The sequence below is a fragment of the Epinephelus lanceolatus genome, chromosome 18, assembly GCF_041903045.1.
Source record: "Epinephelus lanceolatus isolate andai-2023 chromosome 18, ASM4190304v1, whole genome shotgun sequence".
Lineage (NCBI taxonomy): Eukaryota > Metazoa > Chordata > Actinopteri > Perciformes > Serranidae > Epinephelus > Epinephelus lanceolatus.
In genome coordinates this window covers 8,284,719-8,428,897 of record NC_135751.1, presented here as the reverse complement: position 1 = coordinate 8,428,897, position 144,179 = coordinate 8,284,719, and the positions used below count along the sequence as shown (strand labels likewise).

The 144,179-nt window shown below is 40.2% G+C and overlaps 3 protein-coding genes and 1 long non-coding RNA gene across 6 annotated transcripts; 3 read left to right on the top strand and 1 right to left on the bottom strand.

Moving 5' to 3' along the window:
• Positions 1-34,563: 34,563 nt before the first annotated feature.
• On the top strand, positions 34,564-79,037 carry LOC117268252 (uncharacterized). Of its 3 annotated transcripts, XM_078161756.1 has the most exons (19): positions 34,565-34,687; positions 35,663-35,698; positions 35,797-36,111; positions 36,521-36,829; positions 40,369-40,671; positions 42,831-43,124; positions 44,485-44,778; positions 46,139-46,432; positions 47,791-48,084; positions 49,445-49,738; positions 51,097-51,390; positions 52,751-53,044; positions 55,975-56,268; positions 57,625-57,918; positions 59,278-59,571; positions 60,930-61,223; positions 71,537-71,860; positions 75,983-76,117; positions 76,286-79,036. In XM_078161756.1, exons 1-19 carry the CDS (start codon positions 34,645-34,647, stop codon positions 76,660-76,662), a joined length of 5,076 nt encoding a protein of 1,691 aa, XP_078017882.1. In that variant the 5' UTR covers positions 34,565-34,644; the 3' UTR covers positions 76,663-79,036. The 3 variants fall into 3 exon arrangements, with proteins under 3 accessions (XP_078017881.1, XP_078017883.1, XP_078017882.1); XM_078161755.1 differs by having other exon boundaries at positions 34,564-34,687; positions 75,983-79,037; XM_078161757.1 differs by lacking the exon at positions 44,485-44,778 and having other exon boundaries at positions 34,564-34,687; positions 75,983-79,037.
• Positions 79,038-86,836: 7,799 nt separating this feature from the next.
• LOC117268024 (uncharacterized) lies at positions 86,837-108,723 on the top strand. Its single transcript, XM_078161758.1, has 10 exons — positions 86,837-86,984; positions 88,968-89,003; positions 89,108-89,416; positions 90,601-90,909; positions 92,719-93,021; positions 96,654-96,947; positions 98,464-98,757; positions 104,736-105,059; positions 106,383-106,517; positions 106,681-108,723. Exons 1-10 carry the CDS (start codon positions 86,942-86,944, stop codon positions 107,103-107,105), a joined length of 2,472 nt encoding a protein of 823 aa, XP_078017884.1. The 5' UTR covers positions 86,837-86,941; the 3' UTR covers positions 107,106-108,723.
• Positions 101,526-103,926, bottom strand: LOC144458694 (uncharacterized). Its single transcript, XR_013488080.1, has 3 exons — positions 103,610-103,926; positions 102,903-102,965; positions 101,526-101,657 (listed from the first exon to the last, which is right to left on the bottom strand). It is a non-coding gene; the product is annotated as an uncharacterized LOC144458694 (long non-coding RNA).
• Positions 108,724-114,477: 5,754 nt separating the features above from the next.
• On the top strand, positions 114,478-116,232 carry hspb9 (heat shock protein, alpha-crystallin-related, 9). The gene is made up of 2 exons (XM_033644230.2): positions 114,478-114,884; positions 115,546-116,232. Exons 1-2 carry the CDS (start codon positions 114,664-114,666, stop codon positions 116,012-116,014), a joined length of 690 nt encoding a protein of 229 aa, XP_033500121.2. The 5' UTR covers positions 114,478-114,663; the 3' UTR covers positions 116,015-116,232.
• The last annotated feature ends 27,947 nt before the right edge of the window (positions 116,233-144,179 follow it).

Below are 144,179 nucleotides of genomic sequence, written 5' to 3'. Positions count from 1 at the left end.
TGGGAGCCAAAATGCATGCTAAAGTGCCCTCCTGGGAGCCAAAATGTATGCTAAAGTGCCCTCCTGGGAGCCAAGACGCACGCTTAAGTGTCCTCCTGGGAGCCAAATGCACGCTAAAGTGCCCTCCTGGGAGCCAAACGCACACTAAAGTGCCCTCCTGGGAGCCAAAGCGCGTGCTAAAGTGCCCTCCTGGGAGCCAAATGCACGCTAAAGTGCCCTCCTGGGAGCCAAAACGCGCTTAAGTGCCCTCTTTGGAGCCAAAACGCACACTAAAGTGCTCTCCTGGGAGCCAAACGCACACTAAAGTGCCCTCCTGGTTGGCAAAACACACTAAACTGCCTTCTTGGGTGGAAAAAACACACTAAACTGCCCTCTTGGCTGGTTAAAACATGATAAACTGCCCTCTTGGGTGGTAAAAACGTATGCTTAAGTGCCTTCCTGGTTGCCAAAATACAACTGCTCTGTTGGAAAAACACACTACACTCCAGAAGACTATTAGGACCAAGAAATACTATGAAACATTACTGCTGCAATGACTTTTATGTTGGGCCCTTTTTTGATCTATATTGAGCCAGAACTATATCTCACAGAACCAGTTTGGATTATCTGGTGCTAATATGGTGTTAAAATGCACTAGAATACAGGAAATGACATCTACTTAATTGAAAATGTTCTGGGGGAGGACCCCCAGACCCCCCCAGGGATTTATTTCCTTCATACATCCATGTCTCTGTGTGTTCTTCACAGTCCAACGTGTTCTACACAGTTCTCGTGGATGCTGATCCTAACTACAAACTAACTTGAGTAGTCTGCCTAGTTAGTCTGTTTTAAGGCTATATTATGTGCCAGTTGTATAACATATAAACACGTCTAAAGTGCCCTCGAAAACATGTGGAACTTAGTGCCCTCTTCAGTGGCGAGAACGCGCTGTATGTGCCCTTTTTTTTCTTTTCGCCCCTGCCCTTCAAAAAGTCTGTGCACGCCACTGAGTTTAAACATAGACAGATGCACACTATATATATTTTCACTTAAGAAAAGCAATTGCACGTGTGGTTGCAATTAAAAAAAGGCTGAGAAAAAGACTTTCATCGCCAGTGACTACTCCTGTAATTGTGCACATGACAAATACAGACTACAAATGTTGAACTTGCACAACTCATCCATATCAAAGTTTATACTGCTCTACTCCAGGAGAATCATCTCAGTACTGCTTACCAATTCAGACTGAGAGGTGGTTGGACCTCACGCACTATGGCAATCAACATGTAGATACACGCCTGTGACTTTGTATTTTGGCGGACACACGGTTTAATGCAGTAAAAGGCACATGTTATTTCATGTTTTCAAGGATAGTGATAAACAAGAATGAACACAGAATATAACACTTAACATAAACTATTTGAAATAACTTTCCAGGTGGTCAGGGCCCTCCTGGTCTGCTTATGAGCTGGTTTGACACAGCTCATAAGCAGCCATAGCCTGTGGAGGAATTGTCAGTCCAACATTGGAACAGTGTGGTTGAGTATCAGAGTGGTTGATAGCGAGTAGTATTGATATGAGGGTGCTATCATTTTTATTTTTTTTTAAATAAAATGTATTATTAACTCTTGGTAAAAAATGAATATGCATATGAAGTATTGCTTTAATAATAATTGTATCCCATTTAGTTTTGCTAGCTCAGGGTCCCTAGTCATTTATGCCATTAGTTACAGTTATTAGTTATGGCGTGTGAAAATGTCGGTTGAACAGGTCCATTATTATACTCAAGCCCTTCCTTTAGGTGTAAAAATCGAGACATAAATGTGAGGACGGTTATCACAAGACAAACATTCAACACCAAATATCTCTGAATACCAACAAGACAGTTATATATAAATTTGAGCTTAATTAGCCTAATGTATCTATGTTCAAAGTGTATATGTGGTGTTTCTATAATCATATTATTGTCAAACTGAAGCTTCTCTCCACTGAGCCTCTACAGATTGCACTTCCTCTTCTTCCCTGGGCTGACGCCTACAGCAGGATATCCTGCGTCACCAGCCTGCTTGTGTGTGTGAGGCCATCTTAGTGTGCACTATGTGTGTAGACGTCAGTCATTCTGCAGTAGGGTGACCAGAAACCAACAAACCAAATGTATGACAAAGAGTATATTTGTGTGGAATAATGTGGGGCACATTATCAATGCTGAGAAGCTGCGTAGTCTAAACTTTTTGATAGGTCTGTGTCTATCTAACTTGAGTCTGACTCACCGGATGTAGACTGTGGCTATAGGCCTGCCATTAGCTGGCTATTTAGAGAGACATTCACCCTCCCTTCCTCTATCTGCATGTTACCAATTTCAAAATTACCCTTACTATAGGAAACAACAACTTACAAGCTGAAAATGAGTTTTGACAAATATTTGGATCATGCAATAAGGCATGCCCGTTTTTTTATGGTGAATTGTTGTTAAGATCTGCAACAAATAAAACAACTTGTGAACACACCTCAGAAAAGTCCAGACTCTGTCTTGCAGGACTCTCATGCCTGATCTTGATCTGTTTTCTGTCAGGGCTAGTCGGTGTTGATTTGCCACATCTTTTGAAACATCTCCAGGCAACGATCCATTAAATTCCTTTTTGCACAGGGGGTCTGATCCCGGACCGTCCCAATTCCCCACCGGATCAACAAACTTGCTGTTGTCTCCCAAGCTGCTCTCCTCCCAAGAGTTTTCCCGGTTAGCATGCACTAAAGGCCCTGACACACCAAGCTGACGGTTGGTGGTCGTCGGTCAAAGCTGGCCTGTTGGTAAGTGCCACCCTCATCAGTACGGTGTCTCCCTCATCGTTGGCCCTCGTCAGTGCTAGCTGGCCTTCTTTTCCACATAGCGGAGTCCGTCGAGAATGACACTATGTGTGTCTGGGCCTTAACACAGCAGCAGCACTATCACCCAACACTGAGCCGACAGTAAAAAAAAAACAACAGTTAGCCCTGTCACTTTTTTACAAGGGCACCATTGCTGCATCCTGGGCTAAGCGCTGCTCAGGATGATTGGTTTAGAGAAACACAAACAAGCCAGTGTTTTTCCCCTATAGGAGAATGATAATATGTTGATTTCAGACCTTTTGCAAGTGCTGACAGCACTGCAGAGATAGGTGTGGCTACGCAAGACTACTCTAACTTAAAAAAAAAAAAAACATTTCTATTTTGCCTTACATGTAGGCTACTGTGTTGCTTCGTGACATATATGACATTCATAAGTAACTCCAGCACCTGAATTCACCCTGGAAAAAAAGTGGGTTCCCAGTCTTTGTTGTAGCTGTGTTTCCTTTTCTTCCTGGTAGTTTCCATCATGTTTTGCCTAAATCTGCATTGCTTGTCACTTCTTGCTGACTCCCAGTTTCCCCCATTGGACGTAGCATTTGCGATTGTGACAGGTTCACCTGCACATGACCCAAGTGTGCGCAGTTTGACTGACATTAAACCCAGCCCCGTGATGACAGCCTCCTCAGTTTTCTTCACAGCTACTGGATAAAAGCCAGATTTTAGAAAAGCATCTGCCCTGTGGTGGTTTGACTTTTGAAAACTAGAGCCAATCAAATTGTGGGACATCGTCTCAACATGTGGGTCACCCTGGTCACCCTGTTCTGCAATACCACCCTTCTCTTTTGAAATCCTCCTTTTTTCTTCGAGATCACATGAGGATATTACAGATCAAAGTCTTACGACAAAATGTAATTCCTTAAAAGTGTCTGTGTGGGTGGCAGCACATGTAACTTCCTCACAGAATATATCACAATTAAAAATGGGGAAATTTCAGCATCTGAATTTTGAGACACTGGTGATGGCAGCAGCTTGCTAAAAGCTCACTGAGGTGATTATCTAAGCTAACGGCTCCCCGAGGACAAATAAACTGCAGCTTGATGTGCAGTTGACTGTCTATCTCTTCCTCTGCTCTGCCTGTATCCTCACGTCTATGCCAGTCGGTGAGAGACGCAGAGAAAGCGAAAGGATTGATTAATTATTGAGGATACCGACACATGGCTTCTCTCTCCTTTTATTCTCTCTCTGACCTACATAATGAACCACCTGACCCTGGCTCCAAAACAAACCTATTGACATCAAGTCTGCTTTTGTGCGTGTGTGCGAGTGCATGGGTGCGTTTATATATCATTTCATCTCTTTGAGTCAGCGCACACACAATGAGAGAAAGAGTCGAGAGAGGAAGGAAAAGTACAAAGAGGCCGAGACAAGACCTAATAGTTAAGCACCCTGATCTTTCTGCTAATGAAAAAAATCACCCCCTAAGCACATCAGATCAGCTGCAGGAGTGTGTGTGTGTGTGTGTGTGTGTGTGTACAACTTAATGTACATTCATGTGCATCAGTGTGAGATATTATGAGTATGTCAGGGGGTCCCAAAGTATTCTGGGACAGAATGGAACGTTGGGTCAAAGGGTAACTTCAACCCTCTCATTTTTCTCTTCTTTGCTGCTCTCACTTTTTTTCTTGTTTTCTCTCTTCCATCACCTCCGTGCATCCCTCTCTCACATCTCTCCGTAATTTTGTTACATAGCACATCTCCATTGTTTATGTGTTTTAAACAACTCCAAAGTCACAGCATCTGTATTTTAACAAGTGTAGAAACTGGACATAACGGTTCAACAAGCAACCAGCTTACAGCCAATTGTTTCACAAGTCCCAAGTCAAGTCAAGTCTCAAGTCCTAAACTTTGAGTTTTGAGTCCTAATTAAGTCATAATGCACTATCCACTATTCCTTGGGCCTACGCAGAAGGCTTAAAGTGAAGAGAGCACACCTCTACGTCCTTCCATGTGCCTATGTTGAAAGCCTTAAGGCAGAGAGAGCACACCTCTCTGCCCTTCCATGTGCTTACATGGAAAGCCTAAGGCGGGGAGAGCAATAACAAAGACCCCCCCAGGAACAGAACAGAGCAGCATCAATGACAAACAGAAATGACATTCATAAGTCAGATACAGCCTGAAAAGGAGGAGCTGTGGTGGAGGCAGATTGCAAAGCAACTTGCGGAGGAAGCAGTGACAGTAGGCAGGCCAGAGCAGTTTAAATAGGGCGCCCTGAATGAGATTCGCCAATTGGTTGCATAGAAAGGAATCATTTGATCTATCAGCTGACTCCCTTCAATCAATCAGCTGCTCTATCTGGCTGCTTGAGATCAGCAGATGTAGCTCAGGTTTGAGCTGAGCTAGACATTGTGACCAGCCTGAACTAACACTATGCTCAATTTGTTAATATAAGTTTCATAAGCTAACTTAAACCAACCTTCAGCGTACTATGCTAATATCAGCCTCAACTCTTTGTGCAAGTTGTTGCACCTCTGTCAGTTTTCAACCCACTCGATTTTCATACTGCAATTCATTTTTTCTACTTAAACAGCAGCACTGTTGAAGTATTTTGGACCAGTAGTTGGAGCACAACCAACGCCACCTGCCTCTGATACTTCCTCACATGCCAGTGTCAGTGGTGATCTTGCCACTGTATATTCAGCAGTGCAGTCCAACTCTTCTTTCACAAAACATAATTTTCCATATCCTACAAATTTGCAACAATAAGGTTAGGTTTAGGCACGTAAAGTTACTATGGTTGGGTTTAGGAAAAGAAACATGGTGACAGCATATCTTAAAATGACACAAAGTCCAAATGGGTCTGAACATGGGTCACCTGGGTAAAGTCCCAGGGGTGTTTTATGGCCCATCCATCACTCCAACCTGCATGCTTGAGGAGGTTCTTACTGGCTTGTGATTACGTAGGATATGTGTGAATTTTGGTGCATTCATTTTCATAGGAAAGCGTACAAACAGCGTATGGAAACAGATTGTGTTGAGTGGTCTTCTGTCCTGTCCGACGCAGAAAGGACTGATCTGGAAAAAAAATTCACATTAAAAAAACAAATAATAATAAGCTGATCCAATGGCATTCATTTACCACTACACCTACAGACAATTAATTAATGGAGAAAAACTCAAGCGGAGCTGACTCATCTGTTCACAAAGAAATGATGCAGTCTACTGCTTCTGCCGCAAATTATTCTCCAAAAAGTCCACAAAACTGGTTACAGACAAACAGCAGGATAGGGTCAACATAAGCACACTATTGACACGAAATGGCTGTGTTGGAGGCAGAAAAGTTTGCTGAAAATATGTTCTCATGAGCTTAATTAGTATTACTAAAAAAGAATCTGACACTCAGGGGATCTGTTGATACATTACATAGGGACAATAGAAATTTTATATAATAAGTGTAACTGACTAAAGTTGATCCTGTTTTGAGTGATCCTGTGAGAAGGATTGGAGCACAGCATAATCCATACTTTGGGAAAACAATTGAATAAGTTGATAAACTGTATCAGAAACACAACACTGGACAAAATGATGGCAGAAATCAAAGATTCTAAATATTGTGCCATAATATTCGACTGCACCTTAGATGTTAGTCACCAAGAACAAATGTCTTTGATGTGTGCTCTGCAGGTATTGGCAAAACACCAGAGATAAAGGTACACTTCTTGTGATTTCTAATAGCTCTTGATTCAACTGATCTAGACTTGTCCAAACTAATTCTAAACAGGCTTGGAGAACTGAACACCCCTTTTCAGAAATATAGGGGACAATCTTATGACAATGGTGCAAACATGAAGGACAAAAATAAAGGTGTACAGACTAGGCTGGTAGAGATAAATCCACATTTTTATGTGCCTTTTGGAGTAACATACATTAAATCTATGGTTTCAGATGCTGCTAAATCATCCATGAATGCCACTTGCTATTTATTGGTTCTATGAGCCATCGTGGAGGCAACAACCATGCCCCCACATCAGCCATTAAAAAGTGAAAGTGAACACCTTGTTGGGCATTATCCCTTATGTATCCAAAGCCTGTTTACCCGAGCCTGTATTGTAATGCCTGAGGGTGACCAATAGCAACAGATCTAACAACAAAACATACAGTCAGGTCCATAATTATTTGGACAATGATACAGTTGTTGTCATTTTGGCTCTGTACACCACCACAATGGGTTTTAAATGAAACAATGAATGCCTGCTTAAAGTGCAGACTCTCAGCTTTCATTTAAGGCTTTTTTCAAAAATGTAGTATGAACCGTGTAGGAATGACAACCATTTCTTCACACAGTCCCCCGACTTTAAGGGCTCATAAGTATTTGGACAAACTAACATAATCATCAATTAAACAGTCAGTTTTAATACTTGGTTGCAAATCCTTTACAGTCAATGACTGCCTGAATTGTTGGACACATAGGCATCAACAGATGCTGGGTTTCTTCCCTGGTGATGCTCTGCCAGCCCTTTACTGCAGCCGTCTGCACTTCCTGCTTGTGTTTTGGGTGTTTTGCCCTCAGTTTTGGCTTCAGCAAGAGAAACGCATGCTCAGTTGGATTCAGGTCAGATGATATGACTTGGCCATTGCAGAACATTCCACTTCTTTGCCTTAAAAATGTCTTTGGTTGCTTTTGCAATATGCTTCAGGTCAATGTCCAACTGCACTGTGAAGCATCGTCCAATGAGTTTTGAAGCATTTAATTGAATCTGAGCAGATAATGGTGCCCCAAACACTTCAGCTTTCATCCTGCTGCTCTTGTAAGCAAGACAAGACTTCACTAGAATAAATACAGAGGGTTTATCACAAGATGCAAACCATTGGTTAGCCTTAAAAATGGAAGGCCAGATTAGAGTTTGTCAAAAACCATCTAAAAAGCCTGTACAGTTGTGGAACAGCATACTATGGACAGATAAAACAAAGATCAACTACCAGAATGATGGGAAGACAAGAGAAGGAAGAAGGGAAGGAACTGCTCATGATCCAAAGCACACCACCTCATCAGTGAAGCATGGTGGAGGTACTGTTATGTCATGGCCATGTATGGCTGCCAGTGGAACTGGTTCTCTTGTATTTATTGATGATGTGACTGCTGAGAAGAGCAGCAGGATGAAAGCTGAAGTGTTTGGGGCTACATTATCTGCTCAGGTTCAACCAAATGCTTCAAAACTCATTGGACGATGCTTCACAGTGCAGTTGGACATTGACCTGAAGCATATTGCAAAAGCAACCAAAGACATTTTTAAGGCAAAGAAGTGGAATGTTCTGCAATGGCCAAGTCATATCATCTGACCTGAATCCAACTGAGCATGCGTTTCTCTTGCTGAAGCCAAAACTGAGGGCAAAACACCCAAAACACAAGCAGGAAGTGCAGACGGCTGCAGTAAAGGGCTGGCAGAGCATCACCAGGGAAGAAACCCAGCATCTGATGATGCCTATGTGTCCAACACTTCAGGCAGTCATTGACTGCAAAGGATTTGCAACCAAGTATTAAAACTGACTGTTTAATTGATGATTATGTTAGTTTGTCCAAATACTTATGAGCCCTTAAAGTCGGGGGACTGTGTGAAGAAATGGTTGTAATTCCTACACGGTTCATACTACATTTTTGAAAAAAGCCTTAAATGAAAGCTGAGAGTCTGCACTTTAAGCAGGTATTCATTGTTTCATTTAAAACCCATTGTGGTGGTGTACAGAGCCAAAATGACAACAACTGTATCATTGTCCAAATAATTATGGACCTGACTGTAAGTGTGGTGGTTTCATCCAATGTTGGAGCGAGGGAGGACCACCCAACAACTTATTGCACAGGCTGTCAGTGGCACCGGCAGCTGTAATCCTGTACACACTGTACATACATTTTTTTTTTCAATGATTTATTTCCCTGTATTGAAAATAAAATTGTGACAAAAGCAGCAGGTTGTGTCTTTGGGTTCTTTTTTACTAATGAATGTGCCTGAGATACATTTTTTGGTTGTGTCTAGTCACTATGACACAAATACTGTACATTTGTGATGCCGATGACTGGTGCACATGTCACGGGCCAAAGGTCAGTGTATGATAAACATTTCTGGCGCTCAATTGTGATGCCATGGTATCTTGTGTGTTAAGGGGCAAAAGTAGTTAGAAATGAGCGAAGGAAAACAACTAAGCATTTTTCAGACTTTTGAAATACGAAAGCAAACAAGCCTCAGCAGTGGAGAATATGCAGAGAGCAGCAGTACGAGCACCAAGTCCGCTAACGTTACTGCTGTTGGCATTTATGTTACAATGACAGAGGCTAGCAGCCAGCTACATGTTCAGGATCCACCTGCTTTGCAAAACGGTGAGCCTCAGGAGGAATTGATAAGGAGGCTGTTCTGCAGGAGTTTGATGCAACAGTAGGGAGACAAACTTCATATAGGAATACTACTTAATTTTCTTATCTGGCAAATCAGAAATTTATGGTGGTGTTGTGTCGGTAACGTTAATGTTGATCTCTTGGTAGCTCACTGAGTAGACTGCATATGTCCAGGTGTGGGAACCTACGTGTTAAAGGTACCCTACAAGTGGGCTGGCAGTTTCAGTGCATACTATTAAATATAATCCTGCTGGTGCCACTGCAGCCTGTAAACAGCCGGTAACTGGCCAACACATTTTTACTCTGACCTTGTCACATATAGATTGATCGGTTGTTGACGTTCTGGAATGCAGTGTCATTTTCAGCCTGTTACATGCATTGTCTTTTTTCAAAATAAACTTCCATTTTCACAGAAGGGTGCCGTTTGCATAGAGTGTCTTTCAAAATAAATGCACTCGGTACACCACCACAAATTGACGTCCTTTTTTTTTTTAACAACAAATGCACATGGTTAAGGGTGGCACGGTGGTGTGGTGGTTAGCACTGTTGCCTCACAGCAAGAGGGTTGCCGGTTCGAGCCCTTCTGTGTGGAGTTTTGCATGTTCTCTCCGTGTCAGCGTGGGTTCTCTCCGGGCACTCCGGCTTCCTCCCACAGTCCAAAGACATGCAGATTGGGGACTAGGTTAATTGATAACTCTAAATTGTCCGTAGGTGTGAATGTGAGCGTGAATGGTTGTCTGTCTCTATGTGTCAGCCCTGCGATAGTCTGGCGACCTGTCCAGGGTGTACCCTGCCTCTCGCCCAATGTCAGCTGGGATAGGCTCCAGCTCCCCCGCGACCCTCAAGAGGATGAAGCGGTTAAAAGATGAATGAATGAATGAATGAATGAATGTACATGGTTACATTTTACCAACACTTGCAATTGGTTGAGTTTAGCTTTACAATCTTACAGGAAGCAAACACCAACTTCCTGGGTGAAAGTCAGTGGGTGTTGGACCAATCCACCACCCCTCCTGCCCACCCTACTCGGACTTTTTAAAGCAATAATTTAACAGCTGCCTTGAGATGACTGTTGTAGGTCGCTTATCATTTTGTAGATATACTCATTTTTTAGACTGAACATATTTCACTACAAAAAAACACTAAATTATAAGGTAGATCCATAAAGAAAAGAAAACCTTGCCTACAGTTAAAAGTTTCCAACCATACCAATCCCCATCCAGGACAACGTAAAAGCACTACAGTTATACATCCTACACCCACTGCAGATCAGGAGTGGAGGGAAATGACACAATGAACTATTAAAATGATCTAAGTCTTCCCTTCCTTGCCTTATTGCGCTCTCTCCCCTTCAGTCTTTCTGTATTTCTTTTTCTCACCCACCTCTGCCCTCCTCTTCCGTCTTTTTCCCTCCGTCTCTTCATCTCTCTGTCTCCCTCCATGCCCATCTCTCCCCACCTCTCCTTAATGAGTCTTTGTGAGGGACAGTAGCCTTTTAGCAGGGAGAGGAGTTAATGGCTTTGCTGATGGCTGCTGCTAATGTCTTTGGGCTAATGGCCTTGGCCACCGCTGATGATAACCATGAACTAATAGCATGAATGACAGATAGCCTACTGCTTTCAGACTCACGCTCTGTATCAAGAATAGATAGATAGTCTCAGGGGAACAACTAGGAAGTCCAGTCCCCCTGAATATAGCAATAATACCCAGAGGAGCCATCTTTATTGTGATTAGATATAAAGATGAAGGTGATGTAAGTGGGTAAAATGCACAGCCAAGAGCCAGATCAAACTCACTCACACTGTGGATACCACAAGAGGTTTTATTGCAACCAAGCAGTCTTCACAGTAATCACAGCTTTGTTGAAGTACTTCTGCATTTTTAAATAATTAAGTACAAATTAGCAGGACTTTAGGATTACTGCTGGCCATTTTCCAAAGCATATCTTTTTAGTTTCATTTCCTACCTTCCAGGCAGCCAGTGGTTTCACTTCATTTTAGTGTGGGGTGACAATTAGCTCGCAGACTACTGAAACTTCTTTGAAGTACAGTAGGAAAGCATGCACAAGGAACATGTAGTTTCCTAGTTATCATTTCATAGCACTGCATTTGCAAGCATTTTAACAGCTCCTTGCTTTGTGATGCATTCACGAAACTCTTCTCAATTTTGAACATCCAGTCATATCTCTACCAAGTTCGAAGTCCTTTGCAGCTCTGTGCTCTTTTAAAATTTGCTGAAACCCCAGTATTTTTGGAATTATACAGTTCACAATTTACATCCAGTACTGGTAGAAAGTAAATGATGCAGCATGCTAGAAAAAGAATAGAGTGTCTATTTGCACCCAGGTGAGAATAGTCGTACGGCAGCTGTTTGGCTATTTTATTGTATCATATTCAGTGCTTAATTTGAGCCGGAACTTACTGGAACGCATACCAGGATCTTTTCAGAAAAGGCCCTGGTGTGTTCCGGAACTAATTTGCATGGGTCTAGAACTTTTCACATCTAAAAACTACATACAGTTTTGGCTGATGTCACTAGTGTTGCAGGGTGGAGTACCATAGTACTACGGGGGGATAAGTTCAAAGATAAGTTCAAAGTCCAATCGCAAGAGGGTGAGTGTCCATGCGCCATCCAATAACGGCCACCTGGCACTCAATATGCTGCTGTAGTGGTTTGTTTTCCAGACGTGAGTATCTTTGAGCAGTGAAAGTTATTATTTATTTCTTTTTACTTATCAGCAGTGATTTGTTTTCCACAGAGCTCTACGTGCGAGCATTTTACCCGCATTTGCGACTAAAAATAGTTTTGTGCCAGCAAAATAAATCATTGAGCACGCTGTGTGAGTACAGATTTCAACCAGCAGCAGAAACGAAAGGCGAATCCTGCCAGTTGTGGGTTGTACGGGGGTCACAGACAGGAATACGGCGGAGGCTCATAGTGCTCTGCAGCGCAAGATAACGGCTTACCGGCGACAGAGAAGTCCGGCTCCAGGTCCAGTAGCCTAATTTTCTCTTTCGTTGGCGTCATGACTGCCCAGTAGTACCTGGACAAACGAGCCGTGGTGGCACACAGGTATGTGGCATGTCAGAGGAGAAACGAGCCGTTCACATTTCTCTCTCTGTGGCATGTAACGGCCCACAAACCTCACCACACTTTAGGGACTGTTCTTTACTTATGGAGGGACTGTTCTTTACTTGTCAATACTAAGTCAATAAGTAATAAAAAAGTGCTTAAAAAAGTGTTCCCCCACTTTTGGGAGTAGGGGAACACTGCTCTCCCAGAGGCCCAAAGTTTTCCCCTACTTCTAATTTTACCAATTAAGCACTGATCATATTCGTATGATATCCTATGAATGAGTGCCCCATGAATGCTGTTACATATTTAACATATAGTTCCACACTTAATGTAAAGTTATAGAGGTTACATTTAGGCAAGTGAAGTTACTATGATTGGGTTTAGGAAAAGAAAACATGGTGATGACATACCAAAGTTAGCATAGTTTTGAACACCCATCTCCTGGGAAAAGTCCTGAGGTAAAGTCCTGTTCTTTGTGGTGCATCCACCACCCAAACCTACCTCCTGATGGCATGCTTCCTTCTTTATTCTTTAGTCCTGTCAGCACATTGGTCACATGACTTCAGCCTTCCCAAATACATGGGTTATACACAAAGTAAAGGCTCATGATCATGTAGGATATGTTTAAATTTTCAAATAACTTTTCATTGGAAGATGTACAAACAGTGCATGACAACAGCTTGACTATTTACACCTACACCTACGACAGGTTATTATGGATCCCACTGCATGCTGTGATTGGCTAGTACTTGTGACATAGCAACACAGTCCATGGATGAACTAAGATGTGGTGGATGAATGGGTCAAGCATAGGGCTTTCATACAGGGGATTGGGGTTTGACTCCTGTCTTAGGCAATGTTGGCTTGTTATTTTTAGACAAGCCAGACTTATTATTTCAGAATTTATTTATTTTTGATGTTGCTAGGATGCTCAGGAATACACCTAGGAGTAAATACTTTATGTGGCTGTTTACACCCAGGTGTATATTCCTGGTGCAAAATAGTATTGTTGGCTATGAACACCCGGTTACTATTACATGTAGCAATGTGTTTCCCTAACTACATCTAAAGGCATAAATATTTGTACCTAATCCAGCTACAAACAAAGTCAAGACATAGCTTCCTGACTGCAGTGAATAGTCCCTTTCACAGCCAACTTTAATACCAATTTTGACATCAGTACTAGGGGGAAACTTCATGACTGATGAGTGTGTAGCACATCTGACCTACACAGGAGACTGGAGTTTGCCTCAAGTTACACACCAACAGTTAATGTTGCTTTTTTTTTTCATTTACGATGTCCTAATCTTAACCATCCATGCGTATATTTACGGAAAACAAAAAGTGAGATAATTACCAATAACATAAGACATACTTTTTATGTTATATTTATTTATAATGTATGTCCATATTTATTTAATTATTCATGTATTTATTTATTTCTGTATTATTTATACATTTATGCATTTATTGATAATCAAATCATTTTTCTTCCTCCATACATATGTTATAAAATAAATAACTTTAAAAATGTTTTGTTTGAATTATCATATGCATATTCTGTCTGGTGATAGGGTTGATGAGTGGATGAAAGTCATTCTCAATGACCTAAACAAGTTCCCGTATAACTTGGGGTCCAATATTCCTTTTCAAACAAGTGCTATCAAATGCATTTTATTTCAGTCTCTGAATCTGATATCCCTTTTCACACATAGGTAGTGATCCAAGACAGAGCCAGTGTGAAAGCCTCCTACTGGGTATGCTGACCCTGCAAAAATGACCCCAGTCAAGACCAGGACTAAGGGATGGATTGAATTCTGCTACGCATGGTGTGAAAATTCATGTCTGTATCACCGTAAGGATGTGGATTCCAAAATATAAACACATCTCTGTTTCTACACGGTGACAGCTCTCGAGCCATTCCAGTGAAAAATGCCTGGGGAGAATTGCCTTCTATATGGGAAGCACCTGGATCATTAGAGCAAATCGTTTCCAAGTCATGTGAAAGGGGTAATCAGAATCTTTCTTTACTTAGATGAGTCTGTGAGTATAGCTTAGGAAAAAAAAAATCCAAGGATGTGAGATGTGAGGAACCACTCGCAGGGATGACTTTTTCATCTTAAGCTGCAGTTGGAAGGTCATCCAGCAACATGATGAAGAAGAGTCGAGGCCAGGCGGAGCGATGAAGAGCTAAGCGTCCCACAGAGGCAGAGCCACTTGATAGAGACACACCATTACAGTGACATACAGTCATTAGCCAGCTCAGCTCTTTGCTGCCAGCTCAATATGTGCTGTAGCAGTTAGCATTCAGCTTGCGTTAATGGGGTAATTCCCATTCAGCTGGGATAGCAGCCGTATGAGCGATGTGTCACATCTATAGTCAGCTAGTGTAGCAGCCATGCAATAATTTCTCCACTCACTCCCGCATTAAATGACACTCAATCTTTGCCAAGAACGCGCCTCCTCTCCTCCATTTTCTTCTCGGCCCTAAATCACACCTCACTGTCTCTATTACATACCTCAACTGCTCTCTAAATCACTTTCCCCTCTACGCTCCTTTTCTCCTCTACTTCACCGGATCCCACTTTTCTCTTGTGTACCACAAACACTTATCTAACTTTTTCTCTTCATTGCAGGTTGAAACAGGCCTGTGTTTGACAATGACAACAACGTTACACTGTGAAGAATTAGAATTTGTTGTGAGGTTGTAAGAGCTCAAACTGGAGGCCTTTAGTGTCTTTAAGTGACACAAACACCACATCTGGAACGGAACATCAAGAGTCTGCATTCATTTCTATCACAGAATTTCTAAACATTTCCTTAGTTTCACATTTTCATTCATTGTGTTGTTTTATCATTTTATTAATCATACTTTTGCTATCTCAATCTATCTGATAGATAATACTGGTGGAAAAAATATTCAGATCCCTTACCTATGTATCAGTACCACATTGCGAATATACTCCACTCCAAGTAAAAGTCTTACACTCCAGTGGTGACCTCTAGGTTGTGTCCTTTGCAGCAGCACAGGTTCGATTCCAACTTGTAGCCCTTTGCTGCATGTCTGTCCATCTTGAGCTGTGCTATCAATAAAGGGAAAAAAACCCCACATGAAATAATAAAAAAAAACTTGCTAGTACCGCGTTGGACCCCTTTTGCCTTCAGAACTGCCACTAATTCTTTGTGGCATAGATTCAACAAGGTACTGGAAACATTCCTCAGAGATTTTGGTCCATATTGACATGATAGCATCACGCAGTTACTGCAGATTTGTCGGCTGCACATCCATGATGTGAATCTCCTGTTCCACCACATCCCAAAGGTGCTCTGTTGGATTGAGATCTGGTGACTGTGGAGGCCATTGGAGCACAGTGAACTCATTGTCATGTTCAAGAAACCAGTTTGAGATGATGTGAGCTTTGTGACATGGAGCGTTATCCTGCTGGAAGTAGCCATCAGAAGATGGGCACACTGTAGTCATAAAGGGATGGACATGGTCAGCAACAATACTCAGGTAGGCTGTGGTGTTTAAACCATGCTCAGTTGGTACTAAGGGGCCCAAAGTGTGCCAAGAAAACATCACTCACACCATTACACCACCACCACCAGCCTGAACCGTTGATACAAGGCAGGATGGATCCATGCTTTCATGTTATTTACAACAAATTCTGACCCTACCATCTGAATCTTGCAGCAGAAATTGAGACCCATCAGACCAGGCAATGTTTTTCCAATGTTTCAACACATTGAGAGAAAAGGGCGTTATTTTTTTAATCTTCACCGGAATATTATCTTGAACAAAGATGCTGCAGATCACTAGAACTGGGAGATATTGGCTGGAGAACACCATGGAGCTATATCATGAATCCTCACATAGTCCAAATTCAAAACTGTTCAAAATAATACGACAGAAAATAACATTTTACACATCGTTCTTAGGTTTTCTCCAACAATGTACTGAATGTACTGTACAGACAGAAATGCCTATTTAGCAGCTTACTGAATATAGAAACACTTCTAGAAAACCTTACTTGATTAAAAAAAGTGTGTTTTTTCCCATAAGACAACAGAGGAGCCATTTGTTTATAAACCCTGTACATTTATAACAGTCTGTGATGCCAGTAACCCGTTCAAAAGTACAAAAGGTTAGGAGTCTTTGACAGACCCATAAGCCTCGGCTGAGGGGGACCAATTGCGGGCTCTTTAAATGCCTTTAAACTACAGAAAATGTGTTCCTACAGCTTAGGCTCTGGTTAGCTATTGAGGCCATAGTAACAGTACTGGAAGCTCCTATTGGCTCAAGTGTGGTGTCAATGGAAAAGCCAAGAGCTCACCTCTATTTTGATATATGCTAGTTGATTTGTTTACATGCAAAACAGGTGAAATTATTAATAATATAAGAAGAAATATTAACATTTGAACAACAAAACGGCAGCTTGTGGATATCTTTTGATGTAATAATATGTTTGGACTAAATATGTTGTGGGATTTAGATCATCTGGACGATGGGTAGTGTGTGAGAAATGAAATGGAAGCTGTGTAAGCTGCAGTTTAGTCTGGACAATATGGATCTGTGGATTATGATGATGCTTCATAGATTTATTTATTTAAGAAAAGGGACAATGTGCATTAATCAGCATTTTAACAAATGTAAATGCACCCAAATTAACTGAATGGAGACTCTGTAATTGTTTGTGGTACTGAATTCCACTGATGCGATGGTCTGAAGGAAAAAACAGCCTGGCTGGATGCAGTTTTTCTCAGCAAGGTCTTGCACTCTCCCCTAGCTGCCTCTTTAGTAGCTCTGTCAGCAGTGGATCTGAAGGTTATGAAGCCGGGTAGAGGAGGAGGTGCTGAACCGTGCAAAATCTTATAAACAAGACAAATACTTTCATATATGATGAGATTTTACCAGCTCAGTAGTTTATACTTCTTCAGAATATGGCAGTGATGAAATCTGAAAGGTTTCTTGTCTCACATTTTAAGTGCTTGTTTGTATAATGATTCCAGTGGTTTCATTGTTGTAGAGTGTGCATCTGACCAACTAATCAGACAGTATGTGATGTGGGAGATGACCATTGAGAAAAAGTATATCTTAGCAGCTTCAGCTGAAAGGAAGTCCATGATAAACCTGAAGTTTGATAAACTAAACTTTACTTTATTACTTACTTTTTTAATGTGGGTTTTGAAACTGGGGTTTGAGTCAATGCGCAGTCCTGGATATATACTGTGAATACCTGTAACCTCTCCCCCATAGATGAAAACATGTGGTTTCAGAATTATGGTTTTTTTTTTTTTTTTTCTTAGAAAAACATACAAACAGTTTTTGACATATTAAGCTGCAGACAGGATTGACTGAGCCAACAACATAGCATCTGTTAGCTTGGCTGCAACCTCCTCTGACGTCTTCCCATGACCAAAGATAACTGTGTAATCAGCGTACATTAAGGTATCACATTTATCACACACAGACGGCAGATCATTAATGTACATGCTGAACAGGACTGTATCCAGTACAGACCCCTGTGGAAGACCAGTTTATAATTGCAGAAGGTTTGAGTTATGACTATCAATTTTGACCAGTTGAGAGTGAGATGAAAGATAGGATTTGATAAGGCTGAGAGACTCAATGGAGAGGTTGAAGTTCCAGATTTTACTTAATAAGACTGAATGGTTAACAGTGCCAAATGCTTTCTGTAGGTCAAGGAAGACAGATCCCACTGCCCCTCCTCTGTCCACTGATGCCTTGATGTTTTCCATGAAGTAGCATGTTGCTTTTTCTGCGATTGAGTGATTAGTCCTGAATCTGAACTGCACTGGATGCGGTGAGAGGGAACTATTGTTGAGTTGGTTAGTGACTTGCTTGCCAACCTGTTTATCAGGTACAATGGATAAGATACTGATAGGCCTGTAGTTGTAGGAAAGGAGAGGGACACCACCTTTGAATATGGGAATGACAGCAACAGGTTTCCATGATTTGGGAAATCTTCGGTGTCTCAGTGAAGTGTTGATAATGTGTGTTAGTAGATTGACCATTGAAGGACTGATTTCTTTTAGCATGAATGTGTCCATGCCATAGACATCCTTAGCTTGTGAGGACTTGGGAAATGTGATCACTTTTGTAACGTCTGACTTAGATACTGGTGTTGGATCTAATGGAGGCTCATTTGTATTAATAGTGACAGTATTGACTGTGCATATGTTGTTTTGTTGGGCAGGGAAACGCTGGGCTATTGTCGCAACTGACTCAACAAAGTATTGGTTAAGTGTCTGTGCCACATCAGCTGGAATCTGTAGAATTGTGCCATTCACCTTTAATTGAATTGGTTTACATGAGCGTTTATTTTTTATCAGACAGAAGCATTTACTGAGCCTGCTGTGGTGGTTGTATCTTAAAATGGTCATCATTAATGAAACCACGTGGAGTGTAGCTTTCATACAATATGCTGTATAAATAAACCACTTAAACAACAACACTTACAGCTGCTGTTTTATAAATCATATTTAACACAAATCAGGGGGAATGGGTAAATTAGCTATGGAGACCAAAACAGTTTTTTGTACAAGCCTATAAATATGTTTAATTGTGCTGTAAAGTTGGGCATTTTAACATGGGGGTCTTTGGGGACTGACTGGCTTCCAGAGCCAGCCTCAAGTGGCCATTTATAGAACTGCTGCAATTTTTGCCACTTCCGTGTTGGCTTCATTTTTTGGTGTGGAGTTGTCCGCTTGCACCACATCCCCAGATGTGTTTCATTTTTAAACTTTTCAGACCCAACCAACACTGAATGCGTTTACATGCAGAAAATATTCTGTTTTTTGCCCTTATTTTAAAAAAGACTATATTCCTACTGAGCTGTTTGCATTGCTAATGAATGCTGAATGAATATTTCACTAATATTCTCGTTAACATGCAGCCGTGCATGCTTCAATTAACGTGCCCTATGTCACTTATCACGTGAAAATATGGAAAAGTGGAATGGCTGAAGCCACTTGTCATTTTGCTGCCCTCATTCCCTCAACCACCCTCTTGAAAAGGTCGGTGTTGTGATATTTGGGCATATCCGAAAACCTGCTGATATCCAAGTCTTAAATGTTTAAAAGTAGGTGTGTTTCTCCTTCTGATCAGACATGTGGGCTTTTCTTTTGGGCATGCATCTCTGCGCCAGCCTTGCAAAATGTTGGCTAGTTGGATTATGTACAACGTATCCATGACAATGCACATAGCCGACCATAAACCGTCAAGAGGCCGTGTGTCACGCATATTCCAAATGCGCTATATGCATGTCCAAAGAATGCTCCTAAAACCTGACTAATACCGCCATATCCCATGTCTTAATCAGAAAATACTACATTTGGAAAAAGGCCCAAATCTGAGTATCAAAATGGAATATGCTGTTTACACAACTCAAATCAAATTCAGTCTACTGTCATGTTTTACTTAATAGTGGAATGTTGGTGTGCATGTAAACGTAGCCACTGACTAAAGTGACATCACTTATCAGACTTCACACAGCTCCCTCTGAAGCCACAAAAGGTTTTTTAAAACTTTTTTCCAAATATTCATTAGTACTTCCAACACCTAGAAACAGACTTTGATAAGTAAAACTGATGAAGTTCCTCTCTGAGCATCATATCTGTGATTCAGAGTTTTAAGAATTGGATAATTCTAATTATATTGCATGGACTTTACACTGTTTTATATATGTTGTATAAACATTTTTGCTCTGTCCCCCTGCTGGTCTGTCTATGAATTTGTCTAACATGTTAGGATTTGTCAGTAGCCTATGTCTCTTACCACTTTTGTGGTATGCCTGTTTGTCTCTCTGATCTCTGTCTGTCTGTCTGTCTGTCTGTTGACCTAAACTCACCCTGATCATCCATCCTCCTAATCCCCCCTCAACTATTCATCTCCACCTCCTCCTCCACTTAATGTTTTGGGTTTTCAGCTGCTGTGGATAGAAAGTCCATTTAGACACTATCAATGTGTGTGTGTGTGTGTGTGTGTGTGTAAAACAGTCCTTCTGCGTCCATTTTGGGAGGCGAGGTGCGTCAGAGCATGAAGGCGAGCTGTCGGCCCGAATTACATTCAGTTGTTGGGCAGTCTGTGCGTGTGTGCTGTGTGTGTGCGTTGTGTGTCTAGGAACACAGCCTCAGCGCTGTAAAACTAAATGAAGGAATCTGTCTTTCCCTACAGTGTCATCGTTGCGTCTTAATCACCTCCAAAACACACACACATGCACACACCTCCCATCTCTGTCTCATGGGTTCTCTGCATTGCACAAGATGCATGTTTCTGCTCTCATGCTTTACCCAGCTGAACACACACACAAACACACACCATACACACTTTGCTGCCATCCTTACACCTCAAATTTCTTCCTGTTTTTCAGTTCCCCTGCTCGGACATGACCTCTAGTAACCTTTATGGGCAGCCTTCTGCCCTGTGTGAGTGTTCATGTGTGCAGATTGAGAGAGAGATCAAGAAAGCATGAGGGAAAAAACTTTTCACTTCGAGGTACACTAGGCAGAAAAAATAAAAAAAACAATGTATAGACTTATACAAAAGTAATCCCTCTCAATCATCACGTATGATGCACTTGACGTGTGTGGCAGTGTATTGAGCTGCAGAGACTCTGCCCTCCGTATTTTCAGACTTTCTTCTAATTTTGCTGTTTCTGGGACTTTTTTTGGGTGTATAGTCTCCAGCCAGTGACAGCCAAGTTATTATTAGTGACAAGGTAGTAGCATGGAGTGTATAAAAAATAATTAATTTACAAACCGTGCTGTCACCCATTGGTTTGTGGATACCGATTTTGAAGCCTTAAGTCTGGTATTTCAGTCATTGCCATCTTGGATATTTGGAGCCAGAAGGGACCAAATTTGGATGAGAGGGTGGAGATAACCCTGATAGCTGCTAACTTGGTTAGCATGGTGCATTTATAGCTATGGTTAACTGTAATAATGCTAAAACTATTATTTGCTAGCAAAAACAGTCTTAAAACCATTAAAACAAGATGTATTTACTGGGAAAAAAATGAATATCCAACTTTAGCACAACCAAATGCTCAACAAGACATTTTTAGTCAATTAAAACTTAAGTTTACTTTCATGGACGGAAAACACACTAAAAAAGCCACAGCTATGGCTACACCTATACTCTATGAATCTGGTGTTATGCCATGGTTACGTTACCTAACCTACCGTTGTCGCCGTACTAGCGACTTGACCATGGACGGCACCCACCTTTCTAACACATTCTCACTCCGACCTTGTCACATATCGCCATTTGGTCATGGACTTTCCATGTCGCGATATGACATGCAAGGTACCCTGGGTGCGCTGGTTGTTGGCGTTCTAGGATGCTGTGTCAAAATGTTACATTCATTGTCTTTTTTTTTAAACTACTCCTCAGTTCTCGCGGGAATTGTACAGTTTGCATACAGTCTCTTTCAAAATAAATGTACTACGGTGGTGCAGCACCACAAATTGACGTCTTTTAACAAACACATGGTTACGTTTTGCCAACATACGCATGTGGTTCTAGTTTAAGCAACAAAAGCACATGGTCGTGTTTCAGGAAAAAACAACAGGGTTTGGCTTTATGATCTTACGGGAAGCAATCATTGGCCTCCCAAGTGAAAGTGGGTGGTTGTTTACCACGCTGTAAACATGTTTATTTTATATTTATTCATTTCTGCTGTTAAATTGGGCATCTTAACATGGGAATCTATGGGGATTGACTTGCTGTTGAAGCCAGCCTCAAGTGGCCATTAGAGGAACTGCAGTTTTTGGCACTTTGTTGGCTGACACAGCCCTGAATACATAAATAAAATTAATTAATAAATGAACAAATATCAAACATAGCGAGACGAACGCCAAATGGACAAACCTCCTTCCATAACAAGAGCGAATCCTGGGTTTGCTTTCACTTTAACTTTCAAGCACTGAGGGTGAGGATGGGAATCAAGAGCAATGCAGAGTTGGCCTGTTTTCTGAGCGAGGTGCCAGTGGTTAGCTTAGTTAGCTTGCTAAAGTATCGGCTTTTCCATTACAACAAACGCAACATTTCTCCAATGGTACAGTACAGGCAGTGTAGAGAGAAGGGTTTGAAAGTTGTGTTTGCAAACAATCACCCACAATTCCTGCATAGTGTACCTCTGAATGTAGTACCATGTCACCAAAACAATTTTTTTTTTTCATTAAATCCTACAACATATGAGTGTGTTTCTGCATGTCTGTGTGTTTAGAGCTCCAGCAGCAGATGAAGATATCGGTCAGTGAGCATCACGCTCCCTTACACATCACTAGTGCATTTACAGTTCAAGCATGATGCTCTCCAGGATGAATTATAGTGAATCTCACAGTACAAAAAATGGATAGCCACCATTCCAAACAACCAAGAATAGTTCTTATGAATAAAGAAACAGCTGACAAAAGCTGCTTATTTGTGTGTTTCCTAATATAACTGTGTTAATGTTCAAACTAAGCAGCCTGTTCTCTGAGAATCTTTTCTGATTTGGACAAACATAGAAGTCTGTTAACCATGTGACAATTATGAGACTTTGTTGAAAACATAATGATAATAATGAAGAACTCTGTGGAAAAACTAGCAGAGAGAGAGGTTTTTCGTTGTGTCATTTGTGCACACTTTGCATAATTTCTGTAGAAACTGAGAAGCTAAACGATTGGTATACTCCTCAGCGTGATGAAAATGCAGTGGGAGTTGAAAGCTGGTTGACGTGGGGTTGAGAGGACGGGAGGTCGAGTTGAGACTACCGCAGGCTTCAGGCAGAGCTGCCACAGGGCTGCGGTGGCAGCGTTCTCACACCAGTCACTTCCTCAGCCTTCTCACGCTATGAGGCTCACTGAGCTGTCAGTATCGCTCTGTGTGCACATGTGACTGTGCACTATCTCTTTATGAAAGCCTCAATTCCGTTAATTTCAGGGAAGCTTTCACATTTTTATTTCCTATTCAGATAGATTCTTGCAAGAAAATACATGTTTTTAACATTTTCTATTTATTTGGAACAGACAAGAAATAAAGATAACAAGAATTCCAAGAAATACACAACATAATACAAACACATTGTACAGATTGATTTACTTGAAGCTGATCTCTACAAAACACCCGGCACTGTGCTAATATATCACCAAAATAACTACAATGAACAAAGGTGTTTCATGTACTGTACCTAAAAAACATCCTGTTATTGGAGGATTGGTCGATTTGCTCTTTCATTGAAAACCTGTTCTGTGGTGGCCTCTAGAGGCTGCTAATGGATACTACAACAGGTCTGCAGACCAGAGAGAAGTGAGCCACATCACTCGATCAAAAGGCCAAGTAGAGTCCACATAGTGTGTATACGCAGCATTACAGGTACCTGCAGTATTATTTTTTGGAACTTTTCAAAATCTAGGGCCCAGTATTTCAAAACATTTAATCCAGATCAGATCAAAAACAGGCCCCAGTTGTTCAGAAGTAATCTGATTGGATTTTGGCTATCAGCTTGGATCAAATCTTGAAAATGGGTTGCTCAAAAGAAAAAGAAAAATTGTGAAATAAGATTAGATTATTTGACCCAGTCTTGATTTTGATCTGAATTAAACCTCCAATATCTATTGTTCAAAAGTTTTAAGTGGGATTGGGTTACATTCGATGAAAAAAAAAAAAAAAAATCTGGGTTATCCTGATCCCAATAATGGGTGGATTAAGGATTAGTCCACATGTAATAATCCCCAAAAAGCTGTTAATATTGAACAAACAAAATTCAAAGATCTCCATTTTGTTCTCTTTAGCGCCCTCTATAGCAGTAAGTGGTATCTGGATCAGTGTCATCCAATGCAAATTGAAAAACTGCCACAAAAGTAACATGGATTAATTGAGCCTGCTTAGAAAAACATGGGATTTCCAAATCTGGATCATCACTCAAGTAAAATCAGGATATGATCTCTGTTAATGTATGTTTTAAGACACGAATTAGAAGAGAATGACACTGACTTAGCTGTATTTCCTGATATGTTATTAAGAGCTCATAAATATAGCAAGAAGCAATCCCATTAAAGCAAATTCCAAAACATACTGGGAGTCACTGTGAGTCTAAAACATGTGTGAGATGTGCTCACGGCTCTTGATGCTGCAGTCTGGTAGCTGTGTTTTGTACAAAAGGTTTCGCTCATTTTATTATTTCATTTTGGTTTTAAATCAGAATGAAATGTTTGAAATGTTTAGAAGTTTAAGTCATTAAATTATTGTGAGTTACTGTCTACAAAAGTCTTAAGTCTAGTTTAAATCTGTGAATTTTTTTACTTCCACTTTTTTTTTTAAGGAAGTACGTAGTTCTTGTCTGTCATGGGGTGAGTGGAAAAGGCACTGTGTACTTGTTAACTGAAGACTATATTAGATCATACACACAGTGTCCATGTAAAAAGGCTGTTGCAGTTATCATGGTGTGGGAAAATAAAAGCATCTAAAATGGCCTCTGAGCCTTTAAATGGTCAGTTAGATTGTATTTTATAAATAAATACACTGCTCGAAAAAAATTAAGGGAACACTTACATCACACATCAGATCTTGATGAATGAATTATTTACGTTAAAATTCTGTTGAGAACAAAATGACATTCAAAATCACACTGAAAGTCAAAAATTTAAATCACAGGCTGATCCAACTTGCGTGAATTTTATCACAGCAACCTGTAATGAGACTCTAGTGTGTATGGCCCCCGTGTGCCTGCATGCACTCCCGACAACATCTGGGCATGCTCCTGGTGGGTCGACGGATTCCAGACCTGGATCAGGGCAATCACTGAGCTCCTGGACAGTCCTTTATGTGATCTCTTGGGTTTAGGTCAGGGGAATGAGAGGTCAATGGCATTAACGCCTTTGTCATTCAGGAACTGTCTTCACACTCTGGCCACATGAGGCCGGGCATTGTCCTGCACCAGGAGGAACCCAGGGCCCACTGCACCAGCGTAAGTTCTAACAGTCACCCTGAGGATTTAATCCCGGTACCCAACAGCAGTCAGGGTACTGTTGGCTATGACATGGACGCCTCGCCAAACCGGTCATGCTAGATGATGATACAGGCAGCATAACGTTCATGACGGCATCTCCAGACTCTTTCACGCCTGCCACATGTGCTCAGCGTGAACCTGCTCTCATCTGTGAAGACAACGGGGCACCAATGGTGGACCTGCCAATTCTGGTGTTCTGTGGCGAATACTAGTCAAGTTGCATGGTGCTGGGCTGGTCCCACAGGTCAGGGGGACAGGTCCCACTAGAGGACCTCAGGCCCTCATGTCATGTCATGTCACTCATGTCATGAGTCTGTTTCTGGCAGTTTGGTCAGAAACATGCACACCAGTAGACTGCTGGAGGTCATTTTGGAGGGCTCTGGCAGTGCTCCTCCTGTTTCTCCTCACACAAAGGAGCAGATACTGGGCCTGCTGCTGGGTTGATGCTCTTCTATGGCCCTGTCCAGCTCCTCTTGTTTAACGGCCGGTCTCCTGGTGTCTTCTCCATGCTCTTGAGACTGTGCTGGGACACACAGCGAACCTTATCCACACATATGGATGTGCCATCCTGGAGGAGCTGGATGACCTGTGCAACCTCAATGGGCTGCAGGTACCTTCTCATGCTACCAGTAGAGACACGGGCACTAGCAGAACACAAAACTAGAAAAGAATCAGCAACCACATTTAAAACCATTCCTTTTTGTGGGTTGTCTTGCTTTTGCCTCTCCACAGCACCTGTTGTCACTTTCATTTGCACCAAAGCAGCTGAAATATTCCTGAAGTTTAACTGACTTGGTGTTATACTGTGACCATTAAGTGTTCCCTTAATTTTTTTGAACAGTGTATAATAAGTATGTGTTCTTCCGTATATCGTCACCTGAAAATGAGAATCGTGTGTTCACCATCTTAGAATGAGTTGTTTATATCTACAAAGGAAGCGGGTCCTTGTTTATGGAGCTCACCATGTTCACAGCATTGTATTTACAGTAACATAAAATGGGCAAACCTAACAGTGGCTCTAAAAAAAAGCCCATTCATATTTGCGTCAGCCACTGCATCTGCCATGAGCAGCATTGAAAAAACACTGATTTGTGACATGATACTGTTTTATTCAGTGTTTTTGCTGGTTTAAATCAAATCACCAAATCACCATTTGTTTTGGAGAGGAAGAGACATCTGCAGATAATTTGGCCCCCAATTAAAATGCCATGAGTGTCTGGATCTTAAGTTATCAGAGAAAAATGTGGGTGCACATTAGCATGTGATGAGTGAGCCTGCTGTCTGGGACATGGCAAACGGCGATGGGATTTGTGTCTAAATTATCAGGGGCCTCATTTATAAAGCTTGCTTACGCACAAAATGGGGCTTGAAAGTGGCGTACGCCACTTACCACGCAAAGGTTGTGATTTATAAAAATAAACTTGGCGGGAGAATGTGCACACCTGTAAGCAAACTCTGAGTCATGCGTGCACACATTTTGGAAGACACTGGGAAGTGGCGACGCAGACAACGAGGTGGAGAAGTGGAGTCAGATTTTTATTGATGTCTCACACAAATTTAATGTCACGCTATATCCACCTTAGATCCACGTTATCATTGAAATTAAATCCAGCAGCCTTATTTTGCGCTTGGAGGGAGTGATAATTGTTTCATAAAAATGTTGTAAAATCCAACTCAAATCCTGAATTGAAATTCCTTCTAAATACGTATTTAATCCGCACTGCCTCTAACGTCTCATTGTCCACTCTGTGAGCGCAGGAGGGGGAGAGGATGGCGCGACTGCATGGAATATATTTATTTATTTAACTAAATATTTCCAGTGCATTTATCATGTCTCGCAATACAGCCATTAAGCACAACCGTTACACTCATTTCATCAGCCCTGCTTAGACATGTGCTGTTCATGACAAAACCGGCATGAAGAAACGTGTTCGCCTATTACACTTTCATCTTTGAATTGTATTTTAAATTACATGTTGTATTTTGGGACAGGGATACCACTGGTTCATGCTGTAATTCAGGCCGGGTGTCTGATCAGACTAATTGCCATAAACATATAAATACTGTGGTGACCCTCGTGCGTAATTGCGCAAGATGGCACTGGCACATACTCCTTTTTGCCTCCACCTTTAATAAATGTGATTCTTTATGTCGCACATCAGTGTCAAACATCCTCAAATTTAAAAGCAACATATTAACTACATGTTGGTAAAGGAGTAATATTTGGTCTACCATTAGATCAGACAGTCCCACAGACACAGTTGACAGCATCAGCAGCGTTGATATGTTGCCACTTTTTTTCGCTTTCTTTTATTAGTGATCCCGCTGCTGTGGCCACCAAATAAAATCTTTCTTCTGTCCTCCACCTCCCGTTAAAGGGTCTCTAGCTCGGTCTCGGAGAAATTCCGTTTTTTGGTTCGTTTCTCACCCGTCACCATGACTCACAACGAGAGAACACTTGCATGCCGACTTATTTATATGCAGATCGCATTCATGAGGTGATTTGCATGACCATTTATGGTTGAACTAGGGCGTGTAGAGGGCGGCATATGAGGCAGATCTGGGTGCGCACAACTCCAGGAGGTCTGTGATTTATAAAGAGAACATTGCGTGCAAGTGTGCGTGCACTCGGTTTTATAAATCAGATTATTTTTTGGCGCACGCCATTTTCAGCTTTTGGGCGCACGTCAACTTTTAGTATGAATCCTAAGCACTCTTTTATAAATGAGGCCCCAGGTCTGTTTGTTTTGAAAGGGGGAATCCTCTGCGGATAATCTGGCTCCCCGTAAAACCCTTTGTTTCGTCTGGATCAGAAATAGATGAGCACAGATGAAGGTACCAGTGAAAAAGTGTGCGCACACAGTAATGTAAGACAAATGAGCCTGTCTCCAAAATGCCAAATAGCATTGGAGATACACTGATTTGTAATGTGAATGTGCTTTATTCAGTAAGTTTAGTGGTGCAATATAAGTACATTTTGTAATTTTAGGCAAGTATTAAAACATACAGAAATTGATACACACTGACTAAGTGTACTGCAGGGGGGTCCAAGGGAAATAAGTGCTAAATAAATTGTAGCCTACATGCTGCTGATTCACTGAGTCACTTAATATCTCAGTTAGGGCTGGGCGATATTACTTAAAATCAGCTTTCACCTCGATTACAATTAATGAACGATTTTTTTTTTTGGGGGGGGGGGGGGGGGGGGGGGGTATGTGCTCGACTATTATTCTTGAATCATTTCCACATTGTGTGGCATTTGTAAAAGCCTGTGACAGCAACAGTTGATTTGTGGAAGCACTAGTTGAAGGGTGCCTGTCATTTTTCCTCTTGTTTGTCGTTTGTGAAAGGAGGCTGAAAATCATAGAACATTTCTGTTCTGATGATACAAGTCAGTGGTCCTGAAAAGTGTGTTTCTCTTCTATAATACACATTCTACATCTCGGAGGCGACGAACCGGGATCTGACACAACACTGGAGGGAGAAGCAGGTCCGTGGAGCTGTGCGCCAGACGAAAAAAACAAGTACGTTGTACCAAATGTGCGCCGCTACGGTGTTGCTTTGGGTTGTGAGCGCGCATGACGCGCATCTACATTGAAAGTAATGGCTTTGTGCGCGCAAAAGACGCTACATCTGGACGCCCCCCATGCACGCACACACGCTTTAACCAAGGCAGCGGCCAAAATCACCCGGGCGGCCCGCCTTTGTCTTAGATAGGCAGGGAAAACCCTGTTTTTGGGTACAAGCTGCTCGAGTTGATTTGTTGGCTCGGGTTTGTGTCAGTCTCCTCCACGTAGGCTGCGTCAGTCTGAATGCATGCTAGATGGAGAGGGCGGAGTCACGTGACTTACAAGGCATAGTTTTTTTTTTTAATTTTTCGAGGGAACGGCACGAGGAAAGTGCCGAAATCACCGACATGAGTAAGATTATGTCGGTTAGCGGCAGGGCCGGCCCAAGCCTCCATGGGGCCCTAAGCAAAATTTGATTTTGGGGCCCTCTATTACTGCCAATAATACTGATTATTGATCATTCACACACCTACTATATGTTATTTCATGTTCTACTCGGTCATCACTTGTAAAACTAGAGGTTAGAACTTTTTGTTGTAGTTAGATTGTAATCCACAGTGATTAAGGCCATGGAAGCAGACAACAGATTTGCAAACTTGCAGAAAAATCTTTCAATTAATATTTGGCAAAGTCAGCAACTCCCCCTACTGGTCACACAGAGAATCAATACATAAAACCTCAAAGAGCAGCCTGGCATGTTTTACCCATCTATGGTTTTTAATCTGAAATGGTAGTAAATTCAGCTAAAAGAGCAGCCTGGGGTTAATTTACACTTAATATTCAAAGTGATATAGTACTAAGTGGGATACCAAATGTCATCTAGGCCAACTAAAAGTAACAAAATAAACCAGTCATTTACTGTAAACACAATCTGCTTTATTATTTTTTGTTTGTTTTAAATAAACTGCAACAGCAAATGTACAAAAACATACAGTATTAAATATAATTTAAAAAATATCAAACAAATACTTAAATAATGATGTAAATGAACAGTGGCACCTGAAACGAGGTAACAAAAATGGTTTATAAATAAAATAAAATTACAAAGGCTGTTTTGTTGTTATCTTACCAGGTAGAGCTGAGGTTGTAGCAGACACAGAGGGGACAGTGGGCACAGAGGATGGGTCAGAGGATGGAGATGGACATAAGACGAAAAACAACAACAACAAAAGCTAGCCATGTTAGATGTCATATTACACTTGAAAATGATGCTGCTTATTTTCTAAATAAATAAGCAGTAAAATATAGGGAAATTAAATTAATATTTTTGGACAAAATGATTCATCTCAGAATGTCCTGCAGTACACTGAGCAATTACAAAGGCTGTTTGGTTGTTAACTTACCAGGTAGAGCTGAGGATGCAGCAGACACAGAGGGGACAGTGGGCACAGAGAATGGAGATGGATCTAAGATGAAAAACATGTCCCTTGTCATATGATTATGTCTTGTTATATTAGTATATCTTAATGAGATAATCTGACTAGAAATGAAATATATATGGTGACAGTTTTTCCCTCACCTGTTTCATTAGCCTTGGCTGAGCCTGAGGAGTTGATTGCCCCTGGGCTGAGTCAGTGCCTCCTCCAAAATACTTTAACAGTGCTCCTGGGGAAGTTTCATGTAACTCATGAGCATAATAGGGAGTTGATGTAAAAGGAATATGTTTATTTACTCACATAAATTACTATGCTCTGCAGCAAACAACATATCTCAAATTATGAGTTAACAAAGTTAATTCATTAATGCAAAAACATATTGCTAGCAAACGGCACCACGTCTGTAATTAATGTTAGTTGTTATTAAACATTTGCTATCAAACATTGTTTTGATGCCAAAAAGCGACCCGGCATATATACACCGAGGATCAACTTATTCATACACAAACACAAAAACGCTTGAATAGTAAGCTATCTAACCTTCCAGTTAAAAGAGAAGTTTCTCTGGCTTTGAACTAACGTTAGCTGGCTAATTTGCTATTATAGGCTAAAAAATAATAAATTATTATTATTTATTCTTTGAAGTTAATTGCTCTTGGGCCCCCCCTAGTGGTCACGGGGCCCTAAGCAGGTGCTTAGTAGTTAGTTTAGTAGTTTTTTCCATAAGGGTTAAAGTGGTTAAATTACTACTTGTTATTTTTACAAAGGTGGCTGACTTCTGTCGATGCTAAGCCTGGCCTAAATAAGATGATGCTGGACATGCTGGGAAGAAGATGCGAGGAAGACCAGACTAAATATGAATGGGTGACACTGATGCTGGAGGCCATGGTCATAAAAAAAATGTGCAATACAATCCCCAAACTCAAACAATGTCAGGGTTTGTGGATATGGGGGATGGATTTAATGAGACAGATGTTGCCTCTGAGGCTCTCATGTTTCTGGTGGTTGGCATACAAGCATTGGAAAGCTCCAATTGCTTACTATCTGAGCAGTGCTCTCTCACCAGAAACACTGTAGGTCTTAGTTGTTCATGCATTGGAAGAACTTCATGCTCATGGTCTGAGAGTGGTGTGCATGACAATGGATGGACATGCATCTAACATCAGCATGTGCAACCAACTCGGCTGAGAACTCAAGGGAAACCCTCGTGAACCTTTTGCACATCCAGTGACTGGTGAGAGAGTGTTTGTCATGATGGATGCCTGCCACATGCTGAAGCTTGCACACAACATGTTACAGGTAAATGCTGATTGTTGTTCTAGGCTTATTTGCGTTTTATTATATTTTATTGTTGTGGCGTTTCTATTTACATAAGTATGACTGCATGTGATGCTTTACATTTTCCTGTCTGTATTTGTGTGAGCTGTGAATAATAAAGATTCTAATTCTGATTCTGAAGGCATACAGCCCAAATAATGAACACCACTGGCCCAATTAAGTAAGAAATAATGTCTAGTGAGCTGGTGACGGTTGAAAAATAACTCCCGACGCGCAGTCAAGCTTTCCCTGTTCTGTGTTATAATATTGTTCCTGTAGTTGGTTCAGCATCCTAGAAGAAAATAAGGTTTGCAACCCTGTAAGAAGCACACAGTAATTTTGTTCCCATTAAATTGGCAGGACAGTTTATCCGCAAGGGATGCCACAGAAGCAAAAGATCTATGACTGTGGCCATCCCTGTCACCCTTTGCTGTTTCGCTTCTGCGGGATATGGTTGCAAAATCAATTTATCGCTTTCAGTGAACAAATTTCCTAGGTGCTTCCTTGAGGTGTCTTGTTTTAACATGATCAGGGAAATAAAACATTTTCTCTTGAAGGTACCTGTCTGTCATCGGGTTTGTCATCCACATTGACACCTTGATGCTGATGATACCTGAGCTGCTCCAAGTCCATCGGTATGTCTGCACCTACCGGTTTAGCCAAGATCACTTGGAGCTTCTCTTTAATTCAATCAGAGCATCAGGTAGGGTTCACATTTTACAGTCTTTAAAAAAACAATCAGAAAAGATCTTTTAAATTACTGTGCATGTGTGTGTGTGTGTGTGTGTATGTGTGTGTGTGTGTCTGTTGTTTTTTTCCTTTAAGGGGGCTGGAACTGCTGGAGCTCCAGGGCATCTTCCGGCGTCTGATGGTCCGATGTGGCGTCTCACCAAGTGGGCGAGGCAACGTGGCAGCACAGGATGGCACAGTGAAGGTGGTGAAAGTAGCAGAGCGGTTGATTCGCCAGCTCCAATCAGGGCAAGCTCTCAAGGTGTCAGTGGTGACACATGTTGTCCGGGAAGAGATTGGCACAGAGGATGTGTTTTTGCCCAGGGAACATATCAAAGAAACACAATTTGGTATTGACAACCACCATTCAAACTTACTGAGGTTAGTAGTGTCTGTGTTTCTCAAAATTAGGCTGCACCACATTGCAAAAATTACTTCACTCAGGTAAGTTACCAGTGTAGCAGCACAAGAAAGAGACTGTACAAAACAGTTCTCTTTCAGGGGCTTTAGCTCCCATAGGCATGATTAATGAAAGACAGGTCTTGTAAATATTTTTCTAGGGGGGTTCTTTATGTTCTTGCACTTATCTTAAATATTCTGTTATAAGTTCTGCTATGTAACTCTCTGGAACCTATTTTGTTTGAATTTTTGGAATCAATCAATCAGTTAATCAGTAAATCAAAGGTACATGCAAAGGTTAATTAAAAAGTTCTCTAAAAAGTGCCGCAGTGCTGTTTATCTTCATGATGGGGAGGGGAGGGAGGGGAAGGGGATGATGGGAGTTTAGGAGCTGGACAGCCACGGGAACTCTGTCCTGCAGCCTACAACAAAGTCTGCATCCTCAGGGGAGCCACTCAAACAAATAACAGCATGTGATGGATCCTGTAAGATCCTGCAGACTGACGGGCTGCTGTTCATAAAGGGTAGAGACAGCTGATTTTATACCTACTAATGATAATAATAAGCGTGATGATAATAATAATAAAATGATAATGATAATAGCAATATAATTATAATGATAGTGATGATAATAATAATAATAATAATAATAATAATACAATGATAATAATAATATCAACAATAATAATAATAATAATAATCAAATGCAATATATACCCTAAAGCAATTCTCTAAATGAAGACCTGAACACACCTTTTCTGGGTTCCTTTTCTATTTATGTCTGTATCGGTCTGTCTGTCCTCCATGTCTGACGTTTGTAACAAACAACCCGTGTGAATATATGTTGACAACTGAGTGAGAATACAGTATGTTCATGAAAGAGCCAGAAGGAGACCAACACATAATTCAGGGTACAGTGATGTAAGAAATGATACATTAGCTAAGCCTTGACCCTCTTAATTACCGTCACTAAGCCTGTCCAGCTTTCCATTCTTGCACATACATTAGCAGCAGTCATGGAGGCAGATTTACATTTGAAATTCTTGGTAATTTTGAAGGAATGGTTCACTGATTTCAGACAGGTAGACATAGGCAGGCTTCTTATTTCTGGCTGGTGACCATTGATTGTGTTGGCTGCTGGTTCTAGCTGGATTTACATGGTGGGCCAGTTTGCTCAAGCTGGTGATCAGCTAGTAGACCAGTTTTGTGCAGCTGGTTGAGAGGTGAGCAGCCAGGTTGATAAAGCTGGTGTTAGGTGATAGCAGACCAACATGACCGTGCTGGTGGAACATGTCAGATGGTTGTAGACCAGCAGTATTTCCTGAATTTGTGTCATAAAACTACAGAATGCCATTTAAGTCAATATCAAATAAATAAATACAGTTAAAGCTTGATAGTCCTGTTGTGTCTAGTTACAGTTGCCTAACTATGACTGGACAATAGTCATTACAGGGGAGGGGTTTACAAACTGTTAGTTGTTGACAATAAATACATAAATAACCTTTATAAACTAGGAATATGGTGATGGCTGTGTATATGTGGAATTTTTGCTTCTTACTTGCCAAAAATGTATTATTGCATCTTTAAAGAAATATTTTATTCTACAAATAATTGCATGACATCATACATAACTAAGCTCAAAAATGCAGTGCATGCATGTTCTGTACTCCCTTTATGCACAAATATGCAAACCTGTGTGAAAGACATACAGCTGACAGAGCTGTTGAACTCTCTGTTGATTAATAAAAAAATATATTAGGCAGACTTTATGATACATGTTGTGGTTTGGTGCTGCAGCATTTTTACTGGTTTACCCTGTAGTTTCAGCTGAAAAAAAGTACTGACAAAGAAAGAGAACATCTTCCAGGAAGGACAAGGGTGTTAAGTTTTTCTGTGCAACGCGGTTTTTAGTTCAGTTTTGTGTCGTCTGTTCTGTCACTGATAAATGATACACAGCAGCCTGTTTGTCAGCGATGGGGAATATACAACAGAGAAAGCTTTGCTATTTTATTCTGGGTAAGATAAACATTTCAACATTTTATTAGGAAAGCAGCTTTTGTGTTTGTTTGTTTATGTATTTTTGTATATTATTTTGTAAATCTTTTATATATTTATATATATTTTATTGTATAGCACAGAAATGACTTGTTTAACACTCATTTTTCAGTGTAAAGATCTTTCTCCTTATTTGCCAATAGCATAATCCTCACATTTTATTCAACACCATCAACATACTCATTAATCTCCCACAAACAAATGTAACTGCCTTGTCTCCAGCAGAGCGTGAACGGTTCCTTTTTTTATTATAAGAAAAATAACAGTACAGCATAAATAATTCCTCCAGCAACATCAGTGGATATCTTCAGCCCTTACTTTGAATTTTTTTTTTTTTTTTTTTATTGTGATGTTGAATCTGTGGCAAAGAACTTTGGGGTAACTTGTGGCCTGTTTCAATCGATTACAAAACATCTCTAAGACAAGACACACATGTTCAGTTTTAATGACGTAGAAAAGCAGTCCTGTGCACAGACATTTTTTCTGGCAGGTGCTGAAGCAAAACAAAAAGGGGGCACCTCTTTCATAGTTATTAATATATGAAATAACACCATGTTTACATGGTTCCAAACACCCATTTCCTGGGTAAAGTCCTGTGTTTTGTGTCCCATCCACCATCCATCCCTGACCTAACAGGACCACGTCCTTTGTTAATGACAGAAATTACTGTCATTAAAATGATGTATTTTGGTGCATTACATTTCATAAGAACAGTGCACTTACACCTCCATCTGTAAACGCTCAGTGCTGTTTGATATATGCACTTTCATTTTCTTACTTTTGTATGTCATAGGTGGGGGGTCGGACTTTGTGCTCAAGCCTGAAAAATGCTGTTTTCATAAAACTGTTATTATTATTATCATTATTACTATTTATGCACTTGTCAGCTAACTGAATGTTATAAGTCATATTATTCTTTTCTGTTCTCTCCTATAGTCTCTCTATGTTTGACCTGTACTCCACCTGCTGCAGGTCAGTCCATTCTCCTGTGTGATGCATAAAAACCTTTTAGTTTTTCAGTTTTAAGTCTGTGTAAAATATTAAAATATTGTATGTAATGTTTATGATAGATGGTCAGATCAGACTGGCTGGGTCTGGGTCTAGTCACTGTGCTGGGAGAGTTGAAATCTATTACAACAACATCTGGGGAACAGTCTGTGATGACAACTGGGACTTAACTGATGCTGGCGTGGTGTGCAGACAGATGCACTGTGGTGCGGCACTGAGTGCCTTTCACTCGGCCCACTTTGGTGCAGGAACTGGTCAAATCTGGCTTGATGATGTGGGCTGTTCAGGAAGTGAAAGGTCTCTAACTCAGTGTCAGCACAATGGATATGGGACACACAACTGTGGACATGGTGAGGACGCTGGTGTGGTGTGTTCAGGTGAGAAAACCTTTGGATAAAGTGTTTTCAATAAAATGTATCATTTTCTGTATATTTGAACAGCTCTGTCCTTTAGTCTTTCTGGCTTGTCATGAGCTGCTCAGATGCAGCACTGTCGAAGACCTGGTCACCACACACTGGAGCACGCTTTTAGAACTGAAGAACAGAGTAACAAGTGTGAAATGTTGCTAAATACACTGTAACTTAAACTGTAATGTATGTGAAGAAGTTTATCCAGTGTTTGATCAACTTTGAGAAGTGTTATATCTCCCTTTCCGTGCAAGTGTTGAAAAGTACGTAAATTAACAATAACTTTTTCCAAATGTGTCTTACAGAAGTGGTTTGTGTCATGACTAAATGACAGCTACCCCTCCACAGCAATGATTTGACACCTGTATTCTGTGCCTAGGTGTGCCAATCAGATTGTCTGGGTCTACCTTGTGCTCTGGAAGAGTTGAAATCAATTACAACAATGTCTGGGGAACAGTCTGTGATGATGGTTGGGACTTAAAAGATGCTATGGTGGCGTGCAGAGAGCTGGGCTGTGGCACGGCACTGAGTGCCCCTGACTCAGCTCACTTTGGTGAAGGAACCGGACAGATCTGGCTTGATGATGTGGGCTGTTCAGGAAGTGAAAGGTCTATAACTCAGTGTCAGCACAATGGATTTGGGAAACATAACTGTGGACACAGTGAGGATGCTGGTGTGGTGTGTTCAGGTGAGAAAACTTGTTATGATTTTACATCAGCTGGTCTGGCTAGCTCCAAAGTACAATGAATGTCTGCACATTTCTTATGGCAACCCATCCAATAGTTGTCAATAAATTTTATGAAGACCTAAAATGCAAACCTCAGGGTGAAACTGGAGGAGAAGTCAGGGGAGTTTCCTGAGGATGAATGTACCAAATTCCATGGCAATCCATCCAATAGTTGTTGAGATCTCTCAGCCTGGACCACAGTGGTGGACTGACAGCCATGCTCTGTCGAAACACACACCACATACAAAAGTGAAAACACAAACTTTAGTGGAGAGGCATATACAGACAATACCAAAGCACATACAGTATAAGGGAGACATGAGACAACTGTCACAGTTTAAACTGTGGTTGTCACTTTCTGTAGTGTTCATGCAGTTTTATACACTCCATTAATAAAACAGTGGATTAACACTGAAGCACATTACATGATCACCAAATAAAGTTATGCCCCTGTTTCAGTTCTCTCTCTCTAAGTTCCCCCTTTTGCGCGGGCGTGGTTCAACGGAGGTGCAAAAGCATGCATTGCGCCCTCAGCTTACTTTCTCACACCATCAGTTGATTTAAATAATAAGCACACAGACTGTGTGGGCTTGTCCATGCACACATTTTATTTAGGTTCATGTAGCAGCACAATATTCAGAAGGGTTGGGCAAAGGGGAATTTAGCCTACATCAGTGGGTGTAGTTAATTTCTAATAACTCTCTCAGCCAGTCACATCACTGGTCTCATAGCTCTGACACAGCTGTGCTAATTACAGGTAAATGTGACAACAGCTCAGCAAACCAACGCTATTTTACAATATTTCTAACATATCTCACCTTGTACATGGTCATAGTAATAGCTTATTAATAAATGTTACACAACAGTGTTTGCACTGCATTGTGTTTAAAGAATAAAACATAAGAGGCTACTTTTGTAACTAGATGACTCTGTTATACAAAAGCTGAATTTCCAGATATAACAGACCAGTTTGATGCGTGAAGAGGTCTGTATGGTTATACTGAAGCAGCCTGGTGTTGTTTTCAGGTGATTTAATGAGGGTAAACATAGTAAACAGCCACTTGCAACGGCGCAGCACTTCTCAGAGGCAGAGGATATATCAACACTAACCATTAGCTTAAACCACATTTAACATCCTTTTCAGCATTGATGTGTCATCGGAGAGTGTTTAATTAAAATAAATAATTTATATATTATATTCCACAGTATTTTTCATTGCTGTGGCTTGCCTGTTCTGTAGCTACTAGTGCATCCCCATTCATTTCAGATGCATCCCAATTCATTTTATTGTCCTGTTTTCTCTTTAATATGAAAACAACATTTTATTTACATCATCATGTAAATTACCAACCCCCTCTCATTCCAAACTCATCATATACCACCACTTTGTCAGTGATTTCAGCATCAGACACCAACACAAAAAGGCACCTTCCACCATCACTAAACATGACAAACAGATGCAGGAGGCGACCTAGCGCATCATATCAAGACATAAAAGGCAAAGTGACAAAGTGGTGATATTTGACGCATTTGGATGAGACAGCATAAAGACAGTTGATCTCTGGACTTAAATGAGACAAAACTCCACATCATATCCTTCATACCCGGGAAGTTCATATTATATGTGTATATTGGACTATTAATACACAAAGGAGAGCATGAGTGATTAGACAGAGTTGATAAGATCAAAGAACACAGGTGTGGTGGAAAACAGGCGGGAAAACACATAAGGGCAGGAAATTAAGCCAAACGTAACATGTAAGGGGCATATAACAAAACAACTTATTCTCATTGAACAGTTTGTATGATATCCTACGAATTTGTGCCCTATGAATGACGTTATGTCCTTAACATACAGTAATATAATTAATGGAAAGTTATGGAGGTTATGTTTAGGCAATAAAAGTTACTGTGGTTAGGTTTAGGAAAAGAAACATGGTAGGTGTACGGTAAAATGATTCAAAGTTAACATGGATCCCAATATGTGACTCCAGGGAAAAGTTCCGGTCAAAAGTCAGTTTTTTTGTGACCTATGCACCAACCCAACCTGCCGCCTTACAAGTGCTTGGGACTGCTTCCTTGTTTGCTGCTGTCAGCACATTGGTCATGTGATCGCAGCTATTCAAAATATGTGGGATATGTAAAAATTTAGGTGCATCACATTTTTGATGTTTATCTTTAGGCCAATACGAAAGTTGGTGTCGCCCTGGTTCCATTGTCAAAACCCTTTGGATTTTGGATTATAGCAGAAAATAAGCTCTGTGGTGAACAAACATTTATGATAGAAATAAACAGCACTTTTATGATTTTTGAAGCCTAAATGCAGTCGCAGGAAGTAAAAAGCTTACATTAGGATACAAACGAACTTCACTGTGGTCGTATGATTTAACATCCCTACCTCAACGATGTCGTTATGCAGTGGTCATTTAGCCACTTGTCATTAACCACCTTTTGTAACATACATAAAGCTTCAAAATTCATGAATTGGGTATTTACTGATGTATTTTATGTTGTAGAACAAAATTTGAAAGTCTTTTAGCCTTGTTTTAACCACAGACTTTATTTCAGACATCTAACCAAAAGCCATTCAAAATATCCATTGACTTTTAGATGAGGTAACCAGGAGCACTAAAATGCTAACTCATTTCCAGGTTTTAGAACTCAGTCTTGGGGCACTCTACTTAGCCAATGTAGTTTTTTCCCATCCTTAATAAATATTATTGCATCACTGTATTTCTGGTTTTAAATCATTCAGTACATTTACATGCACAAGTTGAGCTACAGTTACAGCTCAACTAGGCCATGTAATTGGACTGCTGTCTGTCTGGAGGGGAATTGTTTTGATGACCGAAATATGTCCAACTCCGCTTGTTGCCCCCTTTCAGCTTGTTAGTATTTGACCTTTTTCTTGTTGATCTATTTTGTCACAGACAAAACAATCAGCTACGGTTAGCTAGCTGCAAATGGTACATGGTGGACAACTTTACAGCTCTGTACAGTTTGTCCATCCAAAAATGCATGGCTCTGGATGTAGATTTTTCTGTGTGTGTGTGTGTGTGTGTGTTTTTCTTGCATTTCTTCAATGCTAATGAAAAACAGAAGAGCCAAATGGTCATTTTTTTATATGTTTTCTACTTTGACACACTGTTCACTTCAATGTGAGATGAAGTAAATTCAGAAGAGTAATTTTACAAGTTCTTACATCCCCAAGTCAGCATTGCTAAGCAGAATCAAGCTGTGTCATTCCAAAGTAGCAGAACATAAACACTTCCTCCTTACAGTAAATCTGCTTGACACTTGCAAGCGTTGCCACTCTCTAAAAATGAAAGAGTACTAAAGTCATAGAACCTGTTTGTCTGATCAAATGTTTATAGTGTAACAGAGATAGGATATTGTTAATGTTCACATCTTTATACACCACATGCTTATTGAAAAAAACAAATACAGCTATGATCAAAGCTGTAATACATTTAATGTTATATCATTGTGCTATTTTTCAGCAATCCTCCCAAAGCCCAGAATCTCAATGAATCCTGCTGGGGAGGTTACCTGGGGTCAGAATGTCGGCATCACTTGTTTGGTCTCAACTCAAACTCAACAGCTTTTGAGTGCAACATTCACTTTGAGAAAGACTTCAGGTTCATTCAGAAAGACCCAAAGTTCGAGTTCCAACTCTGCTATGTTTAAAATACCTAAAGTCAACTTTAATGACGAAGGATCGTACCAGTGTCAGTATCGGACGACGGTTTCGAGTCAAGACTTCAGCTCCCCCTTAAGTGACTCCATCAGATTTTCTGTTACTGGTAAGGAAATTAATCTATTCCCTGAACTTGATATTTCATTCAAAGTAGTAGTTCAACATCTTGGGAAATACATTTATTCACTTCAGTTAGATGAGTAGAGTGATTATACTCCTCCAAGGGTGCTTCAGCTTCTGCAGCAGCTGTTTTTGTTCTGTTGTCAGTTGAAAGAGTCGGAGTTTGATGATTTTTGGCAATAACTGTTGGTCGTTGTAAATACATTTTGTTGAATTTGAAACTGAAACTTTGCTCTATTTGTTATTTGTGAATAAAATTGCATCAGTCAATTCTGACCTGAAAATATCCTGGCTAATATTCTTTGATAATCCAAAATGATTTCTGTTTATTTATTCAAAAACAAGGTATTATTTCATGTAAATGAGGTCTATTGACCATCAATTAGGTGTGTAGTATTTGTGGTGATGAGTTGAATTGAAGTTGGCTAAAAATGTGAAACAGAAATGTGTGATACTTTATTCTTTATGCTTTATAACCAGTCAAACAAAACCGGATCAATATGACCCGCAAATACCAGGAGTGTTAGTATTTGCTGCCATTCAAAAATTTGAAATGGTTTCAAAAAATATATTTGACTAAACTCTGACATATACCACTCTGTAAAAATGTATCAATTTATATTCAAACTCAGAATTCATAATTACAAATTATTTGTACTCAAAAATTAGGTATACTTTTACGCAAATGAGGTCTATGACGTCCTAAATTTAAAAAAAAAAAAAGTGTAAAATTTGTTTCAGTAAGTTGGAGTGAAGTTGACTAACAACATGAAACACAGAATTGGGTGATAATTTTATGCTACATGCTTTATATCAGTCAAACAAAATTGGGTCAGTATGACCCGCGAATACCGGGGGTGTGAGGTACAAACGAATACAGTACAAGGGTTTAGTTTTAAAGTTGGGCATTTTAACATGGGAGTCTATGGGGATTTGCTCTGTTTGTCAGCCAGCCCTAAGTGGCGGGATGATTCACTGCAATTTTTGGCACTTCCGCATTGACTTCACTCATAAGCCCTGAAGGTTGCCGCTTGACACAGTTCTGCTTAGAAATGCAGTGATGTCACAGTAAAAAGCAACCGCTTTACATTTCACTATCCTGGCCAAAAAAGCAATAAGGACTCAATGACAACCGTTTTTTGTTGCACTATCCCACCAGAAAACACAACAGTGAAGAAAGTAACTGCTCTTAGTTGCACTGTCCTGGTAGAAAAGGCAACAATGGCTTGATAAAAACTGTATTGTACTTTGACTTTAGTGCACGCCAGTTAGCAGCTAGATAGTGAGCCAAAAAAACACTGATACATGCTAATCAACACTGACATATATAGATAAAATTATAATAAAATGTCACTTACTGAAAAACTGGAGCACTGGTGTCTTGATCTGTCTGTTAGTACAATTATCTGCACAGCACATCATATCACTTGTCTGATATGTGTACAAAAAAATCTCCGACAGGCTGCAGCCAGCTGGATCCGACATGTCAAACACAGCAAAGAGGTCAAGTTGAGTGGCCTACGGTGAGGCCTGGCTGACAACATGTCAGTCAAAGTGGCCACGGCTTAATTATGCAGAACTTTAAGCCTTTATAACATTTAAACGGGATCATTATGAGAAAATGTTCAAACCCCTTAAAGTTGTCATTAATGACGAAATAAGCCATAGAGACCGAAACCAGTTTTTGCACCAGGCTGGAAACATGTTTATTTTAGCTGTAAAGTTGGGCATTTTAACATGGGAGTCTATGGGGATTTGCTCTGTTTGTCAGCCAAGTGGCCAGATGATGCACTGCAGCTGTTGGCACTTCTGCATTGGCTTCACTCATCAGCCCTGAAGGTGTCTTGCTCATGTGACAAACCATCCACTATCCTCTCCATATCTGGATGATTAAGTCAGCTCATATATTATATCTCTGAAGAAACATTAATATGATACGTGTAAAACATGCAAATGTAATATATTTGTGATTTCCAGAAATGTTCAATACCAACATTTTCTTCTAGTGACCAGGCTGTTGTCTACTTCGTAGGTAACCCCCCAAAAAACATTTATTACTTTGACTTGAAAGGAAATTTAGCAAACTAAAGAAAACAGCTCATATTCAATCTATTTCTCATTCTGACATTGTGTTATTTTTTTCAGTGATTCTCCCAAAACCCAGCGTCTCTATGAATCCTGTTGGTGAGGTTACTTGGGGTCAGGATGTCAGCATCACTTGTTCAATCTCAACTCAGCATTTAGGTGGGACATTCATTCTGCAGCAGACCTCAGGCTCATTCAGGAAGACTCAAACATCAAGTACCAACTCGGCTACTTTTAACATCGTCCAAGTGGACTTTGACAATGAAGGATCGTACCAGTGTCAGTATCAGACAAAGGGACCAAGTCGAGACTTCAGCTCCCCCTCAAGCGACTCTGTCAGACTCTCTGTTGCTGGTAAGGAAATTAGTGAATGAATAAAATAACACAATACAACAAAGAAGGCAGAATAGCAATACCAAGATTATTTAAACAAAAGTAAATGTTGTATTTTAACATAGCAAGACTATTTAATCTGGTTTGAAAATTGTTTGATGGCGCATGAAGCCAAAATGGTTCAACTGCCCAAATAAAATCACCCCGATAATCCAGGGATGATGGACACTATTTCCTCACTGTGCGGCCAGTAGAGCAGGCCCTGAGTGCATCTTACTTCGATGGCTGAACGGCAAAACTTCAAGCTTAGTGCTCCGCTAACTTGAATGGGGATAAAATTGATTTAATCATGCTGCTCTTCTAGGCTTCTGAAATGTAATGGGATCAAATGGATTAAATCCTGATAGTGAAAGGAATCATTTTGCAGGGGTTGTGATGCTCAATTTTTTTTTTTCCCACTGATTCACAGACATCACTTTCACAGTAAGTCAATCAGAAAAAAGTCTTTTTGGACCACAGGGCATCACGTGACAGACACCAGATATTGCAGTATCACAGTTTGGCCACAACAAAACTTGGCTTCAAAGCCCGGCTCACTTACTGGAGGCCTGTTTCAGAACATTAAGAAACCTGGGGTTTTTGCACATGGGGATTATTTCTACATATGTTCACCTCATTATTTGAAACTTTGGCTACGTTTAATATGAACATCCTTCATTGTAACACTCTAGAGGCCTTTAAGACATAAAATATGAAAAGCATAATAGGTCCTCTGTTAGACTGTAGCCAACATGTTTAATATTGTAATAATGCAGAAACACATTGATGGCTTTGTTAGAATCTGTAATTAATTATAACACTATTTCTATATTTGCTTTAATCAACAACATAAATGACAGAACAAATGTTGCCTGCCTTGACGTTTGACAATGAAGGATAAAACAACAGATAAAATAGTTTGTGCTTGTGGTGCATTTTTTCTGACACTGAAAAACACTAATTCACTCACGTAACTACACACAGTCTGCAACATTTTAACATAGCATGACTGTTACCTATCCAAGTCTAGCATTAATGTTACCTTAACGTTACATTGCCCGTACGGTAAGTGTATTGCTTACATAGCATAGATTTAGCTAACTAACAATAACGTGGTGGAGCATTATCTTCCAACCTCACACAGATGCACTTTGTTCAAAGTATTATCAACATAAATTCTAACACTTCTGTATTACGCTTTGACTTCAGTGCATGCCGGTTAGCAGCTAGATAGCTAAAAAAAAACATTTATTACTTTGACTTGAAAGGAAATTTAGCAAACTAAAGAAAACAGCTCATATTCAACCTATTTCTTGTTCTGACATTGTGTTATTTTTTTCAGTGAAACTCCCAAAACCCAGCGTCTCTATGAATCCTGTTGGTGAGGTTACTTGGGGTCAGGATGTCAGCATCACTTGTTCAATCTCAACTCAGCATTTAGGTGGGACATTCATTCTGCAGCAGACCTCAGGCTCATTCAGGAAGACTCAAACATCAAGTACCAACTCGGCTACTTTTAACATCGTCCAAGTGGACTTTGACAATGAAGGATCGTACCAGTGTCAGTATCAGACGACGGTTTCAAGTCGAGACTTCAGCTCCCCCTCAAGCGACTCTGTCAGACTCTCTGTTGCTGGTAAGGAAATTAGTGAATGAATAAAATAACACAATACAACAAAGAAGGCAGAATAGCAATACCAAGATTATTCAAACAAAAGTAAATGTTGTATTTTAACATAGCAAGACTATTTAATCTGGTTTGAAAATTGTTTGATGACGCATGAAGCCAAAATGGTTCAACTGCCCAAACAAAATCACCCCAATAATCCAGGGATGATGGACACTATTTCCTCACTGTGCGGCCAGTAGAGCAGGCCCTGAGTGCATCTTACTTCGATGGCTGACTGGCAAAACTTCAAGCTTAGTGCTCCGCTAACTTGAATGGGGATAAAATTGATTTAATCATGCTGCTCTTCTAGGCTTCCGAAATGTTATGGAATCAAATGAATTAAATCCTGATAGTGAAAGGAATCATTTTGCAGGGGTTGTGATGCTCAATTTTTTTTTTTCCCACTGATTCACAGACATCACTTTCACAGTAAGTCAATCAGAAAAAAGTCTTTCTGGACCACAGGGCATCACGTGACAGACACCAGATATTGCAGTATCACAGTTTGGCCACAACAAAACTTGGCTTCAAAGCCCGGCTCACTTACTGGAGGCCTGTTTCAGAACATTAAGAAACCTGGGGTTTTTGCACATGGGGATTATTTCTACATATGTTCACCTCATTATTTGAAACTTTGGCTACGTTTAATATGAACATCCTTCATTGTAACACTCTAGAGGCCTTTAAGACATAAAATATGAAAAGCATAATAGGTCCTCTGTTAGACTGTAGCCAACATGTTTAATATTGTAATAATGCAGAAACACATTGATGGCTTTGTTAGAATCTGTAATTAATTATAACACTATTTCTATATTTGCTTTAATCAACAACATAAATGACAGAACAAATGTTGCCTGCCTTGACGTTTGACAATGAAGGATAAAACAACAGATAAAATAGTTTGTGCTTGTGGTGCATTTTTTCTGACACTGAAAAACACTAATTCACTCACGTAACTACACACAGTCTGCAACATTTTAACATAGCATGACTGTTACCTATCCAAGTCTAGCATTAATGTTACCTTAACGTTACATTGCCCGTACGGTAAGTGTATTGCTTACATAGCATAGATTTAGCTAACTAACAATAACGTGGTGGAGCATTATCTTCCAACCTCACACAGATGCACTTTGTTCAAAGTATTATCAACATAAATTCTAACACTTCTGTATTACGCTTTGACTTCAGTGCATGCCGGTTAGCAGCTAGATAGCTAAAAAAAAACATTTATTACTTTGACTGAAAAGGAAATTTAGCAAACTAAAGAAAACAGCTCATATTCAACCTATTTCTCATTCTGACATTGTGTTATTTTTTTCAGTGATTCTCCCAAAACCCAGCGTCTCTATGAATCCTGTTGGTGAGGTTACTTGGGGTCAGGATGTCAGCATCACTTGTTCAATCTCAACTCAGCATTTAGGTGGGACATTCATTCTGCAGCAGACCTCAGGCTCATTCAGGAAGACTCAAACATCAAGTACCAACTCGGCTACTTTTAACATTGTCCAAGTGGACTTTGACAATGAAGGATCGTACCAGTGTCAGTATCAGACGACGGTTTCAAGTCGAGACTTCAGCTCCCCCTCAAGCGACTCTGTCAGACTCTCTGTTGCTGGTAAGGAAATTAGTGAATGAATAAAATAACACAATACAACAAAGAAGGCAGAATAGCAATACCAAGATTATTCAAACAAAAGTAAATGTTGTATTTTAACATAGCAAGACTATTTAATCTGGTTTGAAAATTGTTTGATGGCGCATGAAGCCAAAATGGTTCAACTGCCCAAATAAAATCACCCCGATAATCCAGGGATGATGGACACTATTTCCTCACTGTGCGGCCAGTAGAGCAGGCCCTGAGTGCGTCTTACTTCGATGGCTGAACGGCAAAACTTCAAGCTTAGTGCTCCGCTAACTTGAATGGGGATAAAATTGATTTAATCATGCTGCTCTTCTAGGCTTCCGAAATGTTATGGGATCAAATGGATTAAATCCTGATAGTGAAACAAATCATTTTGCAGGGGTTGTGATGCTCAAACAAATTTGTACACTGATTCACAGACATTTCTTTCACCATGTCAGTCAATGAGAAAAAGTCTTTTTGGACCACAGGGCATCACGTGACAGACACCAGATATTGTAGTATCACAGTTTGGCCACAACAAAACTTGGCTTCAAAGCCCGGCTCACTTACTGGAGGCCTGTTTCAGAACATTAAGAAACCTGGGGTTTTGCACACGGGGATTATTTCTACATATGTTCACCTCATTATTTGAAACTTTGGCTACGTTTAATATGAACATCCTTCATTGTAACACTCTAGAGGCCTTTAAGACATAAAATATGAAAAGCATAATAGGTCCTCTGTTAGACTGTAGCCAACATGTTTAATATTGTAATAATGCAGAAACACATTGATGGCTTTGTTAGAATCTGTAATTAATTATAACACTATTTCTATATTTGCTTTAATCAACAACATAAATGACAGAACAAATGTTGCCTGCCTTGACGTTTGACAATGAAGGATAAAACAACAGATAAAATAGTTTGTGCTTGTGGTGCATTTTTTCTGACACTGAAAAACACTAATTCACTCACGTAACTACACACAGTCTGCAACATTTTAACATAGCATGACTGTTACCTATCCAAGTCTAGCATTAATGTTACCTTAACGTTACATTGCCCGTACGGTAAGTGTATTGCTTACATAGCATAGATTTAGCTAACTAACAATAACGTGGTGGAGCATTATCTTCCAACCTCACACAGATGCACTTTGTTCAAAGTATTATCAACATAAATTCTAACACTTCTGTATTACGCTTTGACTTCAGTGCATGCCGGTTAGCAGCTAGATAGCTAAAAAAAAACATTTATTACTTTGACTGAAAAGGAAATTTAGCAAACTAAAGAAAACAGCTCATATTCAACCTATTTCTCGTTCTGAAATTGTGTTATTTTTTTCAGTGAAACTCCCAAAACCCAGCGTCTCTATGAATCCTGTTGGTGAGGTTACTTGGGGTCAGGATGTCAGCATCACTTGTTCAATCTCAACTCAGCATTTAGGTGGGACATTCATTCTGCAGCAGACCTCAGGCTCATTCAGGAAGACTCAAACATCAAGTACCAACTCGGCTACTTTTAACATCGTCCAAGTGGACTTTGACAATGAAGGATCGTACCAGTGTCAGTATCAGACGACGGTTTCAAGTCGAGACTTCAGCTCCCCCTCAAGCGACTCTGTCAGACTCTCTGTTGCTGGTAAGGAAATTAGTGAATGAATAAAATAACACAATACAACAAAGAAGGCAGAATAGCAATACCAAGATTATTCAAACAAAAGTAAATGTTGTATTTTAACATAGCAAGACTATTTAATCTGGTTTGAAAATTGTTTGATGGCGCATGAAGCCAAAATGGTTCAACTGCCCAAACAAAATCACCCCAATAATCCAGGGATGATGGACACTATTTCCTCACTGTGCGGCCAGTAGAGCAGGCCCTGAGTGCGTCTTACTTCGATGGCTGACCGGCAAAACTTCAAGCTTAGTGCTCCGCTAACTTGAATGGGGATAAAATTGATTTAATCATGCTGCTCTTCTAGGCTTCCGAAATGTTATGGAATCAAATGAATTAAATCCTGATAGTGAAACGAATCATTTTGCAGGGGGTGTGATGCTCAATTTTTTTTTTTCCCACTGATTCACAGACATCACTTTCACAGTAAGTCAATCAGAAAAAAGTCTTTTTGGCCCACAGGGCATCACGTGACAGACACCAGATATTGCAGTATCACAGTTTGGCCACAACAAAACTTGGCTTCAAAGCCCGGCTCACTTACTGGAGGCCTGTTTCAGAACATTAAGAAACCTGGGGTTTTTGCACATGGGGATTATTTCTACATATGTTCACCTCATTATTTGAAACTTTGGCTACGTTTAATATGAACATCCTTCATTGTAACACTCTAGAGGCCTTTAAGACATAAAATATGAAAAGCATAATAGGTCCTTTGTTAGACTGTAGCCAACATGTTTAATATTGTAATAATGCAGAAACACATTGATGGCTTTGTTAGAATCTGTAATTAATTATAACACTATTTCTATATTTGCTTTAATCAACAACATAAATGATAGAACAAATGTTGCCTGCCTTGACGTTTGACAATGAAGGATAAAACAACAGATAAAATAGTTTGTGCTTGTGGTGCATTTTTTCTGACACTGAAAAACACTAATTCACTCACGTAACTACACACAGTCTGCAACATTTTAACATAGCATGACTGTTACCTATCCAAGTCTAGCATTAATGTTACCTTAACGTTACATTGCCCGTACGGTAAGTGTATTGCTTACATAGCATAGATTTAGCTAACTAACAATAACGTGGTGGAGCATTATCTTCCAACCTCACACAGATGCACTTTGTTCAAAGTATTATCAACATAAATTCTAACACTTCTGTATTACGCTTTGACTTCAGTGCATGCCGGTTAGCAGCTAGATAGCTAAAAAAAAACATTTATTACTTTGACTTGAAAGGAAATTTAGCAAACTAAAGAAAACAGCTCATATTCAACCTATTTCTCGTTCTGACATTGTGTTATTTTTTTCAGTGAAACTCCCAAAACCCAGCGTCTCTATGAATCCTGTTGGTGAGGTTACTTGGGGTCAGGATGTCAGCATCACTTGTTCAATCTCAACTCAGCATTTAGGTGGGACATTCATTCTGCAGCAGACCTCAGGCTCATTCAGGAAGACTCAAACATCAAGTACCAACTCGGCTACTTTTAACATCGTCCAAGTGGACTTTGACAGTGAAGGATCGTACCAGTGTCAGTATCAGACAAAGGGACCAAGTCGAGACTTCAGCTCCCCCTCAAGCGACTCTGTCAGACTCTCTGTTGCTGGTAAGGAAATTAGTGAATGAATAAAATAACACAATACAACAAAGAAGGCAGAATAGCAATACCAAGATTATTCAAACAAAAGTAAATGTTGTATTTTAACATAGCAAGACTATTTAATCTGGTTTGAAAATTGTTTGATGGCGCATGAAGCCAAAATGGTTCAACTGCCCAAATAAAATCACCCCGATAATCCAGGGATGATGGACACTATTTCCTCACTGTGCGGCCAGTAGAGCAGGCCCTGAGTGCGTCTTACTTCGATGGCTGAACGGCAAAACTTCAAGCTTAGTGCTCCGCTAACTTGAATGGGGATAAAATTGATTTAATCATGCTGCTCTTCTAGGCTTCCGAAATGTTATGGGATCAAATGGATTAAATCCTGATAGTGAAACAAATCATTTTGCAGGGGTTGTGATGCTCAAACAAATTTGTACACTGATTCACAGACATTTCTTTCACCATGTCAGTCAATGAGAAAAAGTCTTTTTGGACCACAGGGCATCACGTGACAGACACCAGATATTGTAGTATCACAGTTTGGCCACAACAAAACTTGGCTTCAAAGCCCGGCTCACTTACTGGAGGCCTGTTTCAGAACATTAAGAAACCTGGGGTTTTGCACACGGGGATTATTTCTACATATGTTCACCTCATTATTTGAAACTTTGGCTACGTTTAATATGAACATCCTTCATTGTAACACTCTAGAGGCCTTTAAGACATAAAATATGAAAAGCATAATAGGTCCTCTGTTAGACTGTAGCCAACATGTTTAATATTGTAATAATGCAGAAACACATTGATGGCTTTGTTAGAATCTGTAATTAATTATAACACTATTTCTATATTTGCTTTAATCAACAACATAAATGACAGAACAAATGTTGCCTGCCTTGACGTTTGACAATGAAGGATAAAACAACAGATAAAATAGTTTGTGCTTGTGGTGCATTTTTTCTGACACTGAAAAACACTAATTCACTCACGTAACTACACACAGTCTGCAACATTTTAACATAGCATGACTGTTACCTATCCAAGTCTAGCATTAATGTTACCTTAACGTTACATTGCCCGTACGGTAAGTGTATTGCTTACATAGCATAGATTTAGCTAACTAACAATAACGTGGTGGAGCATTATCTTCCAACCTCACACAGATGCACTTTGTTCAAAGTATTATCAACATAAATTCTAACACTTCTGTATTACGCTTTGACTTCAGTGCATGCCGGTTAGCAGCTAGATAGCTAAAAAAAAACATTTATTACTTTGACTGAAAAGGAAATTTAGCAAACTAAAGAAAACAGCTCATATTCAACCTATTTCTCGTTCTGAAATTGTGTTATTTTTTTCAGTGAAACTCCCAAAACCCAGCGTCTCTATGAATCCTGTTGGTGAGGTTACTTGGGGTCAGGATGTCAGCATCACTTGTTCAATCTCAACTCAGCATTTAGGTGGGACATTCATTCTGCAGCAGACCTCAGGCTCATTCAGGAAGACTCAAACATCAAGTACCAACTCGGCTACTTTTAACATTGTCCAAGTGGACTTTGACAATGAAGGATCGTACCAGTGTCAGTATCAGACGACGGTTTCAAGTCGAGACTTCAGCTCCCCCTCAAGCGACTCTGTCAGACTCTCTGTTGCTGGTAAGGAAATTAGTGAATGAATAAAATAACACAATACAACAAAGAAGGCAGAATAGCAATACCAAGATTATTCAAACAAAAGTAAATGTTGTATTTTAACATAGCAAGACTATTTAATCTGGTTTGAAAATTGTTTGATGGCGCATGAAGCCAAAATGGTTCAACTGCCCAAACAAAATCACCCCAATAATCCAGGGATGATGGACACTATTTCCTCACTGTGCGGCCAGTAGAGCAGGCCCTGAGTGCGTCTTACTTCGATGGCTGACCGGCAAAACTTCAAGCTTAGTGCTCCGCTAACTTGAATGGGGATAAAATTGATTTAATCATGCTGCTCTTCTAGGCTTCCGAAATGTTATGGGATCAAATGGATTAAATCCTGATAGTGAAACGAATCATTTTGCAGGGGGTGTGATGCTCAATTTTTTTTTTTCCCACTGATTCACAGACATCACTTTCACAGTAAGTCAATCAGAAAAAAGTCTTTTTGGCCCACAGGGCATCACGTGACAGACACCAGATATTGCAGTATCACAGTTTGGCCACAACAAAACTTGGCTTCAAAGCCCGGCTCACTTACTGGAGGCCTGTTTCAGAACATTAAGAAACCTGGGGTTTTTGCACATGGGGATTATTTCTACATATGTTCACCTCATTATTTGAAACTTTGGCTACGTTTAATATGAACATCCTTCATTGTAACACTCTAGAGGCCTTTAAGACATAAAATATGAAAAGCATAATAGGTCCTTTGTTAGACTGTAGCCAACATGTTTAATATTGTAATAATGCAGAAACACATTGATGGCTTTGTTAGAATCTGTAATTAATTATAACACTATTTCTATATTTGCTTTAATCAACAACATAAATGATAGAACAAATGTTGCCTGCCTTGACGTTTGACAATGAAGGATAAAACAACAGATAAAATAGTTTGTGCTTGTGGTGCATTTTTTCTGACACTGAAAAACACTAATTCACTCACGTAACTACACACAGTCTGCAACATTTTAACATAGCATGACTGTTACCTATCCAAGTCTAGCATTAATGTTACCTTAATGTTACATTGCCCGTACGGTAAGTGTATTGCTTACATAGCATAGATTTAGCTAACTAACAATAACGTGGTGGAGCATTATCTTCCAACCTCACACAGATGCACTTTGTTCAAAGTATTATCAACATAAATTCTAACACTTCTGTATTACGCTTTGACTTCAGTGCATGCCGGTTAGCAGCTAGATAGCTAAAAAAAAACATTTATTACTTTGACTTGAAAGGAAATTTAGCAAACTAAAGAAAACAGCTCATATTCAACCTATTTCTCGTTCTGACATTGTGTTATTTTTTTCAGTGAAACTCCCAAAACCCAGCGTCTCTATGAATCCTGTTGGTGAGGTTACTTGGGGTCAGGATGTCAGCATCACTTGTTCAATCTCAACTCAGCATTTAGGTGGGACATTCATTCTGCAGCAGACCTCAGGCTCATTCAGGAAGACTCAAACATCAAGTACCAACTCGGCTACTTTTAACATCGTCCAAGTGGACTTTGACAGTGAAGGATCGTACCAGTGTCAGTATCAGACAAAGGGACCAAGTCGAGACTTCAGCTCCCCCTCAAGCGACTCTGTCAGACTCTCTGTTGCTGGTAAGGAAATTAGTGAATGAATAAAATAACACAATACAACAAAGAAGGCAGAATAGCAATACCAAGATTATTCAAACAAAAGTAAATGTTGTATTTTAACATAGCAAGACTATTTAATCTGGTTTGAAAATTGTTTGATGGCGCATGAAGCCAAAATGGTTCAACTGCCCAAATAAAATCACCCCGATAATCCAGAGATGATGGACATTATTTCCTCACTGTGCGGCCAGTAGAGCAGGCCCTGAGTGCATCTTACTTCGATGGCTGAACGGCAAAACTTCAAGCTTAGTGCTCCGCTAACTTGAATGTGGATAAAATTGATTTAATCATGCTGCTCTTCTAGGCTTCCGAAATGTTATGGGATCAAATGAATTAAATCCTGATAGTGAAACGAATCATTTTGCAGGGGTTGTGATGCTCAAATAAATTTGTCCACTGATTCACAGACATCTCTTTCACCATGTCAGTCAATGAGAAAAAGTCTTTTTGGCCTACAGGGCATCACGTGACAGACACCAGGGGTCCGTTTCACAAAGCAGGTTCAACAAACTCTGAGTCTAATCCTGAACTCTGAGTTGATCTACTCTGAGATAGGAAACTCTGAGTTTCCGGTTCCAGAACAGCTGATTTGAATCAGTTTAATCAACTCGGAGTAGTTTCACCTGGAGTTAAGCGCGTGCACCACAACTATAAAAAGCCAGCATCAATGGAGCCTCGATTCTACGAGTCACCATGGCAACGTGGAAGAGGAGGGCTGCGTTTTTCACCCCACTAGAATTAGAAATCTTAATGCGCTCATACGACGAGTTTGCACACATTTTCAAAAAGAAGTGCAACACCGCTGCAGCTGCAAAAGAGAGGGAGATGGCGTGGGGGAACATTGCTGCTCGGGTCAATGCGTAAGTTTAAATGTAGTCCTTTGCAATCACAATAATATTACAGGGGAAAACTGCTTGAATGGTAGCCTATTAATTTATTTCTTTTAGGTGCAATCCCGCAGGGGAGAAGCGCACTTGGCAGCAGTTTAGGATGAAATATATAAACATTGTTCAAACAGGTAAGACCTCGGCATAATCTCATGGGGGTACTTCATTTTGATCATGTTTTACATTGTAAAGTAAATATTAAGTGGCTGTTTGACTGTGCAGTTGTTTTATCCCCAACATAATGCTGTTTTCACACACATAAATGTCTTCTCATCTATATCATGTTCTGTTAAATAATTAAGCCTATTTAAACTAACACAGACTTCTACTCAGCCAACAGAAAGAAGGCAGATGCCCGTAAAACGAGCACACTTTTCTGACCGCCCTGCATACAGCTGCCTTACTCAAGTGCTCAGTGTCTCCGACATTGTACAAAAAACTTCCATTTGCAAAGAAACGCAGCGCATTTTTATACAGTATGAGCGCAACACACAATATCTGCTGGGATGTGAGAGCATGACTACGATTGGTAATGTTGCAAATGTAAGGACGGATTAGGTTGTGTATGTAGATGATGGACTGTGACGTGAAACGGTACAGCTCAAAAAGATAATTGTGTGGAAATGCTAGAACATCTATGCGCGGTCTGATAACCATCTCCTGACGAATATTTAATTCTCTGCGCAGTAATGCTGCACCTTCATCCACGGGATCGTTATCAAAAGGACATGCCATGTTAGTGAAAAAAGTCGCCACCTACTGTGCCTAATGGACTTCTAATATACTGACTCTGATTTTTTTAAATGATTTTTTTAAATGACAGACGGCAGAACTAGGCTACGCCAAAACTCGGCTGCTGACTGAATGAATGAGGAAATCAAATGGAGTGTGTGGCTCTGAAAGAGGGCGGAGACAGAGAGAAACTCAAGGTTCATTGAGAAAAACCTGGTCCCGACCAGGTTAGGTTCATAGAGTCTGTTACTACGGTAACTGACCGAGAGCTTAAGTTACCTCTCTCTCTGAAACAGGCTAGAGTTACTCCTCTTTCTCTGGTTTGAGTTACCTCCCTTTTTGAAACGGAAAACTCAGAGTTTCCCTCATTTCAGGGTTAACAGACTCTGAGTTTTCACTAAACCTGCTTTGTGAAACGGACCCCAGATATTGCAGTATCACAGTTTGGCCACAACAAAACTTGGCTTCAAAGCCCGGCTCACTTACTGGAGGCCTGTTTCAGAACATTAAGAAACCTGGGGTTTTTGCACATGGGGATTGTTTCTACATATGTTCACCTCATTATTTGAAACTTTGGCCACGTTGAATATGAACATCCTTCATTGTAACACTCTAGAGGCCTTTAAAACATATTAAACGAAAAGCATAATAGGTCCTTTGTTAGACTGTAGCCAACATGTTTAATATTGTAATAATGCAGAAACACATTGATGGCTTTGTTAGAATCTGTAATTAATTATAACACTATTTCTATATTTGCTTTAATCAACAACATAAATGATAGAACAAATGTTGCCTGCCTTGACGTTTGACAATGAAGGATAAAACAACAGATAAAATAGTTTGTGCTTGTGGTGCATTTTTTCTGACACTGAAAAACACTAATTCACTCACGTAACTACACACAGTCTGCAACATTTTAACATAGCATGACTGTTACCTATCCAAGTCTAGCATTAATGTTACCTTAACGTTACATTGCCCTGATGGCAAGTGTATTGCTTACATAGCATAGATTTAGCTAACTAACAATAACGTGGTGGAGCATTATCTTCCAACCTCACACAGATGCACTTTGTTCAAAGTATTATCAACATAAATTCTAACACTTTTGTATTACGCTTTGACTTCAGTGCATGCCGGTTAGCAGCTAGATAGATAAAAAAAAAAAAAAACATTTATTACTTTGACTTAAAAGGAAATTTAGCAAACTAAAAAAAACAGCTCATATTCAACCTATTTCTCATTCTGACATTGTGTTATTTTTTTCAGTGATTCTCCCAAAACCCAGCGTCTCTATGAATCCTGTTGGTGAGGTTACTTGGGGTCAGGATGTCAGCATCACTTGTTCAATCTCAACTCAGCATTTAGGTGGGACATTCATTCTGCAGCAGACCTCAGGCTCATTCAGGAAGACTCAAACATCAAGTACCAACTCGGCTACTTTTAACATCGTCCAAGTGGACTTTGACAATGAAGGATCGTACCAGTGTCAGTATCAGACAAAGGGACCAAGTCGAGACTTCAGCTCCCCCTCAAGCGACTCTGTCAGACTCTCTGTTGCTGGTAAGGAAATAAGTGAATGAATAAAATAACACAACACAACAAAGAAGGCAGAATAGCAATACCAAGATTATTCAAACAAAAGTAAATGTTGTATTTTAACATAGCAAGACTATTTAATCTGGTTTGAAAATTGTTTGATGACGCATGAAGCCAAAATGGTTCAACTGCCCAAATAAAATCACCCAATAATCCAGGGATGATCGACATTATTTCTGCACTGTGCGGCCAGTAGAGCAGGCCCCAAGTGCGTCTTGCTTTGCCAGCTGAAAGGCAAACTTCCAGTTTCCTGCTCCACTAACTTGAATGGGGATAAAATTGATTTAATCTTTCGACTCCTCTCGGCTTCCAAAATGTTATGGGATCAAATGGATTAAATCCTGATAGTGAAAGGAATCATTTTGCAGGGGTTGTGATGCTCAAATTTTTTTTCCCACTGATTCACAGACATCTCTTTCACAGTAAGTCAATCAGAAAAAAGTCTTTTTGGACCACAGGGCATCACGTGACAGACACCAGATATTGTAGTATCACAGTTTGGCCACAACAAAACTTGGCTTCAAAGCCCGGCTCACTTACTGGAGGCCTGTTTCAGAACATTAAGAAACCTGGGGTTTTTGCACATGGGGATTATTTCTACATATGTTCACCTCATTATTTGAAACTTTGGCCACGTTTAATATGAACATCCTTCATTGTAACACTCTAGAGGCCTTTAAGACATAAAATATGAAAAGCATAATAGGTCCTCTGTTAGACTGTAGCCAACATGTTTAATATTGTAATAATGCAGAAACACATTGATGGCTTTGTTAGAATCTGTAATTAATTATAACACTATTTCTATATTTGCTTTAATCAACAACATAAATGATAGAACAAATGTTGCCTGCCTTGACGTTTGACAATGAAGGATAAAACAACAGATAAAATAGTTTGTGCTTGTGGTGCATTTTTTCTGACACTGAAAAACACTAATTCACTCACGTAACTACACACAGTCTGCAACATTTTAACATAGCATGACTGTTACCTATCCAAGTCTAGCATTAATGTTACCTTAACGTTACATTGCCTGTACGGTAAGTGTATTGCTTACATAGCATAGATTTAGCTAACTAACAATAACGTGGTGGAGCATTATCTTCCAACCTCACACAGATGCACTTTGTTCAAAGTATTATCAACATAAATTCTAACACTTCTGTATTACGCTTTGACTTCAGTGCATGCCGGTTAGCAGCTAGATAGCTAAAAAAAAACATTTATTACTTTGACTGAAAAGGAAATTTAGCAAACTAAAGAAAACAGCTCATATTCAACCTATTTCTCATTCTGACATTGTGTTATTTTTTTCAGTGATTCTCCCAAAACCCAGCGTCTCTATGAATCCTGTTGGTGAGGTTACTTGGGGTCAGGATGTCAGCATCACTTGTTCAATCTCAACTCAGCATTTAGGTGGGACATTCATTCTGCAGCAGACCTCAGGCTCATTCAGGAAGACTCAAACATCAAGTACCAACTCGGCTACTTTTAACATCGTCCAAGTGGACTTTGACAATGAAGGATCGTACCAGTGTCAGTATCAGACAAAGGGACCAAGTCGAGACTTCAGCTCCCCCTCAAGCGACTCTGTCAGACTCTCTGTTGCTGGTAAGGAAATTAGTGAATGAATAAAATAACACAATACAACAAAGAAGGCAGAATAGCAATACCAAGATTATTCAAACAAAAGTAAATGTTGTATTTTAACATAGCAAGACTATTTAATCTGGTTTGAAAATTGTTTGATGGCGCATGAAGCCAAAATGGTTCAACTGCCCAAACAAAATCACCCCAATAATCCAGGGATGATGGACACTATTTCCTCACTGTGCGGCCAGTAGAGCAGGCCCTGAGTGCGTCTTACTTCGATGGCTGACCGGCAAAACTTCAAGCTTAGTGCTCCGCTAACTTGAATGGGGATAAAATTGATTTAATCATGCTGCTCTTCTAGGCTTCCGAAATGTTATGGAATCAAATGAATTAAATCCTGATAGTGAAACGAATCATTTTGCAGGGGGTGTGATGCTCAATTTTTTTTTTTCCCACTGATTCACAGACATCACTTTCACAGTAAGTCAATCAGAAAAAAGTCTTTTTGGACCACAGGGCATCACGTGACAGACACCAGATATTGCAGTATCACAGTTTGGCCACAACAAAACTTGGCTTCAAAGCCCGGCTCACTTACTGGAGGCCTGTTTCAGAACATTAAGAAACCTGGGGTTTTTGCACATGGGGATTATTTCTACATATGTTCACCTCATTATTTGAAACTTTGGCCACGTTTAATATGAACATCCTTCATTGTAACACTCTAGAGGCCTTTAAGACATAAAATATGAAAAGCATAATAGGTCCTCTGTTAGACTGTAGCCAACATGTATAGTATTGTAATAATGCAGAAACACATTGATGGCTTTGTTAGAATCTGTAATTAATTATAACACTATTTCTATATTTGCTTTAATCAACAACATAAATGATAGAACAAATGTTGCCTGCCTTGACGTTTGACAATGAAGGATAAAACAACAGATAAAATAGTTTGTGCTTGTGGTGCATTTTTTCTGACACTGAAAACACTAATTCACTCACGTAACTACACACAGTCTGCAACATTTTAACATAGCATGACTGTTACCTATCCAAGTCTAGCATTAATGTTACCTTAACGTTACATTGCCCGTACGGTAAGTGTATTGCTTACATAGCATAGATTTAGCTAACTAACAATAATGTGGTGGAGCATTATCTTCCAACCTCACACAGATGCACTTTGTTCAAAGTATTATCAACATAAATTCTAACACTTCTGTATTACGCTTTGACTTCAGTGCATGCCGGTTAGCAGCTAGATAGCTAAAAAAAAACATTTATTACTTTGACTTGAAAGGAAATTTAGCAAACTAAAGAAAACAGCTCATATTCAACCTATTTCTCATTCTGACATTGTGTTATTTTTTTCAGTGATTCTCCCAAAACCCAGCGTCTCTATGAATCCTGTTGGTGAGGTTACTTGGGGTCAGGATGTCAGCATCACTTGTTCAATCTCAACTCAGCATTTAGGTGGGACATTCATTCTGCAGCAGACCTCAGGCTCATTCAGGAAGACTCAAACATCAAGTACCAACTCGGCTACTTTTAACATCGTCCAAGTGGACTTTGACAGTGAAGGATCGTACCAGTGTCAGTATCAGACGACGGTTTCAAGTCGAGACTTCAGCTCCCCCTCAAGCGACTCTGTCAGACTCTCTGTTGCTGGTAAGGAAATTAGTGAATGAATAAAATAACACAACACAACTAAGAAGGCAGAATAGCAATACCAAGATTATTCAAACAAAAGTAAATGTTGTATTTTAACATAGCAAGACTATTTAATCTGGTTTGAAAATTGTTTGATGGCGCATGAAGCCAAAATGGTTCAACTGCCCAAATAAAATCACCCCGATAATCCAGGGATGATGGACACTATTTCCTCACTGTGCGGCCAGTAGAGCAGGCCCTGAGTGCGTCTTACTTCGACGGCTGAACGGCAAAACTTCAAGCTTAGTGCTCCGCTAACTTGAATGGGGATAAAATTGATTTAATCATGCTGCTCTTCTAGGCTTCCGAAATGTTATGGGATCAAATGGATTAAATCCTGATAGTGAAAGGAATCATTTTGCAGGGGTTGTGATGCTCAAACAAATTTGTCCACTGATTCACAGACATCTCTTTCACAGTAAGTCAATCAGAAAAAAGTCTTTTTGGACCACAGGGCATCACGTGACAGACACCAGATATTGCAGTATCACAGTTTGGCCACAACAAAACTTGGCTTCAAAGCCCGGCTCACTTACTGGAGGCCTGTTTCAGAACATTAAGAAACCTGGGGTTTTGCACATGGGGATTATTTCTACATATGTTCACCTCATTATTTGAAACTTTGGCCACGTTGAATATGAACATCCTTCATTGTAACACTCTAGAGGCCTTTAAGACATAAAATATGAAAAGCATAATAGGTCCTCTGTTAGACTGTAGCCAACATGTTTAATATTGTAATAATGCAGAAACACATTGATGGCTTTGTTAGAATCTGTAATTAATTATAACACTATTTCTATATTTGCTTTAATCAACAACATAAATGATAGAACAAATGTTGCCTGCCTTGACGTTTGACAATGAAGGATAAAACAACAGATAAAATAGTTTGTGCTTGTGGTGCATTTTTTCTGACACTGAAAAACACTAATTCACTCACGTAACTACACACAGTCTGCAACATTTTAACATAGCATGACTGTTACCTATCCAAGTCTAGCATTAATGTTACCTTAACGTTACATTGCCCGTACGGTAAGTGTATTGCTTACATAGCATAGATTTAGCTAACTAACAATAACGTGGTGGAGCATTATCTTCCAACCTCACACAGATGCACTTTGTTCAAAGTATTATCAACATAAATTCTAACACTTTTGTATTACGCTTTGACTTCAGTGCATGCCGGTTAGCAGCTAGATTGGTAAAAAAAAAACATTTATTACTTTGACTTAAAAGGAAATTTAGCAAACTAAAGAAAACAGCTCATATTCAATCTATTTCTCATTCTGACATTGTGTTATTTTTTTCAGTGATTCTCCCAAAACCCAGCGTCTCTATGAATCCTGTTGGTGAGGTTACTTGGGGTCAGGATGTCAGCATCACTTGTTCAATCTCAACTCAGCATTTAGGTGGGACATTCATTCTGCAGCAGACCTCAGGCTCATTCAGGAAGACTCAAACATCAAGTACCAACTCGGCTACTTTTAACATCGTCCAAGTGGACTTTGACAATGAAGGATCGTACCAGTGTCAGTATCAGACAAAGGGACCAAGTCGAGACTTCAGCTCCCCCTCAAGCGACTCTGTCAGACTCTCTGTTGCTGGTAAGGAAATTAGTGAATGAATAAAATAACACAACACAACAAAGAAGGCAGAATAGCAATACCAAGATTATTCAAACAAAAGTAAATGTTGTATTTTGACATAGGAAGACTATTTAATCTGGTTCGAAAATTGTTTGATGGTGCATGACGCCAAAATGGTTCTACTGCCCAAATAAAATCACCCAATAATCCAGGGATGATCGACATTATTTCTGCACTGTGCGGCCAGTAGAGCAGGCCCTGAGTGTGTCTTACTTTGCCAGTTGAAAGGCAAACTTCCAGTTTCCTGCTCCACTAACTTGAATAGGGATGAAACTGATTTAGTCTTGCGACTCCTCTCAGCTTCCAAAATGTTATGGGATCAAATGGATTAAATCCTGATAGTGAAAGGAATCATTTTGCAGGGGGGTGTGATGCTCACATTTTTTTTCCCACTGATTCATAGACATCTCTTTCACAGTAAGTCAATCAGAAAAAAGTCTTTTTGGACCACAGGGCATCACGTGACAGACACCAGATATTGTAGTATCACAGTTTGGCCACAACAAAACTTGGCTTCAAAGCCCGGCTCACTTACTGGAGGCCTGTTTCAGAACATTAAGAAACCTGGGGTTTTGCACATGGGGATTATTTCTACATATGTTCACCTCATTATTTGAAACTTTGGCCACGTTTAATATGAACATCCTTCATTGTAACACTCTAGAGGCCTTTAAGACATAAAATATGAAAAGCATAATAGGTCCTCTGTTAGACTGTAGCCAACATGTATAGTATTGTAATAATGCAGAAACACATTGATGGCTTTGTTAGATTCTGTAATTAATTATAACACTATTTCTATATTTGCTTTAATCAACAACATAAATGATAGAACAAATGTTGCCTGCCTTGACATCAGAGGTCCTCTTTAAGAATGAGCGTCATATTGATAAAACACATAAAGGGTTTAACACTTTTTTGTTATTATTAATATCTATTGTTATTGTACTGATAAACAGTTTAAATCCATTTGCCTCTGGCTACAGATTTTTGCTGCATTGTTTTCACATCCTGCGGATTTGATTCCAGTCATCCATCACTATGAGTGACACAGCTGATTAAGAGAAATGAACCAAAATAGCAGGTGTGCATGGAGACGCCCACACAGATTGTGCTCCCCAAACCAACAATTTTAGAATTGTTGTTGCATGCAGAGCCCAGTATATCTTTAATCTTTAAATGTGACTGTATCTATGCAAAAAAAGTTCGTTCAGGATTTTTTCAGACTCAAAGGAGGCACACTGTGAGCTTTGGAGAGAATCACTGAATGTTAAAGGGATAGTTCGACATTTTGGCAAATTCACATATTGCCGTAATCCCTATTGTCATATGAGTAGGTATATTACCTTTAATTATCAGTGCCTGTTGTTCTGAGATCGGTGGGGCAGAGCTGCCTGCTGCTCGGCGCATAAAATGGAGGTGAACGGTACAGCCCCCTCTCTCCCTCCAAACTAATCAAATACACCATCAAATGACTCCAAAACCCTCTTGTGGACAACTTGTAGCTTACACATTCACCATGCTATGAAATAATAATGTAATATTACGAGACAGAGTTGTTTTGAAGCCACCAGTGTGTGAATGGTTGAATGTTACCATTCTTACGTTTGCTGACGTGCTGACGTATTGCGGTAAGCGAGTTGTGTCATTTCTGGTGTTTCTGTGACAGCATCTCTGTACTGCTCTGGTGAATTCTACTAGCCTGCTTTCTGCTTTCTCACTTCAGGTGCTTTAACGTCTACTCCAAGTCTTAACCCACACTAGTTCTGTTTAAGCACTTATAGCTCTCCTCCTTTCTACGACTTTCTCGCTAATCTCTTAGCTGTTGTTTGCATGTTACTAGCCTTGGTAGCTACATTAGCTTTACAGCTAGCGATGGCTTCTCCCTCTGCTCTTTCTTGCTCAGTGTGCCAAATGTTCAGTTATGCCTCTGCCTCCTTTAGCGACAGTGGTAATTGTAACAAGTGTAGCTTATTTGCAGCGTTGGAGGTGAGGCTTAGTGAATTAGAAGCGTGGCTCTGCACCATGGAAAACCATTTAGTAGCTGTGGTAGTTTGCCAGCCCCCTGTAGCCGGTGCGGAGCCACATAGCATAGCCTTAGCCTCTGCTAGCTGTCCTCCGGTAACTCCCATTCAGCCAGGAGGATGGGTTACGGTTCGCCAGAGGCACAGCTCCAAGCCGAAGCCCACGGCTCACCACCAGCCTGTTCATGTTTTCAACCGCTTTTCCCCACTCAGCGACACACCCGCTGAGGATAAAACTCTGGTTATTGGCAGCTCTATTTTGAGGAACGTGAAGTTAGCAACACCAGCAGCCATAGTCAAATGTATCCCTGGGGCCAGAGTGGGCGACATTGAATCAAATTTAAAACTGCTGGCTAAAGCTAAACGTAGATTCAGTAAGATTTTTATTCACGTCGGCGGCAATGACACCCGGTTACGCCAATCGGTGGTCACTAAAATTAATATTGCCTCGGTGTGTGAATATGCAAAAACGATGTCGGACTCCGTAGTTTTCTCTGACCCCTCCCAAATTTGACCACTGATGACATGTTTAGCCGCATGTCATCATTTAATCGCTGGCTGTCCAGGTGGTGTCCAGCAAACGATGTGGGTTTCGTCAATAATTGGCAAACTTTCTGGGCAAAACCTGGTCTTAGATGGAGCTGCTCTCATTTCTAGGAACCTGGAAAATTTTATTAGTAATTTAAATCCCTGACAACTCAGAGTTGAGACCAGGACTCAGAGTCGCAGTCCTATACGCCTCTCTGAGCTTCTAGTTCAGTTACCCAGCCATAGTTTTATACAAACGGTGTCTGTCCCCCGACCACCTAAATTATTTAAATCTAAAATTAAACAAAGAGGAGTTGTGCATAACAACCTCATAAAAATTAAAACCTCTTCTGTGGCAGAAAGACAAAACAGGAGAATTAAATGCGGACTGTTAAATTTCAGGTCTCTATCGTCTAAAGCAGTGTTAGTAAACGAATTAATATCAGATAATCATCTTGATTTACTCAGTCTCACCAAAACCTGGCTGTGTCAAGATGAATATGTTAGTCTAAATGAGTCCACCCCTCCCAGTCATAATAATACCTACATTTCTCGAGGCAGTGGCCGAGGAGGGGGAGTTGCAGCCATTTTTAACTCTAGTCTGTTAATCAGTCCTAAACCTAAACTAGATTATAATTCATTTGAAAGCCTCGTTCTTAGTCTTTTACATCCGACCTGGAAAACCTTGCAGCCACTTTTACCGTGCTCCTGGCCCATATTCTGAATTTGTATCTGAATTCTCAGAGTTTTTATCCAGTCTAGTTCTTAAATCAGATAAAGTTATTATTGTAGGCGATTTTAACATTCATGTCGACGTTGATAATGACTCCCTGGCTACCGCGTTTATCTCATAATTAGACTCCATTGGCTTCAGTCAGGGTGTACATGAACCCACTCACTGTTTTAACCATACCCTCGATCTAGTTCTGACATATGGAATTGAAATTGATAACCTAACAGTCTTTCCACAGAATCCCTCGCTATCGGATCATTATTTGATTACTTTTGATTTCTTTTTACTCGATTACACACCACTCAGCAACAGTTACTATACTAGATGTTTATCAGATAGTGCTGTCGCAAAATTTAAGGAAATGATTACTCCATTGTTAAATTCAATACCAAGTCCTTCAGTAACAGAGGTTTCCCGTACTGACTTTAAACTCTCCTGAATTGATCATTTTGTTGACAGCGCCGTAGGCTCGCTGTGAACAACACTCGACTCTGTAGCTCCTCTTAAAAAGAAGTTAACAAAGCAAAGAAAATTCACTCCTTGGTATAACTCTCAAACCCGTAAGTTAAAACAAATATCGCAAAAGTTTGAAAGGAATCGGCGATTATCCAAACTGGAAGAATCTCGTTTAATCTGGGCAGACAGTCTCAAAACTTATAAGAGGGGCCTCCGCAATGCCAGAGCAAACTATTACTCAGCTTTAATAGAAGAAAACATAAATAACCCCAGATTTCTTTTCAGCACTGTAGCCAGGCTGACTGAAAGTCAAAGCTCTATTGAGTTATGATTTTATGAGCTTTTTTAATGACAAAATTCTAACTATTAGAGGCAAAATTCATGACCTCCTGTCCTCAGATAGTAGGCCTACCTATCTAACCTCAAACACAGCTGTAAGACCTAATATATATTTAGATTGCTTCTCCCCAATTTCTCTTCAAGAACTGATCGCAGTGATTTCTTCATCTAAATCATCAACGTGTCTCTTAGACCCCATCCCAACTAGGCTACTTAAGGAGGTCTTACCTTTAGTTAACACTCATATATTAGATATGATCAATATATCCTTATTAACAGGCTATGTACCACAGTCTTTTAAGGTAGCTGTAATTAAACCTCTATTAAAAAAGCCCACCCTGGATCCAGAGGTGTTAGCCAACTATAGACCAATATCTAATCTTCCCTTTCTTTCAAAGATCCTTGAGAAAGTAGTCGCAGACCAGCTGTGTGATTTTCTCCATAATAATAATTTATTTGAGGAATTTCAGTCAGGATTTAGCACTGAGACAGCACTAGTTAAAATTACAAATGACCTTCTGATTGCTTCAGACAAAGGACTCGTCTCTGTACTTGTTTTATTAGATCTTAGTGCGGCGTTTGACACTATTGACCATCAAATTCTGCTACAGAGACTGGAACACTTAATTGGCCTAAAAGGTTCTGCACTAAACTGGTTTAAATCTTATTTATCTGATCATTTTCAGTTTGTTAACGTTCATGATGAATCATCCTTACGTACTAAAGTTTGTTTTGGAGTTCCGCAAGGTTCTGTGCTCGGACCAATCCTATTTATTCTATATATGCTTCCTTTAGCCAACATTATTAGAAATCACTCTATAAATTTCCATTTTTATACGGATGATACACAGTTGTATTTATCGATGAAGCCAGAAGAAAGTATTCTATTAACTAAACTTCATAACTGCCTTAAAGACATAAAAACCTGGATGAGCACCAATTTCCTGATGTTAAATTCAGACAAAACTGAAATTATTGTTCTTGGCCCCAAACAACTCAGACTCTTTATCTGATGACATAGTTTCTCTAGATGGCATTGCTCTGGCCTCTACCACTACCGTAAGAAACCTTTCTCAAGAAAAGAAAGGTCTGGCTGGGCCGACTCTCACTTTGAGATTGGAGAAAAAAACACCCCGGCTGCGTGTACTTCTTTCAACCAATCACAATCGTTCTGGGCGGTGCCACAGCAACGGTGCACTTGCAAAAATATTGCCGGGGGGAAACAGGTTTTGGTGTAACACGCCCACCAAAATATCGCCTACAGAACGCGAACCATGGCAAAAAAATGGCTACATCCCCGCAAGATCAAACACAGCAAAAGTTAGTAAAGGACGTGTTGAAAACGGTTGAAAACTGCTACACAACCGGAGGTGGTAGGGCGGGACTTCAGCGGGTGGCTCGTTCCGCCCAATGAGAGGCTGATCTATGCAGCGAACTTCCACCCACTCAGACTAAGCCTATCCTGACCAGAGAAGATGCAGAAAAATTGGTCCACGCTTTTGTTACCTCAAGGCTGGATTACTCTAACTCTCTGCTATCAGGTAGCTCTAGTAAGTCCTTAAAAACTCTCCAGCTAATTCAGAATGCAGCAGCACCTGTACTAACAGGAACTAAGCTTCGCTGCACTGGCTCCCTGTAAAATCCAGAATTGAATTTAAAATCCTACTGTTAACTTATAAAGCTCTAAATGGTCAAGCTCTGTCATATCTTAGAGAGCTCATAGTGCCTTATTATCCCACCAGAACACTGCGCTCTGAGAACGCAGGGTTACTTGTGGTCCCTAAAGTCTCCAAAAGTAGATCAGGAGCCAGAGCCTTCAGCTATCAGGCTCCTCTCCTGTGGAATCATCTTCCTGTTACGGTCCGGGAGGCAGACACCGTCTCCACATTTAAGACCAGACTTAAGACTTTCCTCTTTGATAAAGCTTATAGTTAGGGCTGGCTCAGGCTTGCCTTGTACCAGCCCCTAGTTAGGCTGACTTAGGCCTAGTCTGCCGGAGGACCCCCTATAATACACCGGGCACCTTCTCTCCTTCTCTCTCTCTCTCTCTCTCTCTCTCTCTCTCTCTCGTATTCTATTACTGCATCTTGCTAACTCGGCCATTCTGAATGTCACTAAATCAGCTTCTTCTCCGGAGCCTTTGTGCTCCACTGTCTCTCAGATTAACTCATATCGCAGCGGTGCCTGGACAGCATGACGTGTGTGATTGTGCTGCTGCCGTGGTCTTGCCAGATGCCTCCTGCTGCTGCTGCTGCTGTCATCATTAGTCATTAGTCATACTTCTACTGTTATTATACACATATGATTATTATCACACATGTATACTGCCAGATACTAATATATACTTTCAACATATTGTACCACAGTAGCCAGAACTATAACGATAATATTATTACTTTCATTAATGTTGTTGTTGTGTCATTACCGTCTGTCCTGCATCTCTCTCTCTCTCTTTCTCTTTCTCTCTCTCTCTCTCTCTCTCTGTCTCATTGTGTCATGCGGATTACTGTTAATTTATTATGCTGATCTGTTCTGTACGGCATCTATTGCACGTCTGTCCATCCTGGAAGAGGGATCCCTCCTCAGTTGCTCTTCCTGAGGTTTCTACCGTTTTTTTTTCCCCCTGTTAAAGGGGTTTTTTTGGGGGAGTTTTTCCTTATCCGCTGTGAGGGTCCAAAGGACAGAGGCAAATTGTGATTTGTAATACTGGACTTTATAAATAAAATTGATTGATTGATTTTGAAGCCAAATGCACATACAGTACTTGCTGGGCGGGGTGATTTAAAACGGCGTATGTTTAGTGCAGAATCAAAACAAGTTTGTTGATAAGAACCCAGAATATAAAGAGGAAGAGTTACAGGTTTTGGAAGAAGAGAGATAAGAAAGGCTGTGGCTGCCGAGCAACCAGGGGCTGAGGGGAGACCCAGAGCCGGCATGGATTGGTGGTGTAATGTGGGGCTTACTGGCCACTTTATTAGGTACACCTGTGCAATCTAATACAATCCAATACAACAGCTCTGCCACACATTCTACGTTTACAAAGCTTTTACATTTTCAGTTTTTGTTGACACTGTCAGAAAGGTGATTATTCTACTTTATTATTGAGGTCATAGTGGGTGGTGCTGGTGTACTGGAGTGCAATATATTGAAAAGTGTTCCTAATATTTTGTCCCCCTCAATTAGACAAAATTAGGAGGCCAAACCAGTACCATACTTGCCAACTCTCCCGATTCACGCGGGTGACTCCTGATTTTTAACCCTATCTCCCGCGATGCTCCAGGTCAGTAATTTCTCCCGCTAATCTCCCGATTTTACAGTGAAGGAAACAAGTAATATTGTGGGGGATATTTGTCGCAGTATCTGGCAACCCTGGCCTGCCTGCGTGTATGAGGCAAGCCGGAAAAGAAGAAGAAGAAGAAGAAGAAGAAGAAGAAGAAGAAGAAGTCGTCGTCGTCGTCGTCGTCACTCGCTGGTTTCTGTCTTCCACTCAGTTCAGCGCCCAGACAGAGATGGATAGAGAAAGAGAGACACCTGACACCAGGGCCACACCCCCGTGGAAGTGCTGCGAACCAGCGCACCGAAATTCTCGCGCGAGCCGGACCACTTCCGTTCACATCAGACGCGCATTTCTCCATGCTGGTCGACAAGCGGTTCTGCTCCCAGCTGTTGTCTCCGTCACCCGGCTTGACACATTCGCTCGCGGCTCGCACAGAAAATAGACCAGATGCCGAAATGATCGCTGCAGGGCGCGAGCCGGCCACGGAGCTGCGTGGCACGGCACAGCCGGTGTGGATGACACAATTGGTTAACACGTGCGCCGAAAGGAAACTGGCTTCGCTTCTCGGCGCTTCGAGGCTATTCGCAGCGCTTCCGCGGGCGGTGTGGCCCTGGCGACACTCCTCCGAGGGTGGCACAGTCAGTGGCACGCACTTTTTAATTTGATGTGCAATAAATACTGCATACTAAATGCACTGCAGTGTAACCGCCTTATTATTTAGCCTTCTGGTACTCATTTCAGCAATTAAAACTGCTAATTTTTTCATTGTCCTCAATGGTAAACAGAATCATTTTTTGAATATCAAAGAAACAACTTTTTCAGAACAAGTTTCCTTCTCAGGTTTAAAATACAACACAAGAAATGACGACAATTATACGCACACCCTGCGAAAGAACCTTGTTCCTTGGGCTGATACACTGATGAAAAAAAATCTCCCTATTTTTCACAACAGTATGCAGTATGCAGTACACCACCACCATTCACTATGACCTCAATAATAAACAAAGTAGAATCATCACTTTCTAGACAATGTCAACAATAACCGAAAATGTATAAGCTTCGGGGAAAAAAATCATGGTATAGCCGTTCTACTGGATTGCATTAGATTACACAGGTGTACCTAATAAAGTGGCCAGTGACTGTATGTTACATACATATGTTGATGGTGGGATGGGACGAGAGTACGCCTCAAGATAATCACTAGCTATGTTTCCATCCAAAAGTGATTTGAATCATTGGGAAATGTGCATTAAAAGAAATACGAATCCTGTGTGTTTTCATTAAATGTACGGACTTTGGTGAAAACTACAAACTCGCGTGAGTTTTCTGCTTAACCGGAAACAAAACAAGTCTCACATTCTTCTTCTTCTACATTTTCTGGCAGTTGGCAACCAGCTTGTAAATGCATTACCGCCTTCCCGACCCGGAGTGTGGATATCACCATGGAGAGAGGTGCGCTACGTCAGACTTAATTCGAACATAACTGTTTCCATCCCCCGTTTTGCGAATCAACATTTTTCGAATCAACCAAAACCTGACTAAAGCAAGCGTATTTTCAGTTTGTGCGAATCAGGTGATTTTAAATCGAATTTTGGAGTTTCCATCATAATTTTCCGATGTGATACTTCTAGATGCGCATCTAAACAGGCTGATGGAAACATGGCTACTGGAACACGGGGAGAACATGCTAACTCCACACTCATAAATCACCACAACTCCTGAGCGAACAACAACATAAAATGTTCCCTAGCAGTCTGTTTATTCCCAACAATGAGAAGTAATGCCAGTCACTTCACTATATGCTCTGGGCAAGCACTTATCCATAACATAACCACAACAACATATGCATTTTAGCCTTATTTACCATGCTCGGGTTGTAGGCTAATGTTACTCAACATGGAGGTAACGTTACAGCAGAGAGATTGCTGAGCAAAATACACAACGATCACTTACCACGTCTGCTCGTTTTGTGATGCTGACAGATGGTATGACAGTATCTTTCAAGAAAAGCGTTTGACCCATTCCTGAGCTTCTGCGCTCCATCCTTTCAGTGTAGTCCTCCGGTAAAAAATGGTTGGAGCAAACAAACATTTTCCGGACCATTTCCACAGGCGTGTTGGGGTCGATGTCCAACACAAATAGCTATTGTTTCATCCTGTCCGTATTTTTGGTTGGTACAACGTGAAACTTCACTTTGCTCCATGTCTTTGGCTTGTTACTGCAACCTTTTACAATACAAGTGTAAACCATGATTTACAACAACACTCTAAACTTTTCTCAAACTTTCTGGCGCGTCCAGCTGACGATACCACAATGCAAGGCTGCAAGCAACAACAATGGCACTGTCTCAGGTGCGCACTGTGTCACTCCGCCCAGTGGTTTAATCAAGAAAGTAGTTCTGAGTATTTGCTTCATGTGTCGTAATGTTACTTAATTATACATTATTATTTCATAGCGTGGGGAATGCGCAAGCCATGTGTTTTCCACTAGAGCGTTTTTCGAGTCATTTGATGGTGTATTTGATTAGTTTTGAGGGAGAGAGGGGGCTGTACCGTTCACCTCCATTTCAGCGGGAAGCTCTGTCCCACGGATCTCAGAACATCAGGCACTGACAATTAAAGGTAATGTACCTACTCATATGACTATAGGGATTACGGCAATAGGCGAATTTGCCAAAATGTCGAACTATCCCTTTAACATACCATTTGTTTTTTACAAGAATATTCTACAGGGTGCATTTACACTGTAATATACACCATAAGTAATATGTAATAAGAAACAAAACAAACATCTTACATTAATTAACATTTACTTTAACTTTTTTTCTAGATAGAATTTTTTTATGCAATCTTTATTGATTCATAAGAGCACAAATTTAATATTGTCTTGACACTGTTGTCTCTTTTGTCCTCAGTGCCACTGCAGCAGCCCAACATCTCCCTGACATCTCCTAACAGAGGGCTGGTCTGGAGTCCTAAAGGAGCAGAGGTCACCAGGGGTTACAGCTTCATCTTCACCTGCACCACTTCCTCCTTTTATCCTGGAGGTGTATTGTCTCTCATCTTCTCTGACTCCAACATCACCGACACCAAGCCAGCAGTCAACCACTCAGCCTCCTTTACCTTTCCTGTAGCTGAGTATGAACACCAGGGAAACTACAGCTGTGTGTATGAAGTCACACTGTCCTCAAGGAAATTCAGTTCTACACAGAAAGCACCCATTAGTGTCATCATTAAAAGTACGTAGAATGTAGAATTTAAACTAAACGTTGTGTTTAATGTAGTGCTGTAATCTCCTGGTCGACTAGTCGATTATTTGGTCGATATGCTTTCGTCTGACCAAATTCTCATTGGTCAAATAATTGCTGTGTTACTTTCAACAGGAGAAAAGTGCAAGCTTTCCAGGATTAATCCATTATTTCCTGCAGTGGGGGGACAGGCTAAGGCCCTGTTTAGATGACAACAGTTTCTCTAAAAACGGAAAAGTCTGTCCTTTGCGTTTTAAAAAACTTCTGTGTTTATATGATGACATTATTGAAACGATCCCTGTTCACACAGAGCCGCAAAAATCTACTGGATACGCTGTAGCATAGCTGTCAAGTCTCCCGTTTTGGCCGGGAAACTACTGTATTTTACCCCTTTCCCGCCGTCCTCCCGTATTTGTATTTTCCCGTAAATCTACCGTATTATAATATATGTATAATGTGCTTCATATACCCTTTTGTCAGGGATGGTTTTTGCTATGGGCAATGTGGGCGCAATCTATGTGAGGGCGTACGAGCGCCCTCCAAAAAAAACAAAAAACCCCTAAAAAACTCGCCAGTTTTCTAGACTATCGCTCATTTCCACGTCAAGTTAGTGGAGTGGGCGCCCTATTATCACGTTTCAACCAGCAGCAGAAAAGACACAGACAGGAATACGGCGGAGGCTCACAGTGCTCTGCGGCGCAAGATAACGGCTTACCGGCAACAGAGTAGTCTGACTCCAGGTCCAGTAATTTACTCTTCTTGGTGTCATGACTGCCCAGTAGTACCTGGACAAACGAGCCGTGGCGGCACACAGGTATGTGACGTGTCAGAGGAGAAACGAGCCGTTCACATTTTTCTCTTTGTGGCATGTAACGGCCCACAAACCTCACCGCACTTTAGGGACTGTTCTTTACTTATGAAGGGACTGTTCTTTACTTGTCAGGGGAGGAGGGTGGCTGGTTGATTTTTATTTTATTTTTTTATTTTATTTTGATCCCCCCTATGTTAATCACTTACTGATGCTGTTTTTGAAGTATGAATAAGTCAATAAGTAATTTATTCCATTGAAATATCATTGATGTATTATAGAAAAGTGATTTATCAGGACCGCCTCTGCCTTTTGTGTTTTCAGTTAGGCTGTATTATAACGTAGGAATGTTCACAGGGTCGAGGTGGAGTTGCTACAGTAACAGATCTACACTATACTTAAAATCAACAGGGTGAGCAGCACAAACAGAGCTCTGCATTGTTGTTGTGACGGTCGGCATGCCTAGTGACTGCGCATGTGCGAAAAGTCTCTGTTTTCAGAGGAACTCCATATTGCAAGTTTACATGACAACGGAGAAGCTGCAGCTTGCACTCTGGAACCCGTTTTCAAAACGTTGCGTTTTCAGGCACCCAAAACGCCGCTGTCGTGTAAATGATCGGCCAAAACACAACAAAAGTTTACCGTTTTCAGTTGAAATCGTTGACCTATAAACGGGGCCTAAGTTACCTGTGAAAATGGGGGTGTTTTCAAAACACCCCCGTTGTTGACAGAAAGTTGAACTTGCCCACCCTACGCTCAGCGTCGCGGTGACGCAGACCTCCTGTCAGTTTCTGTACGCTGAAGCCACCTCCCTCAGTGGAAACGAAGCTTGTATTTACTTGTATTTCACAGATAAGAAACAATAAATTGTTAAGACAGTAAAGCCTCCACTAAAATAGCATTTTAAATCTTGTGTGTGATATATCCTTTAGGGATTTATACTTCAGGATTTATCCTGGCTTCATATGAACAGAGGAACTCTCCACTCGTCGCTAAGCTAATTTATACAATGTAAAATGCCATAGGCTTGTGCTGATAATGTTAGCATGTTGTATTTGCTTGGAAGACGTGTTTAGTATAAGACAGTTGTTTTGTCAGTGAATCTTGTGAGTTGTAATGAAGCCAAATTGAGTGCCGTTACCTTTGTTAAATGTTGCTGTTGTCCCTGTATGTAAAATGCCATAGACTTGTCCTAATAACGTTAGCATGTTGTATTGGTGGGGGAAATGTGTCCAGATAAAGACAAGTGTTTGTCTGTCGGTTCTGCGATTTATAGTGAAGCCAATTTGTGTACTTGTGTTTGAAACTGTCTCTATTAAACCATGTTCAGTGTGTGTTTTGAATCAACTAAACTTTACAGCACTTAACACAGTCCTCCACCACCGGCGTTTTGGAGGTGTAACTGCAGAGTGACACAGACACACCACCGCAGAAGTAAAAATAACGTGCAGATTTTTTTTTTTTCCCCCACGACTAATCCATTAGTTGAAAATGTGATATTTGATATGTATGACTTTAATAGACCAAGATTTTCTTTGGTTGACTACAGCCCTAGTTTAATGAACAATAGCTGAATTATACATAGACTACTACTGTACTTAGTGTATGGCTACATCTGCGGCACAGCCGCTAATTAACAGACAATGGGATTCCCAGTAAAGCTGAGAGTAGCAAAACCGACAGCACCTTGGTCCAGACTCCACCTCAGTAGCAGGGCTGGACTGGGACAAAAAAAATGGCCCTGGCATTTTTGGCCATGGCGGCCCAATATGATCGGTGAAATGCCATAAGCACACATTACGCTGTTACCAAAATTAAAATAAATCTCAGTAGTACCCTACGTGAGGATGCAGGCAAATGCTCAAATGCATGAAAAGCGGGACAGGTGGACACCCATACATGGACGTACACAAACAATCTCCCTCCCAACATGAAAGAGTCTCTTGTTCATTCTGCTGATATTACTCCTTACCGGGCCGGCAGTGGCTACTCTGTTCTCCTCAATCTGTCCCTGGGCCATATCTTTCTGTCCCTCCTCCTCCTCCTCTGAATCATCTCCACCAGCAGCCACCTCTTCTCCTGAACTACTCTCTTGCAGGTCCACATTTATGTTTGGTGCAACGGGGTGTACTGCACTGGGTGCAGACGGCCCTGCTGCACAAGATCTTCCAGCAAACATGTCAGATATTTTCGCGCATTTGGCTGCATCTGCCTGCAGATTCTTGCACCTTTTCTCCCGTAGCTTCTCAGCACCTCCCTTGGGCTTTTGTGGTTTATCCATCAGTGTACGTTAGTAGGCTATGCACTCCACCACTATGCACAAGGCACACAGCCGGCTACTCGAACTCAGGAGAACTCAGAAAATGAGTGGGGAGGGGGCAGGCTGTGAGGAAGGGCTGAGAGATTTCAATGGGGCCCAATGTCACTGTAGAAAAATAACCAATGGGCAGTTTTCCGTGCTTAAAAGGCTGTATATCATTACATTAAATAAATTAAGATTGTGCCGGCACAAAATATGCCCACCAGGCATTGCCCGGTATGCCCTATGGCCAATCCAGCCCTGCTCAGGAGGGATGGAGAGGGTTGGCAGGGACCAAGGGTTGACACATTCTGGTCAGTTTGTAGATATGTGGGATGCCGCCCCCCCTTTTCCCAACTCAAAAGGCCTGTTGTCAGCTTATAAAGGCTGCCCCTGTGGAGCTCTTGTGTGTTGCTTTCCAGCTGCTGGTAAAGTGAAAGATACCTCAGCCCTGGGGTGGACAAATCTCCCCCAGTGCTCTCTGACCATGGTTGGGGAGCTGAAGATGGAACAGTTAACGACAGTTTCAGATCAGATGAATGAACACATGGTGGAACACTTTCCAGAGTGGGATATTTGTCAATGACGAGTGGAAGGCAAACTAAAATATCCAGTGCATCACTCCTGAGTTTAAGTGAGCTCTCTCATCTTTAAATTGAACAGGAATCAGGGGGGACGAGATCTCCAGTAGGTATTTTGACAAAGGTGACATCAGCCTGGACATTTCACCGTCACTTGCGATGAGGTAGACTGCTAACATGCTGTTTTCAGCAAAAAGAGGCAGTGAAAATGGCATTTTGATAATCATATTGACATTGTACCACCATTCAATACAGTTTCAATGTTCATGTCAGTCACAGTAGTTCTATGGACAGAATCCCTTCATTTGTTATCATAAGGCTTGTTATTTTGAGATGTTTAATCTAGTGTGTATATAGAACAGATTGTTAATCCTATGATAAAAATGGACACAGTATTCAGGATAAACTTTTTTTTTCTTTCCCAGTGCCTTTGTTGCCACTGGTCTCCTCAGTAGCTGCTGGGGGTCTGCTGTTGCTCCTGCTGGTCTTGATAGTGGTCTGTCTGGTCTACAAGAGAAGACAACAAACCAAATGTCCTGGAACTCTCGTCCAAACTCAAAGTCTGTGTTCACCAGGACACACAGTGCATTACATGAAAAGACTAATTGTTTCTGATTGTTTTCCTTTTTTTCTTGATACACTTTCATCACAACATTTGTGTTTGAATGCTTGCAAAGAATTTATTCTGATGCTCATGACACATTTTTGTTCTAATGATTGTGTTTCAGTGGCTCTCACAGTCAGGAACGTTTATGGGAGTGATGAGGATGAGGATGAGGATGAAGAGGGTGAATGTCAGAATGTTGATCCAATGGACACCAAGAAGAAACTCAAAGAGGGAGCAGGGGTGGAGGAAGAGAGTTATGATTCTGAGGAGCCAGAGAGTGATGATGATCACAATTATGCAAATTTCATAAAAGCCAAGGAGGACTGTTTCAGTGTCAAGGAGAGCAGGGGAGAAGAGGAAGGAGAAGAAGAAGAGGATGAAGAACATGAAGAAGAAACCGGCAATGATGAAAACATCTATGCAAATGTAAACCAGCCCTTTGCTGAACCAGCTGTGGACATCTATGGAGAAGTTGAGGATATTTATCAAAACTTTTGAGGTGTCCAGTGGTCAACAGTGTCACAGTGGTTGCCATGGACAAAGGACTAATTTTTTGACCCGGTGCAATCAATTTCACCAAATAAATGGAATGTTGAAATCTTAAAGTGGAGATGAAACACTGAAAATTATGTCTGCGGTTCATTGGATTTTTTTCCTTGGGCAAGATATAGCACTGTAATCAAACTTGATACGCATCTAGATTTGCTAAAAAAGTAGATGGAATTTCATTTTTCACCAGTAGGGTGCAGCCATCTTTCAACAAGCTAGTTTGTGACATCACCAGAATGGTAGTTTACTAGGAGCGCTGGGTACAACACTGTACTTCGGACTAGTTAAGTGTTGATAAAATGGAGTTAGAGAGTTTTGATGAGACACAAAGAACCACAGACAGTTATGCTTTTTAAGCCAACTAGACCAAACATAGTGGTACGACCTGTTTCCATGGAGTTGGACAACAGCAGCTAACTTGAAAATGAAGAGCAGCCTGAACTTGACTAATGTTATGTTTAATGTCAGGTCGCAGCAGCTGACAATCCACAATAAATACCAAATATGTGCTCTATAACTGTTTCCATCAAGTAGTCAGTCCACAACAATGGTGTGTGAGGCTTATGACATTAAATTCACATTATGATGTTGCAGCTAACATAGCTAATATTAGCCTAACCCAGCGGTTACACCCACAAGCCACCTTATATCATGATCAACATCATTCTCTCCTAGAATCTAAGAATCATATGTACGATATATCACCATCAGAGGAACTGTTGGGGCGGAGTGGCACTGAGCATGTTCCATTTTCCAGTGCTGGTGGTGTCAGTTCACTGGGTCCACTTTACTTGCTGTTTTGACTTAAGAACTGAAGTTTGGGATTACTTATATGGATACACAAAATCGCTCTTTAGTTTGTTTGATAAAAGGACAAGGTACAGGGCAGGGCGTCCCCCTAATATAATGGTAGGGTGGCAGCAGCACCCCTAATATAATGGCAGGGGAAACACTAGACATGTTTCAAGCACCATTTGCAGTCAGTGAAATCCCACACCGAAGATTTGTATGAAGCCGATGCATCTTCAAACTTCTGTCTCTCAACTCCTCCGCTTGTGCTTGCCATGGCTCTCTATGTTTGTTTTTTCACAACAGTGTGAGTTTGTGCAGCAGGCTGACTCGGCCGTTCTCTTTATACATCCATAGACTCGGCCTGTGGATAGGCACACACACAGTGGCCTGTAAAGCATCAATGCAAAATTAACTGCAAAACCGAAAACCCGCAGTCCATAAGGGCGTATTGATCCGTGCAGGGCGGACCGAACTGTTCAATATTTTATCGAGGACCACTGCAATGTGTATAAAGTATGTACAAAGTATGCAAAAAAATGAGGATAACACATTCACTCTGGTTGTCCTACTTCACACAGTTTAGTCGCACTTAGCTACCGAAGCTATTTCCAGCGACACCCGCCATCTTTGGTTACACACACACAAGCGACAACATGCACACACTCTCTTAACCATGGTCAAAGTCAATGTCTCTCAGTCTCACAGTTAAAAACTAAGGTTCTGCTAAAACATACAGTTATCTTTTACCTGGGTGTTCATTATAGTCAGCTTACCTGTAGGAAATGTAGATACACAGTTCAGATTTAGAACTCTCTTGGTAGCGTACACACTGCAACTCATCAAGTAGGCTACTGACCACTCTGTCTGTTCCACTGATACCAAGTCAAGTGTAAAGCTTAGAGTGCCCTCTACTGACGAAGCTGAGTTTTACAGGAATAACAACAACCATGCAAAGCACATTCACTCAAAATACCTTGTAATAAAAATAATACAGGCAAGTGACACAGTAGTTTTCTTATATTTTCAGACCGTAGCTTTCCCTCAGTTCAAAATTTAAATTGGGGGGCAAATATTTATCTGTCTTTTCACACACACTGTGCCATATATACATATATTTTATTAAAATAAAAGTTCTTGCTTATCTTTTTGCACATGCACACAGACTCAGATATGACCGCTGGAAATTTTAAGATGGGTGCCAGACAGAACCAGACAGGACTTAATGGTGTAATAATAACCCAGTATTTTAGAGCGGAGCAATCGGCAGCCAATTATTTATTTTTGCAATCGACCTCCTGATGACTAAAAGATTACTATCCTTCTTTACTTCCAGTCTGGTGATGTCTTAATGTATCCATCTTGAGTTCAAATGTGTGTTTCCAAATTGACATGAACACATAATGTAATCCAATGAAATAAAAGCACAAACCCTAGAAATGACCATAGTTGAATCAACACCTTTGTGACACTGTTTAGGATAACTTTGTTTTTGTTTTTTAAACTGGACCCTATTTCCCTGTGTAAACTGGTCAGAGACTGATGTGAACAACCTTTTTTTTAATTGGTCCAGTATTGAGCTGTAGCCACAGACTGAAGTGGCCCTGTGGCTTTTAAAAAGTTAGTCTGTGTCAAAAGCAGTGAGGATCAGGTGTGAATCGCTGCAACCCACAACTTCCTCTTCAGTGCTTTGATGAACAGAACTCACAGTGCGCCTGTCAATATGAACTCTCCTGTGAAGGTTGTGATGCAGTCATCATGAAACACTTCATATATTTGAAGCTGATCCACAAAGGCAACCAGTGATTATGATATTTATCAGTATTGTTTTTAACCAAATTATTTTCACAGGATTACAGTAAAGAATTTATCAATTCAGGAGATAAAAGATGAAAAATGTTGTACTTCACCATCATTCAAACTGTTTCTACTAGTCTTGTCAATCAGGTTTTTCTATATAGCACAATATGACAAATTCGAAATTTGCCTAAAGGGGCTTTACAATCTGTCCTTAAACCCAAGATTCAGGTGTAAAAACTACAGTACCTGGACAGACAGACATGCAAAAGATGTTTTTACAGAATAACCAACAGGAAAAAATTACAGTACAGACAATGCAATAAACAAAAAATATTCATACACTACTGTGTATAAGACACAGGAATAAACTGCAGGCATTTAAATGATCTAGTGTCATTTATCAGCTTATGTGCCACAAGAGGGCTCAGGCTGACAGGCATCAGACATACTTTAAAACACAGCTGGAGCACAGCAAAAGGCTCTGCCAAAGATCCAGATTCACCTGTCTGAGCATTAATGACACCTATGCTGTGTCAGTAATGCTCTGCAGGTATCTGGTTAACTAAGCTCATTCTGACAGCCAAGTGAGAGGTTACACAGTTGCTATCTACTTTTTTACACAGCTGTGATCCTTATACTGTGGTAAGAGATATTTCAACACGTGAACATTGACCAGCTCAAATTTTCCCCTTTAACATTTTTGTCAGTGTGTGACATAATCAAATACAGTCTTTATTCAGTGTCTGCTTTTCCAGCATATGATTAACTCGAAGTGATGCTGCCACCACCATGCCTATAGTGTGATGATGATGTGCAGTATAATCATGGCATTTTGTCCAATTGTCAAAAGTCTGGTGTGTTCGCTTCTTTCATCTGACTTCAGTGTCTCCCACATGCCTTCAGGCAAACTGCAGCTCAGATGGCATGTTTATTTGCCACTCTCCCATCAAGCTGTAAATGGAAGTTAGGAAGACTCTCTTTACACTTTCATTTAATGCACATTTCTCTCTGCTCCACTCCGGCTTCTACTCCATCAGGTGACTGTGGGCCTCATACTAAATTAATCCAACCAGATTTTGCCACGGTCTCCCTAAGCAAATCATATTTTGCTGTCAGGCTTTAAAGCTGTTCTCCTCTCTGTTGCTGTCAGTTGTCTTTGTAGGACGAACAGATGAGACCCGCCTCCACCCCATCCACCCCCAGTCTTCAGCTCATCACTGCCCAGGCCTGCTCCTCATCCCATCATCCTCATCCTTCAACAATCCCTGTCTTCACCTCCACCACCAGTGTCACGACTCCATCTGTGGGAAAATTCTTAAACTATCCATGGCATCTCTTCCCCCCTTAATATTCACGTCACGATGGGGTCTAATCAGCAAAGAACTTTTTACCAATCATATTGTGCATTTCGTAAAAAATAACTGTTCACTCTAGAATAAGTCTCCTGATTGAACTGGTAACGCACCAGTTAGTGAAGCAGCTGTTGTATGCAGTCGCTTTACCGGAAAAAAAACCCACATAGGTTGACTGTGCAAGCTGCTTTCTATGACCCACACTTACATTCATTGTAAGGCGGTACCCTCTAGTGGCCATTATCATTATTACACAAGCAGAGACTTGATGTGACATAGCATAAAAAGCAACAAAGTCCACATAATGTACAAATAGCCTATCAAAGAAGCCACTATAGAGTTAGATGTGTAATGGGTGTGGTTTGGACCCAATAGCAGCACAGAGGACAGGCAGTTTATATTAAATTTTAATATACTGCTTGTCAATCACACAATGAGCAGGTAGGTACACCACAGTTAAAGTGAGTTTCTTGGTTCAGGGCCTTCCAAGACACAGGTTTAGTACAGTACTTTTAATGTGGTACTCTGGAGCACAATGCTGGTGACTCACCGGCATCCACTGAATACACACAAACAGCAAACAATTCAAAAGTGCGCAACGGTACCATGAGGGAGGAGACAGGAGGCGATGTCACATGAGCAGAGGGTCTGATTCAGGTGAACACACGAAGAAAGCCAACACTCCTGTGAGGAGCCGGCTGTAGAGAGGTCAGAACCGGCGTGGAGTTGAGGAACCAGCGGTGATGAGTGGATTCTGCGGCTCACACACAAAGGCTGAGTGTGCAGCCACATGGCAAGGTAATCCACAGCACTGGAAGGCAGCAGAACAGGTGAACTCCCAACGGAAAGCTGACTGGCAGTCCCTCCACACGGCCATGTGGAACAGACATACAGAAATCAGGAATGTGGAAGCAGAGCTCATGGTTGAGGACAGAAGGCTGAGTGGTTTACCAGGGAGCAGGCAAAGCAGGAAAGTCAGAGCAAGGCAAGGTCAACAACAAGGAAGCAGTCTGGGAACACATGCTGGAAAGTCTTGCATTGGAATAATAAAGAACAATCTGGCAACAAGAATCTGTGAAGCCAGAGTATCAATAGTGGCAGGGAGTAATGAGGCAAAGGTGGGTGGAGTTGGCTTGATGATGTGGGTGTCGTGGACTGGCAGGAGCAGGAGATGTGTGGACAGGTGATAGGCTGGGAGGTAGGTGTGTTGAGTGGAAATTTACTGAGAGAATGGCATGTATAGCATGTTGGAAGTGCACACTGTGACAAGATGGGTCAAACAAACACAGGACTTTAACTAAGGAGACAGGTATTCAGGTCCCAAAGTCAGTGTTGGCTTCTTTTAATAAAAACGTAGCCTAGCAAGCTTATATGTGTAGCATACTAAATTAGTGATGTATGTGATGTGTCATATCATACTTTAGGTTACATTTGTGGCAAGAGTACATATTTGATGCCAAACCAAGGTTTTTTCTTCTCAACCTAACAGCATAGATTTGTTGCCTAAACCTTATCATGTAGTTTTGGAGTGAAACTGCAACCGTTAGAACCATAATGATGACATTTTGGAAAGCAGTGGAATTTGACCTATTTTATTTTTTCAGTATGAGGGAACATTAGCTGTATGCACAGAAGCTTGTCATAGATCTTGGTACTTTTCTATCACCTTCTTCAAAGAGTTGCTCGGGGTGTTCTTTTGTCTTCAAGTTGTACGTTTGATCACAATTCTGACACACTAGAGTTTGGACTTTCTAGACACAAGTACAGTATATCTATTTTTTATTTATTCTTTTACAATCAGTGAAACACCTTGACTACACAGGTTAGAAAGAAATCTGTTTTCACTTTGACTCTTAAGCCTCTTTGGTTGATCAGAGTCACAAATTCTACTTTTATTCAACACTGTAAAACAATAAAACATGAAAACTACCAAGGGGGTTTAATATTTTCTATAGGCATTGTACAGTATATGTGGAGACAACGCTTATGCATTTGCTTTTTTTTTTTTTTGCAAAAACAATTATAAAAGTCAGAATACTCCATAGATGTGTTGCTTTTGTGCTGCAGGTTCCGCTCTTTTGCACTCTATGTTTTGAAACTATTGAGCTGAGAAACTCTGAAGTTTCTGTCGAGTAAATAATCCACCACAGGAGGACATCTGCCAGGAAGGAACAGCTATGTGAAGTGCTTCACTACTCAACAGTTTCTAGTTTAGTTGTCTGCCCTCAGCTCTGCCACTGAGCCTGTTTATACCTGCTATTAACATGCATCTTGGGTGGACAGTGCTAAACTCAAGTGTGAACAACCATCAAGACGCATTATGATCTGATCATTCAAATTTTAAATGGAGTAGGGCGTCAGTATGGAAACTTTGGGACTCACAGCCCTAAATCACACTGACACAACAGTATCTTTCTTGTCTGTCTTTCCCAGCGTTATTCTAACAAATGAGATTTAAACAAATGAGATTTAAACTCTATTTAAACATACAATAATATAATAATGTTGTTATGCATCGATACAAATTAGAACTATGCTACATAACATCATTGTGAGCTTGCTGGTCAACTAATCTTATATTTTGGCTACATTACAGATGTAATTGATGTGGACTGTTGGCAGAGCTGATGTGCTGCAGAATGTTTCTTTTTACTTGCTACACCTGCAGTGCACATATGACCTAGGGTTGGGTGAGACAAACAAAAATAGTGACAAAATACTTTACTTTCATTTTTGGTTTTGTGCGGACTTGTTTCCTTAATTGCTGGAGCCAGCAGGGCACTGTGAAACCTCATCGTTTTCACAGAGTTTCTGTCACATGGGTAAGTTAACATTTACAGACCACAGCGGTGTATGTAAGAGATTTTGAGGAAGTGACACTCGTCTTGGCCCAGTCTCTGAAGAGCTGAGGTTTGTGTTATTTAAAGAGGAACCAGTATTAGTTTCAGCCTGTTTACAGCTGTAAGAGAGAAGGCCAAATGCAGCCGTCGTTTCAACAAAATGTCAGTGTGTAAAACACACTGGTTGGGCTGTGAAATGAAAGCCTCTTAACTTTCTTCGATGTAAATTAAGCAAATTTTAAATTTGATCCTACCTATTTTATTCTTGCTCTTCCCTTGCACTCTTACTGTTATTTGATATTTCATTTATACTGCACCTAACTTTGTAATTTCAGCACTCTTGTCTATAACTTTGTACTCTTGTCTGTATTTTTTTTTCTCTTTTCGTCTGTTGTTTAGCACACTTGATTGTATTTTCCTGCGCTTTTTTTGTCTGCCTGTAAAGTGTCTTTGAGTTTTTGAAAAGCGCTCTATAAATAAAATGTATTATTATTGTTATTATTATTATTATTATCATAAAGCAAACTCACAGTTATATGTAGGCTGTGGATTTGTAATTGAGTAGCAAACCACACTGCATCACTGCTTCTCTGCGCCTATATGAACCCACCTGAGCCTGGAAGCTTCCCTGTGTCACCACCTTCAGTGACCAGGATGGTGAAACTCACACCTAGATTGGTTTTTGGTGAGTAAAACAAGCTAGCAGATGAGCTGCTGTTCCTGTAGAGCAGAATAGTACCTGGCAGGCAGGTAGAAACCTCTCCTTACATTAATGCAACCAGAGCATGTAAGCAATATTTAATCTTTATTCATCATTTGAATCCAACTAAATTGACATTTCCCATAAAACCTGTGAGCTGTTTTGAAGTTAAAGGTCCCGTGTGTGGGATTTAGGGGGATGTAATGTCAGAAATAAAAGAATATAACATAATAAGTATGTTTTAAGTATGTAAATAATCAGCGTCAGCAGCGGCGTGGATCTGGAGCGACCGACGACGTGTACCCCCGCCTACTGGATGCATTTCTGGAGCGTCGCACAGTGTAGCGGAGCCGCAAGCTCACATAGGTGTAATTTATGGGGGGGATGGGTGGGTTGTAACCAACCCAATAATCCAAACCAGCCACCACAACCCCTCCCCCCAATATCATATCATAATTATTGATAATGAATGTTAAGTATTATAAACACGACAATGTGGTAGATTTTCTCAATTTAGCAGTAAAAAATAGTGACGTTTGTCTGCTGAGAAGCGGAGCTTTCCAGTGATATACGGTACATTACGGTAGTGGCAGGAGTGCCTGTGGGGGAGAGGGCGGAAGTCAGCCAAGTAGGAGAGGGTCAGCGGATCAAAGCGAGTACAGCCTGTGAGTGTCGTAGCGATGTTTTAGCGGTGTTTTTTTTTGTAAATAACATCTTCATCTTGGTGTCGTAAATAATTGTATTATTGTTGTTTCTGACAGTTTTGTAGTAGTTCTGGAGCAGTTTTTGCCGTGTTTTCTCTATAGTTCGTCTTTGCTATCGTTCGTCTTTTTCGCCATATATATATATAGGCTATATATATGCACACTAGAGCATAGGATTGACAGAAGGTTTATTAAGTTAAAAACAGAAGGGGCGAACAACGCGTTTCACATGTTGCTTCATCAGATCCGCTCCTGCACCAGCTGGCACCTAGAAGAAGCACTTAGTTGCTGTGCACGCCGGGACTTACAAACTTTATATATATATATATATATATATATATATACATTTTCTCATGCGGGGCATGTCCTCAGACCTGCTTCACAGGCGGAAATCTCAACCCCCCCAATATTCAACTCAAAGTTACACCGTTGGTTCATTCAGAAGGAGAAAGAGAGAAAACAAGGTCAACTTGAGATCGCCTTGCTGTTCACATCAACATTACTTCATGATTTTAAAAGAATTGAGCCAGGTACGCTACGAGGCTAAATTAATATATTTACATTTTCTCCTCCCAGCACATGCACAATTGCGTGTAAACTCCCCATATTGCATATTCATTGCAGCAAACGTACTAACTGGATGCAGACGTGCTATTTTGCACCTTTGAAAGACGCAACCCTTAGTGCACACTGTTAGTAAATCAGTTTGTACATTTTTTTGCGTGTGCAGTGAGTTTGCACACGTTTTTATACACGCAAACCTTTAATAGATCTGGCCCTACATTACCAGGTCTTTTTGGTTTGAAAAGGGGCAGAAAATGTTAACTTCTGTGTGCAGTTTGTAGAGATTTTCTTAAAACTGTGACACAACTGTGTTTTTATTTACTAATACATTTTCAGCATTTCAGATTCTTGCTGCTCAGATATTCAGGAAACAAAACATATTTCAGTATAATCTAAGAGGAGAATAAAGTATATTCATGAAAGAGCCAGAAGGAGACCAACATACAATTCAGGGTACAGTGATGTAAGAAATGATACATTAGCTAAGCCTTGACCCTCTTAATATATTATTACATACATTAACAGCAGTCATGGAGGCAGATTTACATTTGAAATTCTTGGTAATTTTGAAGGAATGGTTCACTGATTTCAGACAGGTAGACATAGGCAGGCTTCTTATTTCTGGCTGGTGACCATTGATTGTGTTGGCTGCTGGTTCTAGCTGGATTTACATGGTGGGCCAGTTTGCTCAAGCTGGTGATCAGCTGGTAGACCAGTTTTGTGCAACTGGTTGAGAGGTGAGCAGCCAGGTTGATAAAGCTGGTGTTAGGTGATAGCAGACCAACATGACCGTGCTGGTGGAACATGTCAGATGGTTGTAGACCAGCAGTATTTCCTGAATTTGTGTCATAAAACTACAGAATGCCATTTAAGTCAATATCAAATAAATAAATACAGTTAAAGCTTGATAGTCCTGTTGTGTCTAGTTACAGTTGCCTAACTATGACTGGACAATAGTCATTACAGGGGAGGGGTTTACAAACTGTTAGTTGTTGACAATAAATACATAAATAACCTTTATAAACTAGGAATATGGTGATGGCTGTGTATATGTGGAATTTTTGCTTCTTACATGCCAAAATGTATTATTGCATATTTAAAGAAATATTTTATTCTACAAATAATTGCATGACATCATACATAACTAAGCTCAAAAATGCAGTGCATGCATGTTCTGTACTCCCTTTATGCACAAATATGCAAACCTGTGTGAAAGACATACAGCTGACAGAGCTGTTGAACTCTCTGTTGATTAATAAAAAAATATATTAGGCAGACTTTATGATACATGTTGTGGTTTGGTGCTGCTTACTGGCTTCCTCTGTAGTTTCAGATGAAAAAAGTACCAGAATTAGAAGGAGGAAGTCTTCCAGGAAGGACAAGGGTGTTAAGTTTTTCTGTGCAACGCGGTTTTTAGTTCAGTTTTGTGTCGTCTGTTCTGTCACTGATAAATGATACACAGCAGCCTGTTTGTCAGCGATGGGGAATATACAACAGAGAAAGCTTTGCTATTTTATCCTGGGTAAGATAAACATTTCAACATTTTATTAGGAAAGCAGCTTTTGTATTTGTTTGTTTATGTATTTTTGTATATTATTTTGTAAATCTTTTATATATTTATATATTTTATTGTATAGCACAGAAATTACTTGTTTAACACTCATTTTTCAGTGTAAAGATCTTTCTCCTTATTTGCCAATAGCATAATCCTCACATTTTATTCAACACCATCAACATACTCGTTAATCTCCCACAAACAAATGTAACTGCCTTGTCTCCAGCAGAGCGTGAACGGTTCCTTTTTTTATTATAAGAAAAATAACAGTACAGCATAAATAATTCCTCCAGCAACATCAGTGGATATCTTCAGCCCTTACTTTGAATTATTATTTTTTTTATTGTGATGTTGAGTCTGTGGCAAAGAACTTTGGGGTAACTTGTGGTCTGTTTCAATCGATTACAAAACATCTCTAAGACAAGACACACATGTTCAGTTTTAATGACGTAGAAAAAAAGTCCTGTGCACAGACATTTTTTCTGGCAGGTGCTGAAGCAAAACAAAAAGGGGGCACCTCTTTCATAGTTATTAATATATGAAATAACACCATGTTTACATGGTTCCAAACACCCATTTCCTGGGTAAAGTCCTGTGTTTTGTGCCCCATCCACCATCCCAGCCTCTGACCATATAGGACCATGTCCTTCTTTATTCTTTCCTCCATTCAGCACATTGGTCATATGATCGCAGCCTTCCCAAATATGTGGATTATACACAAATTACTGTCATCAAAAATCCGTCCAGACTAACTTCTTTTGATAGGAGCACTGTAGCCCCCAACTGAAAATTTTAGGAACACAAGCAGAAAATTTAGGGCACACCTTAAATCGTCCTGCAAGGCAGTTATTCACATTTTTGGCCATTTTAACTGTATCATAAACTATATGTAGTCTACTGTATACTAACATTGGACTGTTTTAATTATTGAAGTATCTCACAACACAAAGACTGATGGTCAGTGGGATGTGAGCATTCTTAAAATAACATCTGTACAGATGTGAAGAACTGACTATATCTGACTGATCTTTAATGAAAGCTGCTGTCTTGTGTTTTTTTCTCCCTTGAAAATATGATTCTTATAGTCAGACACAGTTTATTTAGCCTGTGTAATTGAGATGACAGGTCTGCTCTGCAGCAGCAAACTGATATTAACTGTTATGAATAGTTATTGATAGTTAGGTCTATTAAATTGTTACTTGAATTGTGTAGTCCAGAAATAATATTCAACCACATCATGATACAGAGATATGTATAAGTTTAGGCTGTAGAGGGAGTGAAAATATATTTTATTATTGCAGCCTATCAGGCTGTGCAGGGAAATAGACTAAAAAATTGGCCGAAAAACAGAAGGTCTTCTAATGTAAGTAATGCCCAACTTATTGAGTAATAGTCCTGTTCTTATTTACAAAGGCTGTAGCCTGTTATAAAGAGATGTATATCACATATGAATATGACAGCAGCGATAGTTTAACGTTTCCACGGCAACGAGTAAAACGATCTCGAGGGCTGTCTATCAGCCGCTTAAAAGTCTCTACTCTATGTGATGACAGTAAATAAGTCACACAATGTACAGCTGAAGTTTGCGAGGGCTCAGTCTGCAGGTCCAGAGGGTGGACATCTGGATTCAGCCACCGACTTGACCGCAATTTGTCACCGCCTCTGCCCCACGGTGCAATTCATCTGGAACGAGCCCACTAATGAGTGTATGACATGATCCTCTCGGTTAACTGATCACACACTCTCGGACTTTCCTCCTCTCACACACATTAGCCTACACTGGCGGACTCGTTCCCTCATTTTACAACATGAAAAAGAAACACCCTCAAATTAATAATAATAATAATAATAATAATAATGATAATAATAATAATAATATTACTATATTTTGCACTTTTCAGCTAACTGAATGTTATAAGCCATATTATTCTTTTCTGTTCTCTCCTATAGTCTCTCTATGTTTGACCTGTACTCCACCTGCTGCAGGTCAGTCCATTCTCCTGTGTGATGCATAAAAACCTTTTAGTTTTTCAGTTTTAAGTCTGTGTATAATATTAAAATATTGTATGTAATGTTTATGTATCTGATAGATGGTCAGATCAGACTGGCTGGGTCTACTCGCTGTGCTGGGAGAGTTGAAATCTATTACAACAACATCTGGGGAACAGTCTGTGATGACGACTGGGACTTAACTGATGCTAAGGTGGTGTGCAGACAGATGCAATGTGGTACGGCACTGAGTGCCTTTAACTCGGCCCACTTTGGTGCAGGAACTGGTCAAATCTGGCTTGATGATGTGGGCTGTTCAGGAAATGAAAGGTCTCTAACTGAGTGTCAACACAGGGGATTTGGGACACACAACTGTGGACATGGTGAGGACGCTGCTGTGGTGTGTTCAGGTGAGAAAACCTTTGGATAAAGTGTTTTCAATAAAATGTATCATTTTCTGTATATTTGAACAGCTCTGTCCTTTAGTCTTTCTGGTTTGTCATGAGCTGCTCAGATGCAGCACTGGAAAAGATCAGGGGCCGTATTCACAAACATTCTCAGAATACTCTGAGAGAGCTCCCAATTTAGCCTAATTTTTTAGTAAGGATTCCAAGCTTAGGAGTGATTTGGGAAAGTTCTCAGAGCAACTCTGAGCAAGGAAGGGACAGAAACTTTAACCTCAGTGAGTGAGGAGGTGTGGTTGACCCTGTTGCTAGGTGTGATGCATTCTTTTAACAGATGTGATTGGTTGTCAGAGACACGGCCTTTTTTGAGCCTGCAAGGTGTGGACACCCAGAGGAAATGAGATGAACTGCTGACTGTGAAAGTGTTGTCAGTGTTAGTGTGATCACTGCTGACGGAAGGATTAGACAGATCCAAGTCATCACTGCTGCACTGTTGCATTTTTACAGTTTTTCAAGTATCTTAGTATTAATGATACTGTTAGGTGGGATAGGCGTGCATACCCATAATTAGACTGACCACAAATATTATCCCTGCACAATCTAATCTATGGCCCTTCGTATATGTTTTACACTATCATTCAGTGTTTGGAGAATATTTCTCTGACCTCTTTGTGTTTGCACCATTTTCTCCTTTGATTAAGAAACTCTTAAAAGCCCTCCTCTCTGATCCTAACAGTTTTTCACCTTAGGAGGTCTTTTAAGGTCTAAGATGGTTTGTGAATAACTTTTATCTTTACAAGGACCTAGTCTTAACTTTGAGGGGAACTTCTAAGACTTCTAAAACGTAACAATTCTAAGAATTTTCTTAGAATTTCATCACTAGGAGCAACTCAGCATAAGAAGCTTTGTGAATTAGGCCCATGGTCACCCCATGCTGCAGTAGGCTTTTAGAGTAACAGGTGTGAAATGTTGCTAAATACACTGTAACTTAAACTGTAATGTAAGTGAAGAAGTTTATCCAGTGTTTGATTACCTTTGAGAAGTGTTATATCTCCCCGTGTGCGTAAGTGTAAAATACGTAAATTAACAATAACTTTTTCCAAATGTGTCTTACAGAAGTGGTTTGTGTCATGACTAAATGACAGCTACCCCTCCACAGCAATGATTTGACATCTGTATTCTGTGCCTAGGTGTGCCAATCAGATTGTCTGGGTCTACCTTGTGCTCTGGAAGAGTTGAAGTCTATTACAACAATGTCTGGGGAACAGTCTGTGATGACGATTGGGGCTTAAAAGATGCTGGTGTGGTGTGCAGAGAGCTGGGCTGTGGTGCGGCACTGAGTGCCCCTGACTCAGCTCACTTTGGTGAAGGAACCGGACAGATCTGGCTTGATGATGTGGGCTGTTCAGGAAGTGAAAGGTCTATAACTGAGTGTCAGCACAATGGATTTGGGAAACATAACTGTGGACACGGTGAGGATGCTGGTGTGGTCTGCTCAGGTGAGAAAACCTGTTATGATTTTACATTAGCTAGTCTGGCTAGCTCCAAAGTACAATGAATGTCTGCACATTTCTTATGGCAATCCATCCAATAGTTGTCAAGACATTTTATGAAGACCTAAAATGCAAACCGAGGGTTGACACTGGAGGAGAAGTCAGGGGAGTTTCCTGAGGATGAATGTACCAAATTCCATGGCAATCCATCAAATAGTTGTTGAGATCTCTCAGCCTGGACCACAGTGGTGGACTGACAGCCATGCTCTGTCGAAACACACACCACATACAAAAGTTTAGTAGACTTGAGTAGAAAGGCACATACACACAAAACCAAAGCACATATAAGGGAGACATGAGACAACTGTCACAGTTTAAACTGTGGTTGTCACTTTCTGTAGTGTTCATGCAGTTTTATACACTCCATTAATAAAACAGTGGATTAACACTGAAGCACATTACATGATCACCAAATAAAGTTATGCCCCTGTTTCAGTTCTCTCTCTCTAAGTTCCCCCTTTTGCGCGGCGTGGTTCGACGGAGGTACAAAAGCATGCATTGCGCCCTCAGCTTACTTTCTCGCACCATCAGTTGATTTAAATAATAAGCGCACGGACTGTGTGGGCTTGTCCATGCACACATTTTATTTTGGTTCATGTAGCAGCGCAATATTCAGAAGGGTTGGGCAAAGGGGAATTTAGCCTACATCAGTGGGTGTAGTTAATTTCTAATAACTCTCTCAGCCAGTCACATCACTGGTCTCATAGCTCTGACACAGCTGTGCTAATTACAGGTAAATGTGACAACGGCTCAGCAAACCAACGCTATTTTACAATATTTCTAACATATCTCACTTTGTACATGGTCATAGTAATAGCTTATTAATAAATGTTACACAACAGTGTTTGCACTGCATTGTGTTTAAAGAATAAAACATAAGAGGCTACTTTTGTAACCAGATGACTCTGTTATACGAAAGCTGAATTTCCAGATATAACAGACCAGTTTGATGCGTGAAGAGGTCTGTATGGTTATACTGAAGCAGCCTGGTGTTGTTTTCAGGTGATTTAATGAAGGTAAACACAGTGAACAGCCACTTGCAACAGCAGTGTGCACATGGTGGAAAACTTAAAAGCTCTGTACAGTTTGTCCATCCAAAAAGTCACGGCTCTGGCTGAAGATTTCACCATGTGATTACTGGGCTCTTCTTCTGTTACAAATTTAATGCTGTTGGACTTCTGGGTCAAAGCCCAGGTAGGAAACTGCAGAGCATGCTTAGAACGCCTTGAGTCCAGTTTGGATCTGACATTGTCTGGATGTGTTAGTCTGACTTTAAGAAATTTGATTTATAATGATTTTTAAGTCTGACTAACACAATAAATTGATTTTCTCTAATGTCATATAAACATACTGACTGTCCTCAAATGCTATATGTGTGTGTGTGTGTGTGTGTGTGTGTGTTTTGGTATTTTTCTCTTGTATATTTGTTGTTCACATTCTTCAATGCTGATGAAAAATACAGCCAAAGAGTCTTCTTTTAATATACATATGTTTTCTACTTTGACACACTGTTGACTTCCTCCTTACAGTAAATCTGCTTGACACTTGCAAGCGTTGCCACTCTCTAAAAATGAAAGAGTACTAAAGTCATAGAACCTGTTTGTCTGATCAAATGTTTATACTGTAACAGAGATAGAATAATATTGTTAACCTTCACATTTTTACACACCACATGCATATTGAAAAGAAAAAGATGATACAGCCATGATCAAAGCTGTAAAACATTTAATGTTATATCATTGTGCTATTTTTCAGCAATCCTCCCAAAGCCCAGAATCTCAATGAATCCTGCTGGGGAGGTTACCTGGGGTCAGAATGTCGGCATCACTTGTTTGGTCTCAACTCAAACTCAACAGCTTTTGAGTGCAACATTCACTTTGAGAAAGACTTCAGGTTCATTCAGAAAGACCCAAAGTTCGAGTTCCAACTCTGCTATGTTTAAAATACCTAAAGTCAACTTTAATGACGAAGGATCGTACCAGTGTCAGTATCGGACGACAGTTTCGAGTCAAGACTTCAGCTCCCCCTTAAGTGACTCCATCAGACTTTCTGTTACTGGTAAGGAAATTAATCTATTCCCTGAACTTGATATTTCATTCACGTTTTGAAAGAAGTACTTCAACATCTTGGGAAATAAACTTATTCGCTTTCTTGTTGAGAGTTAAATGAGTAGAGTGATTCTACTCTACCAATGAGTGGTGTCACTCCTCTCATTAATTCAACTGCCAGAACAAATGTTGGCACCATACATTTCTGAAACCACAAATACGATACATTTCTACCTTATTATGTAGCGGATATTGTGAAACATTACATTACGTTTCAACACTGTGGTTAACGTGTGGTTTAGGCTAAAAAAAACACCTCATTTTGGTTATCAAAGTTCCTGTTTTGGCTTAAAACAACCAATTTTGGGGGCACAGTCCATAGACTGTAAAAATAATGGACATAGCATCCGTGATGTCACCCATTGGAGACCTCGAGGTTGGCATTTTGGCCGTCACCATCTTCGATTTCTACAACCAGACATGCAACTTTTAGGATGAAAGGGTGGAGTTGTGGAGAAGCGAGGGGGAGCCAGAGGACACACACGCCCGCCTATATCGGCGATCTGACTGAACACTGCACCCAGCTTTGCCGTGCTAAATTGCCGCTAACAAAGTTAGCTTCCGTAATTCAAGGTAAACTTTAGAGGTAAGTATTAAAGTCATCCTAGTGACGTTAGCTAATTGCATACTTGCCCAATAGTGTATTTTCAGATAACTGTGTGGAGCTCATCTAACAAGAGAGTTGTTTCTTTTATTTTTCTCAGTAGCCCACAATATGACACATCACTTACTATGGTAATGGTAACTGGCTGCATTTATGGGACTCACATCCCCATCATAGCTCCATCTGAGAATAAAGGAGATTACGTGAAAAGGAAGTCATTTCACAGTAATTCAACAGTTCAGTTAACCTCAGCCTAATATTGCAAGAATGAAGTCAGTATAAGCAAAGTTTCTTAGCAGTACAATATTTTTGTGTTTTATATTGAGTTGCTGCCAAGTGCGTTTGGACCCCACCAAATTACAGCTGAATAAGAGGATATAGCACATTATATCAAAATATATGAACATCATTAACATGTTAAAATGTTAATATATTTTCTGTATATTAGACAAACATTAAGGCATCACATTACATAACATCACTTCACATTACCTATCAATATGCTTTGCAATCTGTTCCCATGCCACCTCATGCTATTTAGCTGCAGCTGATGTAATAGATTTTTTTTTTTTTTTTTTTTTTTTTTAGAAGACACATACCCGGTCATTAAAATCTACGATTCAGTTGGGATGAATTAAGTGGATCAGCGTTTAACTCTGCTTTCTGCCAATCATGTCATCTGCAATCCATTGATGACAGCTTTTGGTGCTATCTGTGAACATGCTTCCCTCAGGCTGAACATACTCAAGACTTGATTGAGTTAATTCTGATCAGCTGTTCTGGAACCAAAAACTCTGAGTTTCCCAGCTCAGTCTCAATCAACTCTGAGATCGAGATTAGGCTCAGAGTTTGCTGAGCCTGCTTTCTGAAATTGGGCCCTGGGCTATCTGTGAAAGATGCAGTTTATTTCACCACAATGGTAAATTATACAGTTCAGCTGAATCCATTAAAGCCCAACTTCAGCAACAGTGAAATGTTCATGCCCAACAGTTAGCTCAGAGTTGATATAGTTTATTGTTTTGAATTATTATATCAGTGTGCTGTTCCAAGAACATCACTTCATAGAGAGAGGATGTTACTGGGACAAACCAAGAATCTGTCAACATGAAAAGGCGTCAGAACAGGGTGAATAATGGGTCCTGGACATTTTGCACCTTACCTCTATTAAGTTGGGACTGTGGCAGTGGCTTCTCCACTGACTGTTGCATTATCCTCACTTTAATTGTAAAGGGAGCTTTCATCTCTCTACCCATACCAGGATTTGGACTTTCCTGAGTGAACAGTCTGCTGCACCAAGCCCTGTAAAGTATTATTTTTATATTGTTGTTTCTAATGTCAACTATTTCTACTGTCATTTATCCTTGTTATTAAACTTGCAGTATGTTGCACTGGAAATTCAACTACCTCTTTTCATTTTGCAAACTTGTAACAGTTAAGTTCACCTTTTCCTTAATCCACAGCTGTACTGTCACATTATTTAATGCATCCATTTAATCGCATTGTTTTATATATCTTCTTGGTGTTGTTGATGGGTAATAACATTGTTGAAATGTTTAATAAAGGTATTGATGGATATCATGCCCTGAGTTTGCTGATGGTTATTATGGTACATATCTGGTCTAAATTTAAACAATAGTCAACATGTATAGTATTGTAATAATGCAGAAACACATTGATGGCTTTGTTAGAATTTGTAATTAATTATAACACTATTTCTATATTTGCTTTAATCAACAACATAAATGATAGAACAAATGTTGCCTGCCTTGACGTTTGACAATGAAGGATAAAACAACAGATAAAATAGTTTGTGCTTGTGGTGCATTTTTTCTGACACTGAAAAACACTAATTAACTCATGTAACTGCACACTGTCTGCAACATTTTAACATGACTGTTACCTATCCAAGTCTAGCATTAATGTTACCGTAATGTTACATTGCCCTGATGGCAAGTGTATTGCTTACATAGCATAGATTTAGCTAACTAACAATAACGTGGTGGAGCATTATCTTCCAACCTCACACAGATGCACTTTGTTCAAAGTATTATCAACATAAATTCTAACACTTCTGTATTACGCTTTGACTTTAGTGCACGCCAGTTAGCAGCTAGATAGTGAGCCAAAAAAACACTGATACATGCTAATTATCACAAACATATAAATAAAACGATAATAAAATGTCACTTACTGAAAAACTGGAGCACTGGTGTCTTGATCCGTCTGTTGGTACAATTATCTGCACAGCACGTCATATCTGTTGTCTGATATGTGTACAAAAAAATTTCCGACAGGCTGCGGCCAGCTGGATCTGACATGTCAAACACAGCAAAGAGGTCAAGTTGAGTGGCCTACGGTGAGGCCTGGCTGACAACCTGTCAGTCAAAGTGGCCACGGTTTAATTATGCAGAACTTTAAGCCTTTATAACATTTAAACGGGATCATTATAAAAAAATATTCACCCCCCGTACAGTTGTCATTAATGACGAAATAAGCCATAGAGACTGAAACCAGTTTTTGCACCAGGCTGGAAACATGTTTATTTTAGCTGTATAGTTGGACGTTTTAACATGGGAGTCTATGGGGATTTGCTTTGTTTGTCAGCCAAGTGGCCAGATGATGCACTGCAGCTGTTGGCACTTCTGCATTGGCTTCACTCATCAGCCCTGAAGGTGTCTTGCTCATGTGACAAACCATCCACTATCCTCTCCATATCTGGATGATTAAGTCAGCTCATATATTATATCTCTGAAGAAACATTAATATGATACGTGTAAAACATGCAAATGTAATATATTTGTGATTTCCAGAAATGTTCAATGCCAACATTTTCTTCTAGTGACCAGGCTGTTGTCTACTTCGTAGGAAACCCCCCAAAAAACATTTATTACTTTGACTTAAAAGGAAATTTAGCAAACTAAAGAAAACAGCTCATATTCAATCTATTTCTTATTCTGACATTGTGTTATTTTTTTCAGTGATTCTCCCAAAACCCAGCGTCTCTATGAATCCTGTTGGTGAGGTTACTTGGGGTCAGGATGTCAGCATCACTTGTTCAATCTCAACTCAGCATTTAGGTGGAACATTCATTCTGCAGCAGACCTCAGGCTCATTCAGGAAGACTCAAACATCAAGTACCAACTCGGCTACTTTTAACATCGTCCAAGTGGACTTTGACAGTGAAGGATCGTACCAGTGTCAGTATCAGACAAAGGGACCAAGTCGAGACTTCAGCTCCCCCTCAAGCGACTCTGTCAGACTCTCTGTTAATGGTAAGGAAATTAGTGAATGAATAAAATAACACAACACAACAAAGAAGGCAGAATAGCAATACCAAGATTATTCAAACAAAAGTAAATGTTGTATTTTAACATAGCAAGACTATTTAATCTGGTTTGAAAATTGTTTGATGGCGCATGAAGCCAAAATGGTTCAACTGCCCAAATAAAATCACCCCGATAATCCAGGGATGATGGACACTATTTCCTCACTGTGCGGCCAGTAGAGCAGGCCCCGAGTGCGTCTTACTTTGATGGCTGAACGGCAAAACTTCAAGCTTAGTGCTCCGCTAACTTGAATGGGGATAAAATTGATTTAATCATGCTGCTCTTCTAGGCTTCTGAAATGTAATGGGATCAAATGGATTAAATCCTGATAGTGAAAGGAATCATTTTGCAGGGGTTGTGATGCTCAAATAAATTGTCCACTAATTCACAGATATCTCTTTCACCATGTCAGTCAATGAGAAAAAGTCTTTTTGGCCCACAGGGCATCACGTGACAGACACCAGATATTGTAGTATCACAGTTTGGCCACAACAAAACTTGGCTTCAAAGCCCGGCTCACTTACTGGAGGCCTGTTTCAGAACATTAAGAAACCTGGGGTTTTGCACATGGGGATTATTTCTACATATGTTCACCTCATTATTTGAAACTTTGGCCACGTTTAATATGAACATCCTTCATTGTAACACTCTAGAGGCCTTTAAGACATAAAATATGAAAAGCATGATAGGTCCTCTGTTAGACTGAGCGTCATATTGATAAAACACATTCAGGCTTGTCATATCTGTTGTCTGATATGTGTACAAAAAAATCTCAGAAAGGCCGCGGCCAGCTGGATCCGACGTGTCAAACACAGCAAAGAGGTCAAGTTGAGTGGCCTACAGTGAGGCCTGGCTGACAGCCTGTCAGTCAAAGTGGCCACGGCTTAATTATGCAGAACTTTAAGCCTCAATAAGTAATAACATTTAAACGGGATCATTATAAAAAAATATTCACCCCACGTACAGTTGTCATTAACGACGAAATAAGCCATAGAGACCACCATTTTTGCACCAGGCTGGAAACATGTTTATTTTAGCTGTAAAGTTGGGCATTTTAACATGGGAGTCTATGGGGATTTGCTCTGTTTGTCAGCCAAGTGGCCAGATGATGCACTGCAGCTGTTGGCACTTCTGCATTGGCTTCACTCATCAGCCCTGAAGGTGTCTTGCTCATGTGACAAACCATCCACTATCCTCTCCATATCTGGATGATTAAGTCAGCTCATATATTATATCTCTGAAAAAACGTTAATATGATACGTGTAAAACATGCAAATGTAATATATTTGTGATTTCCAGAAATGTTCAATGCCAACATTTTCTTCTAGTGACCAGGCTGTTGTCTACTTCGTAGGAAACCCCCCAAAAAACATTTATTACTTTGACTTAAAAGGAAATTTAGCAAACTAAACAGCTCATATTCAATCTATTTCTCATTCTGACATTGTGTTATTTTTTTCAGTGATTCTCCCAAAACCCAGCGTCTCTATGAATCCTGTTGGTGAGGTTACTTGGGGTCAGGATGTCAGCATCACTTGTTCAATCTCAACTCAGCATTTAGGTGGGACATTCATTCTGCAGCAGACCTCAGGCTCATTCAGGAAGACTCAAACATCAAGTACCAACTCGGCTACTTTTAACATCGTCCAAGTGGACTTTGACAATGAAGGATCGTACCAGTGTCAGTATCAGACGACAGTTTCAAGTCGAGACTTCAGCTCCCCCTCAAGCGACTCTGTCAGACTCTCTGTTGTTGGTAAGGAAATTAGTGAATGAATAAAATAACACACCACAACAAAGAAGGCAGAATAGCAATACCAAGATTATTCAAACAAAAGTAAATGTTATATTTTAACATAGCAAGACTATTTAATTAAATCACCCCGATAATCCAGGGATGATGGACACTATTTCCTCACTGTGCGGCCAGTAGAGCAGGCCCCGAGTGCGTCTTACTTCAACGGCTGAACGGCAAAACTTCCATCTTAGTGCTCCGCTAACTTGAACGGGGATAAAATTAATTTAATCATGCTGCTCTTCTAGGCTTCCGAAATGTTATGGGATCAAATGGATTAAATCCTGATAGTGAAACGAATCATTTTGCAGGGGTTGTGATGCTCAAATAAATTTGTCCACTGATTCACAGATATCTCTTTCACCATGTCAGTCAATGAGAAAAAGTCTTTTTGGACCACAGGGCATCACATGACAGACACCAGATATTGCAGTATCACAGTTTGGCCACAACAAAACTTGGCTTCAAAGCCCGGCTCACTTACTGGAGGCCTGTTTCAGAACATTAAGAAACCTGGGGTTTTGCACATGGGGATTATTTTTGAATAAAATTTTTTTTGCAAATTTTGAATAATTCCCTGTTAAACACGTGATTTTAACGTATTTTGACAAAGAATTTTGACAAAGAATGAACACTCGTCTTCTATTATTGGGTTGCCCTAATTGTTGGTGTTGTAACTTGTTCTTATGACCTTAAAAATGACGAGACCAGACTCCGGACTTGACTGCATGAATCATCTTTAGTGCAAAAGAAGGGTGTACACGTTTGCTCATGAAAAATGGGGAGTACAGCTTACACGCTAACAAGCGGCTCAGCTAACATAAACACACTGACGTCATTACGGCATATGCATCCTCGATCTGAGCATTCTGGGAAATGAAGTCCCCTTTAATACAATGTATACAGTTTCCTGAGAAATGAACTTATACTTTTACTTCAAATCAAATGCCCAAATAAAATGTGTTTTTAACTTATTATTCCTCACATCAACTGTTTTTAACATGCATATTAAATTATTAGCAATCCTTAAACCTTAATAAACATGTTTCCTCAAATAAATTCTCAACAGTTGGTTAAAGTTAAAGGTTAAAGGTTAAAGGTTAAAGTGGCCGAAAAAAAACCCGAAAGTCCCCCAATTGGGGACTTTGAGAACGACTTTGCAAACACAGTGTGAAACAATGCACTAATCACGAAGAATACAGTGATGTTGCACATCAAATTAAACAGTAGATACTGGGCTATAAGGCTGTATAAACCCTTTTTAAATGCTCAAACACAGCTCAAACAACAACTAAATGAATAACAACACATCAAACTCCATACAGTACCGATATGCCGACCCACTCGGTATATTTCAGGCTCTAACTTGACACCACATTATGCAAAACACACAGCATACACCTCAAATGAAAGCAGAGACTCCGCTGTTTCCACACATATCTGCCAAAGCATGCTACACCAAAGCATCAGAGAGATAGAGGCCAAAGAAGAATAACAACAGAGATCGTTTTGCCAAACAATAGTTGTAAAATTTCTCTTACCTTTGTTGTTTTGCTGTGAAAAGTTTATTCTGCCGGTAAAACAGGGTACGTCCCGGTAGACTGACATGCACCCGGGGGGGAGCATAACAATGACCGCATTCAGCAGCTGGCACCTCCCCCACAACGGCTTTCTGCTGACTCTGATTGGCTTACAGTGCTGTCAATCTCGTTTTGGTTGGTATAGCGTCATTCTATTGGCTCTAACAAATCGAACTAAGCAGTGCCGTAGAATATAACAGAGTCGCGACAATGGAAGTCCAAAATGCTTGTGCGTCACGTGACTCATGTAGACCTCGGATAGTTCCCGGAAGTTACTGGCGGGCCATTTAAATACATAATACTGAGAGACAGAACTCCGATTTTTGGTAAGTAGCTGTCAATAACTACATTGATTTATAATATATGTGTAGCACGCCATAAACAGTTACATCTTTATGTTGTTTTTTAAAGTAAAATGTGCTAATATTTGAGGATTAGTGTTAGTTTACTATGGTTAGGTAAGACTCTATTAATCCCAACCTTGGAAATTCACGTTACAGCAACTTAATACACATGATGTGTAGTATTTTTACTGTAAAAATATAGGAATGTATAGATATCCCCTGGGAAGTGGCAAAATATTGCACACAGGAATATTACATAGTATGTACACAGTGCACAGTTTAAATATAAGGGATGTGGATAAGGATATGTATTTATATATGGGCCAGTATAAGTATATTAATGACATAGCATAATTATGATAGAAATGTATTATTACACAGTATAACTATGTGTAATGTGCATATAACATATATTATTGTCTGCCTTGTTTAAATATGTTAGTCTTTCCTTACCTTGGTGAAACAGCGTGTTGCTTTTATTGCTTTAAATTATGTTTTCAATTCTGTCCTTAGTCTTGTATGGTTGTCCAGAGTAATCACATCCTAACATTTATTGATAATGTAATGATTCTAATGATTTATAGCTAATGTTATCTTAATTACTTTCAGTGGGACAGAAGGAGACCAACGGGTGACTACCAGTGACTGTCAAGTGACAGCACAATGGGTCACTGGGCTAGCAACAGCAGCAGTTTATAGACATATATATTTTATGTATCTATCTACAACAACAAAAATATGTAAGGTTATCATTCTCAAATAGGCTGCATTAGCACATTTCCACAAACAAATACCACACTATTGGGAAGCTCAGTGTTTGGTTTATTAAAAATAAGGAACAGGGAAAGGCTTGCAAAACCCACAGAGTTGAGACTCAGGGTAAGGGGGTTGTTTCATTGCGGGGTGAGTTCAGGCTCCATTGCATCCCCCTGTTGTTCTTGTGCTGAAAGAGAAAAAAAAAAGAAAGAGGAGAAATGGTTAGGCACACGTATATATGCCTGGGTCTGACGTTGCCTTGTGAGATAAGGCACAAGTATGACAAGTGGCATCAGTTTTAATTGCATTTGTTTGAAGTTGTCTCATGAATATGTAATGAGTGTATACATGTTCAGTAAGTATAAAGTGTTCCCGAATACTGTATGCATTCAACCACTATGGGATATGTCTGTGGGTAGACAAAAGTGAGTTTTGTGTGGGAAGTCACTGCAGGCACATTTTGATGCAGACCAAAAAGGGCAAGACAAGGCTTGGAGCAGATTTAATTCCCACCATCTTTGTGCATCATGCTGTGAGCGCCCCTGCACCACAATGCACCCCTGGACCTGTAACATCATTGTTATTGCCACTCCTGAACTGTAACATTAATGGTCCTCATCCTGCAGCACTCCTGACACGAGGCATGCAGCATCACTGCAGTATAATTCCTTAAAATGTTTACTTATATTTCAGTGTTGGGTGCTGTTGTAACTGATCAGCACACTGGAAACCAGCAGGTGGGTCTACCAGCTCTGGTGTATTAATTTGCACTTGTCATAGTGACTGACTGGCAAGCCAATTTGCTTTTGTTGTGCTAACCTCAGCATTTGCCTACTGTGTTTCATGTGACTGGCTCTCAAATATTCATCCCTATCTCATAAGTTATCAGACTTTGATCCTGTGTCTGGTCGTCCCTGTGTCCACAGTTATCTGTTCATTTGAAAAGGTCTATGCTATTTAATTGATTAATATCATCACACTGTTATTTATATAAGCAGGGGATTTTAATACAAAGTTGTAACCACTGTATGTGAATGCGTGAATTGGTCAGATCTGCACTCCAGAGGAGAGCCTTCATTAGACTATGCAAAATCGCCCACTACTGGATTTGTAAGTTAATGAACTGTAATTAAAGCTCTCTGTGCTTTGATTAGCCGCTATGAAACAACATGACCCTCATCTATTTTATAATGCCTATTAATATTATAATATTATAATGACGGTAACTGGTAATATGCAATGTATTACATTTTCAAAGTAACTTGCCCAACACTGTATATCATATATTATATATTCAATATAATTACTTATATAATTAATATAAAATGCAGTATAATACATATTAAGTATGATTCCTTATCTCTGTGATTACTTGAAACACACCTTGTTAAGTTTTAAGTCTCACCAAGGTCGACTCAGCACTTACCTGCAGCGTCCTCTCTCACACAGTGGTCCTGCAGCATCACTGCTCCGCCACCACCCAGTGCTCCTACAGCAGGTTACAAATATACAAGATTACATATCTAATACTGTGATAGAATATATGTTTAGCATGATCATATGTATAACACAGTAATATATTTGGTATTTAGAATAATTCCCCATTTAGCCTGGTATGTTTCATTTATCAAAATTACTTATCTTGTGTTTTAAATCTCATTCAGGTCCTCAAACTTCCCTCTCACTTCGCTATCAATGTAATATCAGCTGGGCTGTAACATATTATAGACAGGTATACTCAACAGAATCACAAAGCCTAAAAAACAGACCATAAGTTCCGTTTTTGTTTCATTTCACCTCCTCCACTCAACAATCACGCAGCAATGTCATATTTAACAGAGCTAATAATCAATAATCGCAAAAAATCAGGACTGGAAGCACTCTAACTTCCCAATTTTAGATAAAATGGTTTAGGAGAAGACAATTTAAAACTAACAGGCTGTTCATGGTTAGCATTACCTGTATGGTGTGTACAGTATGTACAGTGTCCTAGCCTAATCTGTTATCTTATCTTTTAAAATTACATAAATCTACTAATTTAATGGGAGATAATCCACTAACAAGCTTTAATACACATGTTAATTTAGATAAGTTGTGCTGATAATGTAAAATTTGAGTCTTTGGACATCTTACCCGTTAAAAGTACATCACAGCCGGTCTTTTCTGCTGTAACTCCATTGCGCTGCTAGCATGTGCCACTTACTTCCGGGAACTATTGAGAGGCTCCGCGATCCGCCATTGCTGTGAAAAAATGGCCCATTGGAGTGAACGGAGAAGACGCGACTCTCTATTCAAGGGCTCTGGAACTAAGTGTCAGTCACTCAAATCGACCAATCCGTTGCGGAGATACGAGCCTCCAAAGCACAGAAGAGAAAATCTGCTTCACATTTAGATGGTGTGTGTGTGTGAGTCAGTTGGAGTGGGAAATACATGAAAAAAACGAAACGGACAGTTGTATGTGTACAAGACTAGTAAAGTAAAACACGGCGACTCGGTATGCACAATAAATACAATTGTAATACAGAGTAGCCTGCTGACGTTGCACTTAAAAATTGTAACAAGTTATCATTCTGACTATGCCATGTAAGCTAGTGTGACAGTGAGAGTGTTGTGTGCTGCTGTGCTGCGTGTGCTGCTGTCTGTTGTGCTCCCGTGCCGTGGACTTTAAGTTGGAAACGAGGTGCTTTATTAGGAAAAAACAAAACACAAAAAAAACGGAGGCTTAAAAGATCCGGGGCAGAGCCCAAAATATCCAGAGTTATAGCCGGGAATGCCCAGGTCTAACGACGCCCATGCCCCAAACCAACAATTTTAGAATTGTTGTTGCATTCAGGGCCCTGTATATCTTTAAATGTGACTGTATCTATGCAAAAAAGTTAGTTCAGGATTTCAATACTCAACAAGAAATATATTTCTGGCATTGGAAATATTTCAAAAATGAGCTTTGTTAATAGAAGAAATGCACTCAACTGAAGTTTGTCAGACTCAAAGGAGACACATAGTGAGCTTTGGAGAGAATCACTGAATGTTAACATACCATTTGTTTGTTACAAGAATATTCTACAGGGTGCATTTACACTGTAATATTCACTGTAAGTAATATGTAATAAGAGTAAAAAAAAACATCTTTGTTTAATAAAGGGTTAATAAACATTAATTTTCACTTTTTTTCTGGATATAATTTTTTATGCAATCTTTACTGATTCATAAGAGCACAAATTTAATATTGTCTTGACACTGTTGTCTCTTTTGTCCTCAGTGCCACTGCAGCAGCCCAACATCTCCCTGACATCTCCTAACAGAGGGCTGGTCTGGAGTCCTAAAGGAGCAGAGGTCACCAGGGGTTACAGCTTCATCTTCACCTGCACCACTTCCTCCTTTTATCCTGGAGGTGTATTGTCTCTCATCTTCTCTGACTCCAACATCACCGACACCAAGCCAGCAGTCAACCACTCAGCCTCCTTTACCTTTCCTGTAGCTGAGTATGAACACCAGGGAAACTACAGCTGTGTGTATGAAGTCACACTGTCCTCAAGGAAATTCAGTTCTACACAGAAAGCACCCATTAGTGTCATCATTAAAAGTACGTAGAATGTAGAATTTAAACTAAACATTGTGTTTAATGAACAATAGCTGAATGATACATCGACTACTACTGTATTTAGTGTATGGCTGCATCAGCAGCACAGCCGCTAATTAACAGACAATGGGATTCCCAGTAAAGCTGAGAGTAGCAAAACCAACAGCACCTTGGTCCAGACTCCACCTCAAGAGGGATGGAGAGGGTTGGCAGGGACCAAGGGTTGACACATTCTGGTCAGTTTGTAGATATGTGGGATGCAGCCCCCCCCTTTTTCCAACTCAAAAGGCCTGTTGTCAGTTAATAAAGGCTGCCCCTGTGGAGCTCTTGTGTGTTGCTTTCCAGCTACTGGTAAAGTGAAAGATACCTCAGCCCAGGAACACTTTCCAGAGTGGGATATTTGTCAATGATGAGTGGAAGGCAAACTTTAAAATATCCAGTGCATCACTCCTGAGTTTAAGTGAGCTCTTTCATCCTTAAATTGAACAGGAATCAGGGGGGATGAGATCTCCAGTGGGTATTTTGACAAAGGTGACATCAGCCTGGACATTTCACCGTCACTTGCGATGAGGTAGACTGCTAACATGCTGTTTTCAGCAAAAAGAGGCAGTGAAAATGGCATTTTGATAATCATATTGACATTGTACCACCATTCAATACAGTTTCAATGTTAATGTCAGCCACAGACATAAAAGAATATTAACATTTATTTTGAACTCAACACTTCCTGTGTCAGTATCAAAATAAAAGCTGTCTGACAGTAGTTCTGTGGACAGAATCCCTTCATTTGTTATTATAACGCCAGATTTCCACTGGATGCGTGTCCGTTGCGGAACGGCAGCGCTGGTTATCCGCTGCGTGCTCTGCCGTCCGTCAATACCCACTGGCTGCGTTTGCTGTGTGGAGCGGTGAAGCTCCGCTGGAAGACATCTCGGTGCACTGCCATGATTAATATCTCCTCGTCCATGGTGTTCACGGGGTGAAATGACGTCTGGAGACCTCTGACCCGTTGACTTCAGGCCTGCCTCTGCCCATTATGTAGTTTTCAAGGTGTAGTGCAGGAAAACATGATCCGCCGTGAACACTGTGTATTTTTCAATTCTAGTCAATGTGTGTGTTTCCAAACACACACATCGACTAGAATTGAATCCTATCGGCTCCGCTGCCGTGCCGGAGCGGAGACGCAACCAACACGCATCTGGTGGAAATAGGCCGTAAGGCTTGTTATTTTGAGATGTTTAATCTAGTGTGTATATAGAACAGATTGTTTATCCTATGATAAGAATGGACACAGTTTTCAGGATAAACTTTTTTTTTCTTTCCCAGTGCCTTTGTTGCCACTGGTCTCCTCAGTAGCTGCTGGGGGTCTGCTGTTGGTCCTGCTGGTCTTGATAGTGGTCTGTCTGGTCTACAAGAGAAGACAACAAACCAAGTGTCCTGGAACTCTCGTCCAAACTCAAAGTCTGTGTTCACCAGGACACACAGTGCATTACATGAAAAGACTAATTGTTTCTGATTGTTTTCCTTTTTTTCTTGATACACTTTCATCACAACATTTGTGTTTGAATGCTTGCATTTATTCTGATGCTCATGACACATTTTTGTTCTAATGATTGCGTTTCAGTGCCTCTCAGAGTCAGGAACGTTTATGGAAGTGATGAGGATGAGGATGAAGAGGATGACTATGAGAATGCTGATCCAATGGAAACCAAGAGGAAATTCAAAGATGGAGCGGCGAGAATGGAGGAAGAGGAGATTAATGATTATGAGGATCCAGAGAGTGATGACGATCACGATTATGAGGGAGCATGCACCCATGCAAATTTCATAAAAGCCAAGGAGGACTGTTTCAGTGTCGAGGAGAGCACGGGAGAGGAAGAAGAAGAAGAAGAAGAAGAAGAAGAAGAAGAAGAAGAAGAAGGAGAGGATGAAGAAGATGAAGAAGAAACCAGTGATGATGAAAACATCTATGAAAATGTAAACCAGCCCTTTGATGAACAAAGTGTGTCCATCTATGGAGAAGAAGAGGATATTTATCAAAACTTTTGAGGTGTCCAGTGGTCATCAGTGTCACAGTGGTTGCCATGGAAAAAGGACTAATTTTTTGACCCTGTGCAATCAATTTCACCAAATAAATGGAATGTTGAAATCTTAAAGTGGAGATCAAACACTGAAAACTATGTCTGAGGTTCATTGGATTTTTACCTTAGACAAAATATAGCACTGTAATCAAACTTGCATCTAGATTTGCTAACAAAAAAAAAAAAAAAAAGGTAGATTGCATATCATTTCTCATTATCAGGGTGCAGCCATCTTTCAACAAGCTAGTTTGTGACATCACCAGAATGGTAGCTTACTAGGAGCGCTGGGTACAACACTGTACTTCAGACTAGTTAAGTGTTGATAAAATGGAGTTAGAGAGTTTTGATGAGACACAAAGAACCACAGACAGTTATGCTTTTTAAGCCAACTAGACCAAATATAGTGGTACGACCTGTTTCCATGGAATTGGACAACAGCAGCTAACTTGAAAATGAAGAGCAGCCTGAACTTGACTAATGTTATGTTTAATGTCAGGTCGCAGCAGCTGACAATCCACAATAAATACCAAATATGTGCTCTATAACTGTTTCCATCAAGTAGTCAGTCCACAACAATGGTGTGTGAGGCTTATGACATTAAATTCACATTATGATGTTGCAGCTAACATAGCTAACATTAGCCCAACCCAGCGGTTGTATGATATGTCACCATCAGAAGAACTGTTGGGGTGGAGTGGCACTGAGCATGTTCCATTTCCCAGTGCTGGTAGTTTCAGTTCAGTTTTACATTTGCACGACCATCCTCCTCTGACTCATCCTTGATGTGGAGACACCACCACCAAGATCTTGCTGGCTTGGTAAAATTTTTGGAAACAAAGAGCTCCCTACTCAGCAACAGAATGGCTTATAATATTAGGCCTCTCTAAGTAAGTAGTTCTGTAAGTAATTACACACTTCAGTTCTTCCATTAAAACAGCAAGTAAGGTGGACCCGCACCCTGTGCCTGCACCACCACCAGGACACTGGCAATCAAATCAAATCAAACTTTATTTGTATAGCACTTTTCATACATTAAAAATGCAGCACAAAGTGCTTCACAGAATAAAAACATACAACAAAAATATTACATACATATTGAAAACCTGCCCCTCCCACCCCCACATACAAACACACACACACACACACACACACACACACACACGGTCAATATAGTCAATAACATGGCTGGGCACTGAGGAACCAGGTGAGGAAAGAACCACCTATAGGGAGCTCATCCACACTGAGAGGTGTCACAGCCTACGGCTACAGGGAGCGCCGCCACAGAGACCACCCCGACCCAGACAGACTGGGGTGAACTCCACACATGGTGCAGAGCCCCCCAGTCCCCTGGGCCTGAGGGATCTCCAGGACGACGTCCCCATGGGCAGACCGGGCACACCTCTCAGTGTGGAGGCCCCCCATGAGGAAATACTGGAGCTAAAAACTAAAAGGAAATATGATAAGATAAAACAAGTATGAGATAAAATAATAAATAAATGAAGATTTAGAAATGTAATAATAATAAAATGCATAAAGATTTAAAAGTAAATAAATTTAAAAGCATTAGAAATTAAAATAACATATACTAGAAGAATTAAAAGAGTAAAAGAAATCAGTTAAAAGACAAACTAAAAAGGTGAGTCTTGAGCCTCCTTTTAAAAACATCAACAGTCTCTGCAGTCCTGATGCTCTCTGGCAATGTAACGTGTGTCCCAACAGTCAAGTGCTACTGCCGCAAATTGACTTCCTTCCATTTGTGCGCTACTCTACTCAAAACATCTCATACATTGGCCATAAAAACATACTGTCAGAGAACAAACAACCATCAAAGGACAAAACATGCTTTACAGTCCCGTCTTTACCACGCCCAGCTCAACAACTCCTACTGGCAAACAAGCGGACAACACAGACCTACCATCCCAGTGATATCACTAACTAGTTTACTGCATAGACTGTAGAAATAATGGATGTAGTAGCTTTGACGTCACCAACTGGTTTGTGGACTGCTGTTTTGAAACATTGAGTTCGGCATTTCAGCTGTTGCAATCTTGACACTCACTTCTGGCACTGAGGCTGAGCATTTTAACTTGGGGGTCTATGCAGATTCAGTCTGTTTTGAAGCCAGCCCTAAGTGGCCATTAGAGGACCTGCAGTTTTTGGCACTTCCATATTACTTTATATTTCAGCCCTTGAGTTTGCTGCTTGGCTTGTTGTAAGATGGCTGCACCCTGCTGGTGGAAATGTGAACTACGATCTGGTTTTCTAACAAATCTAGAGGGATATCAAGTTTGATTGCAGTATCATGTCTTGCCTAAGGAAAAAATCAAACAAACCACAGTCACATTGTTCAATGTTTCATCACCTCTGTAAAGTGACAACTGGTAATTCAAAGTGACGGAGCAGATAAATGTTGAATGATGTTAAATGAATATAGCTTGGTCATTCAACTCTCATTATTGTATGTATCATAATTAATATTTTTTAGGAAACTTTAAGTCAGTCAATATAACTCCAACGAAGGAGTTATAGTTAGAGTTAGAGTTATAGGAAGCTTCATTATATGTGGTCAACAGGTGCCTAACAGTAAATAGTAGACCTGTGCCCCCCTAAGGGGTCAATCCAGCAATGTGTGTAAAGTTTTTAAAAAGTATGCAAAAAAATAATTTAGATGTTTTATCATACACATAATATATTAACTCCTTAAATATTTATTTTACTGGTGGCACAGTAGTGCAGTGGTTAGCATTGTCGCCTAACAGCAAGAGGTTTCCTGGTTTGAGCTGTGGGGCCGCCCCTCTGTACTGAGTTTGCATGTTATCCCCATGTGGACTCTATCAGGGTACTCCAGCTTCCTCCCACAGTCCACATGCAAGTTAGGTTAACTGGTCACTTTAAACTGGTGTGGATAGTGTGAATGGTTGTCCTGTCTCTATGTGTCAGCCCTGCAATAGTCTGGCGACCTGTCCAGGGTGTACCCCGCCTGTTGCCCAATGTCAGCTGGGATAGGCTCCAGCCCCCCTGCTACCCCCAACAGGATAAGCAATATGGGAAATGAATGAATAAATGTTTTTGAAGAAGTAAAGCTGTGTTTTTCATTGAACCACCCAAGTTCATCATGGTTCTTTGAAACCCATTTTGATGTATTTCAATTAAGACCTTGTCACTGTGGTTGATCACATCATTCTCTTTATGTTATTTTATCTTATGGCTAATCTACAACTTCATTTAGCGTCTTATGTTATCAAAGCAATAGAAATAAACTTTCCACATTCTTATTGAGAGTTAGATGAAAAAATTAATACCACTCAAGATAGAGTGGTATCTATCTTTTCATCAGTCCCTATGAACAGATTCTGCATATGTATGCAGAATCTGTATAGACGATGGGACAAGATTCTGGTATCAAGTTAGTTTCTGTTTTTTCTTTGTAGTCTGTTTATAGTCTGATTAGTACTAACCAATCACATTTGAATTGCAATTAAACAGTCCATGAGGAGATGCAAAACACATGTCAAAATGCAATCTTTTTTTGTAGAGATTATCCAAAATGACCAGTGCATGGAAGAGGAAGTCTTGGCCTGGGTATGATTATGCCTGATCAGCCTGAAATATTGGCCCTCAACCCCAGAGGCTTTATCACCATCAGATGATAGCAGATGGGTTCTGAGGTTGTCTTCCTATCCAACAGCAAGAAAGATGATAAGTGTGTTTCTTAAAGGGGAACCCAAATTAAGAATTTCAATGTGTTATTCCCTGGGAAAGTTCAATCAGTATTTGTGAACATGAGCTACTCTCTTAAAGCCAGAAACCAGAGAAGAAAGTCTCAAACTCATGATGTCATAGGGTATATAGTCTGGAGCTGCCCATAGACAATGAATGGAAGCCTGATTTTGTGGATCCACAAGATGTTTGTTTTCTTTTTTATACCCCTGTGAGCTTTATTCTATTTTAGTGGTCTCAGCTGTAAAACAGAAAAGAACATTCCCCTGGGTGCTCTCAGTGTCATCTAGAACATCTTCCCTTATTCATTGTCCATGGAGAAGCTTCAGACTTTATACACTGTAACATTACAAATTTGAGTTTCAGCATTCTAGTTTTTGGATTTGAGAGAGCATTGTTCATGTTAACTTATATTTTTGGACTTTCTTTGACCATAGGAATAACATTTGAATTTTGAAAATAGGCATCATTCCACTTTATATGTAAAACTACTCCTCAGTTTTATTTGCTTCATTTGTATACATACCTTTTAAAAAAAAAAGTTTTAATGTTTCAAAGGTAAAATGTAAATTCAAGTATTTTATGTTGAATGTATCTGATAATATATGTATATTTTATTCAAATAAATTTCTTAGTTGTTTTTTTTTTTTGTAAGTATTCTTGTCATCTTTTTTCACATGCATGTATAACTCAGATATGACCATGGGGAGTTTTAAGATGGGTGGTCTCATACAACCATAAATAATGACTGGACTGGGCCTGGTGGTGCAATAATAACTCAGAAATTTAGAGCTGAGGAATCGGCAGCTATCTTGAATCTCCCTTTCTATTTCTGTCCCTGGCATTCCCTGGTTCAGTGACACACTTATCTATTTTTGCAGTAGCCCTCTAGATGACTAAAATATTACTATCTCTCTTCTTTTGCAGTCTCACGATGTCTTAATCTATCCAATGCCAGTAATCCAATACAACTAAAGAGCCTAAAAATGACCCCAGCTAAATCAACATCATTCAGTTCAATCATTTGTGACACTGTCAACAAAATATAACACGCTCAGCAACAGTGGTGTTAAATGTTTTGAGATTGAACAGAATTACATTAATTCATCAACACTAATACTGTTGCTAAAATTACAAAAACAGCAGAGTAATAGATATTGTTTTGACTATTTTGTCCCAGCACACAGTGAGAAGCAGTAGTGAGAAATGCCACAGTGTAGCAGCTGTTTTCAGCCAATCACATGCGAGTGGGTTCACTGTTTGAGCCAATAATACGAAGGCAGTTTTACAGTATAACGCCAAAAGACAGCCACAAATAGATATGACACAGGCTCCTTGTAATGTCAGCATGCCTGCTTCACACACACACACACACACGCACACGCACACACACACACACACACACACACGTGTAGATAGACTCTGGTAAATGTTAACGCTCTGAGCTCATCCCTGGAAGAAGCAGTGATGAAGCCCTGTAACCTCAGACAAGACAGGTTTTGTTCACACTGCTGATTGACATGCTCAGGTCTGAACAGCTGTTGAAGTCTGATTCATATAGTCAATGAAAAGATGTGAGTGGGCACAAATTCACAGAAACTTAGGCAAGGACATACAGAGATGAGATGACATTTTACAGGGTTATGTGCCAACTACTTCTAGGCAAGGTGCAGTCACTTCCTGAAGTCTTGTCATCACTGTGAGGTTGCCAGGTAATTAGTTGGGACTCCTGAAACTTGAATGATTAAATTACTTGAAATCACATGGTATTTTAACCATAGACCATATATAAATATGGACGACATTACATTTCCCCAAAAACAAAGCCAATTGCTCGATTACCCCCTGGTTATTGATGTATCAAGAGATTGGATACAGCACTGGCAGGGAGACCCTGTTATTCCTATTAATGTTGTGCTGTGGCACACAAAGCCTAAAAAGCTCTATTTCTGTGGGATTACCCGGATGATCGAAACTGCTTCTGCACCATTGAGCCCATAAAGCAAGCGCAGTAGTGACTTTTGCCTGCCAAGCTTGCAACTTCTGGTTTAGCGCTTTGCTAACTTGAATGAGCATAAAATAATTTAATCTTGCAGCTCTGCTAGACTTTTCAAATGTTATCAGATTGCATGGCTTAAATCTTAATTGTGAAATGAGTCATTTTATGGGGGTTGTAGAGCTAAAAATGTATTCACTGATTTACAGACATCTCTTCCCCAATGTGAGTCAATGAGAGAAAGTCTTTTTGGGCCCAATAGCGTCAAATGAGGGACTATGGAGTTGTAATTACACTGTCTGACCACTACAAAAACTAGCTTTGACTCGGCACACTTCCTGGGGGCGTGCCTCTGGTGGCTGGCTGTACAATGAGACTGCTACTGCTCAGATTCTGGCCCTAAATAACGGCAGTATCCTGGATATTTTGGCTTTATTTTTATACAGTGGAGACACATTGTCTATCTTAACATGCAGTCTTTGGTTTTAACACTTAAGTTGTTGTACAGATTTAACAAATAAGATATAGCATAATGCATATCTTATTAACTGTGAACATAGCCAGGCTTGCTGTTTCCCCGTTTCCAGTCTTTATGCTAAGCTAAGCTAAGCTAACCGTCTGCTAGTTGTAGCTACATATGTAGCTTACAGACATGAAAGTGGTATCAATCTTTCTATCTAACTCTCAGCATGAAAGAAAATGAGTGCATTTCCCCCAAATTTAACACAGTTTAGTCTGTACCTTTTGATGGAAGGTGTGAGTCAAAATTGCAGCACATTTTTTCATTCATAATTTGATCATGCATTCAATATTCATTCATATATATAGGATTTAGATGATGAGGCTGCAGATTGATACAACTACCAAATATGTAGGAGAACAATGGTGGCTGACACAAAAACATGAATGGCCCTGTCTAGAGCCAGTTTTTGATTTGTCCATTCTGGTAGCAAAAACACAAGGATTCTTTGTTTGAGGTATATACTAATGAAAAAATAATACATGTGACTATATACACACACATACACACACACACACACACACACACACACACACACACACATATATATATATATATATATATATAAATGTATTATGATTAAAATGATTGGCCTAACTTTGTTGGCCACTATTCAGTGTTATTCAAGATCTGATGTTCATTAGGATGTATTTGTTCTTTTCTTTTTTCTTTAATCAAGTCAAAACTTGACATTAAATGGTCACTTTCAACAACAAAGATTCTGTGTGAGATTATAATTTAACATTTTTTAAAGTCATTTTACATACCATCTCTTCTTTTTACCATCATCCAACATATTCTCATACTGCTACATGAAGGTAATGAGCTAGTGTTTATTTTTCACATGCTTGAGAAATCTGTATCTGCATCATAAGTTAAACTCAGATTTAGTATTGCAGTATGAACATGGCCACATGCACAAAAACACAAACAGGATATGACCATGAGCTGTCTTTAGCCTTTTGATGAGTTGCAGGGCATTCCTGACCTCGCAGACACACGCTAACAAACAGCAGTGATCTCATGGGGTGTAAATAGCCCAGTGGGAGTGACGGGGCAGAGCAGCTGAAGTATATAAAGGAGAGAAGTCCTGTGTAATGTTCCAAACTCCAAAAGACTCACAAGAAGAATAACCTCTGGAAGCTGTCAGTTCTTACTCTTCACCAGAGCCTCAAGAAATCTGAGAGAGAAAATCTTCTACCAAGCAACGAAGAGGCTACAATACGCAGCACTCGCAGGTGTCTTATAAACAAAGTCAATTTTTGTCAAGAACTGTCCTCCGACACTGACATGATGTCCCACCACGCCTTGGCCAGCCTGTTCGGCGATGACCCTTTCTTCAGCCAGGAGCGGCTGCTGTGGCCGCTGCGTCACGAGGCTCTCTCTTCACTGCAGCAAGACTTCTTCAACCAGAGAGCTAAACTGGCTGACAGTCTTCTGAGGGAGCTCCACATTGGGCCTCAACTGCTCCAACTTAGCCAGCTGCCCCTCATTCCCTCCACTTTGGCAAGGTATGTACAGTATATGTGTAACTCAGTGGTGGTTACATCTGATTGGCTTTGTTGTAGCAGCATTTTCAAACCTATAGTTGAATTGCAATGGTCAGAATCAGTGGATGAATTGTAAAGTTTTCCCCATGGTTCTGTGTCTTCGAGCAAGTCAAACTGTAACACTACAAGGCTTGTGAGAACAGACTCTCAGCTCTTTAGTTGTTGGAAGGGTGAATGTATCTGTGGGGGGAGCAAAAAAGTAAACTCAGAAAGAATGTCCTGAAGGTCTGCCCAAAGAAGGCAATGTACTTTGTTGCTGGTCCAGATCTGACCTCAATTATACATTCATCATAATACATTTGTGAGCAGACCCAGACTACTCACTACTGTTTAAGGTCTTGGTATGGTCGTTTTGCTCCACATGTGAGTACAATTGCTGTGCTTAGATCTGCTTATACTAATCATACAAGGGGGGGAGAGGAACCAGTCTGATTCAACCAAGTTAAAAAACAAAGGTTAGAAAATGCCCCTCTGTGGAGTCACAGAGCTGATTCGGATCATAGACTGTGTAAAATAATAGCCAGTCTCAAGTGGCCATTTGAGGAGCCGCCGCTTTTGACAATTTTCTTTTAACTACGGAGGTTGCCACTTGATTCTGATCCACATTCTGATTCTCTTTCAGGGTGAGTGATGGTAAGGAGCAGCAGAGAGAGACTACTAGCACAGAGCTGCACAAGGCGGCTCAGCAGGTCACAGAAAACAACGGTGATCTCCTGGTAACCCTAGACGCTCGGGGTTACGCTCCCAATGACATCACAGTCAAACTGGAGGGGCGGAGCCTGGCAGTGGTGGCCATGAAGCAGGCCGGAGCAGAAGAAAGCCAGTCGTGCACCTCCTCCTCCTCATCCTCCTGCGCCGCCTTCTGCTCCTCGGCCTCGTCTCAGATGGGATTCTGTCAGAAGATTGACCTGCCAGCTCACCTGGATCTGTCTGGCCTCTCCTGTTCCCTGATGGATGATGGACAGCTGCGTATCCACGCCCCTGTCGCCAAGCAGCCAGCCAGTGAGGAGCAAGAGGTGCCCATTCGGTTCAAGACATCGCTGGAATTTCCCATTACAAAGGACAAGACAGAAGAGGAGCACAAAGACTAATGCGCAGCAGACTCACACTCCACACAAACACACACGCTGAATGAAAACATATGTTTAAAATGTTTTTATGCCCACACACATACAAACTTCCACTTGACTGTCTTTAATGAGTAAAGTTTACCATTACAAAATGAAGAGAATATTTATTTTATAATTATTTGCAATTTGTATAAACTGTTGAAATAAAATAAAGTGCCACATTTTCAAAAAAAAAAAAATCTTCTATTATTTCAGGGTTTCTATCATAGATCATTACTATTATGGACTTTTGTGACCACCAGATGGTGCCAGCAAACAATTTATACAAAGATAAAACATCCCACGTGTAGGTGAAGTTTAGTTTGTGATGCTGAACACAGAATTTTTTTTTTTGTTTTTTTTGTAGAAAATGAACAGCAGCATTTCTTTCAAGACAGTGGACAGTTTACAGAACATGTTAACAGTTTTAGGAGAGACATTTTGCTTCAATAAGAAATAGTCCTGTTGAAAACTGATAACAGTATTCTCTGGGAATTATCCACTGTAACAGCAATACTGATTTTTGAAAAACAACCTGCCTTTCATTCAAATATTCACGAAAACATTTTTTGCTCAGAGCAACATGAATTCCAATGACCTCCATTGCATTGCAGAAATCTCAGAGGCAGATATCTTAAAACCTGGGTATATAAAAACAAAGCTATCTGCATTTCAAGGTACCACTTTTCCTAAGTTAGAATATATGTTTGTTATTTTTGTGATTTTGTATGGTAGAACATATTGGGTTTTTTATGTCTTATTATTTATTGTATTTTGGGTCACTGCCTCTTGCTGTTGCAGTAATGACAAAACTTGGAAAGATGGAAGTAATCACGAGCAGCACTGATGGCCAACATGACTCAACAGACAAGAAAACAGTGCCATCTACAGAAATTCAGTATTTATCACAACTCCATAACCTAATGCTAATGTAAGGCCCAGTACATTTTACACTACATATCAAAAAATACCAGTCACTGGACCAGGAAGGCCAACTAAGCATCAGCTTTAGCCATAGCCACTGCTGTGACCTCAGGGAGAATGGGTGCACACACTGATGTTGCTGGCTGTACAGAGAGGGTCCTGGCTGTGGCCCACAGGAAAGTGGGGCTAAACGTCCAGCCCTGCCACTTTACCATTTTAGGATCCCACGTCATGTTTTATTCATAAAATAAATGTATTTTTTATCTGATTATAAAGGAGGACGTGATTCTCACTCATGGACGGCATGGATAAGGCAAGGTAAAAGTCAACATTATGTTTATAAGTGTTAATTTTCACTGCTACAGTTATCTAAAAGCCTCATTATTTCATTTCAATCATTTCAATCAGGAGAGACTTGTTCTGAGAGAAAACAGTGGGCTTTTGATGAACTTGTACTGGGCTCTGGATAAGGTGACCGGAGGTGAATGGGGTGGAGGAGGGCATGTTGTGACTGACTTATCAGTGTCATATCTTATCAGTGTCATATCTGTTTGTCATGGATGCTTGAGAGGTGTGCTCTCTCGACCTTAGGCTTTCCACATAGGCCTAAGAAAAGCAAAGAGGCCCCAGAACAGAGCTATACCACCAATATAATACTACAAACGGAAATAAGGTTTTCTTTGACTAAACTGGTCCCGACTGAGCTGCCATCATTGTATCAGACTCCATGTACTTTGCCTGTCCATTAGGTCCAATAAAAAGTGTGTGACACTGACCCCACAGTATCAAACCCCAAATATAATTCATAACATGCTATCAGTTTACAGTCTAATAGTAGCTTACTAATAATGCTTACAATCACCTTTTTTTCTCTATGAGCTCTTTGTTACACCAAAGAACATAAATATAAACATTAACGTGCTACATAAACGTCTGTTAGGCAGCAGAATTTATTTTCCCCACATGGGTCCTGATGATGCAGAATGACAAACACCAAATCACCAGTCTGTCAGTCAGAAGAACTTCATGTTTCCCCCCACTTTGTTCCATTTAAAGGTCAGAGTGAACAGGAACCGAACCAGAAGTAAAATGCAGCAATAAATGCAACAATGCATCATCTTTTTCCCTCCACTCCGGCCCAAATGAACAGAGCTACAGGTCTGAAAGCACCCTAAATATTTTGATTTGATTCAGAATTTTTAAACCCCTAGACCCCTAATCTGTCTGTATTCCTCTCACTGTCTCTGTCTGACCTCAGATATTTTGTTAATTGTCCACCCAGACTGAAATGTCTTCACAGGCTCTACAGGGGTTTGTCAAGTGTAGGTGTTTGTGATTTTGACTGTGCATGTATTTGTGTTATGTGTATGAGTGTTTGCAAGTGCGTATGTTCTTGCATCGCTACATTCGTAAGGACCAAATGTGCAGTGACGTCCTCAGAGTCACTGTCCTTTGCTGGCAGATGACTACATATGAAAATGTGTAGGCTATGTGTGTATGTTTGCGTGTGTGCATGTGTGTGTGTGTGTGTGTGTGTGTGTGTGCAGGTGTGGAGAAAAGCGGGTGAGACTTGCAGATGACAATCCCTTGCTATCCCCGTGATGATTCAGGTTCCACACACCCTTTAGCACAAATACACACACACTTTGTGGAAAACGACTGTGTATTTTCCATGGCGACAGTTATGAGGTCATAATGATGATGGATTTTTGAGCCCTGTGAGGGGGTAAACTTTGTTTCTCCTGGAGACAGAGTTCCTCAGAGGAGGACGCTGTTTGCACTGGCAGCCACTTTAATCTAAACATAAAGAACTCTCATCTCAATAACCAGATTTGAGCCCCTGTGTACTCCAGTCCGAGTGTTCCTTTGGTTTAATTCCCACCAAATGAAAAACCCTGTGCTTACAGTGCTGTAAGCAGCAAAATGTGTCAAATGTGTAGGAAAAAAAGAGGCTTGTAAGCTGTGCAGTTTTCACTACAAATGATGGAAGATATCACAAGGTTTGCTCATTTTATTACTATCATTATCATCTAAGTGACATCTATAGTGGGTAGCAGTAGTAGGACAAAGTCATTTGGCTTTGCGTTAGTATTCCTATCTGAAATCTTTTTATTTTTTGAGGATCGTTCCTATGAATGTTAAACTCTCTTGACTAATGAAAATGTTGTAAATTCCTAATGACAGCTTAATAAATGCCACCCAATCATGAGTAGGTGTAATGTTCAAGGGATAGCATAAGTCATGCCCCAAAATTGATGTATAATTTGAGGGAGGAAGGAAGAATGCTATAGAGTTTGAGATCTTGCTGTTGGCAAATTGACAAAAGATTATTGTCAGTAGTGATGTTAGGCTGGAAAATTAAATCACTACAGTTATCAACAGTGTCACAACAGAGCTGTACCATGACAGAATTAAAGGAGCGGACTATTTGTACATTACCTGTAATGCTAACAGGTCAGGGCTACTTGTTTTTGAGAGAAATTTATATTTTTATCTCTCTCCTCCAGCCATGAACCTGGAGAGAATTATCTGTCTGAAGCTAATCTCACAAACTACTGGACTAATAAGCCTAATATTTTGTGTGCACATTTCAGGCTGTTCTCATAAACCGTTTGTACATTTTTTCTATGAAAAGTAATGTCTCTTTGCACATATCCCACATGATCAAGAGCTAGTAATTCTGGCATAACCCTCGCATTTTGGAAGGCTGTGATCACATGACGAATGTGCTGACAGGGGTAAACAAGAAAGCAGTCCCGAGCAGTCTTGTGAAGAGGCAAGTTGGGGTGGTGGATGGGTAACAAAACCATGAAGTTTCCCATGGGACTTTTCCCAAGAGAAGCATGTTCAGAGTCATTTAGGGTACATCCTCACCATGTTTCTTTTCCTAAACCCAGAGTTGGGTATAACGTGTTACAGAGTAACACATTAGAGTACTTTGATTACTTTTTGCAGTAACGAGTAACCTAACGCGTACTTAAGTAAATTTTCAAACAAGCCATCAGTTACTTCCGTTACTTTAGAACGCTGGTCCTTCAGCTCTGAAACAGCAACGGCTGTCGTTTGGTTCTAATAACAGAGATAATGTTAAACCTATCAGTCTGAAAGAAGCCACGGAGCTTGTGGCTCGCTACGTGGTCGGAGAAATGCTGCAGTTGTCTACGGTGGAGTCTAAAAAAAGGTGGAGGAGGACTCACTGACAGGTCAGACTCAGGACTTGCATTATGCCTGGTACACGCTACACGCTGGTACTCACCAATTATCCCCGGTCATCTTTCACGGCGTGTGTGATGTCATCGGGTTATTCTTGTCCTGTTTTTATCGCTTTCACTATTATTTGAATCACTGTGTGTCTGTTCATGTGCCAGCCGACATGTTATTGTAGTCACCTAAAAGCATCAGCACATGGCAGGAGCTACATTTGAAGCGCCATATGTAAACTGTCAAGCTACTGTATCTTCCACAGGAAGTTTTGACAAATGTTTCAGAATAAAAGCCCATTTAGAAAATGGAGGGATTCTCTAGCTGAGGTTATAAGGGGCTTTTAATTTGAAACAAGTGTTGAGTTTGAAATGACGGTGCGAAATGGTAACTTTACAAAGACAACAGAGCGGATAAAAAGTAAATATATAAACACACAGAGGGGTTAATAAATAACGGGCCGTCTATAATGTAGTTTTTTTCAAATGAAGCTGGGAGCCTCTGCAGTTGTGGTGAGTAAAAGCCCCGTTTGTTAATGTTATTACTTTATGTCCAACCGTGAGGATGTACCATTGTTTGCTAGCTTGATGCTAATGACAGTAATGTTAACTGAGTGGGTTGACAAAGTGCCTCTGCTGTTTCACACCATCATTTCCCCCTTTTACTCTGGTAACATCCCGCTTCAGTTCGGCTATCAGAGGAATGTAGGAGTTGAGGACGCTGTACTGTATCTCCAGCACCGGGCCCTCACACACCTCGAAAGGGAAAGTGGCGCTGTGAGAATTCTTTTTATAGATTTCTCCAGCACCTTTAACACCATACAGCCTGTCCGCCTAAAGGACAAACTCACCACCATGCAGGTTGACCCAGCCCTCGTGTCCTGGATCACGGATTACCTCACGGGCAGACCTCAATTTGTCAGGTTGGGGTCCATAACATCTGACACAGTGACCAGCAGCACGGGGGTGCCACAGGGGACTGTACTGGTCCCCCTCCTCTTCACACTCTACACAGCGGACTTCAGGCATGACATCGAACTCTGTCATGTACAGAAGTTCTCTGATGACACTGCTATCGTCGGGTGTATTAGGAGGGGGGATGAGGGAGAGTACAGGTCCCTTGTCAAGGATTTCACCACCTGGAGTCACCTGAACCACCTGCAGCTCAACACCACCAAGACAAAGGAGATGGTACTGGACTTCAGGAGGCGCCGCCCATCTCTTCTGCCTGTTAACATCAGCGGCGAGGAGATTGAGGTGGTTGCCTCCTACAGGTACCTGGGGCTGCAGGTGGATGACAAGCTGGACTGGTCAGTTAACACTGATCATGTCTACAAGAAAGTGCAGAGCAGGCTGTATTTCCTGAGGAGACTGGCGTCCTTTAATGTATGCAGGAGAATGCTGCAGATGTTCTACCAGTCTGTGGTATTCAGCACCCTCTTCTATGGGGTGGTGTGTTGGGGAGGCAGCACCAAACAGAAGGACACACAGAGGCTGGACAAACTCATCAAGAAGGCCACCTCTGTCATCGGTGCAGAGCAGGAGTCTGTGGTGTCGGTGGCAGACAGGAGAACTATTTCCGAACTGCTCTCCATCATTGACAATAGCTGCCACCCACTGCATAAACTGGCGATGGGGCAGAGGAGCTCATTCAGTGGGAGGCTGCTCTCACTGAACTGCTCCACAGACAGGCTTCGGAGGTCCTTCCTGCCAAGAGCCATTAGACTGTTCAACACAACACTGGAGAGGGGAGGGAGATGAGTTGCGGGGGGGATTTGCACATTTGCATATTTGCACATCTCACTGTCATGCTTTTTTTATCCTATTTTTATTACTATTTATTCTTGCACTTTATTCTGTCTTTATGCACTGTGTGTATGATTTGTGTTTTTATGTTTATGTATGAACAGCTGAAAATGCAATTTCCTTCGGGATTAATAAAGTACCTACATACCTACCTACCTACCCTAGAGGAAATGCCTAAACCTAACCACAGTAACTTTACTTATTTAAAACTAACCTCCGTAAGTACCTAACGTTACGTCAAGCATGTAACTTCATACTAATATGTGGGATATCATATGAATTGCTGTGTGTGAATTTCATAGATTATCATACAAACTGATCTATGAGGTTAAGTTGGACTGGATGTTCAATGACCTCTCGTAGTTGTGGTGATTCACTTTTGTTGAAAAACCTGTTGTATTGATTGTTATATACCATCACTGACTGATGACTCCTCACTCTTTAGAAGCAGTTTTCTGTTAACTGGCTCGGCTTAAAACAACACACCTTACCGTCTGTTGCAAGCTACATTTTGGCCTTTGTCATGGCTCAAAATCTGGCATCCATAGAAAAGTTTGGACTTACTTTTAACCAGAGAATCAGCACATCAATTACATATCCAATATGTTATGATACCAGGAGAGAAAATTCCACCAGGTGCAGCTGCGACTGGTTTTGTTCCATCCACCTCACGGTGTCATACCTCTCCAGGAGTGCAGAGCGTTTTGCCTGCCTAATTTTCTAGACTTGCAGATTTTGTTGATTCGCTCATTTTCTTTTAACATTTGTGCTTTTACTATAATTAAGTAAGTAGGCTGTGTAGTTTAATAGTTTCTTTTTTGTGTATTTAAGTTGTGTTTATTGTTGCTATTGTCCATTTGTTGGGTTTAGCCTGCAGACAAAGTTAATAATTTTTAAAGTCAAATTATCAATGACGTGAAAGATTTCTGGCTGTTTAACTTTTGGTCATTAACAATACCTCACCCTCATAATTCTATTGTATTTAATTCATTAGCAGGAAAACTCAATCTGCTCTGTGCTACACACCATCAAAAATAGATAAGGCGTGTATTTTTATCAGCTTCTGGGACACTTCTGAAATGTGCTGTGGCAAGACGTTGCCTTGAGTGGTGACTGCTTGGTGTAGATCTGCACTCTACTGACTGCACTTCTCTAATACTTGTGTATGTAGCCATTATGTGCATATTAAAAACCTTTTTTTACCTCATTACTGATGAGATCCCCTGGCATCATTTCAGCTGACGAAAACTGCAGTGATTGTCTATGAATAACACCTTGTTTTCATTTATGTATGTGTACGGAGATGGGTCAGCCGGGGTCCATTCATACCTGTTGGAATCTCTGTGATATCCGATGTGCCTGCAAAACTCTTCCCCTCCATAATATTTCGGTTCAGAATTTGCCTTGAGCACATTGAACAAATTGAACTTTTGCGGTGGATTTTGGAGAGACTGTATGGCAGTGTGCTAGCTTTGAATGTATATCTAGTTTGAACACACTGTGAATCTGAGTAACACTTTTCTGCTAAAATATGGTTATCAGGGTTGCCAACTTTGGTCAAGGGGCTGGAGTGAGATTTTACTTTGTGACGTAATATCTGCTTGTGCGTGCGTGGTCATGAACATGACATGGCGGCACGTTTTTTTTTTTTTTGTTTTTTTAACCTTAAAAGGGTTCATATGCACATGTGGTAAACAGAAGAAATGAGTGCACGTTTACATATTCAGATCTATAGGCCTAAGCCCCATATACATCCATAGACGCTCAATATTTGTTTTACGGCGCAGATCAAGGTCAGTTTCATCAATCTGATGGTAGTATTGATCATCTACTTAAAAAATCCAGTAATATGTCCTGTTGTGACAAAAATAAAGATTTCAAGAGGGTTCTGGGGGTTCTCCCCTGAGACAATTTTGAAAATTCACGCGGCAAAATCCTATTTTCATGCAATTTCATACAGAAATAGATAAATTCAAGGACTTTCAATGACCTGTGTACATTTATGCATATTTGCAGGGCCTTGAAATGATTTTTTTCAAATTCACAAAAATTCAAGGACAAATTTCAAGGACCCCTGGGAACCCTGTTGATTTATCATATTTTACATGGCCTTTTGAGACTCCGTCATAAAACATGGTAAATGTTAAGCATAAATAGTCATGTTTCCATCAGTCTGTTTAGATGCGCATCTAGAAGTATCGCATCAGAAAATTATGATGAAACGCCAAAATTCGAATTAAAATCCCCTGATTGGCACAAACTAAAATATGCTCGCTTTAGCCAGGTTTTGCTTGATTCGAAAAAATGTTGATTCGCAAAACAGGGGATGGAAACAGTTATGTTTGAATTAAGTCTGACGTAGCGCACCTCTCTCCATGGTGATATCCACACTCTGGGTCAGGAAGGCGATAATGTATTTACAAGCTGGTTGCCAACCACCAGAAAACATACAAGAAGAAGAGTGTGAGACTTTCTTTTTTCCGGTTCTGCAGAAAACTCGCGTGGATTTCACCAGGATTTCTTATTTCTTTTAACGTGCATTTCCCAATGATTCAAATCACTTTTGGATGGAAACATAGCTTGTGAGCCCCAGGAGAAGAATGTAGGCCTTAGGCCTATGGATAAGTTTAAGTAAGAAAACCAATGTAAAATGCCATTTATTGCTTCTGCTAAAGAATGTAATTTAAGGCCAGGAATGTAGGGCTGTAATCTCCTGGTTGACTAGTCAATTATTTGGTCGATATGCTCTCGTCCGACCAAATTCTCATTGGTTGAATAATCACTGTGTTACTTTCATAAGGAGAAAGGTGCTACAGTAGCTTTCCAGGATTAATCCATTATTTCCTGCAGCGGGGGGACAGGCTGAGTTACCTGTGAAAATGGGGGTGTTTTCAAAACACCCCATCATTGACAGAAAGTTGAACTCGCCCACCCTCACGCTCAGTGTCGCGGTGACACAGACCTCCTGTCTGTTTCTGTAAGCTGAAACCAGTTTTGCCAAGTCCGCTTATTATAAGCGACTTTGGGCTTGTTTTTCTGTAAAGTTGCTTACAAATATTGGTAGTCGCGGGTTGCGTTTTTTTTGGGCTTGTTTCTAAATTGTAGTTGCTTATTTGGGCTTGTTCCCAGCTCCATAATAAGTTGTCAAGCAAATATTTTCGATGTGTTATTTAAACGTAGGATAGTTTGTCTTGCCTGTTCCCTCTGTCCCTCCCCTTTCCCCATACACACAGGAGACAGCAGAGTTTTTTCCCACCCACATCCTGCTTCTAATCGATTAGTTGAAGATTATGTATGACTTTGGTTGACTACAGCCCTACAGAAATGATCATGGCATGTAACCACACATGAGCAGGTAATTACCTGGAGTTTTCATTTGAAACAACCCAGTGTATGCATTGTATGCAATTCTATATAATAAGGTCATTCCATAACTCAGCATTAACCAATTAATGTAAAATTATATGCTGTTCCCATGTTTGTCCACTAGATGGTTGTAGAAAGCAATGAGTGAACTTAAAGCGATACTCTAGCGTTATTCAATCCATAGCTCTGTTGTCTTAGGTCACGGACGGAATGCTGTCAATAGAAAAAACATAACATAAGCTGAAAACCAGCGAAAGCTTACGTAATCGGGCAGCTTTGCTGAAACTGAAACTAAGGTCAAGTGAGATTTCTTAAACGGGTGTGAGAGAGTGACATTGATGGTGAAAGAGTGACAGTCACACCAGATGCATGAGAGTTGGCAACCCTGGGTTATACGTTACATACAGTCAGATTGTCGTTATGATTCGTCTTTTTAATGAAATATTTCACAAAACATGCTACGTACCTGGCAGGTCCTGTTTCTGTCCCAGTAATGCTTCAAGTGCATATTCCAAACTCTTGGATGGTGAAAAAAGGACAAAATCTGCCCCCCCCCACCACCACCATGGCTACAGGTGGTTTCTATCAGGTTTCTATCCATCCATAAAGAAATGCAGTTCCTTGCATTGGACACTAGAGGCATCATCCATATATTTACGGATCTTCAGACACCAGTCACATATGTAAGTGGAAACGAAGTGTAAGAGCCTCCTTTCATTTACTTCACCATGACATTGAGGACCCATTGTTAAAACAAAGATAAACTAGGAATTTGAGGTGGTAAATCTGCCACTATCACTATAAATTTAATATGTTCTGTGCTGTGCCAGAATGAAAAGCTTGACCAGCATAGTAACTAATGGGGATGAGGATAGCAAACAGTCTACTCTGAAAATACTTGGTGTTCCATTTCTGAAGTGTGGCTAAGTATTTCTGCTTAATTTGTATCAGAATACAATTATATCAAATAGAGCAAAGTGCAAGCACACAGAGAAAGAGGCATGGCACAATAACTTGCGTAGCTCTGAGGTGTTACGTTTTAATGCCGCAACAATGCCTACAGCAGCGTTCCACCTGACTAATGCACTGAGTCACAACAGCATTGGTGTATGCAGTGGTGAACAATTCATCCTCCAGGCTTAATTTTGTGATCTCTTCCTCTCTCCAGGTATCACAATAAGAAAAGCAGGCCATCACTCTTAATTCTCACATCAGTGTGTCTTGCCCTGCTATAAACTGCTAAAATGTGATTGATGGCTTAAATAAACATGAGCTCAGTGTACCAAACCGGGTAGAAAGACCTTATGGCATGCTCAATGCAAAACAACTTATTACAGACTAATTCTGTTTCCTGATCAGTCAGTCAAACAGACAACTAAGATTTATCTTGGTTTTGACAGATTTCATTTCTCATGAATGATAATTCCACACTGCTGGCCTGGTAAGACGTTGCTTTATGCACAGCACTGTGTGGGAAGAGTAAGACACTCTAACACTGCAGGGGTTAGCTTTGTGATTCCCACTGGGCAGCCCATGTTAAAAATGGATGAGATTTTGTCAGCTATTGTGAGTCACTTTGGATCAAGATGTCCATCCAAATGACATTAGAGTCATGACATGCTGGTAACTCATAACTAATTTATCAGAGGTGGCAAATATAGCATTAACTAACATGTACTGACGCTTTTGCCACATCACTAGAAAAACATGTAAACAAGCAAACCTGTTTCTACTGACTGTGAAGCTGCATTTTACTTGTGGGGTTGTTTTAAATTGCTTAACAAGAGCCACTTGCCCTCTACTGTCCCAAAAACAGTAGAGGGCAAAAAACAACAGGTCACAGTGACCTTCATCTTTGACCTTTGATCACCAAATGTAATCGTTAAGTCCAAGTGGATGTTTGAAATTTGAAGAAATTCCCTTAAGGTGTTCTTGAGGATTGTACATATGGATGGATGGACAACCTGAAAACGTAATGCCTCTGGTCAAAGCTATCGCTGGCGCGTATAGCATACAAATGCATTGTCTTATCTTTAGTTGCTGCTCTGCCTGAGAAGAACAGCCTGTGCCCCAGGAGCATGTCCAAACCATCAAATGGTTTCTGCTGTTGCTATCCTTGTTTTTATTTTTTGTTTTATTTCATTTTTGTTGTATTTCTTATGTTGTGTTAAGTTTCCCTGCACTGTTTGGGATTGTGGTGTATGATTCGGTTGCTCAACCGAATCAAAATCTTCTACTACACCTAAATAGAATTAAGCATTTCCATGTCAAATTCTGGATGTTCTCTGGAAAAAAGTCCTTAACTGTTGAACTTTAGGCCACCAATCATAAAAACTCCTCTTTGGCTCAATTATATATAATTAAAGGAATACTCAGATGATTTGGGAGTTATAGGGGGTCAGTAGCCTACAGTAAAAGACAAACAAATAAACGTTACAGAAACCCTGAAGATGGCATTTCTGCACATGCATTTAAAATAAACATGTTTAAACATTAATTCGAAAAACGAGAGTCCTTTTTAGTCATTTTAGAAGAAGTTTGATACACGGGGAACTCCAGGTGTTGGATGCTGAGCGGGCGAGAAGAGAGGCTGCATCCACCGAAGCGGCGGAACAGCAAGGGGCCGAGGGGAGACGGAGGTCAGGGGAGGATTGGTGGTGTAGCTGCGGGGCTTGCCAACCTAAGCCTATGGAGGTGGAATCATTTTGCTGCACAGAATGGGATGAGGTGCTACGATCGTTGGGGAGATATATCATCAGGAGGAAAACCGCCGCAGAGAGTGCATCACAAGAAGTGAAAACTTTGCAGCAATTACTAATCCTGGTGTGATTGAAACATTTTTTCATGTTCCTAAGATAAACTAGAAAAAACGCCCCAGGCCTGCAGGAGCTGATGGACAGCTTTCAGTCGAGTGAGTAATATCGTCTTTTTGTTTGCTTTTACCGAGTGACCTAGCGTACCTGTCCCAGAGCCAGCTGCAGCAGTTGCTCACCGGTGTATCCCTCCGCGCAGGATGTAAACACACTATAGTTCCATGTATCAAACTTTTTCTAAAATGACTAAAAAGGACTCTCGTTTTTCAAATTAATTTTTAAAACAACCCCACAAGTAAAATGCAGCTTCACATGTTTATTTTAAATGCATGTGCAGAAATGCCATCTTCAGGGTTTCTGTAACGTTTATTTGTTTGTCTTTTTCTGTAGGCTACTGACCCCCTATAGACTTCAATTGTATTTGCTAAGCTAAGCTGCAATGCTAACCACTGAGACCCAGCAACTGGACGTACAGACACAAAAAAGATATCGATCGTGTTGTCTCAATATGAAAATGATAGAGAAAGGGCATAACTCCCAAATCGTCTGAGTATTCCTTTAATCTGAGCATGAAGAGGTGTAAAACAAAACAAGTGCTTACTTATTAAAAGTGTCATGAGAACTGGTGCTATGTAAATTAAATTCACTTGACTTGAAGACAAAGAGTTGATGATTTCTTATAAATGAATTACTTTACTTAATTACTAATCAAGGTTACTCAGGCATACTGATTAGTTTGATATCTCATTTTTTATATCACTCTATACTATCTTTATCACACCCCCTCTTTTCTTTTTCTCTTCCCCTTCACATATTTTACTTCCCTTTGGTCTATTTCATTATGCTTCTTTCATTGTCTTGATGGTATGGTTGTTATTGCCATTGTCCACCTTTTTTCTGCTTTCATTCTCGGAGTCCAACAGGATTGTGCAGGATGTGGGAAGATTGACAGCTGAAATGAGCTTTATTGATCAGAGGAAAAGCTACCATATGGATGCCCTAAAGCCCCTCAATCAGGGGTAGGTTTAGGTTTTCATATTTAAAAAAGAAATCTATAAAGTGTATACAGTATATCTGAACAAAAATGAAAGAGCTGTGTAATTTTTATTAGAGGTCATCATGTGCAAAAAATGTACAAAATATTGCCCAAGGAATGTGCAAAATTTCACAGTATGTATATAGATAAAAATCCAAGAGATGTGTGTTAGTGTAATGTTCTTTCTTTCCAGACATATCTCACCATACAACAACTAACCTCCAAGGACCTTTGAGACTCTTCATTCTAACACTTCTTTTGCAAACACACCAACACACAAGATGTTGGCTTTTCAGCATCTTGTCAGAGGAGTTACTGAGCAAAGATATGTCCAAAAAACCCAATTTAACATCTATTTCGAACCCTCAAAACATATCCACTAAAGAGTCAGAAGAAGAGTTTTTGCAATGTCTTTTTAGATGTCTTTTTTACGTTCAGTATCCTCTCAGGGTTCAAAATGACGCTTTTACCTCTCTTTTAAATGTCTTCTAAGCTTTAACTACTGACATCATCAAACCTTATAATACAATGTATCCTTAAAGGACGGTTTGTAGAAAATGCACACACATCAGTTCATATGATATCCTATGGATAAGCACCCCACGAATGAAGTTACGTCCTTAACGTACAGGTACGTAATTAATGTAAAGTTACAGAGGTTAGTTTTAAGCAAGTAAAGTTACTGTGGTTAGGGTTAGGCAAAGAATGATAGTGATGACGTATGTTAAAATTACATTAAAAGTCTGTGTTTTAGTGGCCTATCCACCACCCCTACCTGCCTCCTTACAAGACCACTTGACTGCTTCCTTGTTTAGCTCACACTGGTTACGTAATTGCAGCCTTTCAAAATCAATGTGATATGTATAAATTGGGTGCATTATCTGTTACAGGTAATTACAGTTTATGAGAGCAGCCTGTTATGATAAGGTTTAGTGACTACTACATGGCATTCAATAGCGAAGGCATGTGCGGGACTACTTTTCCAAAATTGTGAATCAAAATTTGATACCTGTTCCCCTCAGATGTACCTGCCCAAGACATACAGGTGTGTCAAGACTTTGTAGCCTTAGGCTATTTACAATTGCAGAAATGCATGACATCTGTTAGTTATGACATATTTTTTGAAATGACAAGAGAAGTTTCATGTTTCATAAGTTTTTCTGCCAAATAGGAACATTTTGAAAAACACTGAAAAAATTCTGATAAAGTTAACTATTGAATGGAAATTACCACCGAAATCACATTGCTATTTTGCCCAGAACAACCATGACTTGTATTCTTTTTTAAATTCTATTTACAGGTGTTGTAGATACATGTTGCCAGGTAAAATCTAGGATATTTGGTTCGAAATGTAGGGGAAGGTATACTATTAATGGATGCCTTGGACCTTCAGCTGGATCTTAGCTTAAATCCAGGGGACCACCAGGTTTCATGCCACCAGTGAGGGTAACGGCAGCAGAAGCTAACTCGTCTGCCCTCCCTCTGCTCTTCTTTTCAGTCAAGTTATCACTCTGCGACTCTTCTGCCGAGGACGAAACCTCTGCCACCAGCACATTACCCTCTCTTGCTCTTCTTCTTTGTCATTGTTGTCTTCCATCACATTAGCATCATCACCGCTTGAATTAGTTGGAGTCTGTGGCATCCACTCTTCGCTGTTTTTTTCCAACAACAAAAGTAAAGCGGTCCATATTAAGCTTGAACACACTAGAACCCATGCCACCCATCCATTGGAGTTATAGTTACCTGTTATTATCAAGTGGGATTCATCAGTAGATTTGAATGGTTCATAATGTTTGCTGCATCTGGAGTTAACTTCTTATTTTCTTTTGACAGAAAATTAAAAGAAAATAAATGAGAAAGTTAAGGGAATGTTGTTGCGTCAAGGCCCACTGTTTTTTTTAAGGGATTTATTGACAAAAAGAAAAATATAGTCAACACCAGTCATATCCTTTAAGATCAAAAAAGCCTTTTGCCTCATCTTAAGATCAGAAGGCATTTGGGTTCAAGAGAGGTCCACTAACAGGTTTTTCAAATAGTTAAAGTAAGATACAGAAACATCCAGTTCCTGTTCAATCTGTAATCAAAACTTCTTAAGCTTACATTTAATATTAAAACAGTACATGACAACTTTTTCTTTGGATTTCCTTCATTTAGTATGTATCATACTTTTCATTAAAAGCATGCATTGCTAATTGCTGAGATGCTGATATTAAAAGAGGCTATGATAGCATCACGTCGTTAATCAACAGGAACAGATAATGCAGTTAGCAGAGAGATGAAATTTAATTTACTGCAAGGTATTGAAAAGGAAAACAAATAATATAACTATGAAATGTGAGCTTATTTATCGTAGCTGTTATATTATACTTAGTTGTATTTAATAAGAGGCTTGAGACAATTTTTTTTTTCTTATACACATTATTGTAATTTGAACTTAGAATCTGCTCCCATCACTGCAGTGGGAACAGAGACGTGTAGAGAAGGAACTGAGCTTAAGACAAATACACACATCAGACAAACATATGCACACAAAAATATTCAGTAACTAGCCAAGTGAGAGGACACACACACACACACACACACACATACGCACGCACACACAACAGGTTCCATTAGAGTAATGTGTTGTTCTTGGCACTGATACGGCTGGTTATCAGTGAAGTCTGGCTGTCATATTGTCCTGACAGCACAGAGATACAGATAGAAGAATCACAGACTAAATAAACAATGAAAGGCTCCTGAACATCCAGTCAGGAAATGGACTTCTAAAGCATCTGTGTGTGTGTATGTGTGTGCTTGTTTGTGTGCATGCATGTACATGCTCACTAATGTGACAACATATGTGTATTTATGGAGCCTGTTAACGTTATGTGTGTGTGTGTGTGTGTGTGTGTGAGGCAGTGCTGAGTGACATGCAGTGACAGCGACAGCACTGTGTGTTTTATCAGCGCTGGTTAAATGTTTCCTGCCACTCTTCCTCCTCGCTTTCAGTGACTCTAACCTTTACAAGGCTGCTGTTGATACAATCAGACCCAAACACACAGTTGCATACACACACTGATGCAGACACACTGACATGTTCTTTTTCAGCTATGTTTTATTCTTATTGATATATGTGTTTACATTCAGAGCTGGGAGCTTCCTGGTACAACCACAGTCGTGCAGGAGACCCAGTATGAGACAGCTTACTCACAAACAGCCAGTGGAGTTCTTCATGCAAGAGTAAAGTGATTTATTCTCACTGGTTTGTGTGTGTGTGTGTGTTTATGTTTATGTACTTTTTTATACATACTTAATATATCATATCTTCTTGTCCTTGTTTCTAGCTGTATGTATATTTCTGTTTGAGTGCATTGAGAGCAACGACAAACCAGAGTCGAATTCCTTGTACGTGTTCACATACTTAGTTGACTCTGATTCTAAGGTTATTCATCTTTTACCTGATGTGCCAGATGCTTTGTTACCCAGAATCATCTCCGGAGCTGTCACTGGAAAAGGGCAGGCACTTTCAAAGATGAATCAGTTGCAAGGTTAGTTCATGTTCCCCACAGCACAACAACTTTGATACCCAGATGTTTTGTATTATTATTAAATTATGATGATTATAATTAAATATCTGCAGAACTAAAGACATTCCTACCGGCCACTTTTGTACTTTGTGTTTAGTGCTAATTAGTAGAGGTGGGACCAATTTGTTGTTTTGAAAGTCACCAGTAAGTCTCAAGCCTTCAAGTCAAGTCCAGAGTCATGACTGACAAGTCCTAAGTCAAGTTCCAAGTCCTAAACTTCGAGTTTTGAGTCCTAAACATAATATAAAATAATGCACTCATCAAATGTAATGACATTTTAACAACATAATAATAATATATTAAATTTCCAAAGAAATAAATGCTGTTGTCTTATTTGTTGAAACAAGTTTGCTTGAAGGTGTTTCATCTCCGTCTGTAATTTTCGACCCACACATCTTGCATACCGCTATTTCTTTTTTTGTTGACCACTATGTAGTTCTGTATGCCGACGATATCTTTGGTATTATTTTCTCTAATTGGTGCTCAGTAACATGATGTTAGTTCTTCATGGTTCTTTCCTGCAACTTGATTGGATGTTGTCTGATTGGCTCAAACAAAGTGGATCTAGGGATTTAAGAATCAACTTGCTGGGAATGAAGAGTGTTGTAAGTTGATTCAGGAACAGAAAAAAACAGAAAAAAGAAGTTGTCTGGAGCTGCAAAACATATTTGAATACATGTAGCAGCCTATTAAGTCTAAATTAGCCCATTAACATTACGAATAAGTCTTGATTACCATTCATTAATGTGATTTGCTACAAGGTGGCTGCTCTGCAGTGGGTTATTTATACCTTTTAAGTACTTCAACTTTGCAGTATTGGTGGTGAAAGCAAATTGATCTGTTCACACACTATTGAATCCTCTATTTTCCTCCAAGACTTTTCCTTTTTTGGATTTGGAATCTATAGCTAGCCTTGCTAAAGGGGCTCCAGGCTAACCACCGCTACTGAAGTTCAGCAAAATTTAGAGGAAAAACACCAGGTCATAGACGTATGAGGCACATTTTAGTTGATGAAACTTTAAAACATTTTTTAATTCGATGTATAGGTTACACATTTTTACAGTAGTAGAATGGAATAATCACTCTAGGCCTACAACAATGACAAATGAAAATCTGAATGTTAAAAATTAACTGTTATTCATTACCATTTATTGTATGGCAGAGTCACAGGAAGCCAATGGAGAGGGTCTAAAGAGGCACATGCAGCTTTGGAGCTGCAGGTTGCCTACCCCTGGGGTATGGTGTCAAGTATTTTCAAGTTAAAAGGCTCAAATTCAAGTGAGGTCACGAGTCATTGGTGTTCCACCCCACTTAACCCTGCAAAAAAAGGTTCTATGTTCCCCGCTTACACAAAAAAGGTTCTGTTTCCCGGGTTCTATGTTCTCCGCTCAACCAAAAAGGGTTCTATGTTTCCCGCTTACTAAAAAGGGTAAGTTTCTGATTGTAATTTCTCCCCATTATGTTCCATTGTGTGTGTGTTTAGAGATGTTAAAACAACATATTAATGCAACTGCTATCTTTCCTGCACTTTTTGGATAAGCGGGGAACATAGAACATTTTTTTTAGTAAGCGGGAAATATAGAACAACTTTTGGTTGAGCGGGGAACATAGAACCCGGGAAACATAGGGATGACCCCCACCTCTGCTAATAGCAGGCTAAAAAGCCAAACTAAGACAGTGAACATGGCAAAATGTATAGGCTACCTGCTAAACATCAGCATGTTAGCTTTGTTAATGTTAGCATGTTAGCACACTGACTGTAGCTTCCAGCTGAAAGCACAGATGTGCTAGTACAGCCTCACTAGCTAACATGGGTGCAGATTCTTATTGTTCAAATGTATTTTTTCATATCGGTGCTGTGAGCTCAACTAACTCCACTCCATTCACCTCCATTACATTGGGATGGAGGCAGATGTTTCTGACACAAATATACAAACCTGAACAAATAAAGCTAAAACTATCCACATGGCTAGAAAATATGTTTTAGAAAATGGGACATTTCCAGTTTTTAGTGAGAAAAAGAACCAGATCATTCCTGTATTCATTCAGAATGGAGATGCTTTCACCTTTCTTGGTAATGTAGAATTTTTCATGTTTTTTCTCACACTAAGCTACAGAAAACAATCGTTTCTGATGAGATAATGTTTCTTTGTCAGGGAATAATTGAATGTCCATGATGTTTGTGAAATCAGTGTGTGTGTGTGTGTGTGTGTGTGTGTGTGTGTGTGTGCACATGTGTCAGGGCCTTGGAGCTGACCTGCAGCAGGTGCTGCCACAATAGACAGACAGACAGACAGCCCGGGGCAGTGAGAGAAGAAAGAGCTGTCACCTTTGATCTGCATCCAGACCCACTAAGCACCGCACTCTGACTCATCCTCCACTGTAAGAAAACACACCCACGCTTAAGGTCACAGTCATAGGTGGGTAGTAACACATTGCATTTACTCCGTTGCATATACTTAGGTAGTTTTTTAATAAATTGTACTTCTAAGAGTAATTGTTTTGCAGACTACTTTTTACTTATACTAAAATATGTACTTATGCTGTGTTACTCGTTACGTTTACTGATAGATTTAGCCATAAATAGTTTTTATATTCAGCTCTGCTCACACACGACACTGTCTGAAAATGAGGATACTACTACTGGCCAATCATAGCACTGCAGATGGAACCGAGGTGTGGCCCTCAGACATGAACCATCTCTCTTTCAGAAGAGGCACATACACATCCCTGGCCCAACATCCATTTTTAAAATACTTTAGTTTTAACAGTACTTCTTCTGCTTGAGTAAATATAATTAGTTTAGTTTAGTTTAGTTTAGTTTAGTTAGTTTAGTTTATTTACTTTATTAATCCCCCTGAGGGGAAATTCAATGATTTCACTCTTGCTTGTCAATTACACACAGGTCCGAAAGACACACACATGCACAAACAGGACCTATACATGCACAAAGTGGAGAGATGTCAGAGTGAGGGGGCTGCCCTTGGTGAGGCGCCCCGAGCGGTTGGGGGGTTCGGTGCCTTGCTCAAGGGCACCTCGGCAATGCCCAGGAGGTGAACTGGCACCTCTCCAGCCACCAGTCCACGCTCCATATTTTTTTTTTGGTCCGGACGGGGACTCGAACAGGCGACCCTTCTTAGTCTCAGAGGTTGTGAGTTCAAGCCTCAGCTGATGCAAAAGGCAGATTGTGTTGCTAAATTCCTAAATGTCTTCCAATAGAGTGTGCCAATAAACCCCGAACTCCGTTAGCACTTTTAGCACTTCCGGTTCTCTCATCTAAAAGTCAGCACGTTTTTTGAATGGGATTTTAGTAAAATGCCTCAAATAAGGTCTGTGGTTAACAAAAGCTTAAGCAAGTTTCAGGTTTTGTTCTACGACATAAAACACGTCAGTAAATACCCTACTTGTGAATTTTGAAGCTTTTACGTGTCGTAAAAAGGCGGTTGCTGACAAGTTGCTCAATACGACTACAAACCCCGTCGGGGACATTAAACGTCATCACCCCCAAATAGGCAAGACTGCTGGCAGTCCACCATTACAGCTTCTTATTTAGATTAAACGGTCCGATTTCCCCATTATACAATGTTTTTAAAATAAAGCGGCCGAAATCAGTTGAAAGCTTAGTGGCGGTGACGTCAAGAGTCATGTGACGGTGGAGTAGTCACGTAGTCCGTTAAAGCCTAACGTTAGCTTTTTACTTCTGGCGATTGCATTTAAGCTTCAAATGCGGTATGAAAGGTGTTCATATGTGAAGATTATCTCGCTGAACAAAACCTCTAAGTATCATAAACTTGTGTTAGCCACAGAGCTTATTTTCTGACATAATCCAAAACGCAATGCAAAAATCACATTCACTTTCTCTTCCGGGAACCAGCCCGATGCTAAACTTCCAGGTTTTGACGTCAGCCCTGGCACACTCTATTCTTCTGCTTGTTGCTCAGAATTGCCTAAAAATGCCCGGACCCGACCTATCGCTGCACAGCAGCTATAATTTTCATTTTAAAATTGTACAAAACAAAAATAATATACTGCTTAAAAACTCGAAAGGCCTGTTTCATCTTTAACTTTATGCCTATTGGAGATCAGTTCATCTTCTACTCACTTCACTATTCACAGTAAACAAAATTTTGACCATGCCTTTTGCATGCCACTGTAAGTAGTCACCATGTCCACAAACTTCCAGCACCACATATTTTGCGATAGCAGCCAAAGAAGGCACCTCCTGGTTTAACTGTGTTTAGACTGAGTGCAAAATTAGGTTTAGAGGTGCTACTGTTGCACATGAAGTCAATGGAAAAATCGGAGTGGGCACAAAATGACTCAAACATTTCACAGGCAACTCAAAACACTGAGGCAAAGACACGTCTGAAAATGTAACCTTTTAGCAATGGGCAGACGTGAGCAAAAATAGATGCTAAAAGACATTACAGGTGTGCTTGTGCATGTACATGTGCAGCCTCATGCACATGCATGATACACACAAAACTCAAAAACCTTGTGCCATAGTGCAACTAGTAATCAAAAAACACAGGGTAGTAATGGTAAAAGGTAGGTGAAACTCTATAACCTATACATTAAATATTTACGAGTTCCAAGATATGCATCATATTGACTATGTTGTTTTCCTTGGACACAGTGAAAACACAAATTTCAATGCAACTTAGCCACATTTAGCATTCATCACATCCAGCAGACACAGAGTAAGTAATATGTCTTTTTTGTGCCTTTGATGACTGTAAATCTGATTCTCATTTTTTTAAATCTGCTACACAGCTGCTAAATGCTGCACCAGCTAGTTGCTAACTCTGTCTGTAATTTAGGCTGCATACAGTCAGTTTTTTAAGCATTTCTGATGAAAATAGCTGCCTGCTGTGACTGAAAACAATGCAATGGGAGTCAGTGGTGCACTATTTTGATTGGTCCTAGTGCCAGATTTTGTGTCAAAACAGCCACTGTATATTTTATAGTATCGTCACATGATCAAATCCAGACTTGTCTTTGGACAGCATCGACATACATATTACGAATCATCACTGCAAAATTTGCAAATGACAAAACTAAAGAAATTATTAATTTCATGGATTTGTTAAATAGTTTATTCATACTTTATATTGTTTATGTAAAATGAACACATCATTTTGTTATAGTTTTATAGTTTGCTACTGACTATTTCACGAAAATAAAAAACTGACGGAGAAGTGTTTGCCTTCTCAAGGGCATATGTAGCAGATGACAGCATTTGTATTTTAACGTGTGCTCTCCTTTGAACACAGATGCATTTTGCAGGTGGCAAGTTGAGTCACCTGCAAGGGCCTGTTCTCTGTTCTAGAGAGGGTGAGCCCCCCAGCCACTCCCTCTATGGGCCTCCAGACCCCATGGGCCCTAGTGCAACTGCACTGCCTGCACTGTCTTTATGCCCCTGATTGGAGCTGTGAGACTGAAGCAAGGCAGTGAAGGTGTGGGACTGAAAACCAAACAATGAGCTGAAAGTGCACCACAGAGCTGAGTGGAACTGCAGAGTTAGTAATAACTCCGTGAATTCATCATTATGAGTTACCCTTTTCACATACAAACAGTCATGTCATCCATGTTATTTAAAAATATTGATTAAAGCCACTCTAATTTGAACTTAATAGCACCCACCCTGCTAAAACTCTTAAGTATCTTTATACAGCAGCAGCAGCAGCAGCAGCAATCAATTGACATTAGCTTTGTCAGTCAATATCAGCTTATGGGAAAGGTCAATTCAGTTTGATCAGCAGGTTCATTGAGCTCAATATTACACTCACTATACAACTGGCTCCTCTTGTTCTATGTCAATATCTTCCAGCATGTTTGTATGAGCCTCTGTATGTTTTCATCTCAATATAATTTTCTGGGTCATTTCAGTTTTATTCCGTTCAGTGTCATTCAATCCTTCCACTGATATGTTTCCATCTTTTGCATTTGTCTCATTTAAAGATTAAGTTGGACTTTAGGAAAAAGGATCATTGGCAGCATTAACGTGACTTCCTGTGTACACACACACACACACACACACACACACACACACAACGTCATAGTCCCTAATTGCCCTTTTAGTAAAGCATTATCACAGGTAAAAGTATTTGTGGAAGGAACTATGGTGTGCTGGCTTCTCCAAACACACCTACATTCCCTTCCAAGTACACACACACACACACACACACACACACACAGCGGGGCAGTTGGCTCCTGTGTTTGCTCAGACAATAGGCTATGGTTGAGAGCTAATCTCTGACATGTTTGTACAGCTTTTACTGACTTTCTGATTGTGTCATAGAGACAGAGCAATTACACTGTATGAATTGATGGTTGTTTGGAAAAAACAGAAAAATTATTCATATTTTTCTCCTTTAACATACCTGCCTATCCAACTGTTTGTCTGTCCCACTCTCATGAACATTAATTGTCAAGAACACCTCAAAGGAGTTTCTTCAAATTTGGTACAAATGTCCACGTGGACCTAACAATGAACTGATTAGATTTTTGTGGTCAAAGATCAAGGGTCAAGGTCACTGTGACCTTGCGTGGCGTCTCATCTTGTGACTGCAGTATCTCAAGAACACCTTGAGGTCATTTCCTTAAATTTGGCACAAACGTCCACCTGGACTCATGAATGAACTGTTTAGATTTAGGTCATAAGTCAAAGTCACTGTGACCTTGCATACATCTCATTCTCATGAGTGCAATATCTCAAGAAAGTTTGGGGGGTATTTCCTTAGTTTTGGCACAAACATCCACTTGGTCTCAAGAATTAAATGATGAGATTTTGGTGATCAAAGATCACTCTTAATAATGAGAAATTGCCAGAGCTGATGGTTTAATAGCTGAAGAAGACCGCAGGACACTTTGAGGGATTACACACAGTAATTAATGAAGGCTTGATCAAGGAGAATCACAGTTGAATATACAGAGTGTAAAGGCCAAAACACACTGGCAGCAAATGCCATTCATCAAAAAATACACCCCTGTTGTTTTCAATGCACAACCCCACACCGGCGGCGGCTAGATGCACAGTGGTGCTCCTGGACACGTCGGCCTGCAGAACTTCATGCCACTGTCCTATTTCCAGCCTCGCTGCCCCCCTAATTAAATGCACTTTCCCCGACTTCCTCTCTCCTTGTACATACCGGCTCCTGTAGCAACTCTTTCTCTTCTCCCATGGCAGCATGACTTCTCTTCTTACCACTGATGCATAAAGTGAACTCTCTCTTGTTGTTTCTCGTGTGTCACGAAGAATGAATGACAAGAGACTCATTGTTGAGGTCAAGAAATATTCAGAGCTAAACGACCCACAATGCCATCATCATAAAGACAATGGCCAAAAAGATATTGCCTGGTGAGTCATAGCTCTGGAGATTGGCTCCTCAGGTGAGAGATCAAATTTAATAAGAGGCTCTCCACACATGATTTTAAGCTAATGCATAGATGGAGGAAGTACAGATTCAAGTTGAAGTTCAGTTGAAGTAGTAAAAAAACTTTGTGTGGTCATCTGTTGACGAGCTGCAGCACGACGCGTCCACTTTGTGCTAGGGTCGGTACTTGACACATGTCACATGACACACCGCGCTGCAGCGGAGCCAGTGTGTTTTCAGCTTAACAGTGTATGCCATCCAGAGATTCTGAGGGTGTCGTTGTCTAAACCTTGTTCTTAACCCTAACAGTTTTCCCTAGAGAATTACTACATGTTCACAAATAAGGTTATTCTGTACCAATCTGTGTGTAAAGATTCTATTGGTCTAAACAGCCAAGTATGATCACCTAAGTCTGCTGGGTCTGGGGCACAGTGCAACTTTTTTTCCTCTGTGGTGCAATAATAACTGAGCCAGCCAGCGCCCCCCTTCGCTGGGCAGCTATGCTCCCTCTGTAATTATGACAAAATTTCAAACAAATGTCCAAGAATGAAATGAAGTGATGGCATTTTATACCCAAAAGGTCAAAGGTCAACTTCACTGTGACATCATAATGTTCTGTAAAACACTTTTATGGCCATTACTCCGAGCCATAACTAAGAAACAGAAGGGGAGACATTTGGTCAGATGCTGAAATGGTGACACTAATCTTGGATGCCCACCCTAAAGCTCTGCTGATTGTATAGATCTTCTGTGTTGCTGGGGAGAATGTGTGTGAAGCTTCCACATTTTAGAATTTGTAGCTTCTTTGCAGCAACATTCATATATGAATCACTGTCAACTGTCACGGCTACAAATGAGTCTGTACAGATATGAATGTAAACTGCAACTTGACTGCACAGGCACTGATTCTATTCATTCAAAGAAGAGGGAAAATGAAGTGATAAAAAGCATTAGAACCTAATTCTACATTTCTCAGATTAAGGTATAGTAAACACTGGCTGATGTCAAGCCTTTGTGTGTGTTTTGCTGAGATGTTTTGTGACATTTGAATTTTAGATTTCCATGTTATATCACTCTGACCTGGCTCACTAACTTGTGAATAAAATGACATATCTGTAAAAGAGCATGCTTCCCACCGATCACTGTTTGCACGATTCTGTTTAGTAGATCTAGAATAAGAACCATATTAGATAGAGCATTCGTTCTTTTCACAGCAGAAAGCTAAGGCTTCTGTCTTCCCTTCCTATGTGGATATATTTATATTGATTGAAAATGAAAATCATAACCTCTAGAGGATTCACTCTTTTTGCAGCAGAGAACTAAGGCTTCTGTTTTTCCTGTCATCATGCCACGGCTTTATGCCATCCCACCTTATGTGTGGTGCAAACAGAGTATTTTGCTGGAATTACATTGTCATTTCCCTTTATTGGTTGTGGGAGAACATTATTTACATAATCCTGTATATATCTGTCTCATATAAAAACCATAAACTAGAACATTAACTCTTTTTTGCAGCAGAAAGCTAAGGTTTCTGTCTTCTGTGTCATCACATTGTACACTTGTGATGATGTCATTGTGCGGCATATGTGTGGCGCAAAACCCTACAAAAACATGCAGTGGCACCTGAGCAACGAATGATGAATCCATCACAAAGCCTCACAGGAATGAACATATCTCAAAAACTAATCAATATACACAGTTCAAATAACCTATAAAGTGTTAACAAATATTCTGTTAATGTTCTTTATTTAAAAATCTTTTGGATCAGTATGTTTTGTGTTTTTATTTTGTAAAATGTGATTAAAAAAAGTCAGATTTTTGTAGATTTTTTTTTTTTAATGACACATTTCCAATATTTTTATCAATTATTATGGTATATTGACTTACATAAGCTTTTAGCTTTGGTTTTACAGATCTTAAGGAAATAAACCATTTGTGGTACTCCAAGAAATGACATCACAATAAGGATAAATACCAATGTAGGCACTGACAGTAGGCATTGGAGCTTGCAGACAAACACTAGAACATTTAGCATTTCTCTCCCTCCAGGCAGCCGCTAGTTTCACATACAGACAGCATGAAAATCAAATTGCAGATCATTTAAGTCTGCTAATAGGTTATCCATCACACTGAGTAAATCATCTCCTTTCTGTCTTCATTATTTTTTGGTAATTTTCTTTCATGGCTGATCATAATCCTGCAGAATAATTACATTTATGTGACTGGATTTCACACTTTACACAGTAGACAGGTACCCGGTGTTTTTCTCTACTAGTATTGGAATGGTTTTGGGTTACATATGTCACGTTTTACACATCTGCCTTCTGTGTGTGCTTTGACATAATAAATGAGTGGTGGGTTGGGATTATTAAAATCCTATATATTAGTTATATTGCACAGATATGCGATACCTCACAGCTATTAAAAATTGTATCCTGATATGCTAATTGCCCTGACAGCAGGTGTCTATTCATTTTCTGTCTGTGACCATTATCCACACACAGTTAAATGGAAGTGAAAGAATACGTGTGGACAGTAAAGTCAGCTTCAGCTGTTCTAAAAGAGGTGCTTTGAGCTAAATGCTAACATCAGCATGCTTAGAGAGACAGTGTTCATAATTAGGTTTTGAAGGTATATGGCCATACATCAGAAATATTGGACTAATTAAAATTTGATGTGGTGGTGCATGAAAAAAAAATCAGATCACTTAAGTTACACAAAACCACAAATATCATCTTCATGGTGGCCAGAGTCCTGCCCTAGCAGCTGACTTTAAATACCCAGGCCCCCAGGAATGCTGCTCAGCCTTGCTTCCAGTTTTTCTCAGCAGCCACTCGTGGTACTGGAGTGAAAATATCCTCTGTGGCCCAAAAAGCATCTTCCCCCCCTTCCCTCCCACCTATGTAAAAAAAGACTCCTCGAACTGCAGGTTAAGATTCTTTTTATGGTGAATATTTGATCCATGGAGGGTTTGTATTTGTAAATCTTTCCTTTAGTTGTGATATCAATGTTGGGTCCATGAGCCGAGGGAACTTGCAGGCATGGCCAGCATGAGAACACTGCTGTGCATATTCAGTGGGCCACATACTGCAGAAGTAACCTTCTTTGGCCAATGTGCCAGGCAAGCAACTCCAATGAAATGAATAGGCACCATCTTGGAATCCAGTATTTATTTATTATTATAGATCTTTTGGAATACTGCACCTGCTCCACCACTTGCACATATTACCAGTTATCTCTGCAACCCATCCCAATCCCTTAACACAAGATCTGTGGCCCAATTCAAATCACAAATTCTATTATAACCAGGGATGAGCGCGTACACCATTATCTGTATGTGCTCAATCAACTAAATTATCTGTATCCATATCAGCACTTGGAATAGGTGGGGTTTAAACCAGACATTAATGTAACCTAACCAGGAGTTGTAAGCCTGAAATTGATATGGGTTGATCAGAAGTTGCTGTACTTATTATTTATTAGAAAAGTATTTACAGAAAAGCCTCATAGTATGGCTTCAGACAAATAAGTAAGAGACTGAGCACAGCTACCCAGATTAAGTTTTTCCTACATCACAAGGACATAAATTGACACATTTTACTTGGATGATTCTTGTACTCAGGAAAAAGGACATTATCTGTACCTGATATTTGTTTCATTCAGTATTTGGCTCAACCCTAATAATAAACATGTGCAGTTCAAGTAATTCAGTCAGGCAGCATATTTAAAGTGATGATTTTGGGACATTTTATACATGTGAAACTAAGACAATACATTTTAAAACAAAGGTAATTCAGAAAATACTGTCTGTAGTTTTATTTTTTTGAGGGGTGGTTTAGCCTTTACTGTATAGGACAGGCAAGTGTGTGTGTGTGTGTGTGTGTGTGTGTGGGGGGGGGGGGGGGTTAAGTTTAATCAACTGTCTGAAACCCTACCAACAGTCACTTATATAGCAGATATGTGATTTTAGCACGATTTCAACAGCTAAACTAATAAATCCATCTGCAGATCGTGAAACCTATCAGCGATCTCATAATTGATCCTGAGTTTGACCCAA

Coding starts and splice junctions, on each gene's coding strand:
- LOC117268252 (XM_078161755.1), top strand. CDS start 34,645: ATGGGGAATATACAACAGAGAAAGCTTTGCTATTTTATTCTGG. Junction 57,919..59,277: donor TGTCAGACTCTCTGTTGCTG/GTAAGGAAATTA, acceptor TATTTTTTTCAG/TGATTCTCCCAAAACCCAGC. Junction 71,861..75,982: donor CATTAGTGTCATCATTAAAA/GTACGTAGAATG, acceptor TTTCTTTCCCAG/TGCCTTTGTTGCCACTGGTC.
- LOC117268024 (XM_078161758.1), top strand. CDS start 86,942: ATGGGGAATATACAACAGAGAAAGCTTTGCTATTTTATCCTGG. Junction 89,004..89,107: donor CTGTACTCCACCTGCTGCAG/GTCAGTCCATTC, acceptor TGTATCTGATAG/ATGGTCAGATCAGACTGGCT. Junction 93,022..96,653: donor CATCAGACTTTCTGTTACTG/GTAAGGAAATTA, acceptor TATTTTTTTCAG/TGATTCTCCCAAAACCCAGC.
- hspb9 (XM_033644230.2), top strand. CDS start 114,664: ATGATGTCCCACCACGCCTTGGCCAGCCTGTTCGGCGATGACCCTTTC. Junction 114,885..115,545: donor ATTCCCTCCACTTTGGCAAG/GTATGTACAGTA, acceptor ATTCTCTTTCAG/GGTGAGTGATGGTAAGGAGC.